This window comes from Gobio gobio, assembly GCF_949357685.1.
Source record: "Gobio gobio genome assembly, chromosome: 7".
NCBI classification, from domain to species: domain Eukaryota; kingdom Metazoa; phylum Chordata; class Actinopteri; order Cypriniformes; family Gobionidae; genus Gobio; species Gobio gobio.
The window spans coordinates 18143340-18287518 of record NC_137103.1 but is presented as its reverse complement, the minus strand read 5'-3'; positions in this window follow the sequence as shown (position 1 = coordinate 18287518).

The window sequence follows — 144179 nt, the reverse complement described above, 5'->3', positions numbered from 1 at the left end:
GCATTTTCGTTCGTTTGTTTGAACTGTGAGACAAATCGCGCAAAGCGAACTCACTCACTAAGGCACGACGCTGAGCTCAGTTTAAAGCATATTAACAGATGCTAAATTGGCAATATTAAATGTCCTGCAGAGATAAAGAAATCTCTGTACAGTCCGTACATGAGTAATATTGTTTTGTCCCGCTTGACTTGAACGAAGAAATCTTCTTTCAAGCGGAAGATTGAAATAGAGCGAGTTTCCTCTATTCAATAATAGGCCTAATATAATATTAAATCGTTAAGATAAACGATAAAACTCCTGGTTTCACATTGGGGTAGCTACCCAAAGCGAGACCTAACACAAGATACATAAATGCTGACTGACCGTCAGCCAGTTTGATAAATGTCTATTGGAGTTCTTTTAAATGTGAAGCAAAGCAGATGTTAATTCCTGTAGCCACATGTTTCTTGTGCCATTATAGCACAAAAAGATCCGCCATGGTCTAAAAGTAATTGTGATTTGTGTAAATTCTGCGGGTGGGCGCGGCCATCATCTGATTTTTGGTCCAACCCACACGAGCGTGTGTTGCAACTCCGCGTGCTAGACACCAGAGGGCGAGAGCTCACAGCTCTCGAATTACACTTCATCATACCTTTATCCCGAGCGGGCGCAACAGCGCCATCTGGTGGGCACTCCTCCTAACTAACTCTAGTCTGGGTGGACTCGACTGCGCCATCTCGTGGGTATTTTCGGATAGTTCTACTCTCCGCTATTAATTTTGCCTTGACAGACTTAATTTTCCTTTCTAAGTCGAGCATGTGAATTGTATTGATTACTGTTAGGAACGTTTTCATCTATGCAATTTTACTAAGCATTAGGCAGCAACCAGGTCTCATTCTCGCTGATTAAACACACTTATTTGAATTTGGGTTTAAAAGGAAAAATTAATTTCCTCTAACTTAAATTGAAATTAGGTTCTTAAAGTGACTGACAGTCCGCTTGGAAGGAAGGACGCCACCGTGTGGCCGTACCCTGCTAAGTCAGCTTACAGCTCTCTCTCTCTCTTTTCCACTTTCTTCCAATTCTGTGTGAAGTGCTTATTCCTGTTTCCCTTTCTGATTATAAATTTTTTTTGGTTATTAATAATACTCCAAAGTTAGCATTAAATTGTTATAGGATATTATTTGGACTTGCTTTCTTTTATTCACATTCTCCTTCCAGGCTTATTTAAATTTTAATTTTAAACTTGTTTTGAATTTAATTTGAATTAAGTTGGTCTTGTTAATTTTTTTTTTTTATATATTTTTTTTAATTTAATTTAATTTAAATGTTTTTTTTTGTCTCTTTCTTCCTCTCATTTGGGTTAGGTTATTTTTGATAGTTACCAACAGTATCAAAATTGCCTTTTGTTTTATCATTATTTGATAGAAACCTTTGCCTTTTTCTAAATCACTCTCGATATAGGAGTTTTGCACTTCCTTTTCGCCTGCAACCATAAATCACTTGATCCGGTCAACAATAGAGTCTTAATTAATTTTGATTTCATCTGTTTACCCTCTTTTGTGAACGATTCTCAGTTCACCACAGCTGCTTGTGAGCCTTACAATAAATATATTGTAAGGCTCACAAGCAGCTGTGGTGAACTGAGAATCGTCTCAACGTGGTCTCCACGAGCAAGGTTGTCCAACCGACGTGACCTGCACCGGCTGTGTGTGAATCTCGGTTTCTTTTACCTCTGTCCGCCGTTGGGGCACGCAGTGGCGACATCAGCAATTTGACACTCCAAAGCCAGTCAACCAGTTCAGCTGACACACACGAGGCAATTTCTGGCGCCCGTACCTAAACCATGGCTTAATAGGGGGCCACTCTTAAAAAAGAGGGTTCTGGGGAGCGTGCCAACTTTGCTGTGCTGGCTGGCGGTTGACGGGTGGGTGCTGTCAGGTTGTGTTTAAAGTCTAAACTATTTGAGTGGGCATAACGCGATACAGAGTAACGAAGGACCGAGGACACGGCAGTTGGGTGTTTGGGAACGCCTGGAAGGCTGACTGCGCCGCTGGTTTCCACCTGAGCGACCTCAACTTGCCCCGGATAAACTAAATGTGATAAAATCCACATTATAAGCCGAATATTAGATACTCCCCGAGAATAGCCTAAACGTTTGGCCCACCTTTCCTCTCTAAGCCGCACCCTTTTCCTAGGTTTCCTACCCCAATAGCCACACATGCTGTAGGCCTTATCAGAAACTCTTACAAAAGGTAGCAGGATTAGTCCCTTTTTGTGTTTCTCTAACACTCCCAGCGTTCGCGCTTATTCTCCTTTTTATTGCAGACCAATTCATTTTTGTGTTTGTTTTCACTGTGCTCTTTCCTACCTTCACTGTCCGGACTGTCGTAACCTTGTTTCTTTCAGTTCACCAAGAGACCCCAAGGAAAGCAAAGTAATAGAGTGACAACCAAGCAGCCGGCGTCACCAGGTGACCCACAGGGCTACCGCCTGTCAAAGCCTCTATTTCAGGCCGACCCAAAAATTGGCCCGCCTAATTGTCTAACTGTCTAACTGTCTACATCAGTTAGCCAAAATTCTTGTCGATGGCATAGTCCGTACAAGAGCTCGTAAACCTTAGAACAAACTTGCATTGGCCTCTTTGTGTGTGTGTGCTGTGTTTCTCTCGCCCACAGTGAACCAGTATGTCCCGTTCATCCAGTCCCGCTGTCCCTTGGGATCGCCTAGCGGTATGGCTGGAAGCGATGACGAGCACTGTTCCATCTGAGGACACCAGTGATCTGCAACAGCTGAGCCAGGAGGAACTGGACACAGAGCTAGACAAGCTGACGGCACATGACCCGACGCAGAGTTACTCTCACAAAGAACTGGCCAAGATCCTCGGGAGCCTCGTCCACAACCTTGTCGCCCAGGCACGGCTAAGAGAAAAGAGCCACACCGACCTGGAACAGGAAGCGGCAACATTAAAGCAACAAGCCGAGGAGGCCTGGAGAAACCGCAGAGAGCAGTCGGAGAAAGACACCAGGGAAGAACTCAACGAACAGCTCCGGCGAGGCGAAGCTCTCCTAGAGAGAGCCAACACTGCACTCAAAGACAGAGATGCTAAAGCCAAAACCTCCGAAAACCACTTGCAGGTTGCCCGAGCCGAGATCAATGAGCTTGTCCAGCAAAGACATGAGCTCCAAGATGAACTTGACCTTGTTCACAGAGAACTGAAACATTCCTATAAACTGAAAAGTGACGGGAAGGGGGAACGCACCACACAAAGTTTCCTCCGAAGAGCTGGTCCGCACCTTTTAGCCAAGAACCAAGAGCTGGAAAGGGGGGTGACAGCCCACTGCTCAGACTGTCACCTGCTAGCCTCCACGAACCCCCGCCAGCAGCGGAGGAAAGGACGCCCTTCCAGGAAGTCAGGGTCAGCAGCCACGTAGCTCATAAGGACCTTGACAAGCTGGCCAGAAATATCCCTACTTTCAGCCCAGACCCTGCAGGAGGACACAATGTTTATGCCTATTTGCAAGACATAGACTTTCACCTGCAGACTGTCGCTAACGCGAACACTTGGGACAGATTGTACCTACTCAGAATCACGTCTAACCGGGACGTGCGTAGCTTTCTAGACCGCCAACCAAAGACTGTCAAAGCGGACTATGGGCAGCTACGACGAGCTTTAATTCGTGAATACTCTGATCCAGAATCAGTCCAGGGGCTCATCGCTGCTGTGGACCTCAGGCAAGGTCGACTTGAAACCCCACAGAACTTTTATAATCGACTGCGGCGTACCTACTTCGGCGCACGAAACGAACCAGGCATGGAGGAGGACCTCAGCTTCAGAACCCTGTTCCTCCGAAACCTCCACCCCACGATTAATCACCATCTGGGAGTTCTGGTTTGTCCACGCAGCATGTCCACCCAACAGTTAAGAGACTTAGCTCACAAGGCTTACACCAAGCAAAAGGCTATTTCTGAAAAGACTGTAAAACACCCAACCGTTTGCCCCGTCTCTGAGCATCGCCCAGAGCTGACCCTAGAGGGCGCCCAACAGAACCACAGTTACGGACCCGTCAACAGAGAGTCTACACCGTTCCAAGCCAGCAGAGGGCAGCCTGATCGTGGTAATGCCCATCCAAGACACCAGAACGAACGCTCTGGAGGATCCTGGGACCGGCCTCGCCCCCTCCACAACCAAAAGGGGGGGGACACATGGGAAGCCGGCTGGCAACCCAGAAGGAGCCGAACTCTCTCTCCCAGAACGCCAAGCCCAGAAAACCGACGGAGGGGCCACTCTACACGTGATACTGGTAAACGCGGATCTGAGCCCACGGCTAACAAGAAAAGAACGGTCGAGTCCGAAACTGCAGAACTACTGAAGGTACTGAAGGAGTTTCTACAAAAGAAACCCCGCAAGACAGACAAGAAGGATGAACCAGACACCGCATGACTGAACCGGACGCCTGAAATCATCTTCCTGACTTTTCTGCAACTGAACCAAACACCCAGAACACTGTTTCCCAACCACAGACTATCGAACTAACTGTTGCACCCCCACACGTCAGCAACACCCACTCACTCCAGCTGACGGCAACACTTCCTGACCGAGACAGTGTCACTCCGCACACCAAGGCACATGAAAGTGCTGTCCTGGTTATCTGCACTCACAGTGAGACACAAGAGACATATCCCGACTGCCTACCGATCAACACACAGGCCCCAACACCCAGACTCTTGGGTAACCTGATCGAGAAGGGAATGGCTCGAAAACTCTACCTAACCATCACCTTGGAAAAGGAACTGAGGCTCGAAGCCCTGGTCGACACCGGCTCCGACCTAACGTTGATATCCGTTCAACTGTTTGACAAACTCAAATTTGAAGCACAGAGATAGAATCGCACTCTTAACCTTCACAAGTGCAAGCTGAATGTGCAGTCGTACAGCCAAAAACGACATCCATCTCAAAACCATAGCTCCCATTCACCTGACAGTTGGGCCTATGAGTCTTGTACATCCTGTCTATGTGTCACCTATGAACACTTATCCGTTTCTCATCGGCAAAGACCTGCTGGACCGCTTCAAACCTTTACTGGACTTCAAACAGCTGAAATTCTGGGCACAAGTGCGAGAACCTCTTCCCCTCCAGACACACAGGTCTTCTGAGCAAGACTGTCAGGTCACAGAGGTCACGGAAACCCCAACAGAACCAGACTGTCAAGTCATAAAGGTCACGGGAACTCCTGCAGCCCGCCGTGAGAACACTTCAAGAGAAAACTTCAAGTTCGCTACTCTGCACATTTCAGCTCACCATAGACTCTGATACCTACAGCCCCAAGGTCATGACTGACCTGCAGCTGAATGATATCACCACAACGAACACTATTCTAGCATTATGGGCAGACAACTCAGCCATTAGTCTCTCACTGTTCAATGCACTCAGGGAAAACGCACCAGACCCACCTTATGCCAGCAAGCGCACCCGTTTCCCTTTGAACTCACACCCCTCCCCTATGGTGTCCGCCAGAGGAATCTGTGCGCTGCGCTTGACATGGAATCACCGGTGCCTGATTTCCTGGTCCTTCCGGACCCGCCCCACGATGTTTACATCGGAGCAGACATTTTGGTTCGCCTCCGGGCTAATGTGGACACGTTTAACGAAGTGGTATGGACCCCATTGACTTTACAGCCACACGTTTCCATCAGCCATGACAACCTCAGGTCAGGACAGACCATCCCGAGGTCTGCACCCTAGTCAACGAACAGGGAACGGTGGTACCAGCATACACCAAAGGGGTCGCTGTTCGGCTCAACATGCGATGTGGTCAAACCTTAAACCACACGCTGGGCTTCTTCCAACCCTCACCTGAATGTGTGGAACTCGGAATCACACTTGAAGCCACACCCCTCACTGAAGTGTCATCTCGTGTAGTCTACATCCTCTTCAACAACTGCACAGCAACTGACATCAACATTCCCAAGGCCTACCGGCTGGGATGGCTAGTAAGCCATGACTTTCATGACTTTGAACTTGTACTACCCATCATTGGGCCCATTCCACCTGCACTGATACCCGAAGGGAGTACAGATAACACGCTGTTCACTGCACCCTTCAAATTCATTGCCATCACGTCTGTCATGCCAATGACCAAAGACCAGGTGTGCCGAACGGAGCTGACTGAGGACAGTCACCTCGCGGTATACACAGTCTCCCACCAGCCTGTCGGTGAGACTGATGACCCTGCCACACCTCCCAAGACCAACCTGACTGATGACACACATACAGAGGAACCGTACCCAGGTTGTGAGTCTCAAGTGCAGCAAATTCTACGAGACGCTGATGCGCTCCAGAGCGAGACAGACCGTCAAAGACTCAAACAAGTCCTTTATAAGTTCAAAGAATCCTTTGCCAAAGACTCTTTAGACTGCGGCCTCACCAACCTCCACACGGTGCACATCCCAACGCGCCCTGATGCGCCTCCCACTTTTGTCAAGCAATACAAGATTCCCATCGCCTCACACAAACCAGTGCAGGAGATCATCGAATCCATGCTTAAAAAAGGTGCCATCCGTCCTTGCAACAGTACCTATTCAAGTACCTATGAAATCCAGCGGAGCCTGGAGAACCACGATAGACTATCGGAGATTGAATCAACAGGTACCGTTGTCAAGATGGCCTATGACCCAACTAGAACAAGAAATACCCCGAATCAGGGGAGCCACAATCTTCTCTACACTTGATGTGGCCTCTGGATTCTGGACCATTCCGGTCTCAGTGCTGGTCAGAAATCAACGACATGACCAAGACAAGAAGGTGGTCGCATATGCCAGCAAGACGCTTCTCCCACCAGAGTGCAAGTTCTCAGACTGTGAAAAAGCTCTGTTCTGCACGGTATGGGCCATTCAGCGATTCTCCAACTACCTTGGGGCACAGAAAGTTATCATTGAGACTTGCCACCAGCCCGTAATGTTCCTCAACAGCCAAATCATCCGAGATGGCATTGTCACTAATTCACGTATAGCCACGTGGTTAATGGCCCTCCAGGGACGCAATGTTGGGGCACGGTACGCACAAAATCACAAGTCTGCACTGGGCAATGGCCTGGCTGCATGCCAAAACTGCTCTGATAACACCTGCTGCTGCAGCGGATGCACAAGAACCCCAACAACAACAACTGACCTGTCACAGATACTTTGAACCGAATGCGTGCCAGGGCATGCCCACGGCCTACATCGATGGGTGCTCCTACAACCACGACGGCGTCCTAAAGGCAGGTGCAGGAGTGCTGTGGGTGAACAATCAGCCGTGCCCACCACAACACTTCAAGTTGGGTCCTCAGTCATTGCAATATGCAGAGATAGCAGCTATTCTCATAGCCCTACAGATTGCATCAGCCAATGACATCAGAGAACTGCTCATCTGCTCAGACTCTAACTATGCCAGACTCAGTTTCGTGTGCCACCTTCCAAGCTGGAAACAGAATGGTTTCAAGACCGCTAACAACAAGCCAGTCAAACACCAACACCTGTTCCAGGAATGTGACAACATCACAAGAACACATGACCTGACAGTGTACTGGAAGAAGGTAAAAGCACACTCGAAGCTACCAGGTCTCGACAAAGACTTGAATGACCAAACAGACGCCCTCGCCAAGACGGGCGCACTACACGGCGACATGTGGGTACCCCCAAACCCCCCATCCAGCCCCAACGTTGCAGTGCTAACCCGCAGCAAGCGACCGGCACCGGCTACAATGCCCGCCTCGCAGCCGCTATCGCTAACTCCGCAGATTGCCAACAACGACATTGCGGATATGCAAGCCTCTGACACTGCAATAAAGACAATTCTTGACCACCTCTCTGACCCCTCCTGCCACCCTATCACTGACTCTGAGCTCACTGATGACTCAAGCCTTAGACATCTACATAACTCCAGACACATGTTGCGTATACAGGACAACATTCTGTGGTTTGCGCCCGATGACAGCACAGCGCCAAGGCTTGTGGTGCCATGGTCGCAAAGGGGGGTCATGCTAATGTACGCCCACGACACACCATGTGCTGGACACCACGGCACCAGAGCCACATATGACACACTGAAACAGGTGGCATATTGGCCCGGGATGCAACAAGATGTGGCAGAGTATGTCAGAGAATGCCTGGTTTGCTGCCAGTTCCAACCAGCAAACCCGAACCACAGAGCCCCACTGCAACGCAGAAGGATCACGTTCCCGTGGTCAGACCTACAAATCGACTGGGTGGGACCCCTGCCTAGGTCCGCAAGAGGCAACAAGTACTTCCTCACAGTGGTGTGCCAGTTTACCAAATGGGTAGAGTGCCTGCCAGCACCCAATGACACCGCCCAAACCACAGCATACCTCCTGATGAACCACATCTTCTCCCGGTTCGGATTGCCACTGAAAGTCAACTCAGACAGAGGCACCCATTTCACGCCGAGATCATGCAACAGATCTGTAAATGCCTAGGGGTACAGGCTAAACTTCACATCAGCCACCATCCAATCTCGTCCGGCCAGGTCGAGAGATCGAACCGAACGGTGGTCGCCATGTTGAAAAAGTATGTGTCTGCTAACCAGAAAGACTGGGATATGAAACTCCCCCTCGTTCTTATGGCTCTCAGAGCTACCCCGCAGGAATCGACACGGGTGTCCCCCTTCGAGCTCATGACTGGGCGGCAGATGACTCTGCCACTTCACTTGCTGTACCAACCCGGAGACTCCAATCTTGTCACCGCGTACACCACATTCCAGTACCTCGAGGAGCTCCATAGACACTTAAAAGCAACCTTCGCTTTTGCCCAGCAACACCTGCAGAAAAGCGCTGAAGGTCAGAAAGCATATTACGACCGGAAAGCATCACACCAGGAACTGGATGTGGGCGACAAGGTCTTGTATTACAGCTTCAACCCGCCACCTTTGACAGGCCCCCGGCGGCTGTCAAAGAAATTTCTGCCTCACTGGATGGGACCCCATGAGATTATGAACAAACTCTCCCCAGTAGCGTACCAAATCCAGTTAAACCGGAGATCCAGAGAACCAGTTCTCAAATGGGTCCACCGGAACCAGATTAAGAGACATGGGGCCACTAGCAGAGAAAGACAGGGAGGAGCCAATGCAAGCTAAAACTCAAACGCCGTCACCGAAGCGAAAAGACTGTCCCATCCAACCCGGGACAAACCTTGCTGACCTGTTCCTTCTCTCTCTCCCCTGCTCCTCCCTACCTCTCTCACTCTCCTGCCTGTAATAGGATGCGGCTGTGGATCATCCTCCTGTGCCTCCAGTCAACCAGAGGCCAGCCGCCACCAGACCTCATCACACCAGGCCCAGCCTCGGGCATTGTATTGAGAGGACAACCGGGGCTCCTGATCACCAATTGCCGGACGCACACCCAGAAAGTGTAAGTTCGACTCGACCCTCGCAACGTCTACAGAGCACACTACCCCCAAGCAGTAGCCCAGTACAGCTGGGCCAGTGCCCGGTGGACAGAAGACTCTCTCCTCCATGCCGAGGCCGATGTCAAGCACATGCTCAACCAACTGGAGAAGATGACAGTCACCCAAGCGGAGTTAAGCGGACACAACCGCCGCTCCAAACGGTTCCTGGGAGCACTGCTCGGAGCCGCCGCCGTTGGAACTCTGTTTAACATTGGCATGTCCGGTGTCAACGCCGTAAACATAGCCACGATAAGACGGCATGTGGCTGAAATTCAGACTGAACTTCCACAGCTAAAAGAGCAACTCACCACACAGAGTGCAGCTTTACAAACCGTCGGCCAGACATTAAGAGGAACGGTGGTAATTCTGAACACCCACAGTGTCCTATTGAACCAGACCGTGAACTCCATGAAACAGCTGTTTACAGTCTTCCAGAATAACTTTGCTCAAACGCAGCTGGTCACAGCCTTAATGACTGACATGCTACGGGAAGTAACCTCCTCCATCGACAGCTTAGCCATGGGTAGAATACCACCATACCTTATACCCTTAAGCCTGGTGCAAAGTGTGCTGGCGTCCGCCGACCCTCTGCAGGTACACCTGGTTTACTCTCTGGGTAGCGCCATTCCCCTTTATGTGGACTGTAGTGGGATCCGGTATTTATCCCAGTTCCTGATTAACCCTTAAGATACAATTATATTAATTGCAGATAAGCAGTCTTGTGCTGTCAGGTCAGTATTAGGTCTAAGCCTACACTAGCTCGTTATCTCATACCATTAATCTAGTGATATGAACATCTCGTCCCTTAATGAACAATACAAAATCAATAAACAGTCAATAACCCTTGTAATGAGACCATACTCACCACCCGGTGGTTTTTCTCAACGATGGTTGCTTGACCCCTTGGCCGTGTCAGATGTGATAAAAATGCTCTATCTATTCTTTATGCAATTGACTTTATAAGCTGAGGTAAAAAACTGAAAAATACTTTTTCTTTATAAAATGAAAATTTATTTATACAAAAGATAAAAGTACTGGTTAAACAATGATCCAAAAGTAATTAGCAAAATAATAAAAGGTTACAGGTTATAATACTTCAGCTTATCCAATCTCAGACAATCATGAATGAGTGGGTCAATATAAAGGTTTGAAATACCTGGTATGCAGTTTCAAGCAATAGATGTAAAAAAGTAACTTGTTCTCGTCCGAGCAATACAAGTCAGATTGATACAGCAGAGCAATGCAAAATAAAAATACAGAGAGAGAGTAATTCTCAATGATGGTACATCAATCAAAAGAAATCGAAAAGGAATGCACACCGACAGAAAAAATACAGGGGTATTTATACCGAACTGTTTACATGTTAAGCAATCTGGGTTCTTTCCAAAGAGGAAGTCTAGTTTGTCTGCAAAGGAAATCAAGTGTGTCGATATCTTGTCATCTTAGTTACTCTTGTACAGACGATGCTGGCTCTTGCAGATTCTTCCATACTTTATGGTTCTTCCTTCCTTTTCTCCCCGTCATCTTAGGATGTCGTTTAACATGAGTGTGGGTGTATAATTCAGGAAGTGTTTTCGTTAGTTCATTTATACTCATATTGTAGCTTTCCCTTGCACTCACGGAAATACTTTTACTATTAACTTCGTCAGGGTATATTACGTTCAATTCATCCAATCTAACATTAAAAACATAGACAGTAGGAAGTACATAATCCAAACAACACTCATGAAACCGATACCTAGTCTCACTCTCTTTCCAGAAGAAACCAATCACGAGAGTCCCGTACTGTGCGGACAGATTCTTAACCGTCTCCCGGTACCATGTCTTCGACACGGACATCCATCGGAATGAGTTCCTTCTCCTCGGGACTCGATCCATTGCCATCAGCACTTGCGGAGATAACGCCAACTCGGCACCACTCTCCAATATGCTTTCGTCTACCATCCTTGGAACCCAGTGGGCTCTCGACAGACGTACAAAGCAGAGCTGTTGGATCGAGCACATAGACAAAGACAATTTGGCCGTTAACACGCGCCATCCTTGTACAAAACCCTGGAACAACCATTTTCCGCCATAGATAGGTTTGAATCTCCGCACAGCACCGTCCTTTCGAAATAGTTTCCCTGTGTCCAATCAAAAGCTCAACAGCTTCGTCTAGGTCTACTATTATCCATTTCATGTCAATAATAAAGCTCAATGCGTGATAATCGAGATGATGAGTGCTCTTTGGGTCAGTAAAATCCGCCATCGCTTTATAAAATGTAATAGATCTTATTTCAGCCATGTAATAACCCTGTTTGATTACACATTCTGTACAAAAATTCACATACATCAACATTTCTCTCTTATAAACTATTAATTTCAAAGGATAACAATATTTTTCACATTCGTGACATCTTCTCTGCATTGCCCCGCCCGGTGTCTTTTTCATTATAGGCACCTAATGTAACACACAATCATAAAACCATAAATCATTTATCATGCTCTATCTAGGATAGTTAATTCAATACAAAAAGAAAGAAAAAATCAACTCACTGATCTATTAATCGTAAGAAAAGAAGACAAAATAAATCAACTTATAATGTTCCGTTAATCATTGTTCATTCAAAGAAAGAACCTAATACCTCTAAACCAAATCACTGTTAGATGATGGTAGATTATGTTAAAGAAAGAAAAATCAACAAAAACAAAAAGAAATCACTTATCAATCTTAAAGAGTGAAATCCTCTTTGTTGTCTGCTTTTATTTGGCCAGAATAAAAACAGAGAACATTTTAACATACTATTAAAAATTTACTATCAATTACTCGTAAATCTGTTTTGAAAGAAAAAATCAAAATACAGAATATTCGTCTTCTTCATCTGTCGTCATCAATGATAACAAACTGATACAATTCAAGTTCCAAAAATTGTCATATCTTCCTATTTACCAAACTATTTGGAAAAATCTATGGAGAACTAAAAATAATGAAGACATTATAAAAGTAATCCTTCTAATTTATACTAAAAATAAAATGAAAACAAATCATCATGGTCATAAAAATAAAAATGATAAACAAAATCATCTTGGTCTTAAAACATAATGAAATGAAAACAAAATATCCCCGACCCTTTTAAATAGAGGGCAATGACTCATTTTTTTTTTTTTTTCTTCATGAGTCATTCTCCTCCTGTGTTCAACTGTGTTTCAACAACACCAAAATTTACAATTGTCTAAAAATTTGAATAATCGGCTGTAATCATTAATGCCCACAAGAATTGAGAGCATGAATAATTTTGGCTCTTCAGTGTGCCGAGAACTGGCAGCCATTATAATTACTAAAAAATACAAAACTGCCAGTTTTATCACAAGGGGTCTAAGCATATTATTTCTCTGATAGCTTAATGCGATCAGAAAAATGTATGTTAGGATAGCAATCACTATTCCAACATATTTCAGCCAAAAAATGTCAATATAACATCTAGCGAAATTGTATACAAAAATTGCGCCTGCAAAAATCATTACCGCAAAAATGCCTCTTTGACCAAAAAGTTTTACATATCTAGCGCTTCTCAACAGCTGTGATACTAAAATCAGAACTAAAGAAAAATCATCCAGAATATTAAAAAGACCTAGGCTCAAACACATTAGAAAAAATTGTTGGCGGTGATTATAGAACAGCCCAGAAATCCAATACACAATTAACCAAAAGTTTATAATAACCATACTCACTATATCGCGGTTCGCTTGTTCTTGGCTGGGCCAGGACGAGCTTGTGTTTGAGCAATTTGGATAGGCCATTATCTATTTTTCGTAATGACCGCTGTTGTAATTCAGTTATGTTCAATCACCTTCCAAGTGTCAGTCTGTGTCAAGTTCACTAGTCAACCTGTCATGCTTATAAGACAGCTAGGGGCCTCCTAAAATTGCGTAACTCACAGTCCTCAAACCTTTCCATCCTCTATGTCAGAGTCGAACTCGCTTGCAGAGAGAAGCGCTTTCCGGTCCTTTAAGGAACCGTTCAATTTCGACAGTCGATTGCAAACCAATCCTAGTTTGGAAAATTTAATTATCATAACTATCAACACTGTCACTATAAAGATGACAGCCAGGCAGATTACCACTATTTTTATGTAAAACCATGATTCTATGAATAAGTCCCAAACGGAGACAGCAAGCTCCTTAACATTATCCAAAGCCCACAGAATCGCTTTTGTTTGTACTTTCCAATAAACCGTGAACAGATTCCCTGTATTTGGCCTTATTAATTGAGACGAGAAGTCTGCAGAAAACATAAAATGCGGGCCCATTGAAAGGCCTTCCAGGTAATCGTCGACTAAATCAAAAATTCCTCCTAGCTCAAGTTGACTTTTCACCATAGATGAAAATGCAAATTTTTTCATTATCTGATTTTTTGCTATCAACATTAAAGGAGCCCCTGGCGTAATTTGACTTATATCTTCCCATCGTTCCTCACTTCCAATCTTGTCTTGGCCTAATTTCATCAAGTCTTTAAATGTACAATATAAGTGTTCCCCTTTATACATCCATGTTATATTAGGGCTGAACATGTCACCTGGGGTTTTAACAGTCCATTCATCGAACATCCTTTTGTCGCAAGCCTGTTCTTTACCCGGAAACCACAAATATTTCTCCTCTTCATCCCTTCTAAATTGAAACTTGCCAACTCCAAAATTCCATCAGCTTGATCTAATCTTATTTACGTCCTTTAAATAGTCATCAGACCGTAGACTATGCCTAGCAAAAGGACTCGATCTTTTTATATTAAAATTAGATGACGCCATCAATACTTTATAATCCCTACCATTGCTACCCCGATGTTCGCTAGGTTTCAACATTGGTAAATAGTATTTATTACTCCAATAACCATGGGTCAACACTAATTTGTTTAGTCCTATATTTGATTTATTATTCCTATAAGATATAGAAATTGGGAATATGTTCTTATTTTTGCTCTCTTGGAACGTTCTCCAAGTGACTGTTCGGCTAGATATCTCATCCAATCCCATTGCTACAGGGAACACATCCCAAACTCGGTACTGGAAGTTGGATAGTCCAATCCATCTTAATGTACCTTTATTCATTCCATCACTATGATTACTCCAAATACCTTGATTTGTATGAGTCCACCGAAGTGGGCCCTCAATTGCCAAACAATAAAGCACTATAGCGGATCTATATTGTTGATCAGATATATTAGTTAGAATATAACTCACTATCCCTGATACATTCGCTAGTTCTAACGATATTCCTGCTCGTGGCGCATAATCCAAAGTCAATGGGTGTAGTCTACTACCCCCTACTCCGTTTTTCCACAATGTGTCGTTAATCGTCCATGTGTCTCTCTTTGACTCGGCCTTAACCATTTCATTGTTTGCGTCTTGATAACTCATCCAAGAATGCCACAGCTTGATGACCTCAATGCCATACTCTTTAAATTTATCGTTATCCCATTTGGATTCACTATCCAAATAGCAAATCCAGGCACTAGTCGTACCATATTCCGTTTTACAATGTATATCTAAGTTGTACCATAACTGGTTTTCAGGTTTATTACTCAAAAACCTATTTTTAGTCAAATATGGACAATCTTTTCTGTTTTCACACAATGCAAGCGGCACAACCTTTTTCTCACATGTCACCCAGTCTAACTCTGCATAGGCTGGTTTGGGTCTATTTTTAAACACCCCCAAAATTAATACATGTGGCTTCAGTCCTATTGGCCAATAACTTTTCTGCACTGGGTTGCTCAAATCTGCATTATTCCACGTGTTCTTAGTTATTGTAATTTTACTAGCAGATCTAATTTTTCATTTTTTGTTTGCTCCAATTACACTGTCATTTTTTATTTCCATAGTTATGGGTCTTTCTATGCCACTTTTCCCCATCCAGGTTTCCTGCACTGTAGTACTGACCTGTTTAGTTAAACAATCCCATTTGTCTTTTTGCGATACTTCCACAAGAGGACTATTCCATATTTTGTACACATGCGACCTGAACGTAAGGTTAGTTATATCTGAAAAATTATAAACCAAACCCTTCAATTTTACATGTGTCTGGTTATGGGCTTTTAAACTACTCCATTGTAACTTTGTTTTATTCTTTATTACTTTATTCCCATAAATAACTGGCCCTTTGGTTGCACTGATTCGTTTTGTACCCTTACAATTCCAAAAAGATTTATCTATTTTAGCAATAAATCCCTTGAACATTTCCCTTATCATTCTTGGCCCATATATTTCGCCTTTTAAAGTTACATTTTGTTTATAACAAATTTTACTAACTATTCTTTCAATTTCAGAACACGAGGCTACTCCTATTTTACTTTCTTTATTTTCTACAGATATGCCCAAGCAAACTATGAAAAAACTTATTAACAACGATATTAGTGACGCAACCAGGAACAGACTTAAAGTTCTCCTTTTTCCTCTCAGCGTCCTCTGCTTTCGCCTCGTTTCCGTTCCTTTTCGCCTCATGTTGCTGCAAAACAGAAAAAGAGACACAGAGAGACATGTCAACCTAAACTTTCCCTAACTGCTTTCTGAACCAATTGGTTACTTTGCTCAGCGAGTTAGTTTTAGGGATCACTGATCGTTCCACATGAACCCCCTCTATTGATCTTCCAACCCCCATGTAATCTGAGGTAGTTGTTAGTGAGACTTTCACTTCCCACTCTATACTGTGCTGTCCAGGTTCTATTTTGACCTTTACTATTTCTGACCCTGTAAACGTCCTCTGACGACGTGCTTGGATAGTAAGGTTCATTTCCCAGACATAAAAACTATACTCTCTCGGCATATAAATAGGGAATTCTTCCTGGAAAGACATTTCTTTAATTACATCAATCATTAAATCGTATAATAATTTTTCCTTGTACTCTCCCTTTTCTTTATAGTTCACAAGACCATCCCCGTCATGCAATGATTCTTTCACCACTTGTTTCCATAGATTCAGGTCAGTGTCTCTAGACAAGGTTTTGTCCAGAACTTCCCCTTTTCGGAACGGGTCGGAATCTAACGGTATTTGTTCTCCACAAGTAAACAGCCTGTCCCATAAAAATGCCTTTTCTTTGTCAGAGATTAAGGCTAATGGGTTCACTTCCCATTTTTCCATAATTTTACCATTTTGGAAACATCCTAAACTGGTACCACTTTTCCTAGTTTGCCATACTCCTTTCTGGCTGGTCACAACCATCCAGCATTTTTTCAGAAGAATGACACACTTGTCACACCTTTTAAGTTGTCCTTGTTCAACTAGAACACACTTACACTCTTGGCCTCGTAGATTAAATTTTAATTTACAATCTACACAGTTTTCCCAGTGGTTAGTTCGTACTGCCAAACGATCCAATTTTGCGTTTTTATCCGACATGCTCCACAGATTGAAATGTCTCCGATTGCACATGGGCCAACGGTTCTTTCACTACAGAACCATTTTGGCACAGTTTCCACCTGCGCTTTAAGCCAGGTGTGGCTTTCCCTCATTTCTCGAGGTCCTGCCCAGAGGAGTTTGCAAACTTCCTGTTTGCCACAGATCACACAGTCAGTTGGTCCCCGTCGGATAGAGGTAGTGCCCTCTCGACTCTCTCTATGCCACGTTTTCACCAAAAAGGATTCACTAAAATCTTTAACAACTACTACAGCGCCCTCCGTCGGATACTTAAAATCCTGCTGAGAGGTCACTCGCTGTTTGTTCATTATAGTTTTCTTAGTCTTTGCTCCCCACAAGATCTCTAACTGACCAAATTCCGTTTGCCTCAAGTTTAACGGTCGTATTTGAAGTTAATTCTACTACCTTATCTTCAGTTCCCGTTTTACTTCGAAAACGTCCCTGTTTTTGTTTTAATAAGATATAAACTTTTTGGCCTACCTTAAACGGATTTTTGCTTGTGTCAGTCGGTTCAGTAATTTGATTTGTCTTTTAAACCCTATAATTCAGAAAATGGAGGCATTCTGGAATTAGTAGGTCCCAGTCTCCTAGACTCTGATTTTTAATAAACCAATTTTTACATCTTTTCACACAATTCTCAGCTATTCCATTTGAACTTGGCTGATATTTAACTGCTTTAATTAAGGTGATACCTTGTTCTTCACAAAAGTTTTCAACCTCTAGCCCTGTTAAATTATGTGCATTATCTCTACGAACACGTTCTGGCGCACCTCTGTATTTTATCCAGTCCTTTAAGCTATTCACAACCACTGTGCTCGTAGCCTGTGGACATGGGTATATTTGTGTGAAATTTGAGCAATTGTCCACTATCACTAAGAAATAAACCTTATTTCTCTTCGTTTTAGGTCTCAAGGGACCCGCGAAATCGAGGCTTATTTCGACATTCTCTTTTTCAGTTTTGATTTTTCCAAAATCATGATATACACTGGTCATTACCTTCCTACAATCAGGACAGTTAAGCTTGATTTTGTGATAGCTGGTTTTCAGGTTCTGAACATACAAACCCATTTGTTGGCACTATTTCGCAATATACGCTGTGGAAGGATGCTTCAGTTTATCGCTCAGTTCTTGCAATAGGGTCCCCTCTCTTGCTTTCGTAACTGCTCGCACTCGAAGGTATTCATCGACCTTTCCTCTTGCAGCTTCCGTTTTTTGAACAGTGTGGCTTGTCTGATGCAATACTCTTGGTTTAGCAATCTCATAGTTGTCTTTAATATTCATCCATAATTCTCTTTGTGCTAAAGGTTTCCCTTTTGTATTATGGAATTCATTCTGTTGCCATATGTCCAAATTTTGAACTATACCCAAATATACATATTCACTGTCCGTTACTAGTATACAATCTTTATGATTGTTATCTTTCATATGTGAAATTGCTCTGTCCACTGCAGTTACTTCAGCTTCCTGAGCACTTTTACTATCCTCCAATCTACCTTTCTCTCTATGGATAATTTTTCCATTTAGCTTGACTAAGAAACCCCACCATACTTGGCCTTTTTCTGAACTACCATCAGTAAAGTAACACATTTGTTTCGGGTTTATCATAGTCTGTTTTTCCTTTTTAGGCGTTTTTTCATTTCTAAATTCAATCTGTTTATCAAAGATTAATTTTTTCCATTTCGCCCAGGTAAAGGTTTGAATCATCTTTTGTTCATTCACAAGATTTTTGGCTTCTCTTACCAGTAAATCTATACCTTCGCCTTTAGCTACTACTATTATCAGTTTCTCTGCAGCTAAGGATTTAATTGTCAGTAAATTTCTTGCTAACGTCGCTAATATGTCAACTGATGACATATTTTCATGCTTTCTTTGATTTGCCGGTTTTTCATGCGAAATGAACATCACTGGTGATTTTGAGCTACCTTCATTATATAGGATAACTTCCATTTCTTAATTTGTGTTATTAACTTTAACTACCAGGTTCTTATCAGGATCTCTTCTGATAATCCTCCCTGAGTTTAAGGCCATTTCTATTAGGTCACTTTTTATTTTTTCCAGGTTTTCATCCCATTTAAAGCTATCCCCGGCTGTGGCTTTATACAGTGTTTTTGCTTTAGCACTATAACCTGGAATTAAATCTCGTATGAAATTTAATCTCCCTAGCAAGTTTTTGCAACTGTTTCAAGCTTTTTATTTCTGTATTTTTTAACTCTGTAAGTTTCTCTTGGGTTGATTGTACAATTCCCCTTTCATTTCCTGAAATTTCAAACCCTAGAAAATTGACCTTCTCCTTCCCCAACTCTAGTTTTTTTTTCAGATTTAACAGGAAGCCAGCTTCTGCTAATCTGCCAATGGTGTCCGTTAGGACTTCCATATGATCTTTTACGGTTTCCGTGGCAATTAATACATCATCAATGTACACTGTGACAGGTAAACCTTCCAAAATTTCCAATGTTATTGCCTGGAATACATTAGGAGAGTTGCAGAACCCTTGTGGCAAACGGTTAAATATCATCTGTTTCCCTTCAAAGGTGAAGGCCGTACGTGGTCGGCTTTCTTTAGCCAATGGGACTGACCAGAACCCATTAGCTAAGTCTATTTTAGACAGGATTTTACCACCTTGCAGGCCATTTGTTGCGTCTCTCGCATTAATTAAATACCTGGTGTCAGGTACTGTTACTTTATTTAATGCTTTGAAATTTGTCACTAAACGATAGGTCCCATCAGATTTTTCCACGCTCTGAATTATTGGTGGGACAATTTTCCTGTATACTCATAACCTTTTTACGAAGCAATTCCCCTATAGTTTGTTTTATTTCTGCATATGCAGCTTTATTAAGCGGGTATTGCCTCTGTGGTGTTGGGATTCCTCCCACTATAGTATACTCATATTTATCTGATAACTTCCCACAATCGTTTTTACTTTTTGCGCAGTTATTTTTATATTTTTAGAGTAATTTTCTTAACTCGTCTTTTGGTAGTAGAGTCTCGTTTACAACTCTATTTATCTCTTGCCCCAGGTCGACTGTTTTAAGCCACTTAACTTCCCTGATCTCCTCAGGAACCTTCTCTGTCATTTCTTTAACGAAAATAACATCTTTCAAACACATTAAATTTGAGCTGTCTAATATGCAATGCAAACCTTCCCAAAGATATCTATCTCTAGTGACAGGCCCCATTTCCTTACTAAATCCATACACTCTATATTTGCTTTTTCACTAGGCCTGAGCTTATGTCGGTCATTTGATCGGAATTTATCTTTTTGAAAGTTAGATTTTTGTTTGTCTCTAGCTCTCTCCGCTGGTCTGTTCCTTTCTGGTCCTGAACTGTCTTTCATTCTTTGTCTTCTATTTGTTTCTCTGTCATATCTTGCTGCAAATTTAGACAATTCTGAGCAGTCAGTTTCCGCCCCCCAACTTGCAATTTCTCTGCAACCTGGTAGGTCTACAACTATCCTTTTTTAATCTGGCTAGCATTTTTGTTTCAGTCCAGCCTTCTCTAGCCTTTTCAGATAAATATGGCCACAATCCTGTGGTTTTTACTATCTCTACTTCTTTCCTAAATTCGGCTTCCTCATTTATTCCAATTACTTTTGAATTATGATCTTTTAATGTTTCCAATCTTAGAGACAACCCGGTATGATACTTAATCATTTGTTCAATCAGTCTTTTTGTGACATTTAACGTTTCCCCCAATTCAGCTACCATCCTAGCTTTGGCCATGTTATTTTTGCCTTCGCCCTGGAATCTCATATTCTGCAGTAGCTGAAGTGAAGTGACGCTGTCAGTTTTTGCCTGTCTTTTCGGCCCACGCCTCAGTTTAGGCCTTACTTCCTCATCTGATTCTGAGTTTACTCTCCCCTTTTCCTGCCTAGAGATGGCTGCCATTTGTGACAAATCTATTTGAGGCTTAGGAGGAAGTAACTGTTTCTTGCTGCTTGTCTCCTCTCTGTCAGAAGTTGAGTACTCAGATTCAGACAGAGATTCTGAGGATTCTTCTTCATCCTCTATTTTCCTTTCATATTTTTCTATTCTGTAGTATCTTTCACTACTCTCCCTGATAAGCTTTCTAGTTTTATCAGGTTTTAATTGTTTTCTGGGAGCTTTGCCCTTACGGGGCGGTAGCTCCTGATGTGTGTATTCTCTCAACTTCCAAATTTCGTTGTTAGTCGGTTCTTGTCTGTCGTTTCTGTTATCATCTAACAGCATGTAACACAACGATTTCTGCATGCAATCTAATTGTTCTGCTAACATATCTATTTTAGCCTTTGAACCTGTTCAATTCGATTGAACAGAATCGATTTAAGTATTATTCAGTATGATAATCAGATACTTAATACTTTTTTGTCCTGGTCCCTTTATATTTGTTAGGTTCGAATATCCTGCTTTAAGAACAAGACCGGGGCAGGTTAAGAACGTTCTTCCTCCCAAAGTGTCATGTTCTCTTTAATGAGAGCTACTTCGCCCCTCACGAGATTGGCTTCTAGATTTTTTTGTAATTAATTTTCTTTCTACGAGTTATTTCATCATCCTCACTATATTCTGAACCAGAACTTTTATCAGATCTACCTTCTACCCCTATTCTGTAATTATCTTTTACTTTTTCTTTCCGTGGATGTTTAATACGGTCTAAACGCATTTTTTCCTAATTCCCATGATCCTCCCCCCGTTATCAGAGGCCTGAATCCTTTAATGAAAGCACTATGTTTAGGAATCGCCCCTGCCTCCATTGGCATTATTCTACTTCCTTCTTTTAAATGGTCCGCGTCTCAACCCGTCGCTCCCTCCCTGTCAGATTCTGATGGGGTAGGCGAGTTTGCTAAGACCAATGCTTCCGTATTGGGAACACCGTTTTTAATCACTCGTATGTTAATTCCTTTAACAATTGGAACGGTGGTTTCACTGTCTTCAATATCTATTATAATTTGTTTTCTTTTACTCGATTCCCCAACCTTTTTGACTAGTTTTCGTAAACTTTCTACATTAGCGGTGTATAAAGTGTTTCTAGTGGTTAACATTTCCTCACTTCCTTCATATCCCGCATTTTTTAGTCGTTTAGTTAATTCATCTTGGGAGAGCAAATTGATATTAGTTATATTATCCATAGCTGTGTATCTGTTTCCTCTCTTTTGGTAATTATCCTTTTACATTTGAGGTCCTAGTATTGGGTACTCTCTTGGTCCCACAGCGCTGTCCTCCAGATTTTATTACCAGTTTTAACAACAGAAATATCTTTTCTCAGGCGTCCCTGAGATATATTACTGAAGTTAAAAAATGCGGAAGTTACTTTCCTAGTAGCTTCCTCTCTGTGCTTTGAGACTCTGATGGAGCATTTGGATAAAAACGCTTTATTGATTTAAATTATTATTGTTCACTCGGATTCTTTTTAGGTTTGTCAATATTAAATTATATTAATATTAAACAATCCCGGACGAGCCCCCATGTAGTGGGATCCGGTATTTATCCCAGTTCCTGATTAACCCTTAAGATACAATTATATTAATTGCAGATAAGCAGTCTTGTGCTGTCAGGTCAGTATTAGGTCTAAGCCTACACTAGCTCGTTATCTCATACCATTAATCTAGTGATATGAACATCTCGTCCCTTAATGAACAATACAAAATCAATAAACAGTCAATAACCCTTGTAATGAGACCATACTCACCACCCGGTGGTTTTTCTCAACGATGGTTGCTTGACCCCTTGGCCGTGTCAGATGTGATAAAAATGCTCTATCTATTCTTTATGCAATTGACTTTATAAGCTGAGGTAAAAAACTGAAAAATACTTTTTCTTTATAAAATGAAAATTTATTTATACAAAAGATAAAAGTACTGGTTAAACAATGATCCAAAAGTAATTAGCAAAATAATAAAAGGTTACAGGTTATAATACTTCAGCTTATCCAATCTCAGACAATCATGAATGAGTGGGTCAATATAAAGGTTTGAAATACCTGGTATGCAGTTTCAAGCAATAGATGTAAAAAAGTAACTTGTTCTCGTCCGAGCAATACAAGTCAGATTGATACAGCAGAGCAATGCAAAATAAAAATACAGAGAGAGAGTAATTCTCAATGATGGTACATCAATCAAAAGAAATCGAAAAGGAATGCACACCGACAGAAAAAATACAGGGGTATTTATACCGAACTGTTTACATGTTAAGCAATCTGGGTTCTTTCCAAAGAGGAAGTCTAGTTTGTCTGCAAAGGAAATCAAGTGTGTCGATATCTTGTCATCTTAGTTACTCTTGTACAGACGATGCTGGCTCTTGCAGATTCTTCCATACTTTATGGTTCTTCCTTCCTTTTCTCCCCGTCATCTTAGGATGTCGTTTAACATGAGTGTGGGTGTATAATTCAGGAAGTGTTTTCGTTAGTTCATTTATACTCATATTGTAGCTTTCCCTTACAGGACCCCGAGCAGAAGGAGATGGGTTTCCTTCTTAACTTACCCATCATCGAGTCGAGCCGAATCTACCGACTCAAAGATATTATCAATGTGGGCTTTTGGAAGGGTAACACACACCTTAAGGTGCGCACTCCTGAGGTGGTCGCCTACCACGACAGCGATACACAGCTGTACTTGGCCCCAAACCTGCACATGTGTACCCTGACTAAAGACATTCACTACCTCTGCCCTAGCAAGCCCTTCCTCAGAGACAACAAAGAAGGAATCTGCGGACTGCAACCGATGATCAGCAACACCCGCTGCCCTACCGATGCCACGCCTCGTACCCAAGTCACCGAGACGCAGGCAGAGATCGTAGGTGACAGGTGGCTCGTCAACACTCCGGTGCGTACCGCTATGCTGATCTACGACCAGCATGCCACCGCCACCCGCATCAACTTGCTGGACCAGAGCATGTGGATCCAAGTACCACGAGGGGCCATCCTCCACCTGGATGATTTGGCTTTGTACCACCTCCCAAGTGAAGAGTATCAGTCAGAGCTAGAAATCACACCCTTTTCAAGGACCACAACTTCACCCTAGCTCCAGAACTAGAACGGTGGATTGAAAAAGGAGGGCCTCAGCTCATTGACATTGTTCCCCTCGACACAGCCCTCCAAGCAATGTCTCGATTACCTATCCTGAATACCTCACCTGTTGTCCAAACCTGGACCGCCGCTGACACTGCACTATGTATCTCTATGATCATCGGCAATACCCTAACCCTGGGCATAGCCTTTCTCCTGTATAGGAAGTTCAACGAGATGAAAACCTCTACAGCCAAACTCATGACAGCTGTGTCTGGAGGTCTCCGATGGAAACCCCGGAGGGAGGGTACTATGCCAGAAGCAGATGCGAACCTCATCGAGCTGGCTCCTCAGCCATTACGAACACCTGCTACCCAACCGTCCCAAATCACCTGCCATTCGACCATTGTGATGGGGGTCGTCCGATAATGACCATAGGACATCATCCGACAAAAGGGGGGATAACTGTAGCAACAATGACCCGATTCAATCAGATTTTGGCCAAATGCATACGTCACCGGATAGGCCTTTACACACCAACTCGTGACTCTCCTAATCAAATCAGACATAAACAATGGGGTTTGTGTGTGTGTTAGGGATATCAAAGTTATCAAAGGGATATCAAAACAACCCAAGGAGCCAGGATGTCTGAGTCTAAAGAAGGGAGTCTGTCCAAAGAATGGAGCATCGAATGGTATAGCCCCGAGACATGCACATGACTTCACGTCCGCAAACACACATACATAGCGGAGAATGCTGGAAGAAGACATCCATACCCACACGCGTTACTTAAACTATGTGGACTGAAATGTCTCAATAATGTTCAAATATATATATAATCCGTTGATTTCATGTCTTTATACAATGTATTAGAATAACTAGGATGTTTACTATATGTAAATCAAAACCTGTATGCCAGTAACTGTGATAATCTTGTATATCTGTATGCACAAATCACAACAAGATGCATTATTTCAGAAATACCAGCTTTCTAAAGAAATAGAGGCTTAAAATTGCCACCCTATTGATTAACTGAGAGGAGGGGGGGTCCAGAGAACAATGAAACACTCACGCCTTCTCTCTCCACGGATGTGATTGGATCCTTCCATCTGTCTGGGCTCGGCCACTCCATCTATAAGAATGGAACTGACCGTTAACTCTTTGCACTCCGCCACCACGAGGATGACCATCCTGGCACTCCGTCATCCCGAGGAAGACCACCCTGGCCTTCGCCCCCCCTTGAGGGAAGGATCCCTTTGGCAGCCAGCCAAGAGAGAGAGACCTACAAACTTCTGGAGCGACTTTCCTGAACTTCACAGAAATTCTCCCTGACACGCAACTCCGTAGCGAACTTCCACGACGATTCAAACTTAGACACGTACACGAGAGAGCCTAATGCAAGTATTATATTTCACCTTTAAACTGCTTGTACGAGGTTGTCTTAATTAATCCTGATTCACGAAATCATAAATGTCTGAAGGGCTCGGGTGAAGTGATTGGAACTCATCTCTCTCTCTCTCTCTCTCTCTCTCTCTCCCTCGTGGATTCTCTCTTTCCATCATTCTTTTCCCTTTGATTTTATTCGTTAAGTTTGATTTTTCCTTGTTTGTACCATATCGTTTGTTTCTCCTATATGCATATTTACCCCAGTGTGATTCGTAGCTTTGTATTCTGTAGTTGTTTTATTAAAACCCAATAATTGCATTAAATTGAATCCGTATGGTTTTGCTCACAAATCTCGAAGTCACTGAAGCGTAAGATCTTAGCTACCCATTTAAGCTTGATTTTCCTGTAGTACTACTTCAGTAGTACAAATTGTACAAACATAAGAGATATTATTTGTCCTGATCAAACAGATCAATGTTTCTTAAGGTTTGTTAGCCTGGATGCCAGCCGAATTTAGCCCCGCCCACAAAATGTTTTGCTCGGGCAATTCGGTCTGGACTCGCTCCATAGAGGAGGAATTATGCCCGAACAGAAACTGTTCGGACCAATGAAATCATCAGGGCGGGCTTTAGACGATGATGGACAGATGATCAACAGTAACGTAATCATCCACGTCATCTAAGGCTCTTGGGTTGAATTTGCTCTTATCCTAAACGGAGAACTTGTTCGTATATGCATTCACCTTCACTATTTGTCTCAGAAACGATGATCGTGTTGGTAAGTACTCTGTGTATCCTTAAATTATTTTATTACTGGCAAAGATCGTTTACACTCATCTTTTTCTTGTAACGTTACTTAATCCAGCGTGCGTGCAGACAGGGTTTCCAAGTGTTTTTGCAATGTCGCGCACAATTGCTACTCAATACTATAGCCCAAAACAATAACTTTCCGGGGGGTTCTCCGGAAAAAAATGGCGTTTGGTTGGCAAAATGTGTTATTTTGGCAAGGTTGCCTGCTAAAATTCGCATTCCTGGGTTTATATAATCACATAATTGGGGTCGCTTCAACCCGCGGACATGGAGAAAAACACGGACTTGGTAACACAGTGCAGTTGAGTTCTGTTGACATTTGACAACTAACGTTACGCGTCGCTCCGTTGCTCTGATTGGTTGTGGGTCTATCCAATTGAGGTATTTCCTGGCTCGGTTGAAACACGCCCCATAATCAAAGCTCAATGGAGCGGTACCAGACTCATATTCTGACTAGAATTGAGTATGGCCACGCCAGGCTAAAGGTTTGTAAGATTGATAATTGATGAAGAAATCAATTTGGATAAAGGTTACTTTTAAATGATTAAAGGTTCCGTTATACGTTAATTTGTGTCTGTACAACAAGCAAATCATATTCATAGACTCATGAATATTCATACCATTTGAATTAATTATTCCCCGAAACTTATTGTTGTTACAAGGACACGTTGTCCAAAATTATGTTCAATAGGTTAAAATACGCATTACTGTCTGGATAATGAAACATCAAAAGGATTCTATGAGTATGAACAGAGAGTTCAAGTTCATAGAATCTCCATCCAGAAATAGGTTCAGTAATCAGATATGGACTTTTGTCTGGCTGATGTAATATCTGATTTTATGTATCTATAGAAATTAAAAGTTTGAGAACGCTTTTGCCAAAATATGTTCAATAGTCAAATACGGACTACTGTCTGGCTAATAAAACATTAGAAGGAGTCTATAAGTATTTATACATAGTTAAAGTTCGAAGACTCCTTGGCGAGAAATATATTCAAAAAGTCATACTTAAAACTACTGATGAAACATCAAAAGTAGTCAATGAGTATGAATAGAAAGTTCATGTTAATATAATCTACGTCCAGAAATATGTTCAGTTATCAGATATGGACAATTGTCTGGCTGATGTTATATCTGATTGTATAGAAATTAAAAGTTTGAGAACGCTTTTGCCAAAATATGTTCAATAGTCAAATACGTACTACTGTCTAGCTAATGAAACATCAAAAGGAGTCTATGAGTATGAATATAAAGTTAAAGTTGACAATGACTAATTGGCTGGAAATATATTTTTTTAAAAGTCATACTTGAACTAAATTAACCAAAAATAAATTAAATAAGTCAAATATGAATTACTTTCAGTCTGATAAAACATCAGAAGTAGTCTATGAGTATGTATAGGAAGTTCAATATTGAGGACTCATATTTGAAACTACAGATGAAACATCAAAAGGAGTCTACACTGTCAAAAAAAAGAGTACAAAATTGTACCTTTTAAGGTACAAGTGTCCGTCACTGGGGTGGTACCCTTAAGGGTACATTTTTGTACCTCTAAGTCAGGGGTAGGCAAGTTCGGTCCTAGAGAGCTGATGTCCTGGAGAGTTTAGCTCCAACCCTACTAAGCCACCACAGTATAAAATAGGGCTGGGTAAAAAATATAGATTTCTCGATTTTAATCGATTCTCACTTTTACAAAACAATATCGATTCTTAAATCCCAAGAATCGATTAGTCTATTTTTTTTTTTTTTTACGAAATTCAAAAACATAAATACCGTTTTGGCACTGTGGCGTGAGATCGCTCTGCCGCAGCTCAGCTCAAGAAAACCAGCAGCGCGGAGTAAACATGAACGGATCTTCTCTTCCGCCTTAATACCAGTAACAGCGCGAAATAAACACGAATGAGCTACTGAAAGTGTGTTAAAAGATACAGAACAACTTACCGAAATCCGTATCATGTCACATAGAATCGCTCAATCAGTGTTGTAAAGTTAATATTATAACTTTATTATTATATTTAAAAAAAACATAATTTAGTGTCATTTAAGTGTTTGTATACAAATTAGTAAATTTTTACCTTCAATATTAGTAGGCTAATGTAATATCAACTAACTCTCATAGTTTACTACATTAGTTCAGAAATTAGTTTTCCTTGAGAACATTTTCCATGTATTATACCTGATACATATCCAAAATAATCTATATGGAATTGAATCGAAAAGAATCGAAAATCGAATCGAATCGAAGGCTTGTGAATCGAAATCGAATCGAATTGTGAAATTTGTGTCAATACCCAGCCCTAATATAGACTCCTTCTGATGTTTTATCTGACTGGGATATCAAAGCCCCGGTGGCGTAGTCGGACCAATTGTGTTCATTTCTTGTCGCTCGGTTACAAATGCACAACGAGTTCTATATGCATTGCAATTCAACAGCATGTATCCTTTAATGCACAACGAGTTTTTTATGCAATGCAATGCAAAAGCACTTATCTCTTTAATGCACAAAGAGTTCTTGTATGCAATGCAAAAGCACTATCTCTTCAATGCACAACGAGTCTTTATGCAATGCAATGCAACAGCACTTATCCTTCAATGCACAAGTTTTTTTATGCAACGCAATGCAACAGCACTTATATTTTAATGCACAAAGTAATTAATCTAAAAATAACGAATTCTTATATGCATTGCAATGCAACAAGCCCTTATCTCTCGATGCACGAGTTATTTTATGCATTGCAATAGCACTCATCTCTGACAACAAATTATTATATGCCATGCAATAAAAAAAAACTTTCAAATGCATAAAGTGTTCTTGTATGCAATATACAAACACACTAATCTCTTCAATGCACAGAGTTCTTATATGCATTGCAATGCAACAGCACTCATCTCTTCAATGCAAAACGAGTTCACATGCATTGTAATGCAACAGCACTTATCTCTTCAATGCACGAGTTCCTTATGCACTGCAATGCAAACACACTAATCTCTTCACTGCACAACAAGTTATTATATGCATTGCAATGCAACAAGGGCTTAGTGCAAAGCAACAGCACAATGTTATCTCTTAAGTGCATATTGGAATGAGTTAGTTCTTCTATGTATTGGAATGTAACAAGTGCATAGCGTATTTGTTATTCTTCAATGCTTATGCATTAGAACTAGGGCTGTCAAAATAACGCGTTAATTTCGATTAATTAATCTGAGGAAAAATAACGCGTTAAAAAAAATAACGCAGATTAATCCATTCTGTATTGGACTTTGACCCTGAGCTGTAAAATGAAGGAGGGAGACGAGAACGCGCTGCCTGGATCATTGATTGGAACATTTACGTAGCCTAATGGAAGTGCTGATAAAAATAAAGTAATCTGCAATGTCCTGCAATGTCCACTATTCTCGCCATAAAGTGTGTATCATATGAACGCGAAAAACTGCGTAGCGTATACATTCCACGACACTGCACACTTGTACTATTGATACGCATTCTCAACAGGGAGCGCGCACTCTTAAAGGGGCCACACTATATTCCTACTGGTTACAACGTCCATGCATTCAGCAGCCCAAATGAATACATGTCTGTCATTAAAGTTAATCAAACAACTACAGGTGTTAAATAAATGTATACATATTAAATAAATCTACTGTATCTGTATATTTTTTAAAGAAATGTATTATTGTTTTGGTAATTTGCTTCTTTGTTCTTTTATTTAGCCCATATTCAATTTCTCATATTAGTCATATTGCCCCCTTGCCCACCTGCATACCAGCTGATATACAATGTTGTCTTGATTTGGGTGGTCACTCTGCATTGAAAGTTTGAAAGGGTTTAAATCTTCTAAATCAAGTAAAATGACTCAATCTAGTGATTTAAGCATGCCAAATTCAACTTTAATCATATAAAATGCAATTTCCAAGCAGCAAAATTGTGACCATGCAGTGAAAATGCTGAGTGGCTAGTAACTTTGGAAAACTGCTCGGGTTATGTATATAACCCTTGTTCCCTGAGAAGGGGAACGAGCACTGCATCGGGACGACGCTTTGGGGTGCTCCCTTAGCATCAGCGAATCTGAAACCAGAATGCCAACTAGGCCAATCCGATTGGCGTGCGTGATGACGTCATTGTGACGGCATACCCGGAAGTATAAAAGGGGAGCTGGAACGTAATGGCGGTAGTAATTGCTCTGAAGCATGCGCTCCAGGCGCGCCGAGGTGTGGCGTCGGGATGCAGTGCTCGTTCCCCTTCTCAGGGAACAAGGGTTATATACATAACCCGAGCAGTTCCCTTTCGAGGGAACTCGCACTGCATCGGGACGACGCTTTGGGGAACGAGTACCCACTAGGCCACACCGAAGGGTAGCGCCTGCCCTAGTGTGAAGCCGGAAACCGGGCACAGCTAGGACTGGAGCACCCTAGCACCAGGCGTTGTAGGGAGATCCAGGCTATAAAACCTGATAAAAGTGTGTGGGGTAGCCCACCCGGCCGCCTCGCAGATATCCTGCAAGGGGACCCCAGAAAGAAGGGCCACCGAAGAGGCCATGCCTCTGGTGGAATGAGCCCTCACAGCCACAGGTGAAGGCAAACTGCGCACCTGATAGGCCATGGTAATCGCCTGGACAATCCAATTACTGATTGTCTGAGTAGACGCAGGCAATCCCTTCTTAGGTGAGCCAAAACACACCAACAGTTGTTGTGATCTCCTCCACTGTGCAGACTTCGCCAAATAAACTCTGAGCGCCCTAACCGGGCAGAGTAGGTGAAGTCTCCCCTCTTCCGCCGTCACATGAGGCGGAGGATGAAATGCCTGCAGGACCAATGACCTGACCACCCTTGATGGCACCTTAGGCACGTAGCCCGGCCTAGGGTGTAAGATGGCTTTTACTCCTCCCGGGGCAAACTCCAGGCAGGTCGGCGTTACCGCCAAGGCCTGGAGATCTCCCACTCTCCTGAGAGAGGTAATGGCAAGGAGAAAAGCCACCTTAAGGGTCAGATCCTTCGGTCCAGCCGACTCCAATGGTTCGAAGGGGGCCTCAGCCAATCCTTCGAGAACCACTGCCAGGTCCCAGGTTGGAACTCTGGACCGAGCCGCAGGCCTCATCCTCCGAGCCCCACGGAGGAATTGTACAACCAGCTGGTGCCTACCCAGAGGCCCATCACCCAAAGGAGTGTGGAAAGCCGCAATGGCAGCCACGTACACCTTGAGTGTGGACGGGGTAAGCCCTGCAGAGAAACGATCTTGGAGGAACTCCAGCACTGAAGCCACTGGGCAGTTAACTGGGTCCACCTCACGTTCTCTGCACCAAGTGGAAAATACATTCCACTTGAAGCTGTACAGTCTCCTCGTAGACGGAGCCCTGGAGCTGAGTAAGGTCTCTATCACGTCTGCCGATAGGCCAGCCTCTATGAACCTGGTCCCCTCAGGGGCCAGACCCACAGGTTCCAAATCTCCGGGCGGGGGTAAAATATCGTACCCGCCGCCTGAGATAGGAGATCCCTCCTCAGAGGAATCTCCCACGGCTGACCTGCTAGCAGAGCTATGATATCCGAGAACCAAACTCGAGTCGGCCAACGGGGTGCTACCAGAAGTAGACTGACCCCCTGTCGACGGACCCTTTCCAGGACTCCCGGGAGCAGAGCAATCGGGGGAAATGCGTACAGACGCAGCCTCGGCCACGTCTGCACCATGGCATCCAGCCCCAGCGGAGCTGGATGCGTGAGGGAAAACCACAGTGGACAGTGGGACGTCTCTCGAGACGCAAACAGATCCACTTCCACTGGGCCGAACCTCTTGCATATGGCCTCCACCACCTCTGGGTGGAGTCGCCACTCCCCGGGCCTCAGCCCCTGCCTCGACAGGATGTCTGCTCCCTGATTTTGGACCCCCGGGACATACATTGCCCTGATGGACAACAGTTTCCCTTGGGTCCACAGGAGGACTCGGCGTGCTATCCTGTACAGAAAGCGCGACCTCAGTCCCCCCTGGCGGTTGATGTACGCTACGACAGACGTATTGTCTGTCCGTACCAGGACATGCTGGCCGCGGAGGTGCGGGAGAAAGCTCCTGAGAGCTTTGTAGACCGCCATCATCTCCAGGCAATTTATGTGCCAGGAGGAATGACGGCCCTCCCATGGGCCCCTCGCAAAGCGGCCGTCCATGACCGCGCCCCAGCCAGTGAGGGAGGCGTCTGTTGAAACGGATTCCCGGCAACAGGACGCTCCCAACACTGGCCCTTGGGACAGAAACCAAGGTTTCTTCCATATGACTAGGGAACGAAGGCCACTGCGCGTTACCCTGATCATACAGAATGGATTTCCCCTCAAGGAAAGCCACCTGGTTTACTTCCATATCAGGACATGGTGGCTGCGGAGGTCCGGGAAAAAGCTCCTCAGAGCTTTGTAGACCGCCAGCATTTCCAGGCAGTAGATGTGCCAGGAGAAATGCCTGGTCTCCCACAGACCTCTCGCAAAGCGGCCGCCATGACCACGTCCCAGCCAGTGAGGGAGGCGTCTGTTGAAACGGATTCCCGGCAACAGAACGCTCCCAACACTGGCCCTTGGGACAGAAACCAAGGTTTCTTCCATATGACTAGGGAACGAAGGCCACTGCGCGTTACCCTGATCATACAGAATGGATTTCCCCTCAAGGAAAGCCACCTGGTTTACTTCCCATAACCACGTCCCAGCCAGTGAGGGAGGCGTCTGTTGAAACGGATTCCCGGCAACAGAACGCTCCCAACACTGGCCCCTGGGACAGAAACCAAGGTTTCTTCCATATGACTAGGGAACGAAGGCATCTGCGCGTTACCCTGATCATACAGAATGGTTTTCCCCCAGAGGAAAACCCCTTGATTCCCAGCTACCACTGTAAGGGTCTCATGCAGCAGGCCAAGAGATATTCTGTTGGACGCAGCCGCAATGAGCCCCAGCAGACCTTAAACTGCTTCACAGTGATGCTGTGGCCTAGCTTCATTTTAGAGACCAGGCCGCCTGGAAGAACCCGATATTGGTACGCTTTGCCCCAAAAAGCGAACCTCAGGAACTTCCTGTGACACAGAAGGATGGATACAGGGAAGTATGCGTCCTTTTCAGACCCATCGTGACAGACCAGTCCTCAGACTGGATCTGAATCACAATGGAGGAAATGCTAAGCATCTTGAATCTGAATCTCCTCAGAGAACGATTCAAGTACCTCCGGTCTAAAGTTGGATGCAACTCGCCATCCCTCTTAGGAACTATGAAGTACTGGCTGTAGAACCCGGACTCCCTGTCTGGCGGAGGAGCACATTCTGTGGCCTCCTTACCAACAGGGAGTGAACTTCCTGTTCCATTACCCGAACCTGCCCAGGGACCACTGCCGTCCAGACCACCCCACTGAACTTCAGGGGAAGGTAACCGGACTGCAGTCTGTATGCCCCTTCCTACAGTCGCAGGCCCCAAGCTGATATATTCGGAGGCATAACCATGCGCCGAGATAATCTGCTAAGGGAACCAGCCTCTCGAGGCCGGTCTTGGGTGTCAACCGAGCCTCCTCCCCGACCCCCTGAAGCGGCTTACCGGCAGGGCGAAATCGAGGAAGATTTTCGGTGTGCGTACGCGTTTGCTGGACCACCGCAAGTCTTGCTAGAGGCGGCTGGTGCAGCACGCGTGCACGGGGAAACGATGTGGCCCGAAGCGTACTAGACGGCGGGAACACAGCGTCGATTCCCGAAAACTCCACAGGGGAGGCGACCTCGATCGCTCCTACCCGGGAGAGGGGGCTGGCCAGCAGGGGGCCTCATCTAAGGGAGCAGCTCAACAGGGCCACAACCCTAGAGCGGACACTGCGATTAGCAATTGTCTGAAACTGATGTGTCCCGCAGGCCACAAGGCGGCGAGAACGACATCAACTTCAGGAGGGCTCCATCTTAGATGAATATCCAGTTCACAAGTTAAACACGCTTGGGTGACAGAATTTAAAGTATCCAACTTATCAAAGTCGGATAACATGACACTCAATTCCTCGGAATTAAATGCCATCATAATCACCAAACCCGTGCAACCTGATCTGAATAACAGGCTGAATAAAAAATATATCTAACTCCTCAAAGTCAGATAATATTTTAATTTAATTCCTCAGAATTAAATGCAGCCACAATAAGGTGAAACATAGTCTGAATGATAGGCTGAATATCTAACTCCTCAAAGTTAGATTATATTTAATTTTAATTTCTTAAAATTAAATGTAGCCGTAATTAATCAGACGACACTGTTTTATTTGTATTTATACGGACTCATAGACCCCGCGTTGCCTCAGCAACGTGGTTCAAGCCGTCATAATACAATTGGCTTTCATCCCTCGAGAAAAAAAGCCAAACAGTGTCACACAATACAGTGAAACATGGTCTGAAATGACTGAATATCTAACTCCTCAGAGTCAGATAATATCTCATTTAAATCCTCAGACTTAAATGCAGCCATATCAGACAAATACTGATTTATTTTACTATACGGACTCGTCCGTTAAGCCAACCAGTATCTCATGCACACCGATCGCGTGTGTTCACATTAATTGCAGACCCATAACCTGCGCGCTGCCTTTTTTTTCTTTTTTCCCAGCAATCGCGTGGATGGAATCTTGCATATTTAAGAAGTGCTTATGACTTTGACTGCCTCGATGCTGAGTACGTCTAATTCCTCAGAATCAGACCTCTCACACATCGCGTCCTCCGCCCCGGGGGAAGAAGCCGCAGCGCGGGCTTCCACACGGGGAAGGAGAACATCTGAACTGTCAGATAAAGACTGGGAAAAAGCCTCAGCAGTCCCAGTCCCGCTGACAGTCCATCCGTGAGCCCCATGACCAGCCTCGCCGCACCGCCTCGGCGGATGCGGGACCGATCCACGGGGCTCACGCCGAGAGCGGAGCACTCTGAGCGTCAGCTTTCATAATGCTCACAAGCGGCTCCCTCGAGAGCCGCTCGAGCATGCTGAACGCCCAGGCAGTGCACACACAGCAGGTGTGTATCCGAGCCCGACATGTAGCGAGGGCAAGGATGCACACACTGCTTGAACTCTCTCACTTTTTCACACTTCATTTCAATCACACACTTTCACTGACATACAACAGTAAATAGACAGACAGTTTGACAGATAGCGCTTGCTGAAGAGTAACTACCGCCATTACGTTCCAGCTCCCCTTTTATACTTCCGGGTATGCCGTCACAATGACGTCATCACGCACGCCAATCGGATTGGCCTAGTTGGCATTCTGGTTTCAGATTCGCTGATGCTAAGGGAGCACCCCAAAGCGTCGTCCCGATGCAGTGCGAGTTCCCTCGAAAGGGAACCACTAGCCACAGTGGCTGGTGAGCAAAAAAGTTAATGTCAAGCCCTGATTGTATGTACAGTGAAAAAAATCTTCTTCCTGAAGCACTTTTTAATTTATTTCCTCAGCATATTAGGTCATATTGTTTATTGTTATCGCCAATATTTGAACAGTGAAAATAATAATAAAAGAGTTTTTGAACTTTAATGTCACTAATGCTGATTATTCATTGATTCATTTGAATTGAAATATTTAAAATAATTACACAGCTAAAATTATGTATGCGATTAATTTAGATGAATTATTCACAGAGTATGTAATTAATTAGATTAAAAAAAATTAATCGATTGACGGCCCTAGTTAGAACGTGTGTGCAATGCAATGCAACATATGTTTAAGCATTGAAGAATAACATAGACGCTATGCACATCGGCACATGAGTTAGTTCTTGGAATGCTTTGCAATGCAACATGTGCATAGCCTATATGTTATTCTCCAATGCTTAAGCATGCAATTCCATGCAAAAGCACGCGTTTTCTCTTCAGTGCATATCGGAATGAGTTAGTTATTGTATGCATTACTTGTTGCATTGTATGCATTAACTCATTTGTTATTATTCAATGCACATTGTTAGATTGTGTGTGCAATGCAAAATAAAAAAATTTAACTCTTCAATGCACATATAGTTATTGTATGGATTGTAAAGCAACAGCTCATGTAAAGTTAATTAATAAGATATATAGTTAATAATTTAGTTGTATTATGCAATCAATGAGATAACACAAGGTATGTGTTGTATTTTCTTTGCACAGAGGAATGAATTAGAAATTTTATTTATTTTATTCAGATGTTTCATCAGTACTACAAGAATTACTTTTTAAACATTTATGGCCAAAGAGTCTTTGAACTTTAACTTTATTTACATACACTCTGTAGTAAACATTGTTTGTACGGGAAGAAGGAGGCGGGAACCGGCGGACAATCAAAAGAACTTTTAATAAACAAACACAAAATAATAATAGTGGCGACAGCCCCTCGCGGTCGACTGCCGCCTACACACAAACACCCACAAAATGAAAATAAAAAAACTGCAGCCCCTCACGCAGGGCCGGCCCGTGGCATAGGCGGAATAGGCAAATGCTAGGGGCGCCACTCATCCTTAGGGGCGCCAAAATGTAGGCCTATTACAGATATTTTATTAATATTCATTTGAAATATTACCAAATAAAGCGCAAAAAAAGCGTCCCCCGCCTCTTCCCAGTCCGCCGCATCAATCTCCCCCCGCCGAGTTACTTGAAGTGCGTCAGAAATATAACGTGCAATCAGTTTAACGTTAGGGGAAATTGTTGTGTCGCGCCGCCTTTCGCCGCATCCAAAGCAGACAGGATTGCTTTTATTTTTTAGGGTGCTTGGCCGCTCGCGCCAGGTGTAGACTCAGTGAAAGTTGCCTGATCATTTATGACGGATGGCCGAATTGTAGTGTCAAAAAAGACAGAAGCCCTCTGATGATGGGAAGATAAGGAATACACTGCTCTTCTTACTTCGTATTTGTGTCTTGTTTCTAGTCTAAATATCTAAAAATTCTTAAATCAAGATGCATTTACTAGATAAGTTAAATGACATAAGATATGTTTTCTTGAAAATAAAATCAAAATGAAGTGAGTTTTTGCTTATAACAAGCAAAATGATCTGCCAATGGGGTGAGAAAAATAATCTTGTTCCTGATTGAAATCTTGTTTCTTTCCCAAACAGAAATAAGATTATTTTTCTCACCCCATTGGCAGATAATTTTGCTTGTTTTAAGCAAAAAACTCACTTCATTTTGATTTTTTCCCCCCAGAAAATAAGAAAAAATATCTAATGTCATTTTACTTATCTAGTAAAGGCATCTTGATTTAAGAATTTTTAGATTTTATACTGGAAACAAGAAATAAATACTAAATAAGAAGAGCATTTTTTGCAGTGTAAAGACCGAAGTAAAGTGATGTAGGCTAATGAATGAACAGTGTATCTAATTGCATAGTGGTAAAATAATAATGTTCGCTAATTTAATTCGTTATTTTTACCTCAAACTATGCAAGCAGCTGTTCTGGGTTCTCCAGAGGCCACACAGCCAGTGTGATTTTGTAAAAAAAAAACACATTTTTTTATATATATATATATATATATATATATATATATATATATATATATATATATATATATATATATATATATATATATATATATATATATATATATATATATATATATATATATATATACAATATTAAACGCATGTAATATCACTTTTTTTAATAGCTTAATGTTTTTACTCTGCAATTGTGCAGTTTTAAGGGGATATATAGCAATTTTACACAAGTATTTGCCAAAATTAGTAATGATATTTATATACAGGTTCATTTAAAATAGTCAAGTCAAGTCAACTTTATTTATATAGCGCTTTTAACAATGTAGATTGTTTCAAAGCAGCTTTACATTGTTAAACAGGAAAATAATGCAACATAATTTTATTCAGCTGTATAGCCATTCTGGAAAAAACGCTGATGTCATCAGTTCATTTCAATTATCATACAGTGACAGTGTGGGCTTTAGATCAATAATTCGATCAGTAATTTAGTTTAAATGGTTAATTTAGTTTATTATTTAGATTTATTTCGATGTTTAGTTGAAAAATGTAGTGTCCCCAACTGAGCATGCCAAGCCAGAGGCAACAGAATAACAAAATGGCAACATTTTAGGTAAAATTCACATTAAATATCTAAATTTCACAGTTTAATTCCCGGTGAAAACATGAATGCTCATAGTCAAGTGTAAGATTGCTGCCATCTACTGGAAAACAAACACCTTTGCTAGTTCTCAATGAATAGTTTGTGCATGAATGCTAGATGCTATTACTCTTGCTCTTTGTGTTTAGGCTGTAATGTGGCGTAGGTGCTATTTTTGTATAGTTTAACTATCATCAGCCTTTAAAAAATAAAATAATAATAATAATATCATGAACATAATGATGGGGTAGAATGGACTGGACATCATATAAAACAACAACAATAAAAATAAAACATCAATGCATTACAAAAATAAAACTGTACGAGTGTTTCCACAACTTAGACTGATAACGTGTAGTGCTAAACCTTGATACAAGGGGCACCAAATAAAATCTTGCCTAGGGCAGCAAATTGGTCAGGGCCGGCCCTGCCCTCACGGACGACTGCAGCGAACACAAAATAAAACATAACACAAAATCCAGGCCTGGTCCTCTCTCGTCCCTCACTGTCGTCGCTCCTCCTTTATAGTCCCTCACTCCTCCGCGAGGGCCGAGATCGCTGCGGCGCGCAGCTGGCGCTCATCCTCCCTGATGAGCGCCGCCTCGTCCCGCCCTCACGGTCCCTCGGCCTCGCTGTTCGCCACACACTCATACACTTTTGACATATTTCACTTATTTCTGGCAAAATACTTGTCAAACGTTAACTTTCTAAACATACTACAGGTTTTTTTTATTCGCTTTGGTACTATTTTCACAAGTAAGGTGTACATTTTCAAAACTCTTAGTACAAAAATCCAAACTGATCACACTTGTAACACAGCTATTCTTTCAAAACCTGATGTAATGCTTTCATTCAGTTGCACATATCTTCAGTCCACATAATCATTGTTTCAAACACAAGATCATTGTAATATGTAATGAGAATATTTGGTTTAATCACCGAAACACAACAGTGTGATCTTCTTTCAATTTAGTACTTTAAACAATCAGTTCATCCAACAGCAAACAATGCAAGATACATGTTTCAAATCTCCCTCGTTGCTGAATTATCTACAGTATCTACAGTAACACAGGCTACATATGTCTCATTAGAAAATACACTTAAATTACCTAACTTATGTAATTGAATCCATGATGTTTGTAATAGTATTCAGTGTGTTATCTGGTGCGATAAAGTTATGACACAGCCATGAGGTTCTGTGCTATATCAGAGTTTGCTGCCAATAAATGTTCTCACTGTACACTTTAAAAAAAAAAAAGGTTCTATATAGCACTAAAAGACAAAGTGGTTCTTGGCTCGTAATCATAGGGGAACCTTTTTAAGTGCTGTATAGCACCAATCTTGGTGCTTCAGTGGTTCTTCAGCGGTTCTTCACCAGTTTTTCTTCATTATAATTTTTGGTTATAGTTGTTTTTATTTTAATAGATTATGTGTTCTATTAAAACTGTAATAAAAACCACAAACTCACATAAAAATCCAAGAGTCAAACTGCCCAACTAAAGAAACACTAATCACCATAATGGTGACCAAACATTTTCAATAAAATCATCAACATCTAAACCTCTGTTAATTCTCAATAAGAGCTTCTAAAAACGTCTTTCAGGGTTGGAGCCAAACTCTGCAGGACAGCGGCTCTAGGACTTGTACCTCCACTGTACCTTTTTTTTCTGAGAGTGTATTGAACACATTTGAAGAATATCTGAAAGAGTCAACCAGACCATGTCCATATTCGTTGGACTCGGCAAGGATTCAGGAGACAAAAAAAGTAACTCGCATGAAAATAAGTCAATCTCACCTAAAGTTATAAGCATTTGGAAAAAAAATTATCCACTAGGTGGCGCTGTTTCGAAACTTCTCAGGCTCCTTCAGGGCGTCGTGCTGATGACCCATACCTAGTTTTGTAAAAATCTGTTCATGCGTTGATAAAATACAGCATTTTAGCACATAATTCAAAATGGCTGACAGCCAAAATGGCCAATATGGTAAAATTGGATATCAGACAACTCGGCATGCCGTCCTGAATGTAACGTGACCACTTTTATGATTTTTGGACAAAGAGTTCAGAAGTTAAAAGCAAAAATAGCCATTTTTTGTATCTCCGGACCAGTAGGTCGCACTGCGCCCGAAACGCTGCATGTTACCTCAGGTCATGCTTGCGATGACATGTACCAAGTTTGGTTTGAATACGATAAAGCGTGGCAGAGATACTGCCTCAAGTGTGTTTTTGCAAGTGTTACGTAAAATTTGTTTGCGCGTTTATCGAAAATGATTTGACGAATCAACTTGATTTGCAAGATTTTTTGTCAGTATGGTCTGAAGATGATCTGGTTCAATTTTCGTGCAAATTGGATAAACCGTCTAGGACGAGTTCGTAAAAGTAGGTTTTTCGGTTAATTAAAAATGGCGGGGTGTAATCGAATCGGCTTGAGCCAAGGAATCAGAGGAAAAAAGAATTTTGTTTCTAGCCCTTATGGTTCAAAAGTTATTAGCATAAACATTAGTCCAATTTTGGACTGATGGTGGCGCTAGAGGGATTGAGTTAGAGACTCCAAATTTGCTATGGTGACATTTCAGACTTTCCTCTATTAGTGTGCCAAATTTCACAACTTTTTACCATACGGTTCTATGGGCTGCCATAGACTTCGTGGTGGAAGAAGAAGAAGAAGAAGAAGAAGAAGAAGAAGAAGAAGAAGAAGAAGAAGAAGAAGAAGAAGAAGAAGATGAAATATAGCTGCAAGCAGCAATACCGGGGCCAAGCGCAAATAAGAAGACAAGACATGCCAAAATATGCTGGCAATGTCAGATCAACTGCAGCAATTAGCAATTAAAGACCTATTAAGGTGATTTTAGGCAAAATAGCTGTAAAATGATAAATACAGTCAATAAATAATGATTTAATGATTTATCACTTTCAACCAATAGGTGGCACAGTTACGAAATTGGTGTGGTGTGGTCAGAATAAGGGAACAATGACACATGCCACATACCAAGTTTCGTAATGATACAACAATTCATTTGTAAAGCATAGCATTTTTTATCATAAAACTGTATTGTAGTCAATGGGAATTTCATGTTTTGTTCTATTATAGCGCCACCAAGTGGCACAATCCTACCATTTTTTATGTGTCCTTGGAGTGAGCCCATACATGTCTGTGTCAATTTTGGTGAAAATATCTTTTTTAGTTTTGGAGTTATATACATTTATAGGAAAAAAACACATGAAAAATGACTGACACCTGACTTTGATTGGATTTTACACCCCCTTACTATCAATATTTTGACATTTGGGCTATTACATTTTGGCTATCGACCTATGTTTCCGAACTTCTGACGCTGGTTTCGTCTCGATCGGACTAGCGGTTTCGAAGATATCAGCTGATGTTTTTAAAGTGCTAAATAACAACGCTGCACAAACAATACGCCGAAACCTGGCAAGTCTGGTATCGATGGACTCGGCGAGGATTCAGGAGACAAAAAAAGTTACTCTCATGAAAATAAGTCAATCTCACCTAAAGTTATAAGCATTTGGAAAAAAAAATTCTCCACTAGGTGGCGCTGTTTCGAAACTTCTTGGGCTCATTCAGGGCATCGTGTTGATGACCCAAACCGAGTTTCGTAACAATCCGTTCATGTGTTCATAAAATACAGCATTTTAGCACATAATTCAAAATGGCCGACAGCCAAAATGGCCGATATGGTAAAATTGAATATCAGACGACTCTGCATGCCGTCCTGAATCTAACGAGACAACTTTTATGATTTTTGGACAAACAGTTCAAAAGTTATAAGCAAAAACAGCCATTTTTTGTATCTCCGGACCAGTAGATGGCGCTGCGCCGAAACACTGCATGTTACCTCATGTCATGCTTGTGATGATATGTACCAAGTTTGGTTTGAACACGATAAAGCATTGCAGAGATATCGCCTTAAGTGGGTTTTTGCAACCGCTACGTAAAATTTTTTGCGCGTTTATCGAAAATGATTTGACAAATCAACTTTTTGTTGATTTTTTTTCAAGATTTTTTGTTAGCATGGTCTGAAGATGATCTGGTTCAATTTTCGTGCAAATCGGATGAACCGACTAGGATGAGCTCGCAAAAGTAGGTTTTTCGGTTAATTCAAAATGGCGGGGAAAATTTTATGATGGAAAATGACGTCATATGGTGCCATCAAATCGTCTTGAGCCAAGGAATCAGAGGGGGAAAGAATTTTGTTTCTAGCCCTTATGGTTCAAAAGTTATTAGCATAAACATGAGTCCAATTTAGCTAGAGGGAGACTCCAAATTTGCTGACTTTTCAGACTGTCCTCTATGAGTGTGCCAAATTTCACAACTTTTTACCATACGGTTCTATGGGCTGCCATAGAATTCGTGGCGGAAGAAGAAGAAGAAGATGAAATATAGCTGCAAGCAGCAATACCGGGGCCAAGCGCAAAGAAGAAGACAAGACATTCCAAAATGGCTGGCAGTGTCAGATCAACTGCAGCAATGAGCAATTAATCACATTTTAAGATTTTAGACAAAAGGCTGAAAAAGCATTGTAGTTTGAGAGTGTCAGACCAACTGCAGCAATGAACAATTATAGAGTTTAAGAAGATTAGGCAGAATGGCTGAAATATCATATATAGAGTCACTAATAATATAATGTAATGGTTTATCACTTTTGACCAATAGGTGGCACAGTTACGAAATTGATGTGGTGGGGTCAAAATAAGGCAGGGGTGTCCAAAGTCCGGCCCGCGGGCCAAATGCGGCCCGGGGATGAATTTCAAACGGCCCGCAGCTTGTCTATTAAAATATATTATATGTGGCCCGCCATGGAAAATTTACAAATCGTGCAGTTTCACAATGTCAACGCAAGGTGGCAGCACTAGATTTTAGGCCAGGGAAACAGAGCCAAAAGCGAAACGAAACAGCGCTACTTGTGCTCTGCGCAACTCGCGAGCTCTGACTATGAACAATGTGTTTATTTGCTTAGTGTCTCGATCACGCGCCCCCTAAACAGCCAATGAGAAGTGTTTGAGTTCGGCGCTGAGGTCTCCGGTACGAGCTGCGAATCTCTCTGTGATTCGATTTAATTTAAATCCAGTTAAACAGCGCTGACTTAATCAACAACACTAAACAATACTTTTCAAACAACAATTCACCAACATTTATCATGGATTTACTGTGGTAACACTACCTGTAACCATGGTAATTTGTCAGAAATGTAGGTTAATATCGTCTCGGTTACGTATGTAACCCTCGTTCCCTGAAGGAGGGAACGGAGACGCCACGTCGGAGTACCGACGAATAGGAATCTCGCTCGCGAGAGCCAATCTACTTCGAGTGTAACTAAACGAGCCAATGCACATTGGCATGCAATGATTGCACCAGGTGCTCATGCCACGCCGTGCGGGTATAAATGAGACACAGGTGATTGCATCAAATCAGCCTTTTGCTGAGGAGCCGAGTAGGTAGACAGGCACCCCAGCAGGGTACAGAGGACATGGCGACGGGACGTGGCGTCTCCGTTCCCTCCTTCAGGGAACGAGGGTTACATACGTAACCGAGACGTTCCCATTCAGTCGGTCACTCTCGACGCCACGTCGGAGTACCGACGAATAGGAATCCCTACCAAAGCGCCATGGCCGCTGCCCCCTTCCAGTGCCCTGTGTGAGCCACCTGAGCTCTCTTACCTGATGAGACGGGGCTCACACCGGGAAGTCCATCACTGCCGTTCCGCAAGACCCGCTCAGTGATTTATTGGATAACACTGGGAAGCGTGCCCTAGTGAAGGGGACGCTGCGGAGCCCACATCGTACCCCGAAGGAGTTATGTGGAGTACAATGCTGAGCCGTAGCCCGCAACGGAGAGAGGGGGCTCAGTCCCATTGACGGGAAGGCTCTCCCAAGGGAAAGACACGGGCTTCCCGTAGGAGCGACCGTGGAAAGATATATGGGATCCCCGTAGGGTCACTCATATAACCCGAGCCCAATACCGGTTCTCAAGGATTCAGCGGCAAGGGGCCTGATGCCAGACGTTCCGCCACGTCCGGCACCGAGGGCGGTGGAGGACTCACAGAGTTTGCTTCTGGAGAATATAAGCGCCGTAGCGCAGCAAGCCGACAAGAGACGGGGCCTCTCAGTGCTTCTACCCGTTTGAGGTGAGAACACAGGAGGAGACCGGCTCTACACGTAGGCTATAGAATCTAGCGAACGTGTTGGGTGTCGCCCAGCCCGCAGCTCTACAGATGTCTGACAACGAGGCGCCACATGCCAGCGCCCAGGAGGATACAACACTTCTAGTAGAGTGTGCTCGCACCCTGAGCGGACAGGGCACACCTTGTGCTTGGTAAGCCAAGGTGATGGCATCCACTATCCAGTGGGCCATCCTCTGCTTGGAGACAGCCTTTCCCTTCTGCTGGCCTCCGTGACAGACAAAGAGCTGATCTGAGGTTCTGAAGCTTTGAGTTCTATCCACGTAAACCCGCAGAGCGCGGACGGGACAGCGCAAAGCTAGGGCTGGGTCTGCCTCCTCCGGGGGCAGCACTTGCAGGTTCACCACCTGGTCCCTGAAGGGAGTGGTAGGAACCTTGGGCACATAGCCAGGCCGGGGTCTCAACACCACGTGGGTATCACCCGGCCCGAACTCTAGGCACGATTCGTCGACCGAAAATGCCTGCAGGTCCCCTACCCTCTTGATGGAGGCCAATGCAGCCAACAGCAAAGTTTTCATAGACAGAATCTTTAGCTCTGCTGACTGCAAAGGCTCAAATGGGGCATTCTTGAAGTGCTCTGTTAGCACCAGAGCAAGAACCCAAGAGGGTATGGAGGGAGGGCGAGGAGGATTTTACCGTCTCGCCCCCCTAAGGAACCTGACGACCGGGTCGTGCTTCCCAACCGTCTTACCTTCTACATGGTCGTGATAGGCAGATATTGCAGCAACATAAACCTTGAGGGTGGAGGGCGACAGCCTACGCTCCAACCCCTGTTGCAGGAAGGAAAGCACAGACGCGATCGAACATCTTCAGGGGTCTTCTCGGCGAGAAGAACACCACTCGACGAACAGGTCCCACTTCAAGGCGTAAGCCTGTCTTGTAGACGGTGCTCGTGCCGAAGTGATGGTGTTAACTACCTCTTGGGGTAAGTCACCTAGAACCTCCACGTCCCGTCCAGGGGCCAGACATGAAGGAGGTCTGAACGCGGGTGCCAAAGGGTGCCCCGTCTCTGAGTCAGAAGGTCCTTCCTCAGAGGAATCGGCCAAGGAGGGACTGTCGCGAGGAGCATAAGTTCTGGGAACCAGGTCCGGTTGGGCCAGTACAGCGCCACCAGCAGGACCTGCTCCTCGTCCTCCCTGACCTTGCACAGTGTCTGTGCAAGTAGGCTCACTGGGGAAAACGCATTTGCGCAGCCCCTGGGGCCAGCTGTGCGCAAGGGCATCCGTGCCGAGTGTATCCTCGGTCAGCGAATAGAACCACTGGCAGTGGAACGTTTCTGGGGAGGCAAACAGGTCGACCTGTGCCACCCCGAACGGTCTCCAAATCAGCTGAACCACCTGGGGGGTGGAGTCGCCACTCGCCTAGGAGCGCAGCTCGTGAAAGCTCGTCGGCCACACGGTTGTGCACACCAGGGACATGAATGGCCCGAAGCGACCTCAGACACTTCTGACTCCAGAGGAGATGGCGGGCGAGTTGCGACATGCGACGGGAGCACAGACCACCTTGTCGGTTGATATACGCAACGGTCGCAGTGTTGTCCGTGCGGACCAGTACATCTTTGCCCCGTAACCGCGCTTTGAGGCGGCCCAGTGCAAGATGCACCGCTAGCAACTCGAGGCAATTGATATGCCAATGCAGGTGCGGGCCCGTCCAAACCCCTGACACTGCATGCCCGTTGTACGTGGCTCCCCAGCCCATGGCAGAGGCATCCGTGAAAACCACAGCGTGCCTGGACACCTGTTCCGGGGGCACTCCGGCCCGAAGGAACGAGGGGTCTGACCATGGACTGAAAGACTGGCGGCAGGCCGGTGTGATGCTCACCCGGAGAGTGCCGCGTTGCCACGCCCATCTCGGGACTCGGCCGAGTAGCCAATGCTGAAGCGGTCTCATATGAAGCAGGCCGAGCGGTGTTACTGCCGCAGCGGCTGCCATATGCCCCAGGAGCCTCTGAAATTGTTTCAGTGGAACCGCCATCCTGCCTTGAAACGTGTTCAGGCAGTTCAGCATCGACTGGACACGCTCCTCTGGGAGGCACGCTGTCCGTTCAACCGAATCCACACCGAGAAAAGAAATCCTCTGCACGGGGGCGAGTTTGCTCTTTTCCCAGTTGACCCGAAGACCCAACTGGCTGAGGTGTCTGAGCACCAGGTCCCTGTGTTCTCACAACTGATCCCTGGCTTGACTGTGCTAGAATGAGCCAGTCGTCGAGATAGTTGAGGATGCGAACGCCCTGTTCTCTCAGGGGCACAAGGGCCCCCTCCGTGACTTTCGTGAAGACACGGGGGGACAGGGACAGCCCGAAGGGCAGGACTCTGTACTGATATGTTCGACCCTCGAACGCAAAGCGCAGAAACGGCCTGTGTCGAGAAAGAATCGAGACATGAAAGTACGCGTCCTTCAGGTCGATCGCTGCAAACCAATCTTGGGGACGGATGCATCCGAAAATGCATTTCTGCATGAGCATCTTGAACGGTAGCTTGTGGAGGCTCCGATTCAGGACTCGCAGGTCCAAGATAGGTCGTAACCCACCGGTTTTCTTGGGTACAATGAAGTACGGGCTGTAGAAGCCGGTCTTCATATCGGCTGGAGGGACCGGCTCTATCGCGTCCTTCGCCAGTAGGACAGCGATCTCCGCACGCAGGGCATGGGCATCTGCGGCATTCACCGAGGTGAAGCGGACGCCCTTGAACCTGGGGGGGGGCGCCGGGCGAACTGAATCGCATAGCCGAGCCTGATGGTCCGAATGAGCCAGCGAGACGGACTGGGGAGCTCTAGCCAGGCTCGCAGAGTCCGTGCAAGCGGGACAATAGGGACCACCGGCGTACCCACCGTGGGGCAGCGAGGTGGAATGCAGGTACCAGGCTGGGGCGGCTGTCTCGTGGAGGCGGCCCGCAGCGCGGTTGTGAGTGTGCGGTGCACACTTACCTGATTCCACGAGAGAGCAGAGGGTACGTGAGAAGGCTAGGTTGCGTCCTCGAACCGTCCACTACTGTCCACTGGCGAAGGAGGAGGATGAGTGTGGTCCGGCGTTTGACCGTCCACAGCTCTCCGAACCCCCTTGGGACCCAGAGATGGGAAGAACTGCTCTTTTTTTTTTTTTTTTTTGAGAATTTGGGTACCACTGGTTGTGACACCAGCGGCAGAACGGATTTTGACTCAAGATTTTCTACCCGGCCCTCCTCCGGGGAAGAGCAGCCCCGCCCATCTCCCGGTCACCCGTCTCAGAGGTGATGTTTCACCGACCGCTTAAACAGCAGCAGAGACAGGTAGCGTCATCCCCTGCAGGACACAGTAGAGCAGGCTGTGCCAAGTGTTTTTTTTTTTTTTTGCAGGGGACGACGCCTTTGGCGACGAGCAGACTGAGGGGCGGCCCACAAGGCACTCTGATGGTACGTCGGGGGAGGCTCTTGATTGCCTCAGCCTGCTACCGACTGCGAAGAACTGCTGGGCCCAGTTCTCAACAGTGTCGCCCAAGGCCACCTTGTGAGATGGGAGCATCGAGAAAGCGTACTTTGACGACCACTCACATCTCAGCAAGGCAAGCCAGGAGGTTTTTCTGGACCACTGAGGTGGACATCGTCTGGCCGAGGGCCTGCGCCATGACTTTGATCACGGTTAGTCAACATGCACAGCTCAACCTCAACTCAGAACTACCCTGTGCAGGCAGGGGTGGTCTGCGCACAGCCACCCCACCGTTGAGGGTAGTGAGAGAGGAAAAACTTATGCAGTTTTGGCCCTTTTGGCTTTCCATATCCAAAGAAGTGCCACACTGCCAAGTTTTCCATGCACATCCAGGAGTGATCCCGGGAAGCATGGCTGTTAACTCTGAATCCGATTCAGCGAAGCACACACCATTACAGTGGGCTCAGCATCATCCTCATTCCCAGAGCACAACAGCCCTCTCTCCGATGCAGCGATTGACATCTGATCCTCAGCTGGAGCACTGAATGAAATGCTAGGTTCCCCCATAAGAAGGACCAGCAATTCCACCCAGAGCTGCACAGCTTGCAGTGCGCTAGAGGGGGAGGGGCCCTAGGGGGTTGGTTCCCCGAAGGAGAAGCCCTCCTCTCCTCAGATCACCCCAGCCATTTCACTGAAATAGACCTCTCCTGTTGCCAGGGAGGGCGCTACAACGAGAAATAGGCAAGGGGACAGCGCACCTCGAGCGCAGAGCGAGCGCTGGGTTGCCGTGGCACGCAGAGAAACGAGAGGTCCGTTCGAGTTTCCCCGACGGCAACTCTCGCTGATCTCCGCGGTCTCCCAGAGTGTCGAGCAGACCCGCGGCTGTGCTTTTACACACGAGCGGCGGCTGGCCAACAACAAAGGGGACTCAAGCTTCCCGGAGAAAGATGAGTCGCGACCGGCGTGCCGACGTGGTCATGTTCTCATTAGAAAACATGATCACCCACGAACACAGTCTCAGCATGCGCCCAGACATGTGAAACAGTGTTCGTGGCCGTCAGTGAGGACAGGAAACAACCGCATCCAGAAACACACAGATAGAATGTCATCTTTAAAAAGACGCAAGCTCTATCTGTGTAGCTCTTTTAGGGAAACTACTCTCCGCGGTGCTGAAGCACACAGGGGAATAGTCGCGGCGACACAGACAGGGAAAAAGTGCAGCCTGACATGCACGCTCTCTCTCTCATAGAAGGCGATCTCTTACCAGCCGTGAAAACGGCTTTTCAGCGCTCTTAATAGCGCACCGAACCAGCTGTGAGAACAGCCTTTTTTTTTTTGCTCAAAATAGAAAAAGAAAGAGAGAAATCAACCCCGCTGCAGTGCCGTCACTCCAACACCAAACGAGGAGAGGTCCACCGAAGAGCTTGACTCGTTATAATGTTAACACACGCTTTGTAGAGAGTGATTTTAGGACAAACCATTCACCACTCGGCTCCGAAGCAAAAGGTTGATTTGATGCAATCACCTGTGTCTCATTTATACCCGCACGGCGTGGCATGAGCACCTGGTGCAATCATTGCATGCCAATGTGCATTGGCTCGTTTAGTTACACTCGAAGTAGATTGGCTCTCGCGAGCGAGATTCCTATTCGTCGGTACTCCGACGTGGCGTCGAGAGTGACCGACTGAATGGGAACTAATTTTATTTTATTTGTAGGCCGAATTGCAGACTATTTTTGTCATAAACTTGCAGGTTTGTGCATTTGTATTTATATGTCTATAAACAAAATACTTTAAAGCCATTCTAGATATAGAAATGTATATATTTTTACTTTTTGCCTTGTGAGCACTGCAAAAAATGCTGTCATTTAGTATTTTGTCTGGTTTCTAGTATAAATATATCTAAAAATTCTTAAATCAAGATACGTTTACGAGATAAGTTAAATTACATTAGATATTTTTTCATGTTTTCTGGAAAATAAAATGAAATTGAAGAGTTTTTGGTTAAAACAAGTAAATATATCTGCCAAAGGGGTAAGAAAAATAATGTTTCTGTTTGGAATCTTATTTCTGTCCCAAACATAAACAAAATTATGTTTCTAATCCATTGGCAAATATTTTATGTTCAAGCAAAAACTCAATTCATTTAGATTTTTTTCCCCCAGGAATCAAGAAAAAATATGTAATTTTCCTTAGTAAAAACATATTTTTTTTAAATATTTGGACTGGAAAAAAGACGGAAATACCAAGTAAGAAAAGTATTTTTTGCAGTATGGTTTATGTGGAGATCGAAATAGAGCACGTGTTAAATTTAAATAAGAAAAGAGTTCTAACTCAGTAATAATATTTAAATTTCACCCATTAAAACTTTTTGGTTGAAGAAAGTTTTACAGATATTGTTAAATGTCAGATATTGTTAAATGTCCTATGTCCTATCTCAAGCTACTCTACTGTCAGCTCAAGCTTTTGTCAAATCTGTCATGTTTCCAAGAAACAAAATATGTAATTTTACATATATATGGGACCGGCCCCCGGGTATGTCTACAACATAGAATCTGGCCCCCTTTTAAAAAAGTTTGGACACCCCTGAAATAAGGGAACAATGACATATGCAAAGTTTAATGCCAGTATGTCAAAGCATTGCAGAGATAAAGCCTCAAGAGTCATTTTGGCATCATGCCTCAACTTCGTCACTGTGGTAAACAAAAGCATTGTTTCATCCATTGATGCAAAATTCATAACTTTTTGTCGGCACAGTCTGAAGATGATATGATTTCATTTTGGTGGAAATCGGACAAACGGTCTAGGACGAGTTAAAAAAATACTACATTGTAGTCAATGGGAATTTCATGTTGTGTTCTATTATAGCGCCACCAAGACGCACAATCCCACCACTTTTTTTATGTGTCCTCAGAGTCCATACATATGCTTGTCGATTTTGGTGAAAATCTCGTTAGATTTTAGCTCAGCATTTTATGTAATGGATCATAAATTATTGCTGGATAAATTGAAATGTCACAAATGTACTTCTTACTGTGTGCATTGGTTTAAAAGTTATCTGTTTAATATGTGACAATGTTTATGTTATTATGGAAGTTATTCAGATTTTAAAGAGCAATGTGGTGTTCCTCAAGGAAGTTGTTTAGGACTATTATTGTCATCATTATTTTACCAATGATCTTTCTCCTGTTTTAAAGTGTGCACGGACAGTAATGTATTTTGTTTTGAAAACCACTGCACAACAATACTATATAGAGGAATGAAAATATGGAATGATTTACTATCAGATATTACATATTTTAAGAAGTAAAATTAGTTTTAAACGGAAGGAACATTTAATGGGATTTGTATGTTTCATTTTATTGTTGTTTATTTAATTAGGGCCTGAGTACCGATGGCGGTCTACATGCCAATATTCAGTTGGTTATAGTGCCACCTGTGGGCAACTCCTCATTAAGATTGAACCAGAATCATATTTGGTCAGTCTAATCTTAAGCCTTAGAGATGTTAAATTTCAAAGATCTTGAGTTTTGTTGAACGGCGTGTCCGCGGCATCCTGACAAAGTCTGATGTTTTGCCAAAATTTTAGTTAGTCATAGTGCTACCAGCTGGTAGCAGGAAGTGTGGCAAATACAAATGATTGTCCTCCTATTTTTATATACTTAAATGCATTCTGCCCACCATGCTCTGTGTTCCTAAAGACCACAAGGTGGTGGTGGCCAGAGTATGTGAGCGGAGTGGAGTGGGAGCGGAGCAAGGAGTCGAGCGGCGTGATTTTTTAAAAGTCTCCACTACCGCTCCATCACAAGTGCAATTAATGTCAATGGCCCATAATAAAACTGCTTTTTTATCCACAATACACACACACGTTAAACACGTTTAACTAGCTTCAGTACTGCCGCTTCCACCACACAGATGGATGATTCAAATCAGAAAGAATGTAAAGGTTATGATGACGACGACGGACATGAGCGGGATCTTATAGTTCAAGGAATTTTTTGTACCTTCTACATACTGAATATGATCAGGTGAAAGCACATTTTAAACAGGTAGCACTTATTCACACACACAAGCGTTCTCTCTAATGCATTCAAACAAATGTAGTCTTACAGTGCTTATCTGCTTATCTGGATCTTATTTTGAATGAGCAGAAATCTGTAATGTATAGTGACCCGTAGATAAAATAACGGATGAAAACGTAGTACTATTTTCATCATTCTCAACTAAATTTGCACTGCAAAAAGCAGCAATGATATTTAACTTTTAATGCTGATAAAGCCTAATGAGCTTGGAATGTCGTAAGAAAAAGATTTTGCACACAATGTTCCAATAAACCACTTTGAAACTATTGCCTATTATTTATTTATTTTTTCATTTAATGAATGTTATAAAGCGAATTTTTGTGACATTTCAGAGCTTACATAAATAGACTAGTGTTTAGCCGCAAATTTCCTCGGAGCGAAGACGGAGCAGTGTTTCTGGTATCAGTGAGCGAGTAGTGGAGCTGGGAGGGGGAAATGGTGAACCCGGAGTGGAGCTGAAGCGGAGTGATTATTGAATGCTTAGAGCGTGAAGGGGAAATTGATGCCGCTCCACTCTGCTCACATACTCTGGTGGTGGCACAGGTGCGAGGACCCTTTCATTGCTCTTGCAGCTTTAATGTAGGTTTGTAGTTTTTACTTTATGGGACCTCAGGAAGAGTAGTCACTGCCTAGTTGTTAGCTAATGAGGATCCAAAGAAATAAATAAACTTAGATCATAGATGGGAAAGAGCATTCACGGCAATACAGGCAATTTAACTAAGGAAAAATATGTTGTTGTTTTTTTGACAGTTATAACACGTCTTTGCTTTTTTTTTTAGGTGTCCTCAATGTGTGCCCATAAATATATGTGTCAAATTTGTTGTAAATATCTCATTTTGTTTTGAAGTTATAGCCACTTATATTTATGAAAGCATGGGCTGCATTGATTGGATTTTTTTGCCACTTCCTTCCAAAATGTTGGCTTTTTGTCATTATTGTTTAGCTATTGACCTATGTTTCTGAATTTGCTGATGTGGTTTTGTTTTGATCGGACTAACTGTTTCGAAGACATTCGCAAAGGTTTTTTAGGTGCTAAAGTACACCTTTTCACAAATCGTAAGGTGAAACCTGGCATGTTTGGTGTCATTGGACTCAGCAAGGATTCAGAAGTCTAAGGAGGTGAATGCTGTGAAAAACGTTGGCTTGAAATTTCTCAGGCTCTCAGGTTTTTTGAGATACACCAATGTCCTCAGAGACTATCATGGCACCCTGGACGAAGACAATGAATGCCCATTTTCATCTGACTAATGTTTGGGTGCGTATATTGCCATTTTCATATGTTTTTCCCCTAATATAGCGCCACCAAATGGTCAATCATTGCGATTTTTTTTTCATATGATCTCAGATTGAGCTCATACATATGTGACCTGAACTTGGTGAAAATATCTCATTTTGTTCACAAGTTATAGCCATTTTAGTAAAAGAGGTCCCGGTCACATCGTTCATTTTGGCTCCTCTTACCAACCATGAATCAAAATATGATTTTTTTTAATAATTATTGATAATCACTCTCCAGAGAACATTTCTGCAGTGGTTTGGTTCTGATCAGGCAAAGAACCTGGGAGTAATTTGCAAAAGTAGGTTTTACAAAAAACCTAAAATATCTTGAAATTGGCGCCCGAAGGGCGAGCAAATCTGAGGCATGCATTTTGTCCATCATGAGCCAAGGATTCCAGTGATATAATGCACTCGAGGCTACGCCTTACGGTTGAGGAGTTATGAGCCGTTTCATACTTTTGATCGCCGTTTCGTACTTTTGATCGCCGTTTCGTACTTTTGATCGCCGTTTCGTACTTTTGATCGCTGTAGCGCCCCCGTCAGGCCGATCGGGGCGTGCTTTGGTGACGTCAGTAGTCGTTGTGAGTACTACCAGCTCTGCAAGATTCAAGTCTCTACGACTTACGGTTTGGTCTGCCCGATCAGTTTTAGCTGGAGAATGATGCATCATGGGAAAATGAACAGTTACAATAGGGTTTCAGCCTGACACCTGACTTTGATTGGATTTTACTACCCCTTACTATCAATATTTTGACATTTGGGCTCGCGATCGTGCCTAACGACCTATGTTTCCAAACTTCTGACGCTGGTTTCGTCTCGATCGGACTAGCGGTTTCGAAGGTATCGGCAAAAAAGTTTTAAGCGCTAAATTACAACGGTGCACAAACCATACGGCGAAACCTGGCAAGTGTGGTATCGTTGGACTCGGCAACAATTCAGGAGTCTAATGAGATGAGTCTCGTGAAAATAAGTCAACCACACCCAAAGTTCTGAGCATTTTTTGAAAAAAATCTCCACTAGGTGGCGCTGTTTCGAAACTTGTCAGGCTACTTTGGGGTATCGTGGTGATGACCCATACCAAGTTTCGTAACAATCCGTTCATGCGTTGATAAAATACAGCCTTTTAGCACATAATTCAAGATGGCAGACAGCCAAAATGGCCGATATGGTAAAATTGGATATCCGTCGACTCAGCATGACATCCCGAATCTAACGAGACCACTTTTATGATATTTGGACAAACGGTTCAGCAAAGAAAAGCTAAAATAGCCATTTTTCGTATCTCCAAACGCTGCATGTTGCCTCAGCTCATGCTTGTGATGAGATGTACCAAGTTTGGTTTAAACACGATAAAGCGTTGCGGAGATATTGCCTTAAGTGTGTTTTTGCAAACATTACATGAAATTTGTTCGCGCGTTTATCGAAAACAATTTGACGAATCAACTTGATTTGTAAGATTTTTTGTCAGCATTGTCTGAAGACGATCTGGTTCAATTTTCGTGCAAATCGGATGAACCGCCTAGGACGAGTTTGCAAAAGTAGGTTTTTCGGTTAATTGAAAATGGCGGGGAAATATTCAAGACGGAAAATGACGTCATAGGATGGAATCGAATCGCCTTGAGCCAAGGAATCAGAGGGAAAAATAATTTTGCTTCTAGCCCTTAAGGTTCAAAAGTTATTAGCATAAACATGAGTGCAATTTTGGACAGGTGGTGGCGCTAGAGGGATTGAGTTAGAGACACCAAAATTGCTAGGATGACAGACCAGACTGTCTTCTATTAGTGTGCCAAATTTCACAACTTTTTACCATACGGTTCTATGGGCTGCCATAGACTTCAATGGCGGAAGAAAAAAATACGGGAACGGTTTCAATAGGTGCCGTCGCACCTTCGGTGCTTGGCCCCTAATAATAATAAATATAGCTGCAAGCAGCAATACCGGGGCCAAGCGCAAAGAAGAAGACAAGACATGCCAAAATGGCTGGCAGTGTCAGATCAACTGGAGCAATAAGCAATTAATCACGTTTTAAGATGATTTTAGGCAAAATGGCTGATATATTATATAAAGATTCACTGATAATATAAGTTAATGGTTTATCACTTTTGACCAATAGGTGGCACAGTTACAAAATTGATGTGGTGTGGTCAGAATAAGGGAACAATGACACATGCAAAGTTTGATGCCAATATGTCAAAGCATTGCAGAGATACAGCCTCAAGAGTCATTTTGGCATCATGCCTCAACTTCGTCGCTGCGGTTTACAAAAACGGTTTCATCTATTGATGCAAAATCCCTAACTTTTTGTTGACATAGTCTGAAGATGATACGATTCGATTTTGGTGGAAATTGGACAAACAGTCTAGGATGAGTTTGAAAAAGTAGATTTTGATCAAATAAGAACATTGAGGACAGTATGTTTGACCAAATATGGCAAAATTAGTATCTATATTCTTGGCATGAGCCAATAAATGTTTTTTGACCTGTTTCATTAAACTAGGCTAATTTAATCAAAAGTTATTAGCATTTTTGTAAATTTTGTTATAACCTTTGACCACAAGGTGGCACTACCCCAAAACTTTTTGAGTACCTTCAAAGCATGGTGCGGAAGACCCATACCAAGTTTCGTAACGATAGACTAATGCGTTTGTAAAATATAGTATTTTAGCACATAATTCAAAATAGCCGAGAGCCAAAATGGCCGATATGGTAAAATTGAAAATCAGACAACTCTGAATATCGTCCTGAATCTAACGAGACAACTTTTATTATTTTTGGACAAACGGTTCAAAAGTTAGAAGCAAAAATAGACATTTTTTTGTATCTCCGGACCAGTAGGTGGCGCTGCGCCGAAACGCTGCAAGTTGCCTCAAGTCATGCTTGTGATGACATGTACCAAGTTTGGATTGAACACGATAAAGCCTTGCGGAGATATAGCCTTATGAGTGTTTTTGCAACCGCTATGTAAAATTTGTGTGCACGTTTATCAAAAACGATTTGACGAATCAACTTGATTTGCAAGATTTTTTGTCAGCATGGTCTGAAGATGATCTGGTTCAATTTTCGTGCAAATCGGACAAACCGTCTAGGACGAGTTCTTAAAAGTAGGTTTTTTAGAAAATTAAATATGGCGGGGAAATTATCATGACCAAAAATGACGTCATAGGGTGCAATAGAATTGTCTTGAGCCAAGGAATCAGAAGAAAAAAGAATTTTGTTTCTAGCCCTTATGGTTCAAAAGTTATTAACATAAACATGAGTCCAATTTTGGACTGATGGTGGCGCTAGAGGGATTGAATTAGAGACTCCAAATTTGCTATGGAGACACTTCAGACCGTCCTCTATAAGTGTGCCAAATTTCACAACTTTTTACCATACGGTTCTATGGGCTGCCATAGACTTTGTGGCGGAAGAAGAAGAAGAAGAAGAAGAAGAAGATGAAATATAGCTGCAAGCAGCAATACTGGGGCCAAGCGCAAAGAAGAAGACAAGACATGCCAAAATGCTGGCAGTGTCAGATCAACTGGAGAAATGAGCAATTAATCACGTTTTAAGATGATTTTAAGCAAAAGGCGGAAAATGCATTGTAGTCTGAGAGTGTCAGACCAACTGCAACAATTAACAATTATACAGTTTAAGAAGATTAGGCAAAATGGCTGAAATATCATATATTGAGTCACTGATAATGTAAGTTAATGGTTTATCACTTTTGACCAATAGGTGGCACAGATACGAAATTGATGTGGTGTGGTCAGAATAAGGGAACAATGACACATGCAAAGTTTGATGCCAATATGTCAAAGCATTGCAGAGATACAGCCTCAAGAGTAATTTTGGCATAATGGCTCAACTTCGTCGCTGCGGTTTACAAAACGGTTTCATCTATTGATGCAAAATCCCTAACTTTTTGTTGACACAGTCTGAAGATGATACGATTCGATTTTGGTGGAAATTGGACAAACGGTCTAGGATGAGTTTGAAAAAGTAGGTTTTGATCAAATAAGAACATTGAGGACAGGATGTTTGACCAAATATGGAAAAATTAGTATCTCTGTTCTCGGCATGAGCCAATGACTGTATTATGACCAGTTTCATTAAACTAGGCTAATTTAATCAAAAGTTATTAGCATGTTTGTAAATTTTGTTATAACCTCTGACCACAAGGTGGCACTGCCCCAAAACGTTTTGAGTACCTTCAAAGCATGGTGCGGAAGACATGATTTTTGGACAAACAGTTCAAAAGTTATAAGCAAAAATAGCCATTTTTTGTATCTCCGGACCAGTAGGTGGCGCTGTGCCGAAACGCTGCATGTTGCTTCAGGTCATGCTTGTGATGACATATACCAAGATTGGTTTGAATACGATAAAGCGTTGTGGAGATATAGGCTTATGAGTTTTTTTGCAACCGCTACGCAAAATTTGTGTGCGCGTTTATCGAAAACGATTTGACAAATCAACTTGATTTGCAAGATTTTTTGTCAGCATGGTCTGAAGATGATCTGGTTCAATTTTCGTGCAAATCGGACAAACCGTCTAGGACGAGTTCGTAAAAGTAGGTTTTTTTGAAAATTAAAAATGGCGGGGAAATTATCATGACTGAAAATGACATCATAGGTTGCAATTGAATCGGCATGAGCCAATGACTCTATTATGACCAGTTTCAATATACTAGGCTAATTTAATCAAAAGTTATTAGCATTTTTGTCAAGTTTGTTATATCTTTTGACCACAAGGTGGCACTGCCCTAAAACTTTTTGAGTACCTTCAGGGCATAGCAAGGAAGTCACATACCGAGTTTAGTAACAATATACTAATGCATTTGTAAAATATAGCATTTTTTGACAAAATTCAAAATGGCCGACAGCCAAAATGGCCGATATGGTAAAATTGAATATCAGACGACTCGGCATGCCGTCCTGAATGTAACGAGACCACTTTTATGATTTTTGGACAAACAGTTCAGAAGTTATAAGCAAAAATAGCAATTTTTCGTATCTCCGGACCAGTAGGTGGCGCTGCGCCGAAACGCTGTACGTTGCCTCAAGTCATGCTTGTGATGACATGTACCAAGTTTGGTTTGAATACGATAAAGCGTTGCGGAGATATTGCCTTAAGAGTGTTTTTGCAACCTTTACGTAAAATTTGTTTGCGCGTTTATCGCAAATGATTTGACGAATCAACTTGATTTGCAAGATTTTTTGTCAGCATGGTCTTAAGATGATCTGGTTCAATTTTCGTGCAAATCAGATGAACCGTCTAGGACGAGTTTGTAAAAGTAGGTTTTTCGGAAAAATCAAAATGGCGGGAAAATTTTTATGACGGAAAATGACGTCATAGGGTGCAATCGAATCGTCTTGAGCCAAGGAATCAGAGGAAAAAAGAATTTTGTTTCTAGCCCTTATGGTTCAAAAGTTATTAGCATAAACATTAGTCAAATTTTGGACTGATGGTGGCGCTAGAGGGATTGAGTTTGAGACTCCAAATTTGCTACGGTGACATTTCAGACTGTCCTCTATTAGTGTGCCAAATTTCACAACTTTTTACCATACGGTTCTATGGGCTGCCATAGACTTCGTGGCGGAAGAAGAAGAAGAAGAAGAAGAAGAAGAAGAAGAAGAAGAAGAAGAAGAAGAAGAAGATGAAATATAGCTGCAAGCAGCAATACCGGGGCCAAGCGCAAAGAAGAAGACAAGACATGCGAAAATGGCTGGCAGTGTCAGATCAACTGGAGCAATGAGCAATTAATCACGTTTTAAGATGATTTTAAGCAAAAGGCTGAAAATGCATTGTAGTCTGAGAGTGTCAGACCAACTGCAACAATTAACAATTATACAGTTTAAGAAGATTAGGCAAAATGGCTGAAATATCATATATTGAGTCACTGATAATGTAAGTTAATGGTTTATCACTTTTGACCAATAGGTGGCACAGATACGAAATTGATGTGGTGTGGTCAGAATAAGCGAACAATGACACATGCAAAGTTTGATGCCAATATGTCAAAGCATTGCAGAGATACAGCCTCAAGAGTCATTTTGGCATAATGGCTCAACTTCGTCGTTGCGGTTTACAAAAACGGTTTCATCTATTGATGCAAAATCCCTAACTTTTTGTTGACACAGTCTGAAGATGATACGATTCGATTTTGGTGGAAATTGGACAAACGGTCTAGGATGAGTTTGAAAAAGTAGGTTTTGATCAAATAAGAACATTGAGGACAGGATGTTTGACCAAATATGGAAAAATTAGTATCTCTGTTCTCGGCATGAGCCAATGACTGTATTATGACCAGTTTCATTAAACTAGGCTAATTTAATCAAAAGTTATTAGCATGTTTGTAAATTTTGTTATAACCTCTGACCACAAGGTGGCACTGCCCCAAAACGTTTTGAGTACCTTCAAAGCATGGTGCGGAAGACATGATTTTTGGAAAACAGTTCAAAAGTTATAAGCAAAAATAGCAATTTTTTGTATCTCCGGACCAGTAGGTGGCGCTGCGCCGAAACGCTGCATGTTGCTTTAGGTCATGCTTGTGATGACATATACCAAGATTGGTTTGAATACGATAAAGCGTTGTGGAGATATAGGCTTATGAGTGTTTTTGCAACCGCTACGCAAAATTTGTGTGCGCGTTTATCAAAAACGATTTGACAAATCAACTTGATTTGCAAGATTTTTTGTCAGCATGGTCTGAAGATGATCTGGTTCAATTTTCGTGCAAATCGGACAAACCGTCTAGGACGAGTTCGTAAAAGTAGGTTTTTTGGAAAATTAAAAATGGCGGGGAAATTATCATGACCGAAAATGACATCATAGGTTGCAATTGAATTGGCATGAGCCAATGACTCTATTATGACCAGTTTCAATATACTAGGCTAATTTATTCAAAAGTTATTAGCATTTTTGTCAAGTTTGTTATATCTTTTGACCACAAGGTGGCACTGCCCTAAAACTTTTTGAGTACCTTCAGGGCATAGCAAGGAAGTCACATACCGAGTTTAGTAACAATATACTAATGCATTTGTAAAATATAGCATTTTTTGACAAAATTCAAAATGGCCGACAGCCAAAATGGCCGATATGGTAAAATTGAATATCAGACGACTCGGCATGCCGTCCTGAATGTAACGAGACCACTTTTATGATTTTTGGACAAACAGTTCAGAAGTTATAAGCAAAAATAGCAATTTTTCATATCTCCGGACCAGTAGGTGGCGCTGCGCCGAAACGCTGTATGTTGCCTCAAGTCATGCTTGTGATGACATGTACCAAGTTTGGTTTGAATACGATAAAGCGTTGCGGAGATATTGCCTTAAGAGTGTTTTTGCAACCGCTACGTAAAATTTGTTTGCGCGTTTATCGCAAATGATTTGACGAATCAACTTGATTTGCAAGATTTTTTGTCAGCATGGTTTGAAGATGATCTGGTTCAATTTTCGTGCAAATCGGATGAACCGTCTAGGACGAGTTCGTAAAAGTAGGTTTTTCGGAAAATTCAAAATGGCGGGAAAATTTTTATGACGGAAAATGACGTCATAGGGTGCAATCGAATCGTCTTGAGCCAAGGAATCAGAGGAAAAAAGAATTTTGTTTCTAGCCCTTATGGTTCAAAAGTTATTAGCATAAACATGAGTCAAATTTTGGACTGATGGTGGCGCTAGAGGGATTGAGTTTGAGACTCCAAATTTGCTACGGTGACATTTCAGACTGTCCTCTATTAGTGTGCCAAATTTCACAACTTTTTACCATACGGTTCTATGGGCTGCCATAGACTTTGTGGCGGAAGAAGAAGAAGAAGAAGAAGAAGAAGAAGAAGAAGAAGAAGAAGAAGAAGAAGATGAAATATAGCTGCAAGCAGCAATACCGGGGCCAAGCGCAAAGAAGAAGACAAGACATGCCAAAAATGCTGGCAATGTCAGATCAACGGCAGCAATGAGCAATTAAAGACCTATTAAGGTGATTTTAGGCAAAATAGCTTTAAAATGATAAATACAGTCAATAATAATGATTTAATGATTTATCACTTTCAACCAATAGGTGGCACAGTTACGAAATTGATGTGGTGTGGTCAGAATAAGGGAACAATGACACATGCAAAGATTGGTGTCAATATATCAAAGCAGAGTGTCAATATAGTGTCAATATGTCATTGCAGAGATATAGCCTCAAGAGGCCTTTTCTTTATAAGTATGGACCACATGGCGGTGCTGTTTTGAAACCGTTTAAGCAGCTTAAAGGCATGGTGCTGATGGCCAATTTCAAGTTTCGTAATGATACACCAATTCATTTGTGAAGCATAGCATTTTATATCATAAAACTGCATTGTAGTCAATGGGAATTTCATGTTTTGTTCTATTATAGCGCCACCAAGTGGCACAATCCTATCATTTTTTATGTGTCCTTGGAGTGAGCCCATACATGTCTGTGTCAATTTTGGTGAAAATATCTTGTTTAGTTTTGGAGTTATATACATTTATATGAAAAAACACATGAAAAATGTCTGACACCTGACTTTGATTGGATTTTACACCCCCTTACTATCAATATTTTGACATTTGGGCATTATCATTTTGCTATCGACCTATGTTTCCGAACTTCTGATGCTGGTTTCGTCTCGATCGGACTAGCGGTTTCGAAGATATCAGCTAATGTTTTTAAAGTGCTAAATTACAACGCTGCACAAATAATACGCCGAAACCTGGCAAGTCTGGTATCGTTGGACTCGGCGAGGATTCAGGAGACAAAAAAAGTTACTCTCATGAAAATAAGTCAATCTCACCTAAAGTTATAAGCATTTGAAAAAAAAAATTCTCCACTAGGTGGCGCTGTTTCGAAACTTCTTGGGCTCATTCAGGGCACCGTGTTGATGACCCAAACCGAGTTTCGTAACAATCCGTTCATGTGTTCATAAAATACAGCATTTTAGCACATAATTCAAAATGGCCGACAGCCAAAATGGCCGATATGGTAAAATTGAATATCAGACGACTCGGCATGCCGTCCTGAATGTAACGAGACCACTTTTATGATTTTTGGACAAACAGTTCAGAAGTTATAAGCAAAAATAGCCATTTTTCGTATCTCTGGACCAGTAGGTGGCGTTGCGCCGAAACGCTGCATGTTGCCTCAAGTCATGCTTGTGATGACATGTACCAAGTTTGGTTTGAATACGATAAAGCGTTGCGGAGATATTGCCTTAAGTGTGTTTTTGCAACCGCTACGTAAAATTTGTTTGCGCGTTTATCGCAAATGATTTGACGAATCAACTTGATTTGCAAGATTTTTTGTCAGCATGGTCTGAAGATGATCTGGTTCAATTTTTGTGCAAATCGGATGAACCGTCTAGGACGAGTTCGTAAAAGTAGGTTTTTCGGAAAATTAAAAATGGCGGGAAAATTTTTATGACGGAAAATGACGTCATAGTGTGATATCGAATCGTCTTGAGCCAAGGAATCAGAGGAAAAAAGAATTTTGTTTCTAGTCCTTATGGTTCAAAAGTTATTAGCATAAACATGAGTCAAATTTTGGACTGATGGTGGCGCTAGAGGGATTGAGTTAGAGACTCCAAACTTGCTATGGAGACACTTGAGACCGTCCTCTATAAGTGTGCCGAATTTCATAACTTTTTACCATACGGTTCTATGGGCTGCCATAGACTTCGTGGCGGAAGAAGAAGAAGAAGAAGAAGAAGATGAATAAATATAGCTGCAAGCAGCAATACCGGGGCCAAGCGCAAAGAAGAAGACAAGACATGCCAAAATGGCTGGCAGTGTCAGATCAACTGCAGCAATGAGCAATTAATCACATTTTAATATGATTTTAGGCAAAAGGCTGAAAAATGCATTGTAGTCTGAGAGTGTCAGACCAACTGCAACAATTAACAATTATACAGTTTAAGAAGATTAGGCAAAATGGCTGAAATATCATATATTGAGTCACTGATAATATAAGTTAATGGTTTATCACTTTTGACCAATAGGTGGCACAGATACGAAATTGATGTGGTGTGGTCAGAATAAGCGAACAATGACACATGCAAAGTTTGATGCCAATATGTCAAAGCATTGCAGAGATACAGCCTCAAGAGTCATTTTGGCATAATGGCTCAACTTCGTCGCTGCGGTTTACAAAAACGGTTTCATCTATTGATGCAAAATCCCTAACTTTTTGTTGACACAGTCTGAAGATGATACGATTCGATTTTGGTGGAAATTGGACAAACGGTCTAGGATGAGTTTGAAAAAGTAGGTTTTGATCAAATAAGAACATTGAGGACAGGATTTTTGACCAAATATGGAAAAATTAGTATCTCTGTTCTCGGCATGAGCCAATGACTGTATTATGACCAGTTTCATTAAACTAGGCTAATTTAATCAAAAGTTATTAGCATGTTTGTAAATTTTGTTATAACCTCTGACCACAAGGTGGCACTGCCCCAAAACATTTTGAGTACCTTCAAAGCATGGTGCGGAAGACATGATTTTTGGACAAACAGTTCAAAAGTTATAAGCAAAAATAGCCATTTTTTGTATCTCCGGACCAGTAGGTGGCGCTGCGCCGAAACGCTGCATGTTGCTTCAGGTCATGCTTGTGATGACATATACCAAGATTGGTTTGAATACGATAAAGCGTTGTGGAGATATAGGCTTATGAGTGTTTTTGCAACCGCTACGCAAAATTTGTGTGCGCGTTTATCGAAAACGATTTGACAAATCAACTTGATTTGCAAGATTTTTTGTCAGCATGGTCTGAAGATGATCTGGTTCAATTTTCGTGCAAATCGGACAAACCGTCTAGGACGAGTTCGTAAAAGTAGGTTTTTTGGAAAATTAAAAATGGCGGAGAAATTATCATGACCGAAAATGACATCATAGGTTGCAATTGAATCGGCATGAGCCAATGACTCTATTATGACCAGTTTCAATATACTAGGCTAATTTATTCAAAAGTTATTAGCATTTTTGTCAAGTTTGTTATATCTCTTGACCACAAGGTGGCACTGCCCTAAAACTTTTTGAGTACCTTCAGGGCATAGCAAGGAAGTCACATACCGAGTTTAGTAACAATATACTAATGCATTTGTAAAATATAGCATTTTTTGACAAAATTCAAAATGGCCGACAGCCAAAATGGCCGATATGGTAAAATTGAATATCAGACGACTCGGCATGCCGTCCTGAATGTAACGAGACCACTTTTATGATTTTTGGACAAACAGTTCAGAAGTTATAAGCAAAAATAGCAATTTTTCGTATCTCCGGACCAGTAGGTGGCGCTGCGCCGAAACGCTGTATGTTGCCTCAAGTCATGCTTGTGATGACATGTACCAAGTTTGGTTTGAATACGATAAAGCGTTGCGAAGATATTGCCTTAAGAGTGTTTTTGCAACCGCTACGTAAAATTTGTTTGCGCGTTTATCGCAAATGATTTGACGAATCAACTTGATTTGCAAGATTTTTTGTCAGCATGGTCTGAAGATGATCTGGTTCAATTTTCGTGCAAATCGGATGAACCGTCTAGGACGAGTTCGTAAAAGTAGGTTTTTCGGAAAATTAAAAATGGCGGGAAAATTTTTATGACGGAAAATGACGTCATAGGGTGCAATCGAATCGTCTTGAGCCAAGGAATCAGGGGAAAAAAGAATTTTGTTTCTAGCCCTTATGGTTCAAAAGTTATTAGCATAAACATGAGTCAACTTTTGGACTGATGGTGGCGCTAGAGGGATTGAGTTTGAGACTCCAAATTTGCTACGGTGACATTACAGACTGTCCTCTATTAGTGTGCCAAATTTCACAACTTTTTACCATACGGTTCTATGGGCTGCCATAGACTTCGTGGCGGAAGAAGAAGAAGAAGAAGATGAATAATAAATATAGCTGCAAGCAGCAATACCGGGGCCAAGCGCAAAGAAGAAGACAAGACATGCCAAAATGGCTGGCAGTGTCAGATCAACTGGAGCAATGAGCAATTAATCACGTTTTAAGATGATTTTAGGCAAAAGGCTGAAAAATGCATTGTAGTCTGACAGTGTCAGACCAACTGCAACAATGAACAATTATACAGTTTAAGAAGATTAGGCAAAATGGCTGAAATATCATATATTGAGTCACTGATAATGTAAGTTAATGGTTTATCACTTTTGACCAATAGGTGGCACAGATACGAAATTGATGTGGTGTGGTCAGAATAAGGGAACAATGACACATGCAAAGTTTGATGCCAATATGTCAAAGCATTGCAGAGATACAGCCTCAAGAGTAATTTTGGCATAATGGCTCAACTTCGTCGCTGCGGTTTACAAAAACGGTTTCATCTATTGATGCAAAATCCCTAACTTTTTGTTGACACAGTCTGAAGATGATACGATTCGATTTTGGTGGAAATTGGACAAACGGTCTAGGATGAGTTTGAAAAAGTAGGTTTTGATCAAATAAGAACATTGAGGACAGGATGTTTGACCAAATATGGAAAAATTAGTATCTCTGTTCTCGGCATGAGCCAATGACTGTATTATGACCAGTTTCATTAAACTAGGCTAATTTAATCAAAAGTTATTAGCATGTTTGTACATTTTGTTATAACCTCTGACCACAAGGTGGCACTGCCCCAAAACGTTTTGAGTACCTTCAAAGCATGGTGCGGAAGACATGATTTTTGGACAAACAGTTCAAAAGTTATAAGCAAAAATAGCCATTTTTTGTATCTCCGGACCAGTAGGTGGCGCTGCCCCGAAACGCTGCATGTTGCTTCAGGTCATGCTTGTGATGACATATACCAAGATTGGTTTGAATACGATAAAGCGTTGTGGAGATAGAGGCTTATGAGTGTTTTTGCAACCGCTACGCAAAATTTGTGTGCGCGTTTATCGAAAACGATTTGACAAATCAACTTGATTTGCAAGATTTTTTGTCAGCATGGTCTGAAGATGATCTGGTTCAATTTTCGTGCAAATCGGACAAACCGTCTAGGACGAGTTCGTAAAAGTAGGTTTTTTGGAAAATTAAAAATGGCGGGGAAATTATCATGACCGAAAATGACATCATAGGTTGCAATTGAATCGGCATGAGCCAATGACTCTATTATGACCAGTTTCAATATACTAGGCTAATTTAATCAAAAGTTATTAGCATTTTTGTCAAGTTTGTTATATCTTTTGACCACAAGGTGGCACTGCCCTAAAACTTTTTGAGTACCTTCAGGGCATAGCAAGGAAGTCACATACCGAGTTTAGTAACAATATACTAATGCATTTGTAAAATATAGCATTTTTTGACAAAATTCAAAATGGCCGACAGCCAAAATGGCCGATATGGTAAAATTGAATATCAGACGACTCGGCATGCCGTCCTGAATGTAACGAGACCACTTTTATGATTTTTGGACAAACAGTTCAGAAGTTATAAGCAAAAATTGCAATTTTTCGTATCTCCGGACCAGTAGGTGGCGCTGCGCCGAAACGCTGTATGTTGCCTCAAGTCATGCTTGTGATGACATGTACCAAGTTTGGTTTGAATACGATAAAGCGTTGCGGAGATATTGCCTTAAGAGTGTTTTTGCAACCGCTACGTAAAATTTGTTTGCGCGTTTATCGCAAATGATTTGACGAATCAACTTGATTTGCAAGATTTTTTGTCAGCATGGTCTGAAGATGATCTGGTTCAATTTTCGTGCAAATCGGATGAACCGTCTAGGACGAGTTCGTAAAAGTAGGTTTTTCGGAAAATTCAAAATGGCGGGAAAATTTTTATGACGGAAAATGACGTCATAGGGTGCAATGGAATCGTCTTGAGCCAAGGAATCAGAGGAAAAAAGAATTTTGTTTCTAGCCCTTATGGTTCAAAAGTTATTAGCATAAACATGAGTCAAATTTTGGACTGATGGTGGCGCTAGAGGGATTGAGTTTGAGACTCCAAATTTGCTACGGTGACATTTCAGACTGTCCTCTATTAGTGTGCCAAATTTCACAACTTTTTACCATACGGTTCTATGGGCTGCCATAGACTTCGTGGCGGAAGAAGAAGAAGAAGAAGATGAAATATAGCTGCAAGCAGCAATACCGGGGCCAAGCGCAAAGAAGAAGACAAGACATGCCAAAATGGCTGGCAGTGTCAGATCAACTGGAGCAATGAGCAATTAATCACGTTTTAAGATGATTTTAAGCAAAAGGCTGAAAATGCATTGTAGTCTGAGAGTGTCAGACCAACTGCAACAATTAACAATTATACAGTTTAACAAGATTAGGCAAAATGGCTGAAAAATCATATATTGAGTCACTGATAATGTAAGTTAATGGTTTATCACTTTTGACCAATACTTTGACCAGTTACGAAATGTATGTGGTGTGGTCAGAATAAGGGAACAATGACACATGCAAAGTTTGATGCCAATATGTCAAAGCATTGCAGAGATACAGCCTCAAGAGTCATTTTGGCATAATGGCTCAACTTCGTCACTGCGGTTTACAAAAATGGTTTCATCTATTGATGCAAAATCCATAACTTTTTGTTGACACAGTCTGAAGATGATACGATTCGATTTTGGTGGAAATTGGACAAACGGTCTAGGATGAGTTTGAAAAAGTAGGTTTTGATCAAATAAGAACATTGAGGACAGGATGTTTGACCAAATATGGAAAAATTAGTATCTCTGTTCTCGGCATGAGCCAATGACTGTATTATGACCAGTTTCATTAAACTAGGCTAATTTAATCAAAAGTTATTAGCATGTTTGTAAATTTTGTTATAACCTCTGACCACAAGGTGGCACTGCCCCAAAACGTTTTGAGTACCTTCAAAGCATGGTGCGGAAGACATGATTTTTGGACAAACAGTTCAAAAGTTATAAGCAAAAATAGCCATTTTTTGTATCTCCGGACCAGTAGGTGGCGCTGCGCCGAAACGCTGCATGTTGCTTCAAGTCATGCTTGTGATGACATATACCAAGATTGGTTTGAATACGATAAAGCGTTGTGGAGATATAGGCTTATGAGTGTTTTTGCAACCGCTACGCAAATTTTGTGTGCGCGTTTATCGAAAACGATTTGACAAATCAACTTGATTTGCAAGATTTTTTGTCAGCATGGTCTGAAGATGATCTGGTTCAATTTTCGTGCAAATCGGACAAACCGTCTAGGACGAGTTCGTAAAAGTAGGTTTTTTGGAAAATTAAAAATGGCGGGGAAATTATCATGACCAAAAATGACATCATAGGTTGCAATTAAATCGGCATGAGCCAATGACTCTATTATGACCAGTTTCAATATACTAGGCTAATTTAATCAAAAGTTATTAGCATTTTTGTCAAGTTTGTTATATCTTTTGACCACAAGGTGGCACTGCCCTAAAACTTTTTGAGTACCTTCAGGGCATAGCAAGGAAGTCACATACCGAGTTTAGTAACAATATACTAATGCATTTGTAAAATATAGCATTTTTTGACAAAATTCAAAATGGCCGACAGCCAAAATGGCCGATATGGTAAAATTGAATATCAGACGACTCGGCATGCCGTCCTGAATGTATCGAGACCACTTTTATGATTTTTGGACAAACAGTTCAGAAGTTATAAGCAAAAATTGCAATTTTTCGTATCTCCGGACCAGTAGGTGGCGCTGCGCCGAAACGCTGTATGTTGCCTCAAGTCATGCTTGTGATGACATGTACCAAGTTTGGTTTGAATACGATAAAGCGTTGCGGAGATATTGCCTTAAGAGTGTTTTTGCAACCACTACGTAAAATTTGTTTGCGCGTTTATCGCAAATGATTTGACGAATCAACTTGATTTGCAAGATTTTTTGTCAGCATGGTCTGAAGATGATCTGGTTCAATTTTCGTGCAAATCGGATGAACCGTCTAGGACGAGTTCGTAAAAGTAGGTTTTTCGGAAAATTCAAAATGGCGGGAAAATTTTTATGACGGAAAATGACGTCATAGGTTGCAATGGAATCGTCTTGAGCCAAGGAATCAGAGGAAAAAAGAATTTTGTTTCTAGCCCTTATGGTTCAAAAGTTATTAGCATAAACATGAGTAAAATTTTGGACTGATGGTGGCGCTAGAGGGATTGAGTTTGAGACTCCAAATTTGCTACGGTGACATTTCAGACTGTCCTCTATTAGTGTGCCAAATTTCACAACTTTTTACCATACGGTTCTATGGGCTGCCATTGACTTCGTGGCGGAAGAAGAAGAAGAAGATGAATAAATATAGCTGCAAGCAGCAATACCGGGGCCAAGCGCAAAGAAGAAGACAAGACATGCCAAAATGGCTGGCAGTGTCAGATCAACTGGAGCAATGAGCAATTAATCACGTTTTAAGATGATTTTAAGCAAAAGGCTGAAAATGCATTGTAGTCTGAGAGTGTCAGACCAACTGCAACAATTAACAATTATACAGTTTAAGAAGATTAGGCAAAATGGCTGAAATATCATATATTGAGTCACTGATAATGTAAGTTAATGGTTTATCACTTTTGACCAATAGGTGGCACAGATACGAAATTGATGTGGTGTGGTCAGAATAAGGGAACAATGACACATGCACAGTTTGATGCCAATATGTCAAAGCATTGCAGAGATACAGCCTCAAGAGTAATTTTGGCATAATGGCTCAACTTCGTCGCTGCGGTTTACAAAAACGGCTTCATCTATTGATGCAAAATCCCTAACTTTTTGTTGACACAGTCTGAAGATGATACGATTCGATTTTGGTGGAAATTGGACAAACGGTCTAGGATGAGTTTGAAAAGGTAGGTTTTGATCAAATAAGAACATTGAGGACAGGATGTTTGACCAAATATGGAAAAATTAGTATCTCTGTTCTCGGCATGAGCCAATGACTCTATTATGACCAGTTTCATTAAACTAGGCTAATTTAATCAAAAGTTATTAGCATGTTTGTAAATTTTGTTATAACCTCTGACCACAAGGTGGCACTGCCCCAAAACGTTTTGAGTACCTTCAAAGCATGGTGCGGAAGACATGATTTTGGACAAACAGTTCAAAAGTTATAAGCAAAAATAGCCATTTTTTGTATCTCCGGACCAGTAGGTGGCGCTGCGCAGAAACGCTGCATGTTGCTTCAGGTCATGCTTGTGATGACATATACCAAGATTCGTTTGAATACGATAACGCGTTGTGGAGATATAGGCTTATGAGTGTTTTTGCAACCGCTACGCAAAATTTGTGCGCGCGTTTATCAAAAACGATTTGACAAATCAACTTGATTTGCAAGATTTTTTTGTCAGCATGGTCTGAAGATGATATGGTTCAATTTCTGTGCAAATCGGACAAACCGTCTAGGACGAGTTCGCAAAAGTAGGTTTTTTGGAAAATTAAAAATGGCGGGGAAATTATCATGACCAAAAAATGACATCATAGGTTGCAATTGAATCGGCATGAGCCAATGACTCTATTATGACCAATTTCAATATACTAGGCTAATTTAATCAAAAGTTATTAGCATTTTTGTCAAGTTTGTTATTTCTTTTGACCACAAGGTGGCACTGCCCTAAAACTTTTTGAGTACCTTCAGGGCATAGCATGGAAGTCACATACCGAGTTTAGTAACAATATACTAATGCATTTGTAAAATATAGCATTTTTTGACAAAATTCAAAATGGCCGACAGCCAAAATGGCCGATATGGTAAAATTGAATATCAGACGACTCGGCATGCCGTCCTGAATGTAACGAGACCACTTTTATGATTTTTGGACAAACAGTTCAGAAGTTATAAGCAAAAATAGCAATTTTTCGTATCTCCGGACCAGTAGGTGGCGCTGCGCCGAAACGCTGTATTTTGCCTCAAGTCATGCTTGTGATGACATGTACCAAGTTTGGTTTGAATACGATAAAGCGTTGCGGAGATATTGCCTTAAGTGTGTTTTTGCAACCGCTACGTAAATTTTGTTTGCGCGTTTATCGCAAATGATTTGACGAATCAACTTGATTTGCAAGATTTTTTGTCAACATGGACTGAAGATGATCTGGTTCAATTTTCGTGCAAATCGGATGAACCGTCTAGGACGAGTTTGTAAAAGTAGGTTTTTCGGAAAATTAAAAATGGCGGGAAAATTTTTATGACGGAAAATGACGTCATAGGGTGCAATGGAATCGTCTTGAGCCAAGGAATCAGAGGAAAAAAGAATTTTGTTTCTAGCCCTTATGGTTCAAAAGTTATTAGCATAAACATGAGTCAAATTTTGGACTGATGGTGGCGCTAGAGGGATTGAGTTAGAGACTCCAAATTTGCTACGGTGACATTTAAGACTGTCTTCTATTAGTGTGCCAAATTTCACAACTTTTTACCATACGGTTCTATGGGCTGCCATAGACTTCGTGGCGGAAGAAGAAGAAGAAGAAGAAGATGATGAAATATAGCTGCAAGCAGCAATACCGGGGCCAAGCGCAAAGAAGAAGACAAGACATAGCAAAATGGCTGGCAGTGTCAGATCAACTGGAGCAATGAGCAATTAATCACGTTTTAAGATGATTTTAAGCAAAAGGCTGAAAATGCATTGTAGTCTGAGAGTGTCAGACCAACTGCAACAATTAACAATTATACAGTTAGGCAGATTAGGCAAAATGGCTGAAATATCATATATTGAGTCACTGATAATGTAAGTTAATGGTTTATCACTTTTGACCAATAGGTGGCACAGATACGAAATTGATGTGGTGTGGTCAGAATAAGGGAACAATGACACATGCAAAGTTTGATGCCAATATGTCAAAGCATTGCAGAGATACAGCCTCAAGAGTAATTTTGGCATAATGGCTCAACTTCGTCGCTGCGGTTTACAAAAACGGTTTCATCTATTGATGCAAAATCCCTAACTTTTTGTTGACACAGTCTGAAGATGATACGATTAGATTTTGGTGGAAATTGGACAAACGGTCTAGGATGAGTTTGAAAAAGTAGGTTTTGATCAAATAAGAACATTGAGGACAGGATGTTTGACCAAATATGGAAAAATTAGTATCTCTGTTCTCGGCATGAGCCAATGACTGGATTATGACCAGTTTCATTAAACTAGGCTAATTTAATCAAAAGTTATTAGCATGTTTGTAAATTTTGTTATAACCTCTGACCACAAGGTGGCACTGCCCCAAAACGTTTTGAGTACCTTCAAAGCATGGTGCGGAAGACATGATTTTTGGACAAACAGTTCAAAAGTTATAAGCAAAAATAGCCATTTTTTGTATCTCCGGACCAGTAGGTGGCGCTGCGCCGAAACGCTGCAAGTTGCCTCAAGTCATGCTTGTGATGACATGTACCAAGATTGGATTGAGCACGATAAAGCATTGTGGAGATATAGCCTTATGAGTGTTTTTGCAACCGCTACGTAAAATTTGTGTGCACGTTTATCAAAAACGATTTGACGAATCAACTTGATTTGCAAGATTTTTTGTCAGCATGGTCTGAAGATGATCTGGTTCAATTTTCGTGCAAATCGGACAAACCGTCTAGGACGAGTTCGCAAAAGTAGGTTTTTTGGAAAATTAAATATGGCGGGGAAATTATCATGACCGAAAATGACGTCATAGGATGCAATTGAATCGGCATGAGCCAATGAATGTATTATGACCAGTTTCATTATACTAAGCTCATTAAATCAAAAGTTATTAGCATTTTTGTCAAGTTTGTTATAACTTTTGACCACAAGGGGGCACTGCCCCAAAACTTTTTGAGTACCTTCAGGGCATGGAGTGGAAGTCACATACCGAGTTTAGTAACAATACACTAATGCATTTGTAAAATATAGCATTTTAGCACATAATTCAAAATGGCCGACAGCCAAAATGGCCGATATGGTAAAATTGAATATCAGACGACTCGGCATGCCGTCCTGAATCTAACGAGACCACTTTTATGATTTTTGGACAAACGGTTCAAAAGTTATAAGCAAAAACAGCCATTTTTTGTATCTCCGGACCAGTAGGTGGCGCTGCGCCGAAACACTGCATGTTGCCTCAAGTCATGCTTGTGATGACATGTACCAAGTTTGGTTTGAATACGATAAAGCGTTGCGGAGATATTGCCTTAAGAGTGCTTTTGCAACCGCTACGTAAAATTTGTTTGCGCGTTTATCGCAAATGATTTGACGAATCAACTTGATTTGCAAGATTTTTTGTCAGCATGGTCTGAAGATGATCTGGTTCAATTTTCCTGCAAATCGGATGAACCGTCTAGGACGAGTTCGCAAAAGTAGGTTTTTCGGTTAATTAAAAATGACGGGAAAATTATTATGACGGAAAATGACGTCATATGTTGCAATCAAATTGTCTTGAGCCAAGGAATCAGAGGAAAAAAGAATTTCGTTTCTAGCCCTTATGGTTCAAAAATTATTAACATAAACATGAGTCCAATTTTGGACTGATGGTGGCGCTAGAGGGATTGAATTAGAGACTCCAAATTTGCTATGAAGACACTTCAGACCGTCCTCTATAAGTGTGCCAAATTTCATAACTTTTTACCATACGGTTCTATGGGCTACCATAGACTTCGTGGCGGAAGAAGAAGAAGATGAAATATAGCTGCAAGCAGCAATACCGGGGCCAAGCGCAAAGAAGAAGACAAGACATGCCAAAATGGCTGGCAGTGTCAGATCAACAGGAGCAATGAGCAAATATAGCTGCAAGCAGCAATACCGGGGCCAAGCGCAAAGAAGAAGACAAGACATGCCAAAATGGCTGGCAGTGTCAGATCAACTGGAGCAATGAGCAATTAATCACGTTTTAAGATGATTTTAAGCAAAAGGCTGAAAATGCATTGTAGTCTGAGAGTGTCAGACCAACTGCAACAATTAACAATTATACAGTTTACGAAGATTAGGCAAAATGGCTGAAATATCATATATTGAGTCACTGATAATGTAAGTTAATGGTTTATCACTTTTGACCAATAGGTGGCACAGATACGAAATTGATGTGGTGTGGTCAGAATAAGGGAACAATGACACATGCAAAGTTTGATGCCAATATGTCAAAGCATTGCAGAGATACAGCCTCAAGAGTAATTTTGGCATAATGGCTCAACTTCGTCGCTGCGGTTTACAAAAACGGTTTCATCTATTGATGCAAAATCCCTAACTTTTTGTTGACACAGTCTGAAGATGATACGATTCGATTTTGGTGGAAATTGGACAAACGGTCTAGGATGAGTTTGAAAAAGTAGGTTTTGATCAAATAAGAACATTGAGGACAGGATGTTTGACCAAATATGGAAAAATTAGTATCTCTGTTCTCGGCATGAGCCAATGACTGTATTATGACCAGTTTCATTAAACTAGGCTAATTTAATCAAAAGTTATTAGCATGTTTGTAAATTTTGTTATAACCTCTGACCACAAGGTGGCACTGCCCCAAAACGTTTTGAGTACCTTCAAAGCATGGTGCGGAAGACATGATTTTTGGACAAACAGTTCAAAAGTTATAAGCAAAAATAGCCATTTTTTGTATCTCCGGACCAGTAGGTGGCGCTGCCCCGAAACGCTGCATGTTGCTTCAGGTCATGCTTGTGATGACATATACCAAGATTGGTTTGAATACGATAAAGCGTTGTGGAGATAGAGGCTTATGAGTGTTTTTGCAACCGCTACGCAAAATTTGTGTGCGCGTTTATCGAAAACGATTTGACAAATCAACTTGATTTGCAAGATGTTTTGTCAGCATGGTCTGAAGATGATCTGGTTCAATTTTCGTGCAAATCGGACAAACCGTCTAGGACGAGTTCGTAAAAGTAGGTTTTTTGGAAAATTAAAAATGGCGGGGAAATTATCATGACCGAAAATGACATCATAGGTTGCAATTGAATCGGCATGAGCCAATGACTCTATTATGACCAGTTTCAATATACTAGGCTAATTTAATCAAAAGTTATTAGCATTTTTGTCAAGTTTGTTATATCTTTTGACCACAAGGTGGCACTGCCCTAAAACTTTTTGAGTACCTTCAGGGCATAGCAAGGAAGTCACATACCGAGTTTAGTAACAATATACTAATGCATTTGTAAAATATAGCATTTTTTGACAAAATTCAAAATGGCCGACAGCCAAAATGGCCGATATGGTAAAATTGAATATCAGACGACTCGGCATGCCGTCCTGAATGTAACGAGACCACTTTTATGATTTTTGGACAAACAGTTCAGAAGTTATAAGCAAAAATTGCAATTTTTCGTATCTCCGGACCAGTAGGTGGCGCTGCGCCGAAACGCTGTATGTTGCCTCAAGTCATGCTTGTGATGACATGTACCAAGTTTGGTTTGAATACGATAAAGCGTTGCGGAGATATTGCCTTAAGAGTGTTTTTGCAACCGCTACGTAAAATTTGTTTGCGCGTTTATCGCAAATGATTTGACGAATCAACTTGATTTGCAAGATTTTTTGTCAGCATGGTCTGAAGATGATCTGGTTCAATTTTCGTGCAAATCGGATGAACCGTCTAGGACGAGTTCGTAAAAGTAGGTTTTTCGGAAAATTCAAAATGGCGGGAAAATTTTTATGACGGAAAATGACGTCATATGGTGCAATGGAATCGTCTTGAGCCAAGGAATCAGAGGAAAAAAGAATTTTGTTTCTAGCCCTTATGGTTCAAAAGTTATTAGCATAAACATGAGTCAAATTTTGGACTGATGGTGGCGCTAGAGGGATTGAGTTTGAGACTCCAAATTTGCTACGGTGACATTTCAGACTGTCCTCTATTAGTGTGCCAAATTTCACAACTTTTTACCATACGGTTCTATGGGCTGCCATAGACTTCGTGGCGGAAGAAGAAGAAGAAGAAGAAGAAGAAGATGAATAAATATAGCTGCAAGCAGCAATACCGGGGCCAAGCGCAAAGAAGAAGACAAGACATGCCAAAATGGCTGGCAGTGTCAGATCAACTGGAGCAATGAGCAATTAATCACATTTTAAGATGATTTTAGGCAAAAGGCTGAAAAACGCATTGTAGTCTGAGAGTGTCAGACCAACTGCAACAATTAACAATTATACAGTTTAAGAAGATTAGGCAAAATGGCTGAAATATCATATATTGAGTCACTGATAATGTAAGTTAATGGTTTATCACTTTTGACCAATAGGTGGCACAGATACGAAATTGATGTGGTGTGGTCAGAATAAGGGAACAATGACACATGCAAAGTTTGATGCCAATATGTCAAAGCATTGCAGAGATACAGCCTCAAGAGTAATTTTGGCATAATGGCTCAACTTCGTCGCTGCGGTTTACAAAAACGGTTTCATCTATTGATGCAAAATCCCTAACTTTTTGTTGACACAGTCTGAAGATGATACGATTCGATTTTGGTGGAAATTGGACAAACGGTCTAGGATGAGTTTGAAAAAGTAGGTTTTGATCAAATAAGAACATTGAGGACAGGATGTTTGACCAAATATGGAAAAATTTGTATCTCTGTTCTCGGCATGAGCCAATGACTGTATTATGACCAGTTTCATTAAACTAGGCTAATTTAATCAAAAGTTATTAGCATGTTTGTAAATTTTGTTATAACCTCTGACCACAAGGTGGCACTGCCCCAAAACGTTTTGAGTACCTTCAAAGCATGGTGCGGAAGACATGATTTTTGGACAAACAGTTCAAAAGTTATAAGCAAAAATAGCCATTTTTTGTATCTCCGGACCAGTAGGTGGCGCTGCGCCGAAACGCTGCATGTTGCTTCAGGTCATGCTTGTGATGACATATACTAAGATTGGTTTGAATACGATAAAGCGTTGTGGAGATATAGGCTTATGAGTGTTTTTGCAACCGCTACGCAAAATTTGTGTGCGCGTTTATCGAAAACGATTTGACAAATCAACTTGATTTGCAAGATTTTTTGTCAGCATGGTCTGAAGATGATCTGGTTCAATTTTCGTGCAAATCGGACAAACCGTCTAGGACGAGTTCGTAAAAGTAGGTTTTTTGGAAAATTAAAAATGGCGGGGAAATTATCATGACCGAAAATGACATCATAGGTTGCAATTGAATTGGCATGAGCCAATGACTCTATTATGACCAGTTTCAATATACTAGGCTAATTTAATTAAAAGTTATTAGCATTTTTGTCAAGTTTGTTATATCTTTTGACCACAAGGTGGCACTGCCCTAAAACTTTTTGAGTACCTTCAGGGCATAGCAAGGAAGTCACATACCGAGTTTAGTAACAATATACTAATGCATTTGTAAAATATCGCATTTTTTGACAAAATTCAAAATGGCCGACAGCCAAAATGGCCGATATGGTAAAATTGAATATCAGACGACTCGGCATGCCGTCCTGAATGTAACGAGACCACTTTTATGATTTTTGGACAAACAGTTCAGAAGTTATAAGCAAAAATAGCAATTTTTCGTATCTCCGGACCAGTAGGTGGCGCTGCGCCGAAACGCTGTATGTTGCCTCAAGTCATGCTTGTGATGACATGTACCAAGTTTGGTTTAAATACGATAAAGCGTTGCGGAGATATTGCCTTAAGAGTGTTTTTGCAACCGCTACGTAAAATTTGTTTGCGCGTTTATCGCAAATGATTTGACGAATCAACTTGATTTGCAAGATTTTTTGTCAGCATGGTCTGAAGATGATCTGGATCAATTTTCGTGCAAATCGGATGAACCGTCTAGGACGAGTTCGTAAAAGTAGGTTTTTCGGAAAATTAAAAATGGCGGGAAAATTTTTATGACGGAAAATGACGTCATAGGGTGCAATCGAATCGCCTTGAGCAAAGGAATCAGAGGAAAAAAGAATTTTGTTTCTAGCCCTTATGGTTCAAAAGTTATTAGCATAAACATGAGTCAAATTTTGGACTGATGGTGGCGCTAGAGGGATTGAGTTTGAGACTCCAAATTTGCTACGGTGACATTTCAGACTGTCCTCTATTAGTGTGCCAAATTTCACAACTTTTTACCATACGGTTCTATGGGCTGCCATAGACTTCGTGGCGGAAGAAGAAGAAGAAGATGAATAATAAATATAGCTGCAAGCAGCAATACCGGGGCCAAGCGCAAAGAAGAAGACAAGACATGCCAAAATGGCTGGCAGTGTCAGATCAACTGGAGCAATGAGCAATTAATCACATTTTAAGATGATTTTAGGCAAAAGGCTGAAAAACGCATTGTAGTCTGAGAGTGTCAGACCAACTGCAACAATTAACAATTATACAGTTTAAGAAGATTAGGCAAAATGGCTGAAATATCATATATTGAGTCTCTGATAATGTAAGTTAATGGTTTATCACTTTTGACCAATAGGTGGCACAGATACGAAATTGATGTGGTGTGGTCAGAATAAGGGAACAATGACACATGCAAAGTTTGATGCCAATATGTCAAAGCATTGCAGAGATACAGCCTCAAGAGTAATTTTGGCATAATGGCTCAACTTCGTCGCTGCGGTTTACAAAAACGGTTTCATCTATTGATGCAAAATCCCTAACTTTTTGTTGACACAGTCTGAAGATGATACGATTCGATTTTGGTGGAAATTGGACAAACGGTCTAGGATGAGTTTGAAAAAGTAGGTTTTGATCAAATAAGAACATTGAGGACATGATGTTTGACCAAATATGGCAAAATTAGTATCTATGTTCTCGGCATGAGCCAATGACTGTATTATGACCAGTTTCATTAAACTAGGCTAATTTAATCAAAAGTTATTAGCATGTTTGTAAATTTTGTTATAACCTCTGACCACAAGGTGGCACTGCCCCAAAACGTTTTGAGTACCTTCAAAGCATGGTGCGGAAGACATGAATTTTGGACAAACAGTTCATAAGTTATAAGCAAAAATAGCAATTTTTTGTATCTCCGGACCAGTAGGTGGCGCTGCGCCGAAACGCTGCATGTTGCCTCAGGTCATGCTTGTGATGACATGTACCAAGATTGGTTTGAATATGATAAAGCGTTGTGGAGATATAGGCTTATGAGTGTTTTTGCAACCGCTACGCAAAATTTGTGTGCGCGTTTTTCGAAAATGATTTGACAAATCAACTTGATTTGCAAGATTTTTTGTCAGCATGGTCTGAAGATGATATGGTTCAATTTCTGTGCAAATCGGACAAACCGTCTAGGACGAGTTCGCAAAAGTAGGTTTTTTGGAAAATTAAAAATGGCGGGGAAATTATCATGACCGAAAATGACATCATAGGTTGCAATTGAATCGGCATGAGCCAATGACTCTATTATGACCAGTTTCAATATACTAGGCTAATTTAATCAAAAGTTATTAGCATTTTTGTCAAGTTTGTTATATCTTTTGACCACAAGGTGGCACTGCCCTAAAACTTTTTGAGTACTTTCAGGGCATAGCAAGGAAGTCACATACTGAGTTTAGTAACAATATACTAATGCATTTGTAAAATATAGCATTTTTTGACAAAATTCAAAATGGCCGACAGACAAAATGGCCGATATGGTAAAATTGAATATCAGACGACTCGGCATGCCGTCCTGAATGTAACGAGACCACTTTTATGATTTTTGGACAAACAGTTCAGAAGTTATAAGCAAAAATAGCAATTTTTCGTATCTCCGGACCAGTAGGTGGCGCTGCGCCGAAACGCTGTATGTTGCCTCAAGTCATGCTTGTGATGACATGTACCAAGTTTGGTTTGAATACGATAAAGCGTTGCGGAGATATTGCCTTAAGAGTGTTTTTGCAACCGCTACGTAAAATTTGTTTGCGCGTTTATCGCAAATGATTTGACGAATCAACTTGATTTGCAAGATTTTTTGTCAGCATGGTCTGAAGATGATCTGGTTCAATTTTCGTGCAAATCGGATGAACCGTCTAGGACGAGTTCGTAAAAGTAGGTTTTTCGGAAAATTCAAAATGGCGGGAAAATTTTTATGACGGAAAATGACGTCATAAGGTGCAATCGAATCGTCTTGAGCCAAGGAATCAGAGGAAAAAAGAATTTTGTTTCTAGCCCTTATGGTTCAAAAGTTATTAGCATAAACATGAGTCAAATTTTGGACTGATGGTGGCGCTAGAGGGATTGAGTTTGAGACTCAAAATTTGCTACGGTGACATTTCAGACTGTCCTCTATTAGTGTGCCAAATTTCACAACTTTTTACCATACGGTTCTATGGGCTGCCATAGACTTCGTGGCGGAAGAAGAAGAAGAAGAAGAAGAAGAAGAAGAAGAAGATGAATAATAATAATAAGAACGGGAACGGTTTCAATAGGTGCCTTCGCACCTTCGGTGCTTGGCCCCTAAATATAGCTGCAAGCAGCAATACCGGGGCCAAGCGCAAAGAAGAAGACAAGACATGCCAAAATGGCTGGCAGTGTCAGATTATTCACATTATCAGCAATTAATCACATTTTAATATGATTTTAGGCAAAAGGCTGAAAAATGCATTGTAGTCTGAGAGTGTCAGACCAACTGCAACAATTAACAATTATACAGTTTAAGAAGATTAGGCAAAATGGCTGAAATATCATATATTGAGTCACTGATAATATAAGTTAATGGTTTATCACTTTTGACCAATAGGTGGCACTGATACGAAATTGATGTGGTGTGGTCAGAATAAGCGAACAATGACACATGCAAAGTTTGATGCCAATATGTCAAAGCATTGCAGAGATACAGCCTCAAGAGTCATTTTGGCATAATGGCTCAACTTCGTCGCTGCGGTTTACAAAAAAGGTTTCATCTATTGATGCAAAATCCCTAACTTTTTGTTGACACAGTCTGAAGATGATACGATTCGATTTTGGTGGAAATTGGACAAACGGTCTAGGATGAGTTTGAAAAAGTAGGTTTTGATCAAATAAGAACATTGAGGACAGGATGTTTGACCAAATATGGAAAAATTAGTATCTCTGTTCTCGGCATGAGCCAATGACTGTATTATGACCAGTTTCATTAAACTAGGCTAATTTAATCAAAAGTTATTAGCATGTTTGTAAATTTTGTTATAACCTCTGACCACAAGGTGGCACTGCCCCAAAACATTTTGAGTACCTTCAAAGCATGGTGCGGAAGACATGATTTTTGGACAAACAGTTCAAAAGTTATAAGCAAAAATAGCCATTTTTTGTATCTCCGGACCAGTAGGTGGCGCTGCGCCGAAACGCTGCATGTTGCTTCAGGTCATGCTTGTGATGACATATACCAAGATTGGTTTGAATACGATAAAGCGTTGTGGAGATATAGGCTTATGAGTGTTTTTGCAACCGCTACGCAAAATTTGTGTGCGCGTTTATCGAAAACGATTTGACAAATCAACTTGATTTGCAAGATTTTTTGTCAGCATGGTCTGAAGATGATATGGTTCAATTTCTGTGCAAATCGGACAAACCGTCTAGGACGAGTTCGCAAAAGTAGGTTTTTTGGAAAATTAAAAATGGCGGGGAAATTATCATGACCGAAAATGACATCATAGGTTGCAATTGAATCGGCATGAGCCAATGACTCTATTATGACCAGTTTCAATATACTAGGCTAATTTAATCAAAAGTTATTAGCATTTTTGTAAAGTTTGTTATATCTTTTGACCACAAGGTGGCACTGCCCTAAAACTTTTTGAGTACCTTCAGGGCATAGCATGGAAGTCACATACCGAGTTTAGTAACAATATACTAATGCATTTGTAAAATATAGCATTTTTTGACAAAATTCAAAATGGCCGACAGTCAAAATGGCCGATATGGTAAAATTGAATATCAGACGACTCGGCATGCCGTCCTGAATGTAACGAGACCACTTTTATGATTTTTGGACAAACAGTTCAGAAGTTATAAGCAAAAATAGCAATTTTTCGTATCTCCGGACCAGTAGGTGGCGCTGCGCCGAAACGCTGTATGTTGCCTCAAGTCATGCTTGTGATGACATGTACCAAGTTTGGTTTGAATACGATAAAGGGTTGCGGAGATATTGCCTTAAGTGTGTTTTTGCAACCGCTACGTAAAATTTGTTTGCGCGTTTATCGCAAATGATTTGACGAATCAACTTGATTTGCAAGATTTTTTGTCAACATGGTCTGAAGATGATCTGGTTAAATTTTCGTGCAAATCGGATGAACCATCTAGGACGAGTTCGTAAAAGTAGGTTTTTCGGAAAATTCAAAATGGCGGGAAAATTTTTATGACGGAAAATGACGTCATAGGGTGCAATCGAATCGTCTTGAGCCAAGGAATCAGAGGAAAAAAGAATTTTGTTTCTAGCCCTTATGGTTCAAAAGTTATTAGCATAAACATGAGTAAAATTTTGGACTGATGGTGGCGCTAGAGGGATTGAGTTTGAGACTCCAAATTTGCTACGGTGACATTTCAGCCTGTCCTCTATTAGTGTGCCAAATTTCACAACTTTTTACCATACGGTTCTATGGGCTGCCATAGACTTCGTGGCGGAAGAAGAAGAAGAAGATGAATAATAATAATAAGAACGGGAACGGTTTCAATAGGTGCCTTCGCACCTTCGGTGCTTGGCCCCTAATTAATCACGTTTTAAGATGATTTGAAGCAAAAGGCTGAAAATGCATTGTAGTCTGAGAGTGTCAGACCAACTGCAACAATTAACAATTATACAGTTTAAGAAGATTAGGCAAAATGGCTGAAATATCATATATTGAGTCACTGATAATGTAAGTTAATGGTTTATCACTTTTGACCAATAGGTGGCACAGATACGAAATTGATGTGGTGTGGTCAGAATAAGGGAACAATGACACATGCAAAGTTTGATGCCAATATGTCAAAGCATTGCAGAGATACAGCCTCAAGAGTCATTTTGGCATAATGGCTCAACTTCGTCGTTGCGGTTTACAAAAACGGTTTCATCTATTGATGCAAAATCCCTAACTTTTTGTTGACACAGTCTGAAGATGATACGATTCGATTTTGGTGGAAATTGGACAAACGGTCTAGGATGAGTTTGAAAAAGTAGGTTTTGATCAAATAAGAACATTGAGGACAGGATGTTTGACCAAATATGGAAAAAATAGTATCTATGTTCTCGGCATGAGCCAATGACTGTATTATGACCAGTTTCATTAAACTAGGCTAATTTAATCAAAAGTTATTAGCATGTTTGTAAATTTTGTTATAACCTCTGACCACAAGGTGGCACTGCCCCAAAACGTTTTGAGTACCTTCAAAGCATGGTGCGGAAGATATGATTTTTGGACAAACAGTTCAAAAGTTATAAGCAAAAACAGCCATTTTTTGTATCTCCGGACCAGTAGGTGGCGCTGCGCCGAAACACTGCATGTTGCCTCAAGTCATGCTTGTGATGACATGTACCAAGTTTGGATTGAATACGATAAAGCATTGTAGAGATATAGCCTTATGAGTGTTTTTGCAACCGCTACGTAAAATTTGTGTGCACGTTTATCAAAAACGATTTGACGAATCAACTTGATTTGCAAGATTTTTTGTCAGCATGGTCTGAAGATGATCTGGTTCAATTTTCGTGCAAATCGGACAAACCGTCTAGGACGAGTTCGCAAAAGTAGGTTTTTTGGAAAATTAAATATGGCGGGGAAATTATCATAACCGAAAATGACGTCATAGGATGCAATTGAATCGGCATGAGCCAATGAATGTATTATGACCAGTTTCATTATACTAAGCTAATTAAATCAAAAGTTATTAGCATTTTTGTCAAGTTTGTTATAACTTTTGACCACAAGGGGGCACTGCCCCAAAACTTTTTGAGTACCTTCAGGGCATGGAGTGGAAGTCACATACCGAGTTTAGTAACAATACACTAATGCATTTGTAAAATATAGCATTTTAGCACATAATTCAAAATGGCCGACAGCCAAAATGGGCGATATGGTAAAATTGAATATCAGACGACTCGGCATGCCGTCCTGAATCTAACGAGACCACTTTTATGATTTTTGGACAAACGGTTCAAAAGTTATAAGCAAAAACAGCCATTTTTTGTATCTCCGGACCAGTAGGTGGCGCTGCGCCGAAACACTGCATGTTGCCTCAAGTCATGCTTGTGATGACATGTACCAAGTTTGGTTTGAATACGATAAAGCGTTGTGGAGATATTGCCTTAAGAGTGCTTTTGCAACCGCTACGTAAAATTTGTTTGCGCGTTTATCGCAAATGATTTGACGAATCAACTTGATTTGCAAGATTTTTTGTCAGCATGGTCTGAAGATGATCTGGTTCAATTTTCGTGCAAATCGGATGAACCGTCTAGGACGAGTTCGCAAAAGTAGGTTTTTCGGTTAATTAAAAATGGCGGGAAAATTATTATGACGGAAAATGACGTCATAGGGTGCAATCGAATTGTCTTGAGCCACGGAATCAGAAGAAAAAAGAATTTCGTTTCTAGCCCTTATGGTTCAAAAGTTATTAGCATAAACATGAGTCTAAATTTGGACTGATGGTGGCGCTAGAGGGATTGAGTTAGAGACTCAAAATTTGCTATGGTGACATTTCAGACTGTCCTCTATTAGTGTGCCAAATTTCATAACTTTTTACCATACGGTTCTATGGGCTGCCATAGACTTCGTGGCGGAAGAAGAAGAAGAAGAAGATGAATAAATATAGCTGCAAGCAGCAATACCGGGGCCAAGCGCAAAAAAGAAGACAAGACATGCCAAAATGGCTGGCAGTGTCAGATCAACTGGAGCAATGAGCAATTAATCACGTTTTAAGATGATTTTAGGCAAAAGGCTGACAAATGCATTGTAGTCTGACAGTGTCAGACCAACTGCAACAATGAACAATTATACAGTTTAAGAAGATTAGGGCAAAATGGCTGAAATATCATATATAGAGTCACTGATAATATAAGTTAATGGTTTATCACTTTTGACCAATAGGTGGCACAGTTACGAAATTTATGTGGTGTGGTCAGAATAAGGGAACAATGACACATGCAAAGTTTGATGCCAATATGTCAAAGCATTGCAGAGATACAGCCTCAAGAGTCATTTTGGCATAATGGCTCAACTTCGTCGCTGCGGTTTACAAAAACGGTTTCATCTATTGATGCAAAATCCCTAACTTTTTGTTGACACAGTCTGAAGATGATACGATTCGATTTTGGTGGAAATTGGACAAACGGTCTAGGATGAGTTTGAAAAAGTAGGTTTTGATCAAATAAGAACATTGAGGACAGGATGTTTGACCAAATATGGCAAAATTAGTATCTCTATTCTCGGCATGAGCCAATAAATATATTTTGACCTGTTTCATTAAACTAGGCTAATTTAATCAAAAGTTATTAGCATTTTGATTTAATGATTTATCACTTTCAACCAATAGTTGGCACGGTTACGAACTTGATATGGTGTGGTCAGAATAAGGGAACAATGACACATGCAAAGATTGGTGTCAATATATCAAAGCAGGGTGTCAATATAGTGTCAATATGTCATTGCAGAGATATAGCCACAAGTGGCCATTTAATTATAAGTATGGACCACATGCCGGTGCTGTTTTGAAACCTTTTAAGTACCTTAAAGGCATGGTGCTGATGGCACATACCAAGTTTCGTAATGATACAACAATTCATTTGTAAAGCATAGCATTTTATATCATAATGCTGCATTGTAGTCAATGGGAATTTCATGTTTTGTTCTATTATAGCGCCACCAAGTGGCACAATCCTACCATTTTTTGTATGTGTCCTCGGAGTGAGCCCATACATGTCTGTGTCAATTTTGGTGAAAATATCTTGTTTAGTTTTGGAGTTATATACATTTATATGAAAAAACACATGAAGAATGACTGACACCTGACTTTGATTGGATTTTACACCCCCTTACTATCAATATTTTGACATTTGGGCATTCACGTATAATTATCGACCTATGTTTTCGAACTTCTGATGCTGGTTTCGTCTCGATCGGACTAGCGGTTTCGAAGATGTCAGCTAATGTTTTTAAAGTGCTAAATTACAACGCTGCACAAATAATACGCCGAAACCTGGCAAGTCTGGTATCGTTGGACTCGGCGAGGATTCAGGAGACAAAAAAAGTTACTCTCATGAAAATAAGTCAATCTCACCTAAAGTTATAAGCATTTGAAAAAAAAATTCTCCACTAGGTGGCGCTGTTTCGAAACTTCTTGGGCTCATTCAGGGCACCGTGTTGATGACCCAAACCGAGTTTCGTAACAATCCGTTCATGTGTTTATAAAATACAGCATTTTAGCACATAATTCAAACTGGCCGGCAGCCAAAATGGCCGATATGGTAAAATTGAATATCAGACGACTCGGCATGCCGTCCTGAATGTAATGAGACCACTTTCATGATTTTTGGACAAACGGTTCAAAAGTTATAAGCAAAAACAGCCATTTGTTGTATCTCCGGACCAGTAGGTGGCGCTGCGCCGAAACACTGCGAGTTGCCTCATGTTATGCTTGTGATGACATGTACCAAGTTTGGTTTGAACACGATAAAGCGTTGCGAAGATATTGCCTTAAGAGTGTTTTTGCAACCGCTACGTAAAATTTGTTTGCGCGTTTATCGCAAATGATTTGACGAATCAACTTGATTTGCAAGATTTTTTGTCAGCATGGTCTGAAGATGATCTGGTTCAATTTTCGTGCAAATCGGACAAACCGTCTAGGACGAGTTTGTAAAAGTAGGTTTTTTGGAAAATTAAAAATGGCGGGGAAATTATCATGACCGAAAATGACATCATAGGTTGCAATTGAATCGGCATGAGCCAATGACTCTATTATGACCAGTTTCAATATACTAGGCTAATTTAATCAAAAGTTATTAGCATTTTTGTCAAGTTTGTTATATCTTTTGACCACAAGGTGGCACTGCCCTAAAACTTTTTGAGTACCTTCAGGGCATAGCAAGGAAGTCACATACCGAGTTTAGTAACAATATACTAATGCATTTGTAAAATATAGCATTTTTTGACAAAATTCAAAATGGCCGACAGCCAAAATGGCCGATATGGTAAAATTGAATATCAGACGACTCGGCATGCCGTCCTGAATGTAACGAGACCACTTTTATGATTTTTGGACAAACAGTTCAGAAGTTATAAGCAAAAATAGCAATTTTTCGTATCTCCGGACCAGTAGGTGGCGCTGCGCCGAAATGCTGTATGTTGCCTCAAGTCATGCTTGTGATGACATGTACCAAGTTTGGTTTGAATACGATAAAGCGTTGCAGAGATATTGCCTTAAGAGTGTTTTTGCAACCGCTACGTAAAATTTGTTTGCGCGTTTATCGCAAATGATTTGACGAATCAACTTGATTTGCAAGATTTTTTGTCAGCATGGTCTGAAGATGATCTGGTTCAATTTTCGTGCAAATCGGATGAACCGTCTAGGACGAGTTCGTAAAAGTAGGTTTTTCAGAAAATTCAAAATGGCGGGAAAAATTTTATGACGGAAAATGACGTCATAGGGTGCAATGGAATCGTCTTGAGCCATGGAATCAGAGGAAAAAATAATTTTGTTTCTAGCCCTTATGGTTCAAAAGTTATTAGCATAAACATGAGTCAAATTTTGGACTGATGGTGGCGCTAGAGGGATTGAGTTTGAGACTCCAAATTTGCTACGGTGACATTTCAGACTGTCCTCTATTAGTGTGCCAAATTTCACAACTTTTTACCATACGGTTCTATGGGCTGCCATAGACTTCGTGGCGGAAGAAGAAGAAGAAGAAGAAGAAGAAGAAGAAGATGAATAATAATAATAAGAACGGGAACGGTTTCAATAGGTGCCTTCGCACCTTCGGTGCTTGGCCCCTAATAAATATAGCTGCAAGCAGCAATACCGGGGCCAAGCGCAAAGAAGAAGACAAGACATGCCAAAATGGCTGGCAGTGTCAGATCAACTGGAGCAATGAGCAATTAATCACGTTTTAAGATGATTTTAGGCAAAAGGCTGAAAAATGCATTGTAGTCTGACAGTGTCAGACCAACTGCAACAATGAACAATTATACAGTTTAAGAAGATTAGGCAAAATGGCTGAAATATCATATATAGAGTCACTGATAATATAAGTTGATGGTTTTTCACTTTTGACCAATAGGTGGCGCAGTTACGAAATTGATATGGTGTGGTCAGAATAAGGGAACAATGACACATGCAAAGTTTGATACCAATATGTCAAAGCATTGCAGAGATACAGCCTCAAGAGTCATTTTGGCATCATGTCTCAAATTCGTCGCTGCGGTTTACAAAAACGGTTTCATCTATTGATGCAAAATCCCTAACTTTTTGTTGACACAGTCTGAAGATGATACGATTCGATTTTGGTGGAAATCGGACAAACGGTCTAGGATGAGTTTGAAAAAGTAGATTTTGATCAAATAAGAACATTGAGGACAGGATGTTTGACCAAATATGGCAAAATTAGTATCTATCAGTTTAAGAAGATTAGGCAAAATGGCTGAAATATCATATATAGAGTCACTGATAATATAAGTTAATGGTTTATCACTTTTGACCAATAGGTGGCACAGTTACGAAATTTATGTGGTGTGGTCAGAATAAGGGAACAATGACACATGCAAAGTTTAATGCCAATATGTCAAAGCATTGCAGAGATACAGCCTCAAGAGTCATTTTGGCATCATGCCTCAACTTCGTCGCTGCGGTTTACAAAAACGGTTTCATCTATTGATGCAAAATCCCTAACTTTTTATTGACACAGTCTGAAGATGATACGATTTGATTTTGGTAGAAATTGGACAAACGGTCTAGGATGAGTTTGAAAAAGTAGGTTTTGATCAAATAAGAATATTGAGGACAGTATGTTTGACCAAATATGGTAAAATTAGTATCTATATTCTCGGCATAAGCCAATAAATGTATTATGACCAGTTTCATTAAACTAGGCTAATTTAATCAAAAGTTATTAGCATTTTTGTAAATTTTGTTATAACCTTTGACCACAAGGTGGCACTGCCCCAAAACTTTTTGAGTACCTTCAAAGCATGGTGCGGAAGACATACCACATTTCATAACGATAGACTAATGCGTTTGTATTTTAGCACATAATTCAAAATGGCCGACAGCCAAAATGGCCGATATGGTAAAATTGAATATCAGACGACTCGGCATGCCGTCCTGAATCTAATGAGACAACTTTTATGATTTTTGGACAAACGGTTAAAAAAATGATAAAAGCAAAAATATCCATTCTTTGTATCTCCGGACCAGTAGGTGGCACTGCGCCGAAACGCAGCATGTTGCCTCAGGTCATGCTTGTGATGACATGTACCAAGATTGGTTTGAATACGATAAAGCATTGCGGAGATATTGCCTTATGAGTGTTTTTGCAACCGCTACGCAAAATTTGTGTGCGCGTTTATCGAAAACGATTAGACAAATCAACTTGATTTGCAAGATTTTTTGTCAGCATGGTCTGAAGATGATATGGTTCAATTTCTGTGCAAATCGGACAAACCGTCTAGGACGAGTTCGCAAAAGTAGGTTTTTTGGAAAATTAAAAATGGCGGGGAAATTATCATGACCGAAAATGACGTCATAGGGTGCAATTGAATCGGTATGAGCCAATGAATGTATTATGACCAGTTTCATTAAACTAAGCTAATTTAATCAAAAGTTATTAGCATTTTTGTAAATTTTGTTATAACCTTTGACCACAAGGTGGCACTGCCCCAACACTTTTTGAGTACCTTCAAAGCATGGTGCGGAAGACACATACCAAGTTTCATAACGATAGACTAATGAGTTTGTAAAATATAGCATTTTAGCACATAATTCAAAATGGCCGAAAGCCAAAATGGCCGATATGGTAAAATTGAATATGCAAGTTGAATATGCAAGTGCAAATAATTGTGGTGGTGCAAACTTTTTTTTCATTTCTACAAATTGTAATTACTGTGCCTGCTGTGAGCTGATACACTGACTGAACCACCATTCTATAATTAACAAATTCAACTTCATTTTCACACTCTAAACTTTAAAGCAGGCTTTAGGTTGTTTAATTAGTTACTTCCTTTCACTGTGCTTTGTGCACATGACAGAGAGCTAAATGCAGCACGCAAAATGTAAATCCACATCTCGGCGGACATGTCGTGGACGACCAACACCTCCAGCCTGGTCAAGAAGGCTCACCAGCACCTCTTCTTCCTGAGGACACTGAGGAAGAATCAGCTCTCCTCGGCTATCCTGGTGAACTTCTATCGCTGCCCAATAGAAAGCATCCTGACCAACTGTGTGGCAGTATGGTATGGGAGCTGCTCTGTTGCGGAGCGCAAGGCACTGCAGCGGGTGGTGAAAACTGCCCAGCGCATCACAGGGACTCCACTACCTGCCATCGAGCACATCCAGAGGAAACTCTGTCTGCATCGAGCTCGCAGCATCCTCAAGGACTCCTCTCACCCAGCCCACAGACTGTTTTCTCTCCTGCCCTCCGGCAGGCGTTTCAGGATCCACCGGACCAGGACCAGCAGACTTAAGAACAGTTTTTTCCCCAGAGCTGTCTCTTTACTGAACTCAAACCCCAGCTGATCCACTTCCCTCATAAACTGCTAACTCTCCTACCTCACACCTACATTCACTTTGTTATTTGCACTACCGACTGTTTATTACAGTAACAACTGTTTACTTATGCATTTTGCACTAAAATACCTTAACTGGATTATGCTCATTTGCACTGCCGACTGTTATTTACAGTACCTACTGTTTACATTTGCATTTTGCACCATACTTCTAACTGTAATATGCAATCACTTTCCACTGCACTTTTACACTTTCTTGGATAGCTTCTGTCCATAATTTATTGCACTAACTTAATCCACTGCTATATTCCTCGTTTAGCCTAACATATCATTGTATAACTCTATCTGTAAAATTCTGTTTATAGTAATAGCCATCTGTATATTATATTCATAGTACATATTCACCTGTAAATTCTGTTTATAGCAATATAGCCATCTGTATATTTATTCACTGTACATATTCACCTGTAAATTCTGTTCTGTTTATAGTAATAACCATCTCTCTATTTATATATATTTATATATATTCAGTACATTTCCATGTCCTGCACTTATGCAACCTTTGTATATCCTGCACTTGCTGCTATTGCACTTCTGGTTAGACCTAAACTGCATTTCGTTGCCTTGTACTTGTGTAATGACAATAAAGTTGAATCTAATCTAAAGAGCTGAAAGAATTTTACTTGCCCGACCAGACATAAGTAGTCTGATTAACTGTTGAATAACAAACATAACTAAAGAATAACCAAAACGCAATAATGATTCAGATTGTATTTAATTTAGTGTAAGTGATAGTGGATAATAATGTATGTAGGGCCTACTATAATGTTACTGACGGTAACAAGGTTGCCCTGTTGAGGCTGGTGCAGCCTCTCAAGGAGAAATTAAAACAAATCAACAGCACACACAAAGATTGAAAATGTGATAGTTTCATATAGTGTTAATTTTGTCACCTATTTTTTATTCAGTCTTAGTCTTAGTCTTGTGCCAAATGTCCTTGTTAGTTTTAGTCATATTTAGTCATTTAGATATCTTTTTTTGTTAGTCAAGTTTTAGTCGACTAAAAGTCTCGTCATTTTAGTCTAGTTTTAGTCAAAAAACAACTCAAGGTATCTTAGTCAAGTTTTAGTCTACTAAAAGTCTCGTCATTTTAGTCTAGTTTTAGTCAAAGGAAAACTCTGCATACAACCTGCATAATGTATGTGCCACAACACCACAGCTAACTGGATGATTTACAGTGTAGATGCCTAAAATCAGCATTAGCTTATGAGACGATGGGCACAAATATTGATTTCGATCTTGATTCAGTATGAATTACATATGTATAGGCCTATAGCCTACTGTACATATAAGGAAAACAAGTTTGCCTTTTAGCACTATTTTAAACTTTTTTGGGGGTTATATTATATTTGCTTGCATTCACTATTCACTATTATTAACATCTTAAAATGTAACAAATAAGTAAGCAGTTATAATCTGCAATACTTTTTTGAGCAACTAGACTACATGTATATTTATTAAAGAGCCATACAGGCACCAGTAAAGGCATTACAAGTGAAACTTTTTATTGTTCCAGCCACAAAATGGCTCTAATTTGCCTCTTTGCATTGGAATTCTCTATTTTAACCTTGATTAATACACTAATTGTAATATAAATAATACAAATATTAGAAGAAAAATGTTTTAAGTGGTCATTAATGGACCATAAGTATTGCACAAATAGTATTTAGTACCAAAAGATCACCTCCAAATATTCAATAAATATTATTGAACTAAAATATAGGCTATTTATTTAAAAAAATTGTTAAGATGTACGGTCACATTTGACCATCAATGAGTATAAGTGTGACTTAATTAGAATACCTGAGGGCTAAATACAAGAAAAACATTAACATTAATGTTAACAATGTTGCATCTCCACTACCACTCTCCATAATAAAATGATACTGTAAATGTGGCTGACGTAATAATTAATGCACACTATATGCTGTAGGCTACTGTTTACCAAAAATTGATGCAAACACCTGTGTAGTGAAGCTGTTGTGTAACTTGCGCGGCTGTTGTGTAACTTGCGCAGAAGTATTGAGCGCTCCGTGAACCACGTGACTGACCGCGCGCGCCGCAGCTAGATGACAGGAGGAGAATGAGAGAGACCTGTAGCCTACTCGAGCAACAGCGCGAACTCTTTCGGAATATTTTGAACTGCTGAATTTTCATCTCATGATGAAAAAGTAGAGACGATTGTAGACGAAAATGAAGAGAGATTTTATCTTAGTTTTTATTTTATGCAAAACATTTTAGTGTCGTCCTTTTTCGTCAACAATAGTGCATGTTAATTTAGTCTTAGTCGGCGTTTTTGGACATTGATGCAGTCTCGTCATCGTCTCGTCTTCGTCAGGGAAAAAAAGGTTGTTGACGAACATATTTAGTCTCGTCTCGTCTGACGAAATTAACACTAGTTTCATACAACAGTTTAATAAACAGTTCAAATGAAGTGAATTACATTTTAGACACAATATGTACTTGTTCTTTTTCAGCAGAAAAAAATAGTTAGAAACAAATCACAGCAGCATGTCATGACAGCACCTTATCATTAGTGATTACCCTTTCATAAACAACTGCCTCATTCAATGAATCAGCCGTTTGAACAAATCGTTTGAATAAATGACTCAATGACTCACCCATTAAGATGGTCACCTTCCGCCACCTACTGGATGTTTATGTTCATGTGTAAATTATTTAATTTGATTGGCAACAGCCCTATAGTTAATAATTATTCTAATAGACACTTTTATTCTAATTCTTTTAATGTATTGATTAAATTAAAGAATTGAAAATAAAAATGCATTTAATAACATTAGAGGGGAATGGCCTTCATAAAAAATGGTGAGAATATTGATTAAAAAAATGGTATTTATAAAATAAACATTATATTTTCATCACACACAGACACACACAAACACACAATATATATATATAAACATGTTAGTTGTGGTAATCCTACATTTTTGCTGGTGCTCCTAAATTTTTAATTGGGAGCACTAATGCTACCAAGTAAAAAAAAAAATATTTCAAACACTGACTAATATTAATTATACATGTATTAATATACAATACTAACACAAAAGTGTTTGACATGCTTAATGAAATATAATAACAATCTAAATGAAACATATTAGTCGAGAAGACAAAGTCTTCTTGACTAATATGAAAAATGCATTGTATGTGTCAATATGTCATTGCAAAAATTTAGCCTCAAGAGGCCTTTTCAATATAAGAATGGACCACATGCGGTGCTGTTTTGAAACCGTTTAAGCAGCTTAAAGGCATGGTGCTGATGGCATATACCAAGTTTCGTAATGATACACCAATTCATTTGTAAAGCATAGCATTTTATATCATAATACTGCATTGTAGTCAATGGGAATTTCATGTTTTGTTCTATTATAGCGCCACCAAGTGGCACAATCCTACCATTTTTTTTACGTGTCCTCGTAGTGAGCCCATACATGTCTGTATCAATTTTGGTGAAAATATCTCATTTGGTTTTGGAGTTATAGACATTTATATGAAAAAACACATGAAAAATGACTGACACCTGACTTTGATTGGATTTTACACCCCCTTACTATCAATATTTTGACATTTGGGCATTATTGTATATTTATCGACCTATGTTTTCGAACTTCTGATGCTGGTTTCGTCTCGATCGGACTAGCGGTTTCGAAGATATCAGCTAATGTTTTTAAAGTGCTAAATTACAACGCTGCACAAATAATACGCCGAAACCTGGCAAGTCTGGTATCGTTGGACTCGGCAAGGATTCAGGAGACAAAAAAAGTTACTCTCATGAAAATAAGTCAATCTCACCTAAAGTTATAAGCATTTGAAAAAAAAAATCTCCACTAGGTGGCGCTGTTTCGAAACTTCTTGGGCTCATTCAGGGCACCGTGTTGATGACCCATACCGAGTTTCGTAACAATCCGTTCATGTGTTCATAAAATACAGCATTTTAGCACATAATTCAAAATGGCCGACAGCCAAAATGGCCGATATGGTAAAATTGAATATCAGACGACTCGGCATGCCGTCCTGAATGTAACGAGACCACTTTTATGATTTTTGGACAAACAGTTCAGAAGTTATAAGCAAAAATTACAAATTTTCGTATCTCCGGACCAGTAGGTGGCGCTGCGCCGAAACGCTGTATGTTGCCTCATGTCATGCTTGTGATGACATGTACCAAGTTTGGTTTGAATACAATAAAGCGTTGCGGAGATATTGCCTTAAGTGTGTTTTTGCAACCGCTACGTAAAATTTGTTTGCGCGTTTATCGCAAATGATTTGACGAATCAACTCGATTTGCAAGTTTTTTTGTCAGCATGGTCTGAAGATGATCTGGTTCAATTTTCGTGCAAATCGGATGAACCGTCTAGGACGAGTTCGTAAAAGTAGGTTTTTCGGAAAATTAAAAATGGCGGGAAAATTTTTATGACGGAAAATGACGTCATATGGTGCAATCGAATCGTCTTGAGCCAAGGAATCAGGGGAAAAAAGAATTTTGTTTGTAGCCCTTATGGTTCAAAAGTTATTAGCATAAACATGAGTCACATTTTGGACTGATGGTGGCGCTAGAGGGATTGAGTTAGAGACTCCAAACTTGCTATGGAGACACTTGAGACCGTCCTCTATAAGTGAGCCAAATTTCATAACTTTTTACCATACGGTTCTATGGGCTGCCATAGACTTCGTGGCGGAAGAAGAAGAAGAAGAAGATGAATAAATATAGCTGCAAGCAGCAATACCGGGGCCAAGCGCAAAGAAGAAGACAAGACATGCCAAAATGGCTGGCAGTGTCAGATCAACTGGAGCAATGAGCAATTAATCACGTTTTAAGATGATTTTAAGCAAAAGGCTGAAAATGCATTGTAGTCTGAGAGTGTCAGACCAACTGCAACAATTAACAATTATACAGTTTAAGAAGATTAGGCAAAATGGCTGAAATATCATATATAGAGTCACTGATAATATAAGTTAATGGTTTATCACTTTTGACCAATAGGTGGCACAGATACGAAATTGATGTGGTGTGGTCAGAATAACGGAACAATGACACATGCAAAGTTTGATGCCAATATGTCAAAGCATTGCAGAGATACAGCCTCAAGAGTAATTTTGGCATAATGGCTCAACTTCGTCGCTGCGGTTTACAAAAACGGTTTCATCTATTGATGCAAAATCCCTAACTTTTTGTTGACACAGTCTGAAGATGATACGATTCGATTTTGGTGGAAATTGTGGTCTAGGATGAGTTTGAAAAAGTAGGTTTTGATCAAATAAGAACATTGAGGACAGGATGTTTGACCAAATATGGAAAAATTAGTATCTCTGTTCTCGGCATGAGCCAATGACTGTATTATGACCAGTTTCATTAAACTAGGCTAATTTAATCAAAAGTTATTAGCATGTTTGTAAATTTTGTTATAACCTCTGACCACAAGGTGGCACTGCCCCAAAACGTTTTGAGTACCTTCAAAGCATGGTGCGGAAGACATGATTTTTGGACAAACAGTTCAAAAGTTATACGCAAAAATAGCCATTTTTTGTATCTCCGGACCAGTAGGTGGCGCTGCGCCGAAACGCTGCATGTTGCTTCAAGTCATGCTTTTGATGACATATACCAAGATTGGTTTGAATACGATAAAGCGTTGTGGAGATATAGGCTTATGAGTGTTTTTGCAACCGCTACGCAAAATTTGTGTGCGCGTTTATCGAAAACGATTTGACAAATCAACTTGATTTGCAAGATTTTTTGTCAGCATGGTCTGAAGATGATCTGGTTCAATTTTCGTGCAAATCGGACAAACCGTCTAGGACGAGTTCGTAAAAGTAGGTTTTTTGGAAAATTAAAAATGGCGGGGAAATTATCATGACCGAAAATGACATCATAGGTTGCAATTGAATCGGCATGAGCCAATGACTCTATTATGACCAGTTTCAATATACTAGGCTAATTTAATCAAAAGTTATTAGCATTTTTGTCAAGTTTGTTATATCTTTTGACCACAAGGTGGCACTGCCCTAAAACTTTTTGAGTACCTTCAGGGCATAGCAAGGAAGTCACATACCGAGTTTAGTAACAATATACTAATGCATTTGTAAAATATAGCATTTTTTGACAAAATTCAAAATGGCCGACAGCCAAAATGGCCGATATGGTAAAATTGAATATCAGACGACTCGGCATGCCGTCCTGAATGTAACGAGACCACTTTTATGATTTTTGGACAACCAGTTCAGAAGTTATAAGCAAAAATTGCAATTTTTCGTATCTCCGGACCAGTAGGTGGCACTGCGCCGAAACGCTGTATGTTGCCTCAAGTCATGCTTGTGATGACATGTACCAAGTTTGGTTGGAATACGATAAAGCGTTGCGGAGATATTGCCTTAAGAGTGTTTTTGCAACCGCTACGTAAAATTTGTTTGCGCGTTTATCGCAAATGATTTGACGAATCAACTTGATTTGCAAGATTTTTTGTCAGCATGGTCTGAAGATGATCTGGTTAAATTTTCGTGCAAATCGGATGAACCGTCTAGGACGAGTTCGTAAAAGTAGGTTTTTCGGTTAATTAAAAATGGCGGGAAAATTACCATGGCGGAAAATGACGTCATAGGTTGCAATCGAATCGTCTTGAGCCAAGGAATCAGAGGAAAAAAGAATTTTGTTTCTAGCCCTTATGGTTCAAAAGTTATTAGCATAAACATGAGTCAAATTTTGGACTGATGGTGGCGCTAGAGGGATTGAGTTTGAGACTCCAAATTTGCTACGGTGACATGTCAGACTGTCCTCTATTAGTGTGCCAAATTTCACAACTTTTTACCATACGGTTCTATGGGCTGCCATAGACTTCGTGGCGGAAGAAGAAGAAGAAGAAGAAGAAGAAGAAGAAGAAGAAGAAGATGAATAATAATAATAAGAACGGGAACGGTTTCAATAGGTGCCTTCGCACCTTCGGTGCTTGGCCCCTAATAATAATAGGAACGGGAACGGTTTCAATAGGTGCCTTCGCACCTTCGGTGCTTGGCCCCTAAATATAGCTGCAAGCAGCAATACCGGGGCCAAGCGCAAAGAAGAAGACAAGACATGCCAAAATGGCTGGCAGTGTCAGATCAACTGGAGCAATGAGCAATTAATCACGTTTTAAGATGATTTTAGGCAAAAGGCTGAAAAATGCATTGTAGTCTGAGAGTGTCAGACCAACTGCAACAATTAACAATTATACAGTTTAAGAAGATTAGGCAAAATGGCTGAAATATCATATATAGAGTCACTGATAATATAAGTTAATGGTTTATCACTTTTGACCAATAGGTGGCACAGTTACGAAATTGATGTGGTGTAGTCAGAATAAGGGAACAATGACACATGCAAAGTTTGATGCCAATATGTCAAAGCATTGCAGAGATACAGCCTCAAGAGTCATTTTGGCATCATGGCTCAACTTCGTCACTGCGGTTTACAAAAACGGTTTCATCTATTGATGCAAAATCCCTAACTTTTTGTTGACATAGTCTGAAGATGATACGATTCGATTTTGGTGGAAATTGGATAAACGGTCTAGGATGAGTTTGAAAAAGTAGGTTTTGATCAAATAAGAACATTGAGGACAGGATGTTTGACCAAATATGGCAAAATTAGTATCTATGTTCTCGGCATGAGCCAATAAATGTATTATGACCAGTTTCAATATACTAGGCTAATTTAATCAAAAGTTATTAGCATTTTTGTCAAGTTTGTTATATCTTTTGACCACAAGGTGGCACTGCCCTAAAACTTTTTGAGTACCTTCAGGGCATAGCATGGAAGTCACATACCGAGTTTAGTAACAATATACTAATGCATTTGTAAAATATAGCATTTTTTGACAAAATTCAAAATGGCCGACAGCCAAAATGGCCGATATGGTAAAATTGAATATCAGACGACTCGGCATGCCGTCCTGAATGTAACGAGACCACTTTTATGATTTTTGGACAAACAGTTCAGAAGTTATAAGCAAAAATAGCCATTTTTCGTATCTCCGGACCAGTAGGTGGCGCTGCGCCGAAACGCTTTATGTTGCCTCAAGTCATGCTTGTGATGACATGTACCAAGTTTGGTTTGAATACGATAAAGCGTTGCGGAGATATTGCCTTAAGTGTGTTTTTGCAACCGCTACGTAAAATTTGTTTGCGCGTTTATCGCAAATGATTTGACGAATCAACTTGATTTGCAAGATTTTTTGTCAGCATGGTCTGAAGATGATCTGGTTCAATTTTCGTGCAAATCGGACAAACCGTCTAGGACGAGTTCGCAAAAGTAGGTTTTTTGGAAAATTAAATATGGTGGGGAAATTATCATGACCGAAAATGACGTCATAGGATGCAATTGAATCGGCATGAGCCAATGAATGTATTATGACCAGTTTCATTATACTAAACTAATTAAATCAAAAGTTATTAGCATTTTTGTCAAGTTTGTTATAACTTTTGACCACAAGGTGGCACTGCCCCAAAATTTTTTGAGTACCTTCAGGGCATGGAGTGGAAGTCACATACCGAGTTTAGTAACAATACACTAATGCATTTGTAAAATATAGCATTTTAGCACATAATTCAAAATGGCCGACAGCCAAAATGGCCGATATGGTAAAATTGAATATCAGACGACTCGGCATGCCGTCCTGAATCTAACGAGACTACTTTTATGATTTTTGGACAAACGGTTCAAATGGTATAAGCAAAAACAGCCATTTTTTGTATCTCCGGACCAGTAGGTGGCGCTGCGCCGAAACACTGCATGTAGCCTCAAGTCATGCTTGTGATGACATGTACCAAGTTTGGTTTGAATACGATAAAGCGTTGCGGAGATATTGCCTTAAGAGTGCTTTTGCAACCGCTACGTAAAATTTGTTTGCGCGTTTTTCGCAAATGATTTGACGAATCAACTTGATTTGCAAGATTTTTTGTCAGCATGGTCTGAAGATGATCTGGTTCAATTTTCGTGCAAATCGGATGAACCGTCTAGGACGAGTTCGCAAAAGTAGGTTTTTCGGTTAATTAAAAATGGCGGGAAAATTATTATGACGGAAAATGACGTCATAGGGTGCAATCGAATTGTCTTGAGCCAAGGAATCAGAGGAAAAAAGAATTTCGTTTCTAGCCCTTATGGTTCAAAAGTTATTAGCATAAACATGAGTCAAATTTTGGACTGATGGTGGCGCTAGAGGGATTGAGTTTGAGACTCCAAATTTGCTACGGTGACATTTCAGACTGTCCTCTATTAGTGGGCCAAATTTCACAACTTTTTACCATACGGTTCTATGGGCTGCCATAGACTTTGTGGCGGAAGAAGAAGAAGAAGAAGAAGAAGAAGAAGAAGAAGAAGAAGAAGAAGATGAAATATAGCTGCAAGCAGCAATACCGGGGCCAAGCGCAAAGAAGAAGACAAGACATGCCAAAATGGCTGGCAGTGTCAGATCAACTGGAGCAATAAGCAATTAATCACGTTTTAAGATTATTTTAGGCAAAATGGCTGATATATTATATAAAGATTCACTGATAATATAAGATAATGGTTTATCACTTTTGACCAATAGGTGGCACAGTTACAAAATTGATGTGGTGTGGTCAGAATAAGAGAACAATGACACATGCAAAGTTTGATGCCAATATGTCAAAGCATTGCAGAGATACAGCCTCAAGAGTCATTTTGGTATCATGGCTCAACTTCGTCACTGCGGTTTACAAAAACGGTTTCATCTATTGATGCAAAATTCCTAACTTTTTGTTGACACAGTCTGAAGATGATACGATTCGATTTTGGTGGAAATTGGACAAACGGTCTAGGATGAGTTTGAAAAAGTAGGTTTTGATCAAATAAGAACATTGAGGACATGATGTTTGACCAAATATGGCAAAATTAGTATCTATGTTCTCGGCATGAGCCAATGACTGTATTATGACCAGTTTCATTAAACTAGGCTAATTTAATCAAAAGTTATTAGCATGTTTGTAAATTTTGTTATAACCTCTGACCACAAGGTGGCACTGCCCCAAAACTTTTTGAGTACCTTCAAAGCATGGTGCGGAAGACATGAATTTTGGACAAACAGTTCATAAGTTATAAGCAAAAATAGCCATTTTTTGTATCTCCGGACCAGTAGGTGGCGCTGCGCCGAAACGCTGCATGTTGCCTCAGGTCATGCTTGTGATGACATGTACCAAGATTGGTTTGAATACGATAAAGCGTTGTGGAGATATAGGCTTATGAGTGTTTTTGCAACCGCTACGCAAAATTTGTGTGCGCGTTTTTCGAAAACGATTTGACAAATCAACTTGATTTGCAAGATTTTTTGTCAGCATGGTCTGAAGATGATATGGTTCAATTTCTGTGCAAATCGGACAAACCGTCTAGGACGAGTTCGCAAAAGTAGGTTTTTTGGAAAATTAAAAATGTCGGGGAAATTATCATGACCGAAAATGACATCATAGGTTGCAATTGAATCGGCATGAGCCAATGACTCTATTATGACCAGTTTCAATATACTAGGCTAATTTAATCAAAAGTTATTAGCATTTTTGTCAAGTTTGTTATATCTTTTGACCACAAGGTGGCACTGCCCTAAAACTTTTTGAGTACCTTCAGGGCATAGCATGGAAGTCACATACCGAGTTTAGTAACAATATACTAATGCATTTGTAAAATATAGCATTTTTTGACAAAATTCAAAATGGCCGACAGTCAAAATGGCCGATATGGTAAAATTGAATATCAGACGACTCGGCATGCCGTCCTGAATGTAACAAGACCACTTTTATGATTTTTGGACAAACAGTTCAGAAGTTATAAGCAAAAATAGCAATTTTTCGTATCTCCGGACCAGTAGGTGGCGCTGCGCCGAAACGCTGTATGTTGCCTCAAGTCATGCTTGTGATGACATGTACCAAGTTTGGTTTGATTACGATAAAGCGTTGCGGAGATATTGCCTTAAGTGTGTTTTTGCAACCGCTACGTAAAATTTGTTTGCGCGTTTATCGCAAATGATTTGACGAATCAACTTGATTTGCAAGATTTTTTGTCAGCATGGTCTGAAGATGATCTGGTTCAATTTTCGTGCAAATCGGATGAACCGTCTAGGACGAGTTCGTAAAAGTAGGTTTTTCGGAAAATTCAAAATGGCGGGAAAATTTTTATGACGGAAAATGACGTCATAGGGTGCAATCGAATCGTCTTGAGCAAAGGAATCAGAGGAAAAAAGAATTTTGTTTCTAGCCCTTATGGTTCAAAAGTTATTAGCATAAACATGAGTCAAATTTTGGACTGATGGTGGCGCTAGAGGGATTGAGTTTGAGACTCCAAATTTGCTACGGTGACATTTCAGACTGTCCTCTATTAGTGTGCCAAATTTCACAACTTTTTACCATACGGTTCTATGGGCTGCCATAGACTTCGTGGCGGAAGAAGAAGAAGAAGAAGAAGAAGATGAATAATAATAATAAGAACGGGAACGGTTTCAATAGGTGCCTTCGCACCTTCGGTGCTTGGCCCCTAATAATAATAATAAGAACGGGAACGGTTTCAATAGGTGCCTTCGCACCTTCGGTGCTTGGCCCCTAAATATAGCATTTTAGCACATAATTCAAAATGGCCGACAGCCAAAATGGCCGATATGGTAAAATTGAATATCAGACGACTCGGCATGCCGTCCTGAATCTAACGAGACCACTTTTATGATTTTTGGACAAACGGTTCAAAAGTTATAAGCAAAAACAGCCATTTTTTGTATCTCCGGACCAGTAGGTGGCGCTGCGCCGAAACACTGCATGTTGCCTCAAGTCATGCTTGTGATGACATGTACCAAGTTTGGTTTGAATACGATAAAGCGTTGCGGAGATATTGCCTTAAGAGTGCTTTTGCAACCGCTACGTAAAATTTGTTTGCGCGTTTATCGCAAATGATTTGACGAATCAACTTGATTTGCAAGATTTTTTGTCAGCATGGTCTGAAGATGATCTGGTTCAATTTTCGTGCAAATCGGATGAACCGTCTAGGACGAGTTCGCAAAAGTAGGTTTTTTGGTTAATTAAAAATGGCGGGGAAATTATTATGACGGAAAATGACGTCATAGGGTGCAATCGAAATGGCTTGAGCCAAGGAATCAGAGGAAAAAAGAATTTCGTTTCTAGCCCTTATGGTTCAAAAGTTATTAGCATAAACATGAGTCTAATTTTGGACTGATGGTGGCGCTAGAGGGATTGAGTTAGAGACTCAAAATTTGCTATGGTGACATTTCAGACTGTCTTCTATTAGTGTGCCAAATTTCATAACTTTTTACCATACGGTTCTATGGGCTGCCATAGACTTCGTGGCGGAAGAAGAAGAAGAAGAAGATGAATAATAATAATAATAGGAACGGGAACGGTTTCAATAGGTGCCTTCGCACCTTCGGTGCTTGGCCCCTAATAATAGGAACGGGAACGGTTTCAATAGGTGCCTTCGCACCTTCGGTGCTTGGCCCCTAATAATAATAATAGGAACGGGAACGGTTTCAATAGGTGCCTTCGCACCTTCGGTGCTTGGCCCCTAATAATAAGAACGGGAACGGTTTCAATAGGTGCCTTCGCACCTTCGGTGCTTGGCCCCTAATAACAAGCAGCAATACCGGGGCCAAGCGCAAAGAAGAAGACAAGACATGCCAAAATGGCTGGCAGTGTCAGATCAACTGGAGCAATAAGCAATTAATCACGTTTTAAGATGATTTTAGGCAAAATGGCTGATATATTATAAAAAGATTCACTGATAATATAAGTTAATGGTTTATCACTTTTGACCAATAGGTGGCACAGATACGAAATTGATGTGGTGTGGTCAGAATAAGGGAACAATGACACATGCAAAGTTTGATGCCAATATGTCAAAGCATTGCAGAGATACAGCCTCAAGAGTCATTTTGGCATCATGCCTCAAATTCGTCGCTGCGGTTTACAAAAACGTTTTCATCTATTGATGCAAAATCCCTAACTTTTTGTTGACACAGTCTGAAGATGATACGATTCGATTTTGGTGGAAATTGGACAACCGGTCTAGGATGAGTTTGAAAAAGTAGATTTTGATCAAATAAGAACATTGAGGACAGTATGTTTGACCAAATATGGCAAAATTAGTATCTATATTCTTGGCATGAGCCAATAAATGTATTTTGACCCGTTTCATTAAACTAGGCTAATTTAATCAAAAGTTATTAGCATTTTTGTAAATTTTGTTATAACCTTTGACCACAAGGTGGCACTACCCCAAAACTTTTTGAGTACCTTCAAAGCATGGTGCGGAAGACACATACCAAGTTTCGTAACGATAGACTAATGTGTTTGTAAAATATAGTATTTTAGCACATAATTCAAAATGGCCGAGAGCCAAAATGGCTGATATGGTAAAATTGAATATCAGACAACTCTGAATACCGTCCTGAATCTAACGAGACAACTTTTATGATTTTTGGACAAACGGTTCAAAAGTTATAAGCAAAAATAGCCATTTTTTGTATCTCCGGACCAGTAGGTGGCGCTGCGCCGAAACGCTGCAAGTTGCCTCAAGTCATGCTTGTGATGACATGTACCAAGTTTGGATTGAACACGATAAAACGTTGCGGAGATATAGCCTTATGAGTGTTTTTGCAACCGCTACGTAAAACTTGTGTGCACGTCTATCAAAAACGATTTGACGAATCAACTTGATTTGCAAGATTTTTTGTCAGCATGGTCTGAAGATGATCTGGTTCAATTTTCGTGCAAATCGGACAAACCGTCTAGGACGAGTTCGCAAAAGTAGGTTTTTTGGAAAATTAAATATGGCGGGGAAATTGTCATGACCGAAAATGACGTCATAGGGTGCAATTGAATCGGCATGAGCCAATAAATGTATTATGACCAGTTTCATTAAACTAGGCTAATTTAATCAAAAGTTATTAGCATGTTTGTAAATTTTGTTATAACCTCTGACCACAAGGTGGCACTGCCACAAAACTTTTTGAGTACCTTGAAAGCATGGTGCGGAAGACATGATTTTTGGACAAACAGTTCAAAAGTTATAATCAAAAATAGCCATTTTTTGTATCTCCAGACCAGCAGGTGGCGCTGAGCCGAAACGCTGCATGTTGCCTCAGGTCATGCTTGTGATGACATATACCAAGATTGGTTTGAATACGATAAAGCGTTGTGGAGATATAGGCTTATGAGTGTTTTTGCAACCGCTACGCAAAATTTGTGTGCGCGTTTATCAAAAACGATTTGACAAATCAACTTGATTTGCAAGATTTTTTGTCAGCATGGTCTGAAGATGATATGGTTCAATTTCTGTGCAAATCGGACAAACCGTCTAGGACGAGTTCACAAAAGTAGGTTTTTTGGAAAATTAAAAATGGCGGGGAAATTATCATGACCGAAAATGACATCATAGGGTGCAATTGAATCGGCATGAGCCAATGACTCTATTATGACCAGTTTCAATATACTAGGCTAATTTAATCAAAAGTTATTAGCAGTTTTGTCAAGTTTGTTATATCTTTTGACCACAAGGTGGCACTGTCCTAAAACTTTTTGAGTACCTTCAGGGCATGGCATGGAAGTCACATACCGAGTTTAGTAACAATCCGTTCATGTGTTCATAAAATACAGCATTTTAGCTCATAATTCAAAATGGCCGACAGCCAAAATGGCTGATATGGTAAAATTGAATATCAGACGACTCGGCATGCCGTCCTGAATCTAACGAGACAACTTTTATGATTTTTGGACTAACGGTTCAAAAGTTATAAGCAAAAACAGCCATTTTTTGTATCTCCGGACCAGTAGGTGGCGCTGCGCCGAAACACTGCATGTTGCCTCAAGTCATGCTTGTGATGACATGTACCAAGTTTGGTTTGAATACGATAAAGCGTTGCGGAGATATTGCCTTAAGAGTGCTTTTGCAACCGCTACGTAAAATTTGTTTGCGCGTTTATCGCAAATGATTTGACGAATCAACTTGATTTGCAAGATTTTTTGTCAGCATTGTCTGAAGATGATCTGGTTCAATTTTCGTGCAAATCGGATGAACCGTCTAGGGCGAGTTCGCAAAAGTAGGTTTATCGGTTAATTAAAAATGGCGGGAAAATTATTATGACGGAAAATGACGTCATAGGGTGCAATCGAATTGTCTTGAGCCAAGGAATCAGAGGAAAAAAGAATTTCGTTTCTAGCCCTTATGGTTCAAAAGTTATTAGCATAAACATGAGTCTAATTTTGGACTGATGGTGGCGCTAGAGGGATTGAGTTAGAGACTCAAAATTTGCTATGGTGACATTTCAGACTGTCCTCTATTAGTGTGCCAAATTTCATAACTTTTTACCATACGGTTCTATGGGCTGCCATAGACTTCGTGGCGGGAGAAGAAGAAGAAGAAGAAGAAGATGAAATATAGCTGCAAGCAGCAATACCGGGGCCAAGCGCAAAGAAGAAGACAAGACATGCCAAAATGGCTGGCAGTGTCAGATCAACTGGAGCAATGAGCAATTAATCACGTTTTAAGATGATTTTAAGCAAAAGGCTGAAAATGCATTGTAGTCTGAGAGTGTCAGACCAACTGCAACAATTAACAATTATACAGTTTAAGAAGATTAGGCAAAATGGCTGAAATATCATATATTCAGTCACTGATAATGTAAGTTAATGGTTTTTCACTTTTGACCAATAGGTGGCACAGATACGAAATTGATGTGGTGTGGTCAGAATAAGGGAACAATGACACATGCAAAGTTTGATGCCAATATGTCAAAGCATTGCAGAGATACAGCTTCAAGAGTAATTTTGGCATAATGGCTCAACTTCGTCGCTGCGGTTTACAAAAACGGTTTCATCTATTGATGCAAAATCCCTAACTTTTTGTTGACACAGTGTGAAGATGATACGATTCAATTTTGGTGGAAATTGGACAAACGGTCTAGGATGAGTTTGAAAAAGTAGGTTTTGATCAAATAAGAACATTGAGGACAGGATGTTTGACCAAATATAGAAAAATTAGTATCTCTGTTCTCGGCATGAGCCAATGACTGTATTATGACCAGTTTCATTAAACTAGGCTAATTTAATCAAAAGTTATTAGCATGTTTGTAAATTTTGTTATAACCTCTGACCACAAGGTGGCACTGCCCCAAAACGTTTTGAGTACCTTCAAAGCATGGTGCGGAAGACATGATTTTTGGACAAACAGTTCAAAAGTTATAAGCAAAAATAGCCATTTTTTGTATCTCCGGATCAGTAGGTGGCGCTGCGCCGAAACGCTGCATGTTGCTTCAGGTCATGCTTGTGATGACATATACCAAGATTGGTTTGAATACGATAAAGCGTTGTGGAGATATAGGCTTATGAGTGTTTTTGCAACCGCTACGCAAAATTTGTGTGCGCGTTTATCGAAAACGATTTGACAAATCAACTTGATTTGCAAGATTTTTTGTCAGCATGGTCTGAAGATGATCTGGTTCAATTTTCGTGCAAATCGGACAAACCGTCTAGGACGAGTTCGTAAAAGTAGGTTTTTTGGAAAATTAAAAATGGCGGGGAAATTATCATGACCGAAAATGACATCATAGGTTGCAATTGAATCGGCATGAGCCAATGACTCTATTATGACCAGTTTCAATATACTAGGCTAATTTAATCAAAAGTTATTAGCATTTTTGTCAAGTTTGTTATATCTTTTGACCACAAGGTGGCACTGCCCTAAAACTTTTTGAGTACCTTCAGGGCATAGCAAGGAAGTCACATACCGAGTTTAGTAACAATATACTAATACATTTGTAAAATATAGCATTTTTTGACTAAATTCAAAATGGCCGACAGCCAAAATGGCCGATATGGTAAAATTGAATATCAGACGACTCGACATGCCGTCCTGAATGTAACGAGACCACTTTTATGATTTTTGGACAAACAGTTCAGAAGTTATAAGCAAAAATAGCAATTTTTCGTATTTCCGGACCAGTAGGTGGCGCTGCGCCGAAACGCTGTATGTTGCCTCAAGTCATGCTTGTGATGACATGTACCAAGTTTGGTTTGAATACGATAAAGCGTTGCGGAGATATTGCCTTAAGAGTGTTTTTGCAACCGCTACGTAAAATTTGTTTGCGAGTTTATCGCAAATGATTTGACGAATCAACTTGATTTGCAAGATTTTTTGTCAGCATGGTCTGAAGATGATCTGGTTCAATTTTCGTGCAAATCGGATGAACCATCTAGGACGAATTCGTAAAAGTAGGTTTTTCGGAAAATTCAAAATGGCGGGAAAAGTTTTATGACGGAAAATGACGTCATATGGTGCAATCGAATCGTCTTAAGCCAAGGAATCAGAGGAAAAAAGAATTTTGTTTCTAGCCCTTATGGTTCAAAAGTTATTAGCATAAACATGAGTCAAATTTTGGACTGATGGTGGCGCTAGAGGGATTGAGTTTGAGACTCCAAATTTGCTACGGTGACATTTCAGAATGTCCTCTATTAGTGTGCCAAATTTCACAACTTTTTACCATACGGTTCTATGGGCTGCCATAGACTTCGTGGCGGAAGAAGAAGAAGAAGAAGAAGAAGAAGAAGAAGATGAATAATAAATATAGCTGCAAGCAGCAATACCGGGGCCAAGCGCAAAGAAGAAGACAAGACATGCCAAAATGGCTGGCAGTGTCAGATCAACTGGAGCAATGAGCAATTAATCACGTTTTAAGATGATTTTAGGCAAAAGGCTGAAAAATGCATTGTAGTCTGACAGTGTCAGACCAACTGCAACAATGAACAATTATACAGTTTAAGAAGATTAGGCAAAATGGCTGAAATATCATATATAGAGTCACTGATAATATAAGTTGATGGTTTTTCACTTTTGACCAATAGGTGGCACAGTTACAAAATGTATGTGGTGTGGTCAGAATAAGGGAACAATGACACATGCAAAGTTTGATACCAATATGTCAAAGCATTGCAGAGATACAGCCTCAAGAGTCATTTTGGCATCATGTCTCAAATTCGTCGCTGCGGTTTACAAAAACGGTTTCATCTATTGATGCAAAATCCCTAACTTTTTGTTGACACAGTCTGAAGATGATACGATTCGATTTTGGTGGAAATCGGACAAACGGTCTAGGATGAGTTTGAAAAAGTAGATTTTGATCAAATAAGAACATTGAGGACAGGATGTTTGACCAAATATGGCAAAATTAGTATCTATCAGTTTAAGAAGATTAGGTAAAATGGCTGAAATATCATATATAGAGTCACTGATAATATAAGTTAATGGTTTATCACTTTTGACCAATAGGTGGCACAGTTACGAAATTGATGTGGTGTGGTCAGAATAAGGGAACAATGACACATGCAAAGTTTGATGCCAATATGTCAAAGCATTGCAGAGATACAGCCTCAAGAGTCATTTTGGCATCATGCCTCAACTTCGTCGCTGCGGTTTACAAAAACGGTTTCATCTATTGATGCAAAATCCCTAACATTTTGTCGGCACAGTCTGAAGATGATATTTCATTTTGGTGGAAATCAGACAAACGGTCTAGGACGAGTTAAAAAAGGTAGGTTTTTAGCAAATAACAAGATGGAAGACAAGAAGGTTTGCCAAATATGGTAAAATGGGTATCCATGTTCTCGGCCTGAGCCAAGGAATGTATTATGGCCAGTTTCATTAAACTAGGCTAATTTAATCAAAAGTTATTAGCATTTTTGTAAATTTTGTTATAACCTTTGACCACAAGGTGGCACTGCCTCAAAACTTTTTGAGTACCTTCAAAGCATGGTGCGGAAGACACACACTGAGTTTCGTAACGATACACTAATGCATTCGTAAAATGTAGCATTTTTTGACAATTTTCAAAATGGCTGACAGCCAAAATTGCCAATATGGTAAATATTGGCATGCCGTCCTGAATCTAACGAAACACCTTTTATGATTTTTGGACAAACGGTTCAAAAGTCATAAGCAAAAATAGCCATTTTTTGTATCTCCGGACCAGTAGGTGGCGCTGTGCCGAAATGCTGCATGTTGCCTCAGGTCATGCTTGTGATGACATATACCAAGATTGGTTTGAATACGATAAAGCGTTGCGGAGATATAGCCTTATGAGTGTTTTTGCAACCACCACGCAAAATTTGTGTGCGCGTTTATCAAAAACGATTTGACAAATCAACTTGATTTGCAAGATTTTTTGTCAGCATGGTCTGAAGATGATCTGGTTCAATTTTCGTGCAAATCGGACAAACTGTCTAGGACGAGTTCGTAAAAGTAGGTTTTTTGGAAAATTAAAAATGGCGGGGAAATTATCATGACCGAAAATGACATCATAGGGTGCAATTAAATCGGCATGAGCCAATGAATGTATTATGACCAGTTTCATTTAACTAAGCTAATTTAATCAAAAGTTATTAGCATTTTTGTAAATTTTGTTATAACCTTTGACCACAAGGTGGCACTGCCCCAAAACTTTTTGAGTACCTTCAAAGCATGGTGCGGAAGACACATACCAAGTTTCGTAACGATAGACTAATGAGTTTGTAAAATATAGTATTTTAGCACATAATTCAAAATGGCCGACAGCCAAAATGGCCGATTTGGTAGAATTTAATATCAGACGACTCTGCATGCCTTCCTGAATCTAACGAGACCACTTTTATGATTTTTGGACAAACGGTTCAAAAGTTATAAGCAAAAATAGCCATTTTTCATATCTCCGGACCAGTAGGTGGCGCTGCGCCGAAACACTGCATGTTGCCTCAAGTCATGCTTGTGATGACATGTACCAAGTTTGGTTTGAATACGATAAAGCGTTGCGGAGATATTGCCTTAAGTGTGTTTTTGCAACCGCTACGTAAAATTTGTTTGCGCGTTTATCGCAAATGATTTGACGAATCAACTTGATTTGCAAGATTTTTTGTCAGCATGGTCTGAAGATGATCTGGTTCAATTTCCGTGCAAATCGGATGAACCGTCTAGGACGAGTTCGTAAAAGTAGGTTTTTCGGAAAATTAAAAATGGCGGGAAAATTTTTATGACGGAAAATGACGTCATAGTGTCCAATCGAATCGTCTTAGGCCAAGGAATCAGAGGAAAAAGAATTTTGTTTCTAGCCCTTATGGTTCAAAAGTTATTAGCATAAACATGAGTCAAATTTTGGACTGATGGTGGCGCTAGAGGGATTGAGTTAGAGACTCCAAACTTGCTATGGAGACACTTGAGACCGTCCTCTATAAGTGTGCCGAATTTCATAACTTTTTACCATACGGTTCTATGGGCTGCCATAGACTTCGTGGCGGAAGAAGAAGAAGAAGAAGAAGATGAAATATAGCTGCAAGCAGCAATACCGGGGCCAAGCGCAAAGAAGAAGACAAGACATGCCAAAATGGCTGGCAGTGTCAGATCAACTGGAGCAATGAGCAATTAATCACCTTTTAAGATGATTTTAGGCAAAAGGCTGAAAAATGCATTGTAGTCTGAGAGTGTCAGACCAACTGCAACAATGAACAATTATACAGTTTAAGAAGATTAGGCAAAATGGCTGAAATATCATATATAGAGTCACTGATAATATAAGTTAATGGTTTATCACTTTTGACCAATAGGTGGCACAGTTACGAAATTGATGTGGTGTGGTCAGAATAAGGGAACAATGACACATGCAAAGTTTGATGCCAATATGTCAAAGCATTGCAGAGATACAGCCTCAAGAGTCATTTTGGCATCATGCCTCAACTTCGTCACTGAGGTTTACAAAAACGGTTTCATCTATTGATGCAAAATCCCTAACATTTTGTTGACACAGTCTGAAGATGATACGATTCGATTTTGGTGGAAATTGGACAAACGGTCTAGGATGAGTTTGAAAAAGTAGATTTTGATCAAATAAGAACATTGCGGACAGGATGTTTGACCAAATATGTCAAAATTAGTATCTATATTCTTGGCATGAGCCAATAAATGTATTATGACCAGTTTCATTAAACTAGGCTAATTTAACCAAAAGTTATTAGCATTTTCGTAAATGTTGTTATAACCTTTGACCACAAGGTGGCACTACCCCAAAACTTTTTGAGTACCTTCAAAGCATGGTACAGAAGACACATACCAAGTTCCGTAACGATAGACTAATGCGTTTGTAAAATATAATATTTTAGCACATAATTCAAAATGGCCGAGAGCCAAAATGGCCGATATGGTAAAATTGAATATCAGACAACTCTGAATACCGTCCTGAATCTAACGAGACAACTTTTATGATTTTTGGACAAACAGTTCAAAAGTTATAAGCAAAAATAGCCATTTTTTGTATCTCCGGACCAGTAGGTGGCGCTGCGCCGAAACGCTGCAAGTTGCCTCAAGTCATGCTTGTGATGACATGTACCAAGTTTGGATTGAACACGATAAAGCATTGTGGAGATATAGCCTTATGAGTGTTTTTGCAACCGCTACGTAAAATTTGTGTGCACGTTTATCAAAAACGATTTGACGAATCAACTTGATTTGCAAGATTTTTTGTCAGCATGGTCTGAAGATGATCTGGTTCAATTTTCGTGCAAATCGGACAAACCGTCTAGGACGAGTTCGCAAAAGTAGGTTTTTTGGAAAATTAAATATGGCGGGGAAATTATCATGACCGAAAATGACATCATAGGTTGCAATTGAATCGGCATGAGCCAATGACTCTATTATGACCAGTTTCAATATACTAGGCTAATTTAATCAAAAGTTATTAGCATTTTTGTCAAGTCTGTTATATCTTTTGACCACAAGGTGGCACTGCCCTAAAACTTTTTTAGTACCTTCAGGGCATAGCATGGAAGTCACATACCGAGTTTAGTAACAATATACTAATGCATTTGTAAAATATAGCATTTTTTGACAAAATTCAAAATGGCCGACAGCCAAAATGGCCGATATGGTAAAATTGAATATCAGACGACTCGTCATGCCGTCCTGAATGTAACGAGACCACTTTTATGATTTTTGGACAAACGGTTCAGAAGTTATAAGCAAAAATAGCAATTTTTCGTATCTCCGGACCAGTAGGTGGCGCTGTGCCGAAACGCTGTATGTTGCCTCAAGTCATGCTTGTGATGACATGTACCAAGTTTGGTTTGAATACGATAAAGCGTTGTGGAGATATTGCCTTAAGTGTGTTTTTGCAACCGCTACGTAAAATTTGTTTGCGCGTTTATCGCAAATGATTTGACGAATCAACTTGATTTGCAAGATTTTTTGTCAGCATGGTCTGAAGATGATCTGGTTCAATTTTCGTGCAAATCGGATGAACCGTCTAGGACGAGTTCGTAAAAGTAGGTTTTTCGGAAAATTCAAAATGGCGGGAAAATTTTTATGACGGAAAATGTTGTCATAGGGTGCAATCGAATCGTGTTGAGCCAAGGAATCAGAGGAAAAAAGAATTTTGTTTCTAGCCCTTATGGTTCAAAAGTTATTAGCATAAACATGAGTCAAATTTTGGACTGATGGTGGCGCTAGAGGGATTGAGTTTGAGACTCCAAATTTGCTACGGTGACATTTCAGACTGTCCCCTATTAGTGTGCCAAATTTCACAACTTTTTACCATACGGTTCTATGGGCTGCCATAGACTTCGTGGCGGAAGAAGAAGAAGAAGATGAATAATAAATATAGCTGCAAGCAGCAATACCGGGGCCAAGCGCAAAGAAGAAGACAAGACATGCCAAAAAAGCTGGCAATGTCAGATCAACGGCAGCAATGAGCAATTAAAGACCTATTAAGGTGATTTTTGGCAAAATTGCTTTAAAATGATAAATACAGTCAATAATAATGATTTAATGATTTATCACTTTCAACCAATAGGTGGCACAGTTACGAAATTGATGTGGTGTGGTCAGAATAAGGGAACAATGACACATGGAAAGATTGGTGTCAATATATCAAAGCAGAGTGTCAATATAGTGTCAATATGTCATTGATGGCCAATTTCAAGTTTCGTAATGATACACCAATTCATTTGTAAAGCATAGCATTTTATATCATAAAACTGCATTGTAGTCAATGGGAATTTCATGTTTTGTTCTATTATAGCGCCACCAAGTGGCACAATCCTATCATTTTTTTTATGTGTCCTTGGAGTGAGCCCATACATGTCTGTGTCAATTTTGGTGAAAATATCTTGTTTAGTTTTGGAGTTATATACATTTATATGAAAAAACACATAAAAAATGACTGACACCTGACTTTGATTGGATTTTACACCCCCTTACTATCAATATTTTGACATTTGATAATTAGCGTACAGCTATCGACCTATGTTTCCGAACTTCTGAAGCTGGTTTCGTCTCGATCGGACTAGCGGTTTCGAAGATATCAGCTAATGTTTTTAAAGTGCTAAATTTGCTTTCCTGTAGCTCAAACAGTAGAGCATGGCGCTAGCAATGCCAAGGTCATGGGTACGATTCCCAGGGAAAGCAAGAACTGACAAAATGTAAAATGTGTGCCTTGAATGCAATGTAAGTCGCTTTGGATAAAAGCGTCTGCCAAATGCATAAATGTAAATGTAAATGTAAATGTAAATGTAAATGTAAATTACAACGCTGCACAAATAATACGCCGAAACCTGGCAAGTCTGGTATCGTTGGACTCTGCGAGGATTCAGGACACAAAAAAGTTACTCTCATGAAAATAAGTCAATCTCACCTAAAGTTATAAGCATTTGAAAAAAAAATTCTCCACTAGGTGGCGCTGTTTCGAAACTTCTTGGGCTCATTCAGGGCACCGTGTTGATGACCCAAACCGAGTTTCGTAACAATCCGTTCATGTGTTCATAAAATACAGCATTTTAGCACATAATTCAAACTGGCCGGCAGCCAAAATGGCCGATATGGTAAAAATGAATATCAGACGACTCGGCATGCCGTCCTGAATGTAATGAGACAACTTTCATGATTTTTGGACAAACGGTTCAAAAGTTATAAGCAAAAACAGACATTTGTTGTATCTCCGGACCAGTAGGTGGCGCTGCGCCGAAACGCTGCATGTTGCCTCATGTTATGCTTGTGATGACATGTACCAAGTTTGGTTTGAACACGATAAAGCGTTGCGGAGATATTGCCGTAAGTGTGTTTTTTTAACCGCTACGTAAAATTTGTGTGCACGTTTTTCGCAAACAATTTGACGAATCAACTTGATTTGCAAGATTTTTTGTCAACATGGTCTGAAGATAATCTGGTTCAATTTTCGTGCAAATCGGATGAACCGTCTAGGACGAGTTCGCAAAAGTAGGTTTTTCGGTTAATTAAAAATGGCGGGAAAATTATTATGACGTCATAGGGTGCAATTGAATCGTCTTAAGCCAAGGAATCAGAGGAAAAAATAATTTTGTTTCTAGCCCTTATGGTTCAAAAGTTATTAACATAAACATGAGTGCAATTTTCGACTGATGGTGGCGCTAGAGGGATTGAGTTAGAGACTCCAAACTTGCTATGGAGACACTTGAGACCGTCCTCTATAAGTGTGCCGAATTTCATAACTTTTTACCATATGGTTCTATGGGCTGCCATAGACTTCGTGGCGGAAGAAGAAGAAGAAGAAGAAGATGAAATATAGCTGCAAGCAGCAATACCGGGGCCAAGCGCAAAGAAGAAGACAAGACATGCCAAAATGGCTGGCAGTGTCAGATCAACAGGAGCAATGAGCAATTAATCACGTTTTAAGATGATTTGAAGCAAAAGGCTGAAAATGCATTGTAGTCTGAGAGTGTCAGACCAACTGCAACAATTAACAATTATACAGTTTAAGAAGATTAGGCAAAATGGCTGAAATATCATATATAGAGTCACTGATAATGTAAGTTAATGGTTTATCACTTTTGACCAATAGGTGGCACAGATACGAAATTGATGTGGTGTGGTCAGAATAAGGGAACAATGACACATGCAAAGTTTGATGCCAATATGTCAAAGCATTGCAGAGATACAGCCTCAAGAGTCATTTTGGCATAATGGCTCAACTTCGTCGTTGCGGTTTACAAAAATGGTTTCATCTATTGATGCAAAATCCCTAACTTTTTGTTGACACAGTCTGAAGATGATACGATTCGATTTTGGTGGAAATTGGACAAACGGTCTAGGATGAGTTTGAAAAAGTAGGTTTTGATCAAATAAGAACATTGAGGACAGGATGTTTGACCAAATATGGAAAAAATAGTATCTCTGTTCTCGGCATGAGCCAATGACTGTATTATGACCAGTTTCATTAAACTAGGCTAATTTAATCAAAAGTTATTAGCATGTTTGTAAATTTTGTTATAACCTCTGACCACAAGGTGGCACTGCCCCAAAACGTTTTGAGTACCTTCAAAGCATGGTGCGGAAGATATGATTTTTGGACAAACAGTTCAAAAGTTATAAGCAAAAACAGCCATTTTTTGTATCTCCGGACCAGTAGGTGGCGCTGCGCCGAAACACTGCATGTTGCCTCAAGTCATGCTTGTGATGACATGTACCAAGTTTGGATTGAATACGATAAAGCGTTGTAGAGATATAGCCTTATGAGTGTTTTTGCAACCGCTACGTAAAATTTGTGTGCACGTTTATCAAAAACGATTTGACGAATCAACTTGATTTGCAAGATTTTTTGTCAGCATGGTCTGAAGATGATCTGGTTCAATTTTCGTGCAAATCGGACAAACCGTCTAGGACGAGTTCGCAAAAGTAGGTTTTTTGGAAAATTAAATATGGCGGGGAAATTATCATAACCGAAAATGACGTCATAGGATGCAATTGAATCGGCATGAGCCAATGAATGTATTATGACCAGTTTCATTATACTAAGCTAATTAAATCAAAAGTTATTAGCATTTTTGTCAAGTTTGTTATAACTTTTGACCACAAGGTGGCACTGCCCCAAAACTTTTTGAGTACCTTCAGGGCATGGAGTGGAAGTCACATACCGAGTTTAGTAACAATACACTAATGCATTTGTAAAATATAGCATTTTAGCACATAATTCAAAATGGCCGACAGCCAAAATGGGCGATATGGTAAAATTGAATATCAGACGACTCGGCATGCCGTCCTGAATCTAACGAGACCACTTTTATGATTTTTGGACAAACGGTTCAAAAGTTATAAGCAAAAACAGCCATTTTTTGTATCTCCGGACCAGTAGGTGGCGCTGCGCCGAAACACTGCATGTTGCCTCAAGTCATGCTTGTGATGACATGTACCAAGTTTGGTTTGAATACGATAAAGCGTTGCGGAGATATTGCCTTAAGAGTGCTTTTGCAACCGCTACATAAAATTTGTTTGCGCGTTTATCGCAAATGATTTGACGAATCAACTTGATTTGCAAGATTTTTTGTCAGCATGGTCTGAAGATGATCTGGTTAAATTTTCGTGCAAATCGGATGAACCGTCTAGGACGAGTTCGCAAAAGTAGGTTTTTCGGTTAATTAAAAATGGCGGGAAAATTATTATGACGGAAAATGACGTCATAGGGTGCAATCGAAATGTCTTGAGCCAAGGAATCAGAGGAAAAAAGAATTTCGTTTCTAGCCCTTATGGTTCAAAAGTTATTAGCATAAACATGAGTCTAATTTTGGACTGATGGTGGCGCTAGAGGGATTGAGTTAGAGACTCAAAATTTGCTATCGTGACATTTCAGACTGTCCTCTATTAGTGTGCCAAATTTCATAACTTTTTACCATACGGTTCTATGGGCTGCCATAGACTTCGTGGCGGAAGAAGAAGAAGATGAATAATAATAATAATAGGAACGGGAACGGTTTCAATAGGTGCCTTCGCACCTTCGGTGCTTGGCCCCTAAATATAGCTGCAAGCAGCAATACCGGGGCCAAGCGCAAAGAAGAAGACAAGACATGCCAAAATGGCTGGCAGTGTCAGATCAACTGGAGCAATAAGCAATTAATCACGTTTTAAGATGATTTTAAGCAAAAGGCTGAAAATGCATTGTAGTCTGAGAGTGTCAGACCAACTGCAACAATTAACAATTATACAGTTTAAGAAGATTAGGCAAAATGGCTGAAATATCATATATTGAGTCACTGATAATGTAAGTTAATGGTTTATCACTTTTGACCAATAGGTGGCACAGATACGAAATTGATGTGGTGTGGTCAGAATAAGGGAACAATGACACATGCAAAGTTTGATGCCAATATGTCAAAGCATTGCAGAGATACAGCCTCAAGAGTCATTTTGGCATAATGGCTCAACTTCGTCGCTGCGGTTTACAAAAACGGTTTCATCTATTGATGCAAAATCCCTAACTTTTTGTTGACACAGTCTGAAGATGATACGATTAGATTTTGGTGGAAATTGGACAAACGGTCTAGGATGAGTTTGAAAAAGTAGGTTTTGATCAAATAAGAACATTGAGGACAGGATGTTTGACCAAATATGGAAAAATTAGTATCTCTGTTCTCGGCATGAGCCAATGACTGTATTATGACCAGTTTCATTAAACTAGGCTAATTTAATCAAAAGTTATTAGCATGTTTGTAAATTTTGTTATAACCTCTGACCACAAGGTGGCACTGCCCCAAAACGTTTTGAGTACCTTCAAAGCATGGTGCGGAAGACATGATTTTTGGACAAACAGTTCAAAAGTTATAAGCAAAAATAGCCATTTTTTGTATCTCCGGACCAGTAGGTGGCGCTGCGCCGAAACGCTGCATGTTGCTTCAGGTCATGCTTGTGATGACATATACCAAGATTGGTTTGAATACGATAAAGCGTTGTGGAGATATAGGCTTATGAGTGTTTTTGCAACCGCTACGCAAAATTTGTGTGCGCGTTTATCGAAAACGATTTGACAAATCAACTTGATTTGCAAGATTTTTTGTCAGCATGGTCTGAAGATGATCTGGTTCAATTTTCGTGCAAATCAGACAAACCGTCTAGGACGAGTTCGTAAAAGTAGGTTTTTTGGAAAATTAAAAATGGCAGGGAAATTATCATGACCGAAAATGACATCATAGGTTGCAATTGAATCGGCATGAGCCAATGAATGTATTATGACCAGTTTCAATATACTAGGCTAATTTAATCAAAAGTTATTAGCATTTTAGTCACGTTTGTTATATCTTTTGACCACAAGGTGGCACTGCCCTAAAACTTTTTGAGTACCTTCAGGGCATAGCAAGGAAGTCACATACCGAGTTTAGTAACAATATACTAATGCATTTGTAAAATATAGCATTTTTTGACAAAATTCAAAATGGCCGACAGCCAAAATGGCCGATATGGTAAAATTGAATATCAGACGACTCAGCATGCCGTCCTGAATGTAACGAGACCACTTTTATGATTTTTGGACAAACAGTTCAGAAGTTATAAGCAAAAAGAGCAATTTTTCGTATCTCCGGACCAGTAGGTGGCGCTGCGCCGAAACGCTGTATGTTGCCTCAAGTCATGCTTGTGATGACATGTACCAAGTTTGGTTTGAATACGATAAAGCGTTGCGGAGATATTGCCTTAAGAGTGTTTTTGCAACCGCTACGTAAAATTTGTTTGCGCGTTTATCGCAAATGATTTGACAAATCAACTTTATTTGCAAGATTTTTTGTCAGCATGGTCTGAAGATGATCTGGTTCAATTTTCGTGCAAATCGGATGAACCGTCTAGGACGAGTTCGTAAAAGTAGGTTTTTCGGAAAATTCAAAATGGCGGGAAAATTTTTATGACGGAAAATGACGTCATAGGGTGCAATCGAATCGTCTTGAGCCAAGGAATCAGAGGAAAAAAGAATTTTGTTTCTAGCCCTTATGGTTCAAAAGTTATTAGCATAAACATGAGTCAAATTTTGGACTGATGGTGGCGCTAGAGGGATTGAGTTTGAGACTCCAAATTTGCTACGGTGACATTTCAGACTGTCCTCTATTAGTGTGCCAAATTTCACAACTTTTTACCATACGGATCTATGGGCTGCCATAGACTTTGTGGCGGAAGAAGAAGAAGAAGAAGAAGAAGAAGATGAATAATAATAATAAGAACGGGAACGGTTTCAATAGGTGCCTTCGCACCTTCGGTGCTTGGCCCCTAATAATAAGAACGGGAACGGTTTCAATAGGTGCCTTCGCACCTTCGGTGCTTGGCCCCTAAATATAGCTGCAAGCAGCAATACCGGGGCCAAGAGCAAAGAAGAAGACAAGACATGCCAAAATGGCTGGCAGTGTCAGATCAACTGGAGCAATGAGCAATTAATCACGTTTTAAGATGATTTTAAGCAAAAGGCTGAAAATGCATTGTAGTCTGAGAGTGTCAGACCAACTGCAACAATTAACAATTATACAGTTTAAGAAGATTAGGCAAAATGGCTGAAATATCATATATTGAGTCACTGATAATGTAAGTTAATGGTTTATCACTTTTGACCAATAGGTGGCACAGATACGAAATTGATGTGGTGTGGTCAGAATAACGGAACAATGACACATGCAAAGTTTGATGCCAACATGTCAAAGCATTGCAGAGATACAGCCTCAAGAGTAATTTTGGCATAATGGCTCAACTTCGTCACTGCGGTTTACAAAAACAGTTTCATCTATTGATGCAAAATCCCTAACTTTTTGTTGACACAGTCTGAAGATGATACGATTCGATTTTGGTGGAAATTGGACAAACGGTCTAGGATGAGTTTGAAAAAGTAGGTTTTGATCAAATAAGAACATTGAGGACAGGATGTTTGACCAAATATGGAAAAATTAGTATCTCTGTTCTCGGCATGAGCCAATGACTGTATTATGACCAGTTTCATTAAACTAGGCTAATTTAATCAAAAGTTATTAGCATGTTTGTAAATTTTGTTATAACCTCTGACCACAAGGTGGCACTGCCCCAAAACGTTTTGAGTACCTTCAAAGCATGGTGCGGAAGACATGATTTTTGGACAAACAGTTCAAAAGTTATAAGCAAAAATAGCCATTTTTTGTATCTCCGGACCAATAGGTGGCGCTGCGCCGAAACGCTGCATGTTGCTTCAGGTCATGCTTGTGATGACATATACCAAGAATGGTTTGAATACGATAAAGCGTTGTGGAGATATAGGCTTATGAGTGTTTTTGCAACCGCTACGCAAAATTTGTGTGCGCGTTTATCGAAAACGATTTGACAAATCAACTTGATTTGCAAGATTTTTTGTCAGCATGGTCTGAAGATGATCTGGTTCAATTTTCGTGCAAATCGGACAAACCGTCTAGGACGAGTTCGTAAAAGTAGGTTTTTTGGAAAATTAAAAATGGCGGGGAAATTATCATGACCGAAAATGACATCATAGGTTGCAATTGAATCGGCATGAGCCAATGACTCTATTATGACCAGTTTCAATATACTAGGCTAATTTAATCAAAAGTTATTAGCATTTTTGTCAAGTTTGTTATATCTTTTGACCACAAGGTGGCACTGCCCTAAAACTTTTTGAGTACCTTCAGGGCATAGCAAGGAAGTCACATACCGAGTTTAGTAACAATATACTAATGCATTTGTAAAATATAGCTGCAAGCAGCAATACCGGGGCCAAGCGCAAAGAAGAAGAAAAGACATGCCAAAATGGCTGGCAGTGTCAGATCAACTGGAGCAATGAGCAATTAATCACGTTTTAAGATGATTTTAGGCAAAAGGCTGAAAAATGCATTGTAGTCTGAGAGTGTCAGACCAACTGCAACAATGAACAATTATACAGTTTAAGAAGATTAGGCAAAATGGCTGAAATATAATTTATAGAGTCACTAATAATATAATCTAATGGTTTATCACTTTTGACCAATAGGGGGCACAGTTACGAAATTGATGTGGTGTGGTCAGAATAAGGGAACAATGACACATGCAAAGTTTGATGCCAATATGTCAAAGCATTGCAGAGATACAGCCTCAAGAGTCATTTTGGCATCATGCCTCAACTTCGTCGCTGCGGTTTACAAAAACGTTTCATCTATTGATGCAAAATCCCTAACTTTTTGTTGCCATAGTGTGAAGATGATGCGATTCGATTTTGGTGGAAATTGGACAAACGGTCTAGGATGAGTTTGAAAAAGTAGATTTTGATCAAATAAGAACATTGAGGACAGGATTTTTGACCAAATATGGCAAAATTAGTATCTATTTTCTCGACATGAGCCAATAAATGTATTATGACCAGTTTCATTAAACTAGGCTAATTTAATCAAAAGTTATTAGCCTTTTTGTAAATTTTGTTATAACCTTTGACCACAAGGTGGCACTACCCCAAACATTTTTGAGTACCTTCAAAGCATGGTGCGGAAGATATGATTTTTGGACAAACAGTTCAAAAGTTATAAGCAAAAATAGCCATTTTTTGTATCTCCGGACCAGTAGGTGACGCTGCGCCGAAACGCTGCATTTTGCCTCAGGTCATGCTTGTGATGACATCTACCAAGATTGGTTTGAATACGATAAAGCGTTGTGGAGATATAGGCTTATGAGTGTTTTTGCAACCGCTACGCATAATTTGTGTGCGAGTTTTTCGAAAACGATTTGACAAATCAACTTGATTTGCAAGATTTTTTGTCAGCATGGTCTGAAGATGATATGGTTTAATTTCTGTGCAAATCGGACAAACCGTCTAGGACGAGTTCGCAAAAGTAGGTTTTTTGGAAAATTAAAAATGGCGGGAAAATTATCATGACCGAAAATGACATCATTGGTTGCAATTGAATCGGCATGAGCCAATGACTCTATTATGACCAGTTTCAATATACTAGGCTAATTTAATCAAAAGTTATTAGCATTTTTGTCAAGTTTGTTATATCTTTTGACCACAAGGTGGCACTGCCCTAAAACTTTTTGAGTACCTTCAAAGCATGGTGCGGAAGACACATACCAAGTTTCGTAACGATAGACTAATGAGTTTGTAAAATATAGTATTTTAGCACATAAATCAAAATGGCCGACAGCCAAAATGGCCGATGTGGTAAAATTGAATATCAGACGACTCGGCATGCCTTCCTGAATCTAACGAGACCACTTTTATGATTTTTGGACAAACGGTTCAAAAGTTATAAGCAAAAATAGGCATTTTTCATATCTCCGGACCAGTAGGTGGCGCTGCGCCGAAACACTGCATGTTGCCTCATGTCATGCTTGTCATGACATGTACCAAGTTTGGTTTGAACACGATAAAGCGCTGCGGAGATATTGCCTTAAGTGTGTTTTTGCAACCGCTAAGTAAAATTTGTTTGCACGTTTATCAAAAATGATTTGACGAATCAACTTGATTTGCAAGTTTTTTTGTCAACATGGTCTGAAGATGATCTGGTTCAATTTTCGTGCAAATCGGATGAACCGTCTAGGACGAGTTCGCAAAAGTAGGTTTTTCGGAAAATTCAAAATGGCGGGAAAATTTTTATGACGGAAAATGACGTCATATGGCGCAATCGATTCGTCTTGAGCCAAGGAATCAGAGGAAAAAAGAATTTTGTTTCTAGCCCTTATGGTTCAAAAGTTATTAGCATAAACATGAGTCAAATTTTGGACTGATGGTGGCGCTAGAGGGATTGAGTTAGAGACTCCAAATTTGCTAGGGTGACTTTTCAGACTGTCCTCTATAAGTGTGCCAAATTTTACAACTTTTTACCATACGGTTCTATGGGCTGCCATAGACTTCGTGGCGGAAGAAGAAGAAGAAGAAGAAGAAGAAGATGAATAATAATAATAAGAACGGGAACGGTTTCAATAGGTGCCTTCGCACCTTCGGTGCTTGGCCCCTAAATATAGCATTTTTTGACAAAATTCAAAATGGCCGACAGCCAAAATGGCCGATATGGTAAAATTGAATATCAGACGACTCGGCATGCCGTCCTGAATGTAACGAGACCACTTTTATGATTTTTGGACAAACAGTTCAGAAGTTATAAGCAAAAATTGCAATTTTTCGTATCTCCGGACCAGTAGGTGGCGCTGCGCCGAAACGCTGTATGTTGCCTCAAGTCATGCTTGTGATGACATGTACCAAGTTTGGTTTGAATACGATAAAGCGTTGCGGAGATATTGCCTTAAGAGTGTTTTTGCAACCGCTACGTAAAATTTGTTTGCGCGTTTATCGCAAATGATTTGACGAATCAACTTGATTTGCAAGATTTTTTGTTAGCATGGTCTGAAGATGATCTGGTTCAATTTTCGTGCAAATCGGATGAACCGTCTAGGACGAGTTCGTAAAAGTAGGTTTTTCGGAAAATTCAAAATGGCGGGAAAATTTTTATGACGGAAAATGACGTCATATGGCGCAATCGATTCGTCTTGAGCCAAGGAATCAGAGGAAAAAAGAATTTTGTTTCTAGCCCTTATGGTTCAAAAGTTATTAGCATAAACATGAGTCAAATTTTGGACTGATGGTGGCGCTAGAGGGATTGAGTTAGAGACTCCAAATTTGCTAGGGTGACTTTTCAGACTGTCCTCTATAAGTGTGCCAAATTTTACAACTTTTTACCATACGGTTCTATGGGCTGCCATAGACTTCGTGGCGGAAGAAGAAGAAGAAGAAGAAGAAGAAGATGAATAATAATAATAAGAACGGGAACGGTTTCAATAGGTGCCTTCGCACCTTCGGTGCTTGGCCCCTAAATATAGCATTTTTTGACAAAATTCAAAATGGCCGACAGCCAAAATGGCCGATATGGTAAAATTGAATATCAGACGACTCGGCATGCCGTCCTGAATGTAACGAGACCACTTTTATGATTTTTGGACAAACAGTTCAGAAGTTATAAGCAAAAATTGCAATTTTTCGTATCTCCGGACCAGTAGGTGGCGCTGCGCCGAAACGCTGTATGTTGCCTCAAGTCATGCTTGTGATGACATGTACCAAGTTTGGTTTGAATACGATAAAGCGTTGCGGAGATATTGCCTTAAAGGTCCCATGGCATGGCATTTTTCTATTATTTTATAATGTTTCCTGAGCTGTACTTATATTGTTAGTATGACTTTTACATCATAAAATGTCATAATTTAGAAATAAAAGGCATTTTTTCTATACTGCTGTTTGCCCTGTGGCTTGAATGCCCTGCTTCAAGGGGCGTGTCTGCTGTGAGACTTCAGTAAAAACACCCACTGTTGTGATTGGCTGACATCTTTGCATTTTATATGAGCGGAGGGGGCGTGGTTTAACGAGGCACGAGCAGGCACGAGTCTGCCAGGGAGACGGATGGACCTGAGTTCACTTCACATCAGTTCTCAGCATGTCTGAACTGTTTTAGTTACAGCATATACTTTAGGTTATTAGTCTATTTCTAGTCGGAGGGGCTGTCACTCATGTCAGAAAGTTAGTAACTTTAGTAAATTATGGATCAGCGCTGACTGGAGACGCGAACCGTTTAGAACGATTCAGTCCGATTTGGTGAACTGATTCGGTTCACTAAAAAGAACCGGTTCAAAAGAAAGATCGTTCGCGAGCCGGACATCCCTATTGTACCAGAGACTGAGCTCAGCGATTGCTAACAAAGTTATTTATAGTGACTACTGAGTTATGAGAGCGCTGTCAGTCAGCGCGAGTTTATTGTGTTTGTATCTGAGAGTTCTGAATAAACAGTCACACCGAGTCCGTCTCTTCATCATTATTCTACCAACTTTGTAACACATGCAAAGTACCATTACAGCTGTCGAGATGAACGAGTTAAAAGTAAGTGTTGATAATAGCATTATTTTTAAAATAAAATAAAAGCGTCAGTGACGCGCGTTGAGTACACAGCGCAAACAAAGACACAACAGCAGTAATCGGATGTAATCCAGTTTATTGTGGGGCTAGGCTGGCTAGCCCGGATATGCTCAAGTTTACCCCCCTTCTGCTTAATCTCACGCCGCGTTTGGTGCCTCCGCTGTGGGCCAGATGCAGTACTGTGGGTCGGGGATGTTGAAGGCCGAGCTTCGGCGTGTGTGAGGTTTATCTCTGCTGATGTTGAGCAGAAACTCATGACTGTATGCACATTTTAGAACCGATAGACGCGACGAGGACGTACAAAAACACTGACTCACAAGATATAAAACACGAAAACACCGTTCTGTCTGGAGAGAGAGAAGCCGCATTGTGTGCACGAATAATAAATAATTAGCTACACATCAGAAATCACTGATCACAGATCAGAAGGAACTGAAAAAAGACTTCTGTTTTCATTTGTACATCCAAACACTGAGAAACTGCCAGTGTTCACTCGTTCACAAGTAACGTTAATGATCTCGAGTGTTTGCATGGGCGTGCCAGATTCTCTGGGCGGAGGAAAGGGAGGAAACCGTGCCTGCTTGGACGTCAAACCAGGAGACTTCAGGATTGGCTAGTCTGGCCTGTCATTTTCTCAAAGGCAGAGAAAGACAGCCACAACTCGGTTTTACACCGATCAACATTTCTATCCACTTGGGGACAATATTCAGGCTAGGGGAACTCATATTAATGTTGAAAAACCTCATAAAATGAAAATTTCATGCCATGGGACCTTTAAGAGTGTTTTTGCAACCGCTACGTAAAATTTGTTTGCGCGTTTATCGCAAATGATTTGACGAATCAACTTGATTTGCAAGATTTTTTGTTAGCATGGTCTGAAGATGATCTGGTTCAATTTTCGTGCAAATCGGATGAACCGTCTAGGACGAGTTCGTAAAAGTAGGTTTTTCGGAAAATTCAAAATGGCGGGAAAATTTTTATGACGGAAAATGACGTCATAGGGTGCAATGGAATCGTCTTGAGCCAAGGAATCAGAGGAAAAAAGAATTTTGTTTCTAGCTCTTATGGTTCAAAAGTTATTAGCATAAACATGAGTCAAATTTTGGACTGATGGTGGCGCTAGAGGGATTGAGTTTGAGACTCCAAATTTGCTACGGTGACATTTCAGACTGTCCTCTATTAGTGTGCCAAATTTCACAACTTTTTACCATACGGTTCTATGGGCTGCCATAGACTTCGTGGCGGAAGAAGAAGAAGAAGAAGAAGAAGAAGATGAATAATAATAATAAGAACGGGAACGGTTTCAATAGGTGCCTTCGCACCTTCGGTGCTTGGCCCCTAATAATAAATATAGCTGCAAGCAGCAATACCGGGGCCAAGCGCAAAGAAGAAGACAAGACATGCCAAAATGGCTGGCAGTGTCAGATCAACTGGAGCAATGAGCAATTAATCACGTTTTAAGATGATTTTAGGCAAAAGGCTGAAAAATGCATTGTAGTCTAAGAGTGTCAGGCCAACTGCAACAATTAACAATTATACTGTTTAAGAAGATTAGGCAAAATGGCTGAAATATCATATATAGAGTCACTGATAATATAAGTTAATGGTTTATCACTTTTGACCAATAGGTGGCACAGTTACGAAATTGATGTGGTGTAGTCAGAATAAGGGAACAATGACACATGCAAAGTTTGATGCCAATATGTCAAAGCATTGCAGAGATACAGCCTCAAGAGTCATTTTGGCATCATGGCTCAACTTCGTCACTGCGGTTTACAAAAACGGTTTCATCTATTGATGCAAAATCCCTAACTTTTTGTTGACATAGTCTGAAGATGATACGATTCGATTTTGGTGGAAATTGGACAAACAGTCTAGGATGAGTTTGAAAAAGTAGGTTTTGATCAAATAAGAACATTGAGGACAGGATGTTTGACCAAATATGGCAAAATTAGTATCTATGTTCTCGGCATGAGCCAATAAATGTATTATGACCAGTTTCATTAAACTAGGCTAATTTAATCAAAAGTTATTAGCATGTTTGTAAATTTTGTTATAACCTCTGACCACAAGGTGGCACTGCCCCAAAACTTTTTGAGTACCTTCAAAGCATGGTGCGGAAGACCCATACCAAGTTTCGTAACGATAGACTAATGAGTTTGTAAAATATAGTATTTTAGCACATAATTCAAAATGGCCGAGAGCCAAAATGGCCGATATGGTAAAATTGAATATCAGACAACTCTGAATACCGTCCTGAATCTAACGAGACAACTTTTATGATTTTTGGACAAACAGTTCAAAAGTTATAAGCAAAAATAGCCATTTTTTGTATCTCCGGACCAGTAGGTGGCGCTGCGCCGAAACGCTGCAAGTTGCCTCAAGTCATGCTTGTGATGACATGTACCAAGTTTGGATTGAACACGATAAAGCATTGTGGAGATATAGCCTTATGAGTGTTTTTGCAACCGCTACGTAAAATTTGTGTGCACGTTTATCAAAAACGATTTGACGAATCAACTTGATTTGCAAGATTTTTTGTCAGCATGGTCTGAAGATGATCTGGTTCAATTTTCGTGCAAATCGGACAAACCGTCTAGGACGAGTTCGCAAAAGTAGGTTTTTTGGAAAATTAAATATGGCGGGGAAATTATCATGACCGAAAATGACGTCATAGGATGCAATTGAATCGGCATGAGCCAATGAATGTATTATGACCAGTTTCATTATACCAAGCTAATTAAATCAAAAGTTATTAGCATTTTTGTCAAGTTTGTTATAACTTTTGACCACAAGGTGGCACTGCCCCAAAACTTTTTGAGTACCTTCAGGGCATGGAGTGGAAGTCACATACCGAGTTTAGTAACAATACACTAATGCATTTGTAAAATATAGCATTTTAGCACATAATTCAAAATGGCCGACAGCCAAAATGGCTGATATGGTAAAATTGAATATCAGACGACTTGGCATGCCGTCCTGAATCTAACGAGACCACTTTTATGATTTTTGGACAAACGGTTCAAAAGTTATAAGCAAAAACAGCCATTTTTTGTATCTCCGGACCAGCAGGTGGCGCTACGCCGAGACACTGCATGTTGCCTCAAGTCATGCTTGTGATGATATGTACCAAGTTTGGTTTGAATACGATAAAGCGTTGCGGAGATATTGCCTTAAGAGTGCTTTTGCAACCGCTACGTAAAATTTGTTTGCGCGTTTATCGCAAATGATTTGACGAATCAACTTGATTTGCAAGATTTTTTGTCAGCATGGTCTGAAGATGATCTGGTTCAATTTTCGTGCAAATCGGATGAACCGTCTAGGACGAGTTCGCAAAAGTAGGTTTTTCGGTTAATTAAAAATGGCGGGAAAATTATTATGACGGAAAATGACGTCATAGGGTGCAATCGAATTGTCTTGAGCCAAGGAATCAGAGGGAAAAAGAATTTCGTTTCTAGCCCTTATGGTTCAAAAGTTATTAGCATAAACATGAGTCTAATTTTGGACTGATGGTGGCGCTAGAGGGATTGAGTTAGAGACTCAAAATTTGCTATGGTGACATTTCAGACTGTCCTCTATTAGTGTGCCAAATTTCATAACTTTTTACCATACGGTTCTATGGGCTGCCATAGACTTCGTGGCGGAAGAAGAAGAAGATGAAATATAGCTGCAAGCAGCAATACCGGGGCCAAGCGCAAAGAAGAAGACAAGACATGCCAAAATGGCTGGCAGTGTCAGACCAACTGCAGCAATGAACAATTATACAGTTTAAGAAGATTAGGCAAAATGGCTGAAATATCATATATAGAGTCACTGATAATATAAGTTAATGGTTTATCACTTTTGACCAATAGGTGGCACAGTTACGAAATGTATGTGGTGTGGTCAGAATAAGGGAACAATGACACATGCAAAGTTTGATGCCAATATGTCAAAGCATTGCAGAGATACAGCCTCAAGAGTCATTTTGGCATCATGGCTCAACTTCGTCACTGCGGTTTACAAAAACGGTTTCATCTATTGATGCAAAATTCCTAACTTTTTGTTGACACAGTCTGAAGATGATACGATTTGATTTTGGTGGAAACTGGACAAACGGTCTAGGATGAGTTTGAAAAAGTAGGTTTTGATCAAATAAGAACATTGAGGACAGGATATTTGACCAAATATGGCAAAATTAGTATCTATGTTCTCGGCATGAGCCAATGACTGTATTATGACCAGTTTCATTAAACTAGGCTAATTTAATCAAAAGTTATTAGCATGTTTGTAAATTTTGTTATAACCTCTGACCACAAGGTGGCACTGCCCCAAAACTTTTTGAGTACCTTCAAAGCATGGTGCGGAAGACCTGAATTTTGGACAAACAGTTCAAAAGTTATAAGCAAAAATAGCCATTTTTTGTATCTCCGGACCAGTAGGTGGCGCTGCGCCGAAACGCTGCATTTTGCCTCAGGTCATGCTTGTGATGACATATACCAAGATTGGTTTGAATACGATAAAGCGTTCTGGAGATATAGGCTTATGAGTGTTTTTGCAACCGCTACGCAAAATTTGTGTGCGCTTTCATCAAAAACGATTTGACGAATCAACTTGATTTGCAAGATTTTTTGTCAGCATGGTCTGAAGATGATCTGGTTCAATTTTCGTGCAAATCGGACAAACCGTCTAGGACGAGTTCGTAAAAGTAGGTTTTTTGGAAAATTAAATATGGCGGGGAAATTGTCATGACCGAAAATGACGTCATAGGGTGCAATTGAATTGGCATGAGCCAATGAATGTATTATGACCAGTTTCATTATACTATGCTAATTAAATCAAAAGTTATTAGCATTTTTGTCAAGTTTGTTATAACTTTTGACCACAAGGTGGCACTGCCCCAAAACTTTTTGAGTACCTTCAGGGCATAGCAAGGAAGTCACATACCGAGTTTAGCAACAATACACTAATGCATTTGTAAAATATAGCATTTTAGCACATAATTCAAAATGGCCGACAGCCAAAATGGCTGATATGGTAAAATTGAATATCAGACGACTCGGCATGCCGTCCTGAATGTAACGAGACCACTTTTATGATTTTTGGACAAACGGTTCAAAAGTTATAAGCAAAAACAGCCATTTTTTGTATCTCCGGACCAGTAGGTGGCGCTGCGCCGAAACACTGCATGTTGTCTCAAGTCATGCTTGTGATGACATGTACCAAGTTTGGTTTGAATACGATAAAGCGTTGCGGAGATATTGCCTTAAGAGTGCTTTTGCAACCGCTACGTAAAATTTGTTTGCGCGTTTATCGCAAATGATTTGACGAATCAACTTGATTTGCAAGATTTTTTGTCAGCATGGTCTGAAGATGATCTGGTTCAATTTTCGTGCAAATCGAATGAATCGTCTAGGACGAGTTCGCAAAAGTAGGTTTTTCGGAAAATTAAAAATGGCGGGAAAATTTTTATGACGGAAAATGACTTCATAGGGTGCAATCGATTCGTCTTGAGCCAAGGGATCAGAGGAAAAAAGAATTTTGTTTCTAGCCATTATGGTTCAAAAGTTATTAGCATAAACATGAGTCAAATTTTGGACTGATGGTGGCGCTAGAGGGATTGAGTTTGAGACTCCAAATTTGCTACGGTGACATTTCAGACTGTCCTCTATTAGTGTGCCAAATTTCACAACTTTTTACCATACGGTTCTATGGGCTGCCATAGACTTCGTGGCGGAAGAAGAAGAAGAAGAAGAAGAAGAAGATGAATAATAATAATAAGAACGGGAACGGTTTCAATAGGTGCCTTCGCACCTTCGGTGCTTGGCCCCTAAATATAGCTGCAAGCAGCAATACCGGGGCCAAGCGCAAAGAAGAAGACAAGACATGCCAAAATGGCTGGCAGTGTCAGATCAACTGGAGCAATGAGCAATTAATCACGTTTTAAGATGATTTGAAGCAAAAGGCTGAAAATGCATTGTAGTCTGAGAGTGTCAGACCAACTGCAACAATTAACAATTATACAGTTTAAGAAGATTAGGCAAAATGGCTGAAATATCATATATTGAGTCACTGATAATGTAAGTTAATGGTTTATCACTTTTGACCAATAGGTGGCACAGATACGAAATTGATGTGGTGTGGTCAGAATAAGGGAACAATGACACATGCAAAGTTTGATGCCAATATGTCAAAGCATTGCAGAGATACAGCCTCAAGAGTCATTTTGGCATAATGGCTCAACTTCGTCGTTGCGGTTTACAAAAATGGTTTCATCTATTGATGCAAAATCCCTAACTTTTTGTTGACACAGTCTGAAGATGATACGATTCGATTTTGGTGGAAATTGGACAAACGGTCTAGGATGAGTTTGAAAAAGTAGGTTTTGATCAAATAAGAACATTGAGGACAGGATGTTTGACCAAATATGGAAAAATTAGTATCTCTGTTCTCGGCATGTGCCATTGACTGTATTATGACCAGTTTCATTAAACTAGGCTAATTTAATCAAAAGTTATTAGCATGTTTGTAAATTTTGTTATAACCTCTGACCACAAGGTGGCACTGCCCCAAAACGTTTTGAGTACCTTCAAAGCATGGTGCGGAAGACATGATTTTTGGACAAACAGTTCAAAAGTTATAAGCAAAAATAGCCATTTTTTGTATCTCCGGACCAGTAGGTGGCGCTGCGCCTAAACGCTGCATTTTGCCTCAGGTCATGCTTGTGATGACATCTACCAAGATTGGTTTGAATACGATAAAGCGTTGTGGAGATATAGGCTTATGAGTGTTTTTGCAACCGCTACGCAAAATTTGTGTGCGCGTTTATCGAAAACGATTTGACAAATCAACTTGATTTGCAAGATTTTTTGTCAGCATGGTCTGAAGATGATATGGTTCAATTTCTGTGCAAATCGGACAAACCGTCTAGGACGAGTTCGCAAAAGTAGGTTTTTTGGAAAATTAAAAATGGCGGGGAAATTATCATGACCGAAAATGACATCATAGGTTGCAATTGAATCGGCATGAGCCAATGACTCTATTATGACCAGTTTCAATATACTAGGCTAATTTAATCAAAAGTTATTAGCATTTTTGTCAAGTTTGTTATATCTTTTGACCACAAGGTGGCACTGCCCTAAAACTTTTTGAGTACCTTCAGGGCATAGCATGGAAGTCACATACCGAGTTTAGTAACAATATACTAATGCATTTGTAAAATATAGCATTTTTTGACAAAATTCAAAATGGCCGACAGCCAAAATGGCCGATATGGTAAAATTGAATATCAGACGACTCGGCATGCCGTCCTGAATGTAACGAGACCACTTTTATGATTTTTGGACAAACAGTTCAGAAGTTATAAGCAAAAATAGCAATTTTTCGTATCTCCGGACCAGTAGGTGGTGCTGCGCCGAAACGCTGTATGTTGCCTCAAGTCATGCTTGTGATGACATGTACCAAGTTTGGTTTGAATACGATAAAGCGTTGCGGAGATATTGCCTTAAGTGTGTTTTTGCAACCGCTACGTAAAATTTGTTTGCGCGTTTATCAAAAATGATTTGACGAATCAACTTGATTTGCAAGATTTTTTGTCAGCATGGTCTGAAGATGATCTGGTTCAATTTTCGTGCAAATCGGATGAACCGTCTAGGACGAGTTCGTAAAAGTAGGTTTTTCGGAAAATTCAAAATGGCGGGGAAATTATCATGACCGAAAATGACATCATAGGTTGCAATTGAATCGGCATGAGCGAATGACTCTATTATGACCAGTTTCAATATACTAGGCTAATTTAATCAAAAGTTATTAGCATTTTTGTCAAGTTTGTTATATCTTTTGACCACAAGGTGGCACTGCCCTAAAACTTTTTGAGTACCTTCAGGGCATAGCATGGAATTCACATACCGAGTTTAGTAACAATATACTAATGCATTTGTAAAATATAGCATTTTTTGACAAAATTCAAAATGGCCGACAGCCAAAATGGCCGATATGGTAAAATTGAATATCAGACGACTCGGCATGCCGTCCTGAATGTAACGAGACCACTTTTATGATTTTTGGACAAACAGTTCAGAAGTTATAAGCAAAAATAGCAATTTTTCGTATCTCCGGACCAGTAGGTGGTGCTGCGCCGAAACGCTGTATGTTGCCTCAAGTCATGCTTGTGATGACATGTACCAAGTTTGGTTTGAATACGATAAAGCGTTGCGGAGATATTGCCTTAAGTGTGTTTTTGCAACCGCTACGTAAAATTTGTTTGCGCGTTTTTCAAAAATGATTTGACGAATCAACTTGATTTGCAAGATTTTTTGTCAGCATGGTCTGAAGATGATCTGGTTCAATTTTCGTGCAAATCGGATGAACCGTCTAGGACGAGTTTGTAAAAGTAGGTTTTTCGGAAAATTCAAAATGGCGGGGAAATTTTTATGACGGAAAATGACGTCATAGGGTGCAATCGATTCGTCTTGAGCCAAGGAATCAGAGGAAAAAATAATTTTGTTTCTAGCCCTTATGGTTCAAAAGTTATAAGCATAAACATGAGTCAAATTTTGGACTGATGGTGGCGCTAGAGGGATTGAGTTTGAGACTCCAAATTTGCTACGGTGACATTTCAGACTGTCCTCTATTAGTGTGCCAAATTTCACAACTTTTTACCATACGGTTCTATGGGCTGCCATAGACTTCGCGGCGGAAGAAGAAGAAGAAGAAGAAGAAGATGAAATATAGCTGCAAGCAGCAATACCGGGGCCAAGCGCAAAGAAGAAGACAAGACATGCCAAAAATGCTGGCAATGTCAGATCAACGGCAGCAATGAGCAATTAAAGACCTATTAAGGTGATTTTAGGCAAAATAACTGTAAAATGATAAATACAGTCAATAATAATGATTTAATGATTTATCACTTTCAACCAATAGGTGGCACAGTTACGAAATTGATGTGGTGTGGTCAGAATAAGGGAACAATGACACATGCAAAGATTGGTGTCAATATATCAAAGCAGGGTGTCAATATAGTGTCAATATGTCATTGCAGAGATATAGCCTCAAGAGGCCTTTTCATTATAAGTATGGACCACATGGCGGTGCTGTTTTGAAACCGTTTAAGCAGCTTAAAGGCATGGTGCTGATGGCCAATTTCAAGTTTCGTAATGATACACCAATTCATTTGTGAAGCATAGCATTTTATATCATAAAACTGCATTGTAGTCAATGGGAATTTCATGTTTTGTTCTACACCAAGTGGCACAATCCTATCATTTTTTTTGTGTCCTTGGAGTGAGCCCATACATGTCTGTGTCAATTTTGGTGAAAATATCTTGTTTAGTTTTGGAGTTATATACATTTATATGAAAAAACACATGAAAAATGACTGACACCTGACTTTGATTGGATTTTACACCCCCTTACTATCAATATTTTGACATTTGGGCATTTTCAAATTGCTAACGACCTATGGTTCCGAACTTCTGATGCTGGTTTCATCTCGATCGGACTAGCGGTTTCGAAGATATCAGCTAATGTTTTTAAAGTGCTAAATTACAACGCTGCACAAATAATACACCGAAACCTGGCAAGTCTGGTATCGTTGGACTCGGCGAGGATTCAGGAGACAAAAAAAGTTACTCTCATGAAAATAAGTCAATTTCACCTAAAGTTATAAGCATTTGAAAAAAAAAATTCTCCACTAGGTGGCGCTGTTTCGAAACTTCTTGGGCTCATTCAGGGCACCGTGTTGATGACCCAAACCGAGTTTCGTAACAATCCGTTTATGTGTTCATAAAATACAGCATTTTAGCACATAATTCAAAATGGCCAACAGCCAAAATGGCCGATATGGTAAAATTGAATATCAGACGACTCGGCATGCCGTCCTGAATGTAACGAGACCACTTTTATGATTTTTGGACAAACAGTTCAGAAGTTATAAGCAAAAATAGCCATTTTTCGTATCTCCGGACCAGTTGGTGGCGCTGCGCCGAAACACTGCATGTCGCCTCAAGTCATGCTTGTGATGAGATGTACCAAGTTTGGTTTGAACACGATAAAGCGTTGCGGAGATATTGCCTTAAGTGTGTTTTTGCAACCGCTACGTAAAATTTGTTTGCACGTTTATCGAAAATGATTTGATGAATCAACTTGATTTGCAAGATTTTTTGTCAGCATAGTCTGAAGATGATCTGGTTCAATTTTCGTGCAAATCGGATGAACCGTCTAGGACGAGTTCGCAAAAGTAGGTTTTTCGGAAAATTCAAAATGGCGGGAAAATTTTTATGACGGAAAATGACGTCATAGGGTGCAATCGAATCGTCTTGAGCCAAGGAATCAGAGGAAAAAAGAGTTTTGTTTCTAGCCCTTATGGTTCAAAAGTTATTAGCATAAACATGAGTCAAATTTTGGACTGATGGTGGCGCTAGAGGGATTGAGTTTGAGACTCCAAACTTGCTATGGCGACACTTGAGACCGTCCTCTATAAGTGTGCCGAATTTCATAACTTTTTACCATACGGTTCTATGGGCTGCCATAGACTTCGTGGCGGAAGAAGAAGAAGAAGAAGAAGAAGAAGATGAATAATAATAATAAGAACGGGAACGGTTTCAATAGGTGCCTTCGCACCTTCGGTGCTTGGCCCCTAATAATAATAATAAGAACGGGAACGGTTTCAATAGGTGCCTTCGCACCTTCGGTGCTTGGCCCCTAATAATAATAATAAGAACGGGAACGGTTTCAATAGGTGCCTTCGCACCTTCGGTGCTTGGCCCCTAATAAATAGCTGCAAGCAGCAATACCGGGGCCAAGCGCAAAGAAGAAGACAAGACATGCCAAAATGGCTGGCAGTGTCAGATCAACAGGAGCAATGAGCAATTAATCACGTTTTAAGATGATTTGAAGCAAAAGGCTGAAAATGCATTGTAGTCTGAGAGTGTCAGACCAACTGCAACAATTAACAATTATACAGTTTAAGAAGATTAGGCAAAATGGCTGAAATATCATATATTGAGTCACTGATAATATAAGTTAATGGTTTATCACTTTTGACCAATAGGTGGCACAGATACGAAATTGATGTGGTGTGGTCAGAATAAGGGAACAATGACACATGCAAAGTTTGATGCCAATATGTCAAAGCATTGCAGAGATACAGCCTCAAGAGTCATTTTGGCATAATGGCTCAACTTCGTCGTTGCGGTTTACAAAAACGGTTTCATCTATTGATGCAAAATCCCTAACTTTTTGTTGACACAGTCTGAAGATGATACGATTCGATTTTGGTGGAAATTGGACAAACGGTCTAGGATGAGTTTGAAAAAGTAGGTTTTGATCAAATAAGAACATTGAGGACAGGATGTTTGACCAAATATGGAAAAAATAGTATCTCTGTTCTCGGCATGAGCCAATGACTGTATTATGACCAGTTTCATTAAACTAGGCTAATTTAATCAAAAGTTATTAGCATGTTTGTAAATTTTGTTATAACCTCTGACCACAAGGTGGCACTGCCCCAAAACGTTTTGAGTACCTTCAAAGCATGGTGCGGAAGATATGATTTTTGGACAAACAGTTCAAAAGTTATAAGCAAAAACAGCCATTTTTTGTATCTCCGGACCAGTAGGTGGCGCTGCGCCGAAACACTGCATGTTGCCTCAAGTCATGCTTGTGATGACATGTACCAAGTTTGGATTGAATACGATAAAGCATTGTAGAGATATAGCCTTATGAGTGTTTTTGCAACCGCTACGTAAAATTTGTGTGCACGTTTATCAAAAACGATTTGACGAATCAACTTGATTTGCAAGATTTTTTGTCAGCATGGTCTGAAGATGATCTGGTTCAATTTTCGTGCAAATCGGACAAACCGTCTAGGACGAGTTCGCAAAAGTAGGTTTTTGGAAAATTAAATATGGCGGGGAAATTATCATAACCGAAAATGACGTCATAGGATGCAATTGAATCGGCATGAGCCAATGAATGTATTATGACCAGTTTCATTATACTAAGCTAATTAAATCAAAAGTTATTAGCATTTTTGTCAAGTTTGTTATAACTTTTGACCACAAGGTGGCACTGCCCCAAAACTTGTTGAGTACCTTCAGGGCATGGAGTGGAAGTCACATACCGAGTTTAGTAACAATACACTAATGCATTTGTAAAATATAGCATTTTAGCACATAATTCAAAATGGCCGACAGCCAAAATGGGCGATATGGTAAAATTGAATATCAGACGACTCGGCATGCCGTCCTGAATCTAACGAGACCACTTTTATGATTTTTGGACAAACGGTTCAAAAGTTATAAGCAAAAACAGCCATTTTTTGTATCTCCGGACCAGTAGGTGGCGCTGCGCCGAAACACTGCATGTTGCCTCAAGTCATGCTTGTGATGACATGTACCAAGTTTGGTTTGAATACGATAAAGCGTTGCGGAGATATTGCCTTAAGAGTGCTTTTGCAACCGCTACATAAAATTTGTTTGCGCGTTTATCGCAAATGATTTGACGAATCAACTTGATTTGCAAGATTTTTTGTCAGCATGGTCTGAAGATGATCTGGTTCAATTTTCGTGCAAATCGGATGAACCGTCTAGGACGAGTTCGCAAAAGTAGGTTTTTCGGTTAATTAAAAATGGCGGGAAAATTATTATGACGGAAAATGACGTCATAGGGTGCAATCGAAATGTCTTGAGCCAAGGAATCAGAGGAAAAAAGAATTTCGTTTCTAGCCCTTATGGTTCAAAAGTTATTAGCATAAACATGAGTCTAATTTTGGACTGATGGTGGCGCTAGAGGGATTGAGTTAGAGACTCAAAATTTGCTATGGTGACATTTCAGACTGTCCTCTATTAGTGTGCCAAATTTCATAACTTTTTACCATACGGTTCTATGGGCTGCCATAGACTTCGTGGCGGAAGAAGAAGAAGATGAAATATAGCTGCAAGCAGCAATACCGGGGCCAAGCGCAAAGAAGAAGACAAAACATGCCAAAATGGCTGGCAGTGTCAGATCAACTGGAGCAATGAGCAATTAATCACGTTTTAAGATGATTTTAAGCAAAAGGCTGAAAATGCATTGTAGTCTGAGAGTGTCAGACCAACTGCAACAATTAACAATTATACAGTTTAAGAAGATTAGGCAAAATGGCTGAAATATCATATATTGAGTCACTGATAATGTAAGTTAATGGTTTATCACTTCTGACCAATAGGTGGCACAGATACGAAATTGATGTGGTGTGGTCAGAATAAGGGAACAATGACACATGCAAAGTTTGATGCCAATATGTCAAAGCATTGCAGAGATACAGCCTCAAGAGTAATTTTGGCATAATGGCTCAACTTCGTCGCTGCGGTTTACAAAAACGTTTTCATCTATTGATGCAAAATCCCTAACTTTTTGTTGACACAGTCTGAAGATGATACGATTCGATTTTGGTGGAAATTGGACAAACGGTCTAGGATGAGTTTGAAAAAGTAGGTTTTGATCAAATAAGAACATTGAGGACAGGATGTTTGACCAAATATGGAAAAATTAGTATCTCTGTTCTCGGCATGAGCCAATGACTGTATTATGACCAGTTTCATTAAACTAGGCTAATTTAATCAAAAGTTATTAGCATGTTTGTAAATTTTGTTATAACCTCTGACCACAAGGTGGCACTGCCCCAAAACGTTTTGAGTACCTTCAAAGCATGGTGCGGAAGACATTATTTTTGGACAAACAGTTCAAAAGTTATAAGCAAAAATAGCCATTTTTTGTATCTCCGGACCAGTAGGTGGCGCTGCGCCGAAACGCTGCATGTTGCTTCAGGTCATGCTTGTGATGACATATACCAAGATTGGTTTGAATACGATAAAGCGTTGTGGAGATATAGGCTTATGAGTGTTTTTGCAACCGCTACGCAAAATTTGTGTGCGCGTTTATCGAAAACGATTTGACAAATCAACTTGATTTGCAAGATTTTTTGTCAGCATGGTCTGAAGATGATCTGGTTCAATTTTCGTGCAAATCGGACAAACCGTCTAGGACGAGTTCGTAAAAGTAGGTTTTTTGGAAAATTAAAAATGGCGGGGAAATTATCATGACCGAAAATGACATCATAGGTTGCAATTGAATCGGCATGAGCCAATGACTCTATTATGACCAGTTTCAATATACTAGGCTAATTTAATCAAAAGTTATTAGCATTTTTGTCAAGTTTGTTATATCTTTTGACCACAAGGTGGCACTGCCCTAAAACTTTTTGAGTACCTTCAGGGCATAGCAAGGAAGTCACATACCGAGTTTAGTAACAATATACTAATGCATTTGTAAAATATAGCATTTTTTGACAAAATTCAAAATGGCCGACAGCCAAAATGGCCGATATGGTAAAATTGAATATCAGACGACTCGGCATGCCGTCCTGAATGTAACGAGACCACTTTTATGATTTTTGGACAAACAGTTCAGAAGTTATAAGCAAAAATAGCAATTTTTCGTATCTCCGGACCAGTAGGTGGCGCTGCGCCGAAACGCTGTATGTTGCCTCAAGTCATGCTTGTAATGACATGTACCAAGTTTGGTTTGAATACGATAAAGCGTTGCGGAGATATTGCCTTAAGAGTGTTTTTGCAACCACTACGTAAAATTTGTTTGCGCGTTTATCGCAAATGATTTGACGAATCAACTTGATTTGCAAGATTTTTTGTCAGCATGGTCTGAAGATGATCCGGTTCAATTTTCGTGCAAATCAGATGAACCGTCTAGGACGAGTTCGTAAAAGTAGGTTTTTCGGAAAATTCAAAATGGCGGGAAAATTTTTATGACGGAAAATGACGACATATGGTGCAATGGAATCGTCTTGAGCCAAGGAATCAGAGGAAAAAAGAATTTTGTTTCTAGCCCTTATGGTTCAAAAGTTATTAGCATAAACATGAGTCAAATTTTGGACTGATGGTGGCGCTAGAGGGATTGAGTTTGAGACTCCAAATTTGCTACGGTGACATTTCAGACTGTCCTCTATTAGTGTTCCAAATTTCACAACTTTTTACCATACGGTTCTATGGGCTGCCATAGACTTCGTGGCGGAAGAAGAAGAAGAAGAAGAAGATGAATAATAATAATAAGAACGGGAACGGTTTCAATAGGTGCCTTCGCACCTTCGGTGCTTGGCCCCTAATAATAATAATAATAGGAACGGGAACGGTTTCAATAGGTGCCTTCGCACCTTCGGTGCTTGGCCCCTAATAATAATAATAATAGGAACGGGAACGGTTTCAATAGGTGCCTTCGCACCTTCGGTGCTTGGCCCCTAATAATAATAGGAACGGGAACGGTTTCAATAGGTGCCTTCGCACCTTCGGTGCTTGGCCCCTAAATATAGCTGCAAGCAGCAATACTGGGGCCAAGCGCAAAGAAGAAGACAAGACATGCCAAAATGGCTGGCAGTGTCAGATCAACTGGAGCAATGAGCAATTAATCACGTTTTAAGATGATTTTAAGCAAAAGGCTGAAAATGCATTGTAGTCTGAGAGTGTCAGACCAACTGCAACAATTAACAATTATACAGTTTAAGAAGATTAGGCAAAATGGCTGAAATATCATATATTGAGTCACTGATAATGTAAGTTAATGGTTTATCACTTTTGACCAATAGGTGGCAGAGATACGAAATTGATGTGGTGTGGTCAGAATAAGGGAACAATGACACATGCAAAGTTTGATGCCAATATGTATAAGCATTGCAGAGATACAGCCTCAAGAGTAATTTTTGCATGATGGCTCAACTTCGTCGCTGCGGTTTACAAAAACGGTTTCATCTATTGATGCAAAATCCCTAATTTTTGTTGACACTGTCTGAAGATGATACGATTCGATTTTGGTGGAAATTGGACAAACGGTCTAGGATGAGTTTGAAAAAGTAGGTTTTGATCAAATAAGAACATTGAGGACAGGATGTTTGACCAAATATGGAAAAATTAGTATCTCTGTTCTCGGCATGAGCCAATGACTGTATTATGACCAGTTTCATTAAACTAGGCTAATTTAATCAAAAGTTATTAGCATGTTTGTAAATTTTGTTATAACCTCTGACCACAAGGTGGCACTGCCCCAAAACGTTTTGAGTACCTTCAAAGCATGGTGCGGAAGACATGATTTTTGGACAAACAGTTCAAAAGTTATACGCAAAAATAGCCATTTTTTGTATCTCCGGACCAGTAGGTGGCGCTGCGCCGAAACGCTGCATGTTGCTTCAAGTCATGCTTTTGATGACATATACCAAGATTGGTTTGAATACGATAAAGCGTTGTGGAGATATAGGCTTATGAGTGTTTTTGCAACCGCTACGCAAAATTTGTGTGCGCGTTTATCGAAAACGATTTGACAAATCAACTTGATTTGCAAGATTTTTTGTCAGCATGGTCTGAAGATGATCTGGTTCAATTTTCGTGCAAATCGGACAAACCGTCTAGGACGAGTTCGTAAAAGTAGGTTTTTTGGAAAATTAAAAATGGCGGGGAAATTATCATGACCGAAAATGACATCATAGGTTGCAATTGAATCGGCATGAGCCAATGACTCTATTATGACCAGTTTCAATATACTAGGCTAATTTAATCAAAAGTTATTAGCATTTTTGTCAAGTTTGTTATATCTTTTGACCACAAGGTGGCACTGCCCGAAAACTTTTTGAGTACCTTCAGGGCATAGCAAGGAAGTCACATACCGAGTTAAGTAACAATATACTAATGCATTTGTAAAATATAGCATTTTTTGACAAAATTCAAAATGGCCGACAGCCAAAATGGCCGATATGGTAAAATTGAATATCAGACGACTCGGCATGCCGTCCTGAATGTAACGAGACCACTTTTATGATTTTTGGACAAACAGTTCAGAAGTTATAAGCAAAAATAGCAATTTTTCGTATCTCCGGACCAGTAGGTGGCGCTGCGCCGAAACGCTGTATGTTGCCTCAAGTCATGCTTGTGATGACATGTACCAAGTTTGGTTTAAATACGATAAAGCGTTGCGGAGATATTGCCTTAAGAGTGTTTTTGCAACCGCTACGTAAAATTTGTTTGCGCGTTTATCGCAAATGATTTGACGAATCAACTTGATTTGCAAGATTTTTTGTCAGCATGGTCTGAAGATGATCTGGATCAATTTTCGTGCAAATCGGATGAACCGTCTAGGACGAGTTCGTAAAAGTAGTTTTTTCGGAAAATTCAAAATGGCGGGAAAATTTTTATGACGGAAAATGACGTCATAGGGTGCAATCGAATCGTCTTGAGCCAAGGAATCAGAGGAAAAAAGAATTTTGTTTCTAGCCCTTATGGTTCAAAAGTTATTAGCATAAACATGAGTCAAATTTTGGACTGATGGTGGCGCTAGAGGGATTGAGTTTGAGACTCCAAATTTGCTACGGTGACATTTCAGACTGTCCTCTATTAGTGTGCCAAATTTCACAACTTTTTACCATACGGTTCTATGGGCTGCCATAGACTTCGTGGCGGAAGAAGAAGAAGAAGAAGAAGAAGAAGAAGAAGAAGAAGAAGAAGAAGAAGAAGAAGAAGAAGAAGAATAATAATAAGAACGGGAACGGTTTCAATAGGTGCCTTCGCACCTTCGGTGCTTGGCCCCTAATAATAATAATAATAGGAACGGGAACGGTTTCAATAGGTGCCTTCGCACCTTCGGTGCTTGGCCCCTAAATATAGCTGCAAGCAGCAATACCGGGGCCAAGCGCAAAGAAGAAGACAAGACATGCCAAAAATGCTGGCAATGTCAGATCAACGGCAGCAATGAGCAATTAAAGACCTATTAAGGTGATTTTAGGCAAAATAGCTTTAAAATGATAAATACAGTCAATAATAATGATTTAATGATTTATCACTTTCAACCAATAGGTGGCACAGTTACGAAATTGATGTGGTGTGGTCAGAATAAGGGAACAATGACACATGCAAAGATTGGTGTCAATATATCAAAGCAGAGTGTCAATATAGTGTCAATATGTCATTGCAGAGATATAGCCTCAAGAGGCCTTTTCATTATAAGTATGGACCACATGGCGGTGCTGTTTTGAAACCGTTTAAGCAGCTTAAAGGCATGGTGCTGATGGCCAATTTCAAGTTTCGTAATGATACACCAATTCATTTGTGAAGCATAGCATTTTATATCATAAAACTGCATTGTAGTCAATGGGAATTTCATGTTTTGTTCTATTATAGCGCCACCAAGTGGCACAATCCTATCATTTTTTATGTGTCCTTGGAGTGAGCCCATACATGTCTGTGTCAATTTTGGTGAAAATATCTTGTTTAGTTTTGGAGTTATATACATTTATATGAAAAAACACATGAAAAATGTCTGACACCTGACTTTGATTGGATTTTACACCCCCTTACTATCAATATTTTGACATTTGGGCATTATCATTTTGCTATCGACCTATGTTTCCGAACTTCTGATGCTGGTTTCGTCTCGATCGGACTAGCGGTTTCGAAGATATCAGCTAATGTTTTTAAAGTGCTAAATTACAACGCTGCACAAATAATACGCCGAAACCTGGCAAGTCTGGTATCGTTGGACTCGGCGAGGATTCAGGAGACAAAAAAAGTTACTCTCATGAAAATAAGTCAATCTCACCTAAAGTTATAAGCATTTGAAAAAAAAAATTCTCCACTAGGTGGCGCTGTTTCGAAACTTCTTGGGCTCATTCAGGGCACCGTGTTGATGACCCAAACCGAGTTTCGTAACAATCCGTTCATGTGTTCATAAAATACAGCATTTTAGCACATAATTTTAAATGGCCGACAGCCAAAATGGCCGATATGGTAAAATTGAATATCAGACGACTCGGCATGCCGTCCTGAATGTAACGAGACCACTTTTATGATTTTTGGACAAACAGTTCAGAAGTTATAAGCAAAAATAGCCATTTTTCGTATCTCTGGACCAGTAGGTGGCGTTGCGCCGAAACGCTGCATGTTGCCTCAAGTCATGCTTGTGATGACATGTACCAAGTTTGGTTTGA